The 144,179-nt window shown below is 36.9% G+C and overlaps 1 protein-coding gene across 3 annotated transcripts; it reads right to left on the bottom strand.

Annotated features, from left to right (window-relative positions):
- Positions 1 to 28,301: 28,301 nt before the first annotated feature.
- LOC111143327 (sorting nexin 7) lies at positions 28,302 to 125,000 on the bottom strand. Of its 3 annotated transcripts, none has more exons than XM_022496993.1 (9): positions 124,806 to 125,000; positions 99,918 to 100,100; positions 94,127 to 94,237; positions 93,637 to 93,801; positions 91,162 to 91,360; positions 86,558 to 86,757; positions 83,662 to 83,748; positions 53,779 to 53,931; positions 28,302 to 28,567 (listed from the first exon to the last, which is right to left on the bottom strand). In XM_022496993.1, exons 1-9 carry the CDS (start codon positions 124,983 to 124,985, stop codon positions 28,481 to 28,483), a joined length of 1,365 nt encoding a protein of 454 aa, XP_022352701.1. In that variant the 5' UTR covers positions 124,986 to 125,000; the 3' UTR covers positions 28,302 to 28,480. The 3 variants fall into 3 exon arrangements, with proteins under 3 accessions (XP_022352701.1, XP_022352703.1, XP_022352702.1); XM_022496994.1 differs by lacking the exon at positions 28,302 to 28,567 and adding an exon at positions 41,687 to 41,726 and having other exon boundaries at positions 124,806 to 124,988; XM_022496995.1 differs by lacking the exon at positions 93,637 to 93,801 and having other exon boundaries at positions 28,303 to 28,567; positions 124,806 to 124,988.
- Between the last annotated feature and the right edge of the window lie 19,179 nt (positions 125,001 to 144,179).

The raw sequence follows: 144,179 nt of genomic DNA, 5'->3' as shown, positions 1-144,179 counted from the left end.
GACTCATTATGTACATCAACTCTGTATTGTGCACTTCAAAGCTATAAAAACCAACCTTTCCAAATCACAAGTCGTTTTTACCATGAGTTCATTCCCGTGCCATTACTCACACAGAAAGAAGATGTAAGATGCTTTAAAAAAACAACAACAACAAGAAATCAAGTTTAGGGCTCAAGCATCTCAAGGATGAGAACAGTGTGGCCCAAAGGACTCTATGTCTCCTCTCAGAATGAAGTGAGAAACTCTTAAGACGAGAACATTAATATCTGGGGCAAATCTTGGAAACAATTTCTTTTTTCATTAAGACAACTTCTATGGAAACAAGCAGCAGGTGTTTTCAGAGGCTGGTATATTTATATTATGTAAACTGTATATTGTTAATATAGCTTTATGTGTCCTTTTCTCCCCAAATATAACCATTAAACAGTCCCAAAGAATTCCCCAATATAAAAATAGAGGATATAATATCAGACTGGCAAAATTTGCTAACAACCTACTATGTGCAAAGCACAGTTTTGCTCTCAGGTAGACAGTGATATAAAAAGTTGGTACTAACCACCTGCCCCCTCCCTTCCCTATCTGTCTACCTTTAGAAAATTCTCTCCTTTAAAATCTGATGCTTCTTCTCTCTCGTGGCTGACAGCCTTACATTATCCCTTACAGCTTTGAGATTTAGAGTCAATTTTTGAGACAACACAATGTTACCGAGGGAGAGGTAGATAAAAAAGATGGATCCTGTCTTAACACTCAGGAACATATTGTGTACTCACGCAAGGGTGTGAACACACACGCGTGCACACACACACACACACACATACACACACCAGATCTTATGAAATCACTCCAAAAATCCTTAGAATATTCAGATAAATTGGCTTTTCCATTTAGCTCCCTCCCTTGAAAAATATTTTAAGACTCAAGCCCCATGTAAATGCTCTTTGTTTTCTCCCAAATGCAGAACCTGTGAATGAGCATGATTTCAAGTCAACAGAGACATACATAATTTATAAGGGGATTTTTAAAAAATCGTGCATTTCCAAACACAGTCGTTAAGGTTACAGAAAGTAATAAAAATGCAGAGAGCATCTTGCAGTGGAGACAGGCACTGGGAACACCCTACTGGCTTAGCCAGAGGAAAACGACCCCACTGGTTCACTTAGCAACAGCTGTGGGATCCAGATTACAAATTCCTCCCAAGGCGGTATGAATATGAGCTTTGAAATATTCATCTTTCCTCCCAATACAAATTTGCTGATGCATTGCTGTCTCAATATTTCTAAACTAAAACACCCCACCCTCAGAGCAGAACAAGTTGAATCCTAAATTCTTAGGAAATAAAATGTACGATGCTCAAGAAGGCACATATGAAAAGATTTTCCTTTGGAATCTCAAAATCAGTTGGCAATGGGTAGCAAGACTGAACACAGACAGAAAAATCAAAGATTCTATCACTATTTTAGGTTTTGAATCTAAAACATAAACATGTTTGTGGTTGGATTAATAGTTTCCTTTTGGGAGTCATCTCCAGTGAAATGCAGGCACATTATTACATAATTTAGAAGAATATCTTGTGGGTTGGTTTATAAACATCACTACAGAACTGGACCAAAAAACCCATCCAGACTAAACTGTATGAAATTCAAATTCCCTGTGACTGGAAAATGCCTGATGTAGCTGGAAGGTAAAATTCTGAACTCCTAGCCTTAATTGAAATTGTGATAAAAATTGAAGAAATAGTGAGCCATCCATATTTTTATTCTAATTTCAGTTCAACAAGTATTGGATATATTCTGTGTTCCTGGCAGAACATCAATGCCAGAAATACAAGGATGAAAGACACATGTCCTCTCCTCAGGACGCACACAGTCTAAAGGGACACATACATACAATTGAGTCTATTGTGACTCTAACAACAAAAACAAAAAGAAAAACAAAACCTGCATATAATAAGGACTCCTAGGCTATAGGGAAAGGAATTTCACCTGTTATTGCATTAGCCACAGTTTTAGAACTAGAGGCTAATTATGAACTTAGCTCTCATTTTTGCATTTAATAATCCCACCATTTTATTGACAATGACCTTAACATGAACTATTTTATTTACTCTTCACAACAGTTCTTCTATCAAATTAGCAGGTAATGAAAAAACAGAAACATCTATGTACCTCAGTTTTGGAAGTCATATTTAAGAGCTTTAAAGTCCATCTGTTGGTCCTGAACATACATGGTGTTAACATAAGAAGGATTGCGAGCTCATGTTGAAGCCTAATGGGAAAGAAAGCCACAACTAATTGAAAATGTCTGTCAGGGCACTCAGGATAGGAAGTGGTGGCACAAGTCTTCTGTTTGCTAACCCTTTCTGTCCTTTTCTCAGCTGCTTTAAAAAGCTATAATGAGATATCATCTCATACCAGTCAGAATGGCTACAATCAAGAAGACAATAAATAACAAGTGTAAGTGAGGATGTGGAGAAAACCAGACCCGTGTGCACTATTAGCGAGAATGCAAACTGGTGGAACCACTGTGGAAAGCAGTGTGGAGTTTCCTCAAAAAATTAAAACTAGAAATATCATATGATCCATTAATTCTACTACTGGGTATTTACCCAAAGAAAATGAAAACACTAATTTGAAAAGATACATGCACCTCTATGTTAATTGCAGCATTATTTACAATAGCCAAGATGGAAGCAACCCAAGTGTCCATTGACAGGTGATATACACACAACGGGATATTACTCAGCCATAAAAAATAATGAGATCTTGCCATGTGGGACAATGTAGATAGACCTAGAGGATATTATGTTAAGTTAAATAAGTCTGAGAAAAAACAAATACCATGTGATTTCACTTATATGTGAAATCTGAAAAACAAAACAAATGAATATACAAAAAACAAAATCAGACCCATAAATACAGAGAACAAACTGCTGGTTACCAGAGGGAAGAGGGGTAGGGAAGGCACAAAATGGGTGAAGGGGATTGGGAGATAGAGGCTTTCAGTTGTGAATGAACAAGTCACAAGGATGAAAGGTACAGCACAGGGAATACAGTCAATGATATGGTGTTTCATGGTGACAGATGGTAGCTACACTTGTGATAAGCATCGGATAACACAGAGACTTGTTGAATCACTGTGTTGTACCTGAAACTAATGTAACATTATGTGCCAATATACTCAAGTTAAAAAGAAAGAAGACTAATAGTATTAATGGCCTCTTACTATGTACCTTTCAGCTGCATTCTGAACACTGAATATTAAGTGGCTTTATGTTTCTCACACCCAGATTATTCCAAGCCTTTACTCCAGTCCAGTATAAGTTCCAGGATTTTTTCCTTAGCTCCATCCTGTCCACAGTGTTAGCCATTCAAAGTGAATGATCCATCTTTTAAACATTTTAAAACATTTCACAGTAGTGAACCAAAGAACACTCAATTAAAGTTTTATTTGTCTTTTCATTGATATCAATATAACTTTATTACCCATAATGTGTTTGTTCAGTCAGGGTTTTAATTTGCCTCCAGCTACTCTTTTGCTCTCACTTTGATCTTCTGCTAAGTGGTTCCTACTTCTTTACCCATCAACACTAATGATTTCTCAAATATTTCCAACAGCACATTTTCCTGTTAATTTTTCTTTTAAAAAATCTGAACTTCGTAGAAGAAAATTCCAAACACATTTTAAAAATAAAAAATCCTGACACTATTTTTGTTTTATGACATTCTCCTATATATACAGAGAGTAAGACGGAGAGGGAAGGAGAGAGGGAGAGACGGAGAGGGAGGCTTTCTTTGCGCACTAAACAAACTCAAATGTTCAATTTGGTTTCATCTCAGAAACCATCATTAAAATCAGAGAGGTAGACATCTAGACATTTCAACCCAAGCCATCCCAAAAGGTGGTTATTATTTAGCTCATGAACGTCTGGTTTGAGTTTAACTGACTGTTTGACCACTACTGAGAAAACATGCAAACCCAGACCATTTAAGAAGTCCTGCGGAAGAACACATACAACACAAGTTAGTTTCCAGGGAGTAGAAAGCTATACATGGATTTTTGACCCTGCAGGGCTGGCACCGCTAACTCCGGCGTTGTTCAAGGCTCAAGCATAATTCCATTCCAGAAACAATTCTCCAAGAAAATGGCTTTATGTAAAAGGTGAATGCTGCAATATTATTTATAATAGTAAGCCATTTAAAAACCATGTAAATGTCTAACAACAGATGGATGATAAACAATGGTAAGTCTAAATGACTGAATTTATGATAGTCATTAAAATGAATGTTTAGTACAAAAATGTCTTTTTTAATATCAAGTAGAAAAAACCGGGATACATGATTTTATATAGTATTATTATAACATGGTAAATAGGATTTTTCATTAAACAATGCAGGTGGATTATGCCAAATATTAATAGTAGTTGTAACTATATGCATACATAAATGTTCATTTTTTGATATTTTCTAAAATTTTCTCTAGGAAGGATGGATTACTTTTTTAATGAGAAAAATCCTTTTCCATAAAAAGTTTCCTTTTTCTTGGTTTAAAGATTTTCTTTATTTATTTATTTTTAAAAATTTTTATTTATTTATTTGAGAGACAGCCTGGGCACGCACGGTGCTGGGAGGGGCAGATAGAAAGAGAGAAACAGAATCCCCGCTGAGCAGGGAGCCAAATTCCAGGACTCTAGGATCATGACCTGAGCCAAAGGCAGCCACTTAACTGACCAAGCCACCCAGGTGCCCCTAAAGATATTTATTTATTTAATTTAGAGAGATCACGCGCACACGAGTGGGTGGAGGAACAGAGGGAGAGGTAGAGACTCTCAAGCGGACTGCCCACTGAGTGCAGAGATGGAGGAGGGGCTCCCTCTCATAACCCTGAGATCGCAACCTGAGCTGAAACCGAAGGTAGGGTGCTTAACTGGCTCCACCACCCAGGCTCCCCTCCACAAAAACTTTTAAACTTCCACAATTTAAGAATAATTTTTTTGGTAAGAGCATGGATTAAATGATTTCAGTGCTGGAGAGTTAGTTGCACAATGAAATGTCAATTGGTGAGTCATCACAGGGTGGGTTTTTCTTATGCTGGTTTCTAGGACTGAGACGAGGAGGGACAACATATCTAGTTACTGGCAAAACAGCCCCAAAGAAATAGCCCATTAAAGAGGGTTTCCAATGTTGGCTAATGGAATTTAGATAAAGGTAAAAAATAAATAAAGAGGGCATCCAAAATGATTAAAATATTTATATGCAAAGGTATTTAGTCAATCATTTGTATCAAAGAATAAGATAACAGTAATGTCAATGGAAGATACATGTATTTTTTACATTTTGCCACTGTGAGATGCACTTCACCTTTCAAGGCCGCCTCCTCCAAGTTAGAGTGTCAACAGGTGTGGCAAGGGACAGAATAAGGTATGCTTTCCTAAGTATACTTATTTTTTTAGGCTGTTTTATTGATGTAAAATTAACACACAATAAACGCCACATATTTAACATGTATAATTTGATGAGTTTTGACATTTGTATACACCCATGCAAAATTAATACAATCAAGGTAATGAACATTTTCATCACTCACAAAGGTTTCCTTGTACCTTTTTATAAATCCTCTCTCTGGCCTCTCCTGATTGCTCCCATACACTGTCTACCTAGTTTGTCACTACAGAGTACACATTAATCTGTCACTAGGGATTGGTTTATAGATCTTAGAATTTGACAAAATTATATCGAGTACTCTATTTTTACATGCTTCATTCATTCAGCAAAATTACTAGGAGATCAATTCATACTGTGGAATATATAGTTCATTTTTATTGCTAAACAGTATTCCATTATATAAATTTTGCATAGACTAATTATACTATATACAGGTATAAAATATAACTGTTCGCTTATCTGTTCACCTGTTTATGGGCATTTGATGTGTTCAGATTTTGGCAGTTAATCTTAAATCTACTTTGAACAGCCCTATACAAGTATTTTTATGGACACAGACTTTTAGTTCTCTTGAGTAAATATCTAGCTGCAGAATGACTGGATCACAGAGGTATGTGCAACTTTTTAAGAAACTGCCAAACTTTTTTCCAAAGTGGCTGTGTTATATTCTTTTCATATTCTTTTTTTTTTTTTTTTAATTTTCATTGGCAAGAAATGAGAGAGGTAGTTCCTTCACATCCCTGTCAATACTTGGGATGTTCACAGCTTTAAATCTTAGCCATTCCAGTAGCAGAGTGGTGGTATTTCATTGTAGTTTTAATCTACATTTCTTTAATGGTAGATGGTGTGGTGTATGGCTTCTTTTGCTTATTGGCCATAGTAGTATATCTTTTTTGGTCTATTCAAATTTTTTGCTCATTTAAAAAAAATGAGTTGTTTTTATTGAGTTTGGGGTTTTTTTTTTTAATTTTAAGATTTTCTTTATTTATTAGAGAGAGAGAGAGAGAGCACAAGCAGGGGGAGTGGCAGAGAGAGAAGCAGGCTCCCCACTGAGCAAGGAGCCCAATGTGGGACTCGATCCCAGGACCCTGGGACCATGACCTGAGCCAGAGGCAGACACTTAACTGACTGAGCCACCCAGGCACCTCGGGGAGTTTTTTTATGTTCTGGATATTAGTTCATCATATACATGATTTTAAGAATTTTCTCCTTTTAACCAGTCGTTCACAACTGGATCAAGATGAGACTTGTAGTTGACTTCTTATTTCTGGGGCTTGGGATTCATTGAGATCCTTGGATCTGTGGATTCATAGATTATATCAAATTTAAAAACCTTTTAGCCTTTCTTTCATTGAATATTTTTTTTCTGTCTCTGTCCCCTTCCTTTGTCCACTTGGACTACAAGTATATTCGCCACTTTTCAAGTTCCAGATTTTGTTGTTCCATATCTCATAGATTCTCTGTTCATTAAAAAAAAAAAAAAAAGTCCTTTATCTCTGTGTCTCATCTTCATAGTTTCTATTCCCAAATCTTCATGCTTACTAATTTTGTATCCACCATGTTGCATTTGTCATTAATCTCATCCAGTGTATTATTCATTTCAAACATTTTAGTTTGGATTTATAGAAATGTAATTTTTATCTTTTTATACTTTCCATGTCTGTACTTAATGTTTGAATACAGAGTTATGACAACTATTTTAATATTTTTATTTGCTAATTCTGTCATCTGTTCCAACTCTGGCTTTCAATTGATTGATTTTATTTCCCCTTCATCATGAGTCATATTTTTCTTCTATTTTGCCTAGTTGGCAGAATTACTGATTTTTTTTAAATTGAATACCAGGCATTATGAATTTTACTTTGTTAGATGCTGGATACTTTTGTATCATCATATATATTCTTGAGCTTTGTTATGAGTCAGTTAATTTACTTGGATACTGTGTGAACTTGCCTTTCAGACTTGTTAGGCAAGACTAGAAAAGTGTTTAAAACTAATTATTTCCTATTATTGATAAAGACACTTGAGCGAACTCCACTTGATGCCCTGTGAATCATGGGGAAGGGGCTATTTTTAGCTCTGTGTCACTGCCAGGCCCTGTCACCTTTACTTCATTCAGGTGGTTCTTTCCCTGGCCTTGGGTAGTTTCCTCACACCACGCGCTCATCGACACTATGCTAAAGACATAATGAGTCCTGCTCCCATCTCTGGTGTTCCCATTCTGTGCAACTGTCTCCTCTTCAGTACCTTGCAGAAGCAAATTCTAGCATCTTTTGTCCTCAAACCCAGCACTGTCTCTTCAACTCGAGGAGTTGTTCAGACTCTGGCTGGATTCTGCTTCCGTATTCTAGGACCATATTCTACCTCAGTTGGAAGTGGATATACCTAAGTGTGTTCATTCGGATCTTTTTTTTTTTTAATTTTTAATTTTTATTTATTTATTTTTATTATGTTATGTTAGTCACCATAGAGGACATCATTAATTTTTGATGTAGTGTTCCATGATTCATTGTTTGCCTATAACACCCAGTGTTCCATGCAATCCGTGCCCCCCTTAATACCCATATCCCTGCTAACCCATCCCCACTCCCCCCTCCCCTCTGAGACCCTCAGTTTGTTTCCCGGAGTCCATAGTCTTTCAAGGTTTGTTTCCCCCTCTGATTTCCCCCCCTTCAAAATACCAGTGTTATTTTTCAAAGTGCTGGAACAAACAATCATTTGGATCTTAAATGACAACCTGCAAGGCTCAGCATTCTGACAAGTGAATAAGCAATTATAATGTCCATACAATCATGGAAACTCAAATATTTCTGTGAAATAATTCATACAAAAAGGAAAAAAAAAAGATGGCTTTCACCAGAATTGTTATTGTCATTGAATGGGCATAGTTTTTTTTTTTTTTAATTTGTGTAGCTGTTTTAATAGTTGAGTTACAGTTTATTCAGAGGGTAAACAAATATATTTATTCAGATTTTGAATATTACGTCTCTCATGTATAACTTCTTTCTTTATTTTGGCTATTAATTCCTTATGGAATATATCATTTGCAAATATCTTCTCCCAATCAGAGGTTATGTTGATTGTTCCCTTGACTGTGCAAAAGCTTTTTATCTTGAGAAACAATAGGTCATTTTTGCTTTTGTTTCCCTTGCCTTTAGAGACCTGTGTTGCAGGAATTTACTGTGGCTGAGGTTGAAGAGGTTGCTACCTGGGGTTCTCCTCTAGGATTTTGAAGGATTCCTCTCTCCCATTGAGGTATTTCATCCATGTTGGATTTTTTGTCACATGTGGTATAAGAGAATGGACCAGTGTCATCCTTCTGCATGTGACTGTCCAATTTTCCCAGCATCATTTATCAAAGACATTGCCTTTTTTTCCATTGGATATTCTTTCCTGCTTTATTTTTTTTTGGCGCATAGTTTTCAGTAAATGTTTTGTGCTCCATATTTTTCATACTGTTCTTGATTAGCTACAGTTTTTGTTAAAATGCCATGTGTTAATTTTATTTTTCACTGCCAACTTAAAGCTCTTCTCAATAGATTATAGAGATAAATCTAGAAATTATTCACTTTATACTTCTTTTTTAAAAATTCAGGATGTTTCCACGTAAACTTAATTTTAGAAGAATATACAGGTAAAAACATAGTAAAGCAATGGGAATATTTTATAATAAGAGAACATAATTTTTGTGTGGATAAAACATACCAATTTATGGAACTTCATATCAATCACTTAGACTATACCTACAGGTAAAATCACTTTAATTGCTTTGCTCAAGTTGATTGCTTGGTTGTTTCAAACTCCCTGGCAATTCAGTTAAATTGGTTGGACTGTTACATAAGATGAAACTGACAGGTTGTTTCACTGCTGACTCACCATGTCAATCAAGAATGGTTGAGTTGGTTGTATTTGGAGCCATAAGACAATCTGGGAATAAGCTGTCTTATGTTGGGTACTGTGGGTTCTGGAGGGCACCAAGAAAACACATTTGAATTATTTCTTTTTTTGCAATATTTTTATCAAAGGACTTTCAAGTTACAACAGTATTAAAGCTCCTTACATGTCAGGTGTCTTTGTTTGAAGGAAAGGGAAATTTGAGGGAAAACAGTAGTGATTACAAATCATCTGGGACATGCACTGTTTGCACAGAAGTATAACGTGAGAAATCACAAGTAGAACTAGAGTGACCCCCTGTTTGCCTGATAGAACACTCATATTAACTAGGTTAAATATACAGTACTAAGAAACTGGTCTAGTATTTACCCAATGACCACTGCAAAGCTGACATAGAAAGCTCAAATGATACTTAAGAAATAGATTAGTGCATTTATGCTGGATTTACAAAGTGTATCACAGTACTTCTTATCATTAAAATGTTAGTAAGCATTACAGTAACAATAGGCCTTGCTTAAAACTTCTTCCTAATAGCAAGGTTTTTGAGGTTTCTGCTTAGAATGTTATTTTGTGGATTAAGAGACCTCAACAAAGATTAAGTTGGAAGAACATCACAGTTTCTTTGAAGTATATGAAGTATTTGAAAGTGGCATTGACACTTGCATATTTGCTCTTCTAGTTGGGTCTAGAGTCTGAGTCTGCATGTTTTCATGAAGAAAGAAACAATACAGGCTGAATTGAGCATTAGAAGGGAAATAACATGGTCTAAGATGGAAATTCGGGTAAAGGTAAGGTGATCTACAGTCTGAATGCAATGTCTCATAGACACATCTTTTTAGAGATAGAAAAGACTTTAACAGTCAGCTAATACATTATTTAATTTTGCGGATGTTCTAGGAAGTGAAGTGAATTCACACAGACAGGATAAACGCCCATCCACACAGGTCAACTGTGAGTTCTCAAAGTCTTAACTGGTAGATCACCAAATCTGTCCACACTGCTGTTTCTTCCTCTCTGCCACACAGCAGGTTTTTAAAGTGAGACACATTTGCTGTGGCTGACATCTAACGTAGTGGGGTTGACATTCTCTCCCTTTTGCAAGGCACTTTACTAGGAGAGCTCCACTGCTCCCACCCCATAGATCTAATGAGTCAGGGAAATGCAAAGTGGTTTGTGCTTATTAAAAATAAGCGGGGCACCTGGGTGGTTCAGTGGGTTGAGTGTCAGACTCTTGATGTCAGCTCAAGTCATGGTCTCAAGATCGTGGGATTGAGCCCCGTATTGGGCTCCACACTTAGCATGGAGTTTGCTTCTGCCTCTCCCTCTGCCCATCCTCCTCTCTTTCACTCTCTCTCTCTCTCAAATAAATAAGTAAATAAAATCTTAAAAAAAAATAAGCAAAAGTCTGGAGTTTTTAAACAGGGAAGACAGTTTAGGGTAGTAGTTAAGAGCACAGAGCTTTGGTGTGAATCCCACGAATTATCATGTGAGCTTGTATAAGCTATTTGACTTCTCCAAGCCTTACTTTCTTTTTTTTTTTTTTAATTTTTATTTTTTTTATTAAATTTTATTCAAGCCTTACTTTCTTATCTGTACAAATGTAGTGATTATTTTGGACTCATAATATCAAGTAAAGACTAATCACATGTAAAGTGTTAGACACAGAATCTATCAAAAAATATTCATTGTTATTATATAGTCAAATAGGATTTTTCATCCCAAACTCGATGCCTCTTTTCCTGGAAGAGCCCCATGATCTGGCAGAGCTTTCTTTTACTCAAGATTCACAATGGGGGGGGAAATGGTATTTTTATAGCTTGCAAATTTATTGAGGTGACCATGTTTTCATGTATCAAATATAAAGTATTATAAATAGATCATCTCAGAATCAATACCAAATCCTGAACCCAAGTTCTCTTTCAGATTCACCTGGGGGCACGGGTTTCTCAAAGGCTTAGAAACACAGCAGCAATGGAGCTGCAAAGCCAGTGTGCGGATGAGTATTTGGAATTGGTGAGATAGCTTTTCGTACCTCCTCAATCCCCTTTCCACCCCTTTTGTTCCTTTCAGGCAAAGCTGAATTTGAAGGACTGGGATCCGTGTGCCCAGCTTGATAACAGCTTCTGAAAGCTCAAAGTAGCAGTTAAGTCAGGGAAAATGAGGTAGTAAGAAGAAAGTGAGAATCACGGAATCAATTTAATGTCAAGTGTCTCTTTGCTCTTTGTACTAGAATCAGAGAAAGGTATGTTGAAATAATAGATAAATAAATTATTTCCCTCTTATTTATTTTAAAAAGATCTTTTGGTGAATGAATTATTAAGTTAATGAATGAAGGTAAGGAAAGTGGAACGGATTTATTCTTTTCTATAAGTTTTGTTTGGACATGTTGCAAAATGAATGGCTCTCAGCCTTCAGAAAGAGTGTTCTTCCCACACAGTGTGCCTCTTTTACTGCTCTGCCACATGTGACACAAAACACAATTAGCCTTTCAGTTGGGCTTTGCATTTTTCTGATCTTCTAACAACTGGGTGTCAGATATCTCAATGTATAACCACCCACTCACAACAAGATTATACATTAGATTCTTTGTTATCTACTTTTATGAAAGATTTCTGAAAGCTAAAAGGAATAAATTAACTTTACCAAATCTGTGATAAAGTTTCTTTTTCTGATTGTTAATAGTATTTCCATGACTGTACAGTTAACCCCCATCAAAGGCAAGATAGTTACACTATCCTAAAAGGAGGACGCTGAAAGTTACATGGCATATATTTGATGGGGGCTACATAGTCATATTTGCTCTAGACTAAATATTAACAATAAATAGCAAGCTGTTAAATAGCAATTAGAGCAAATATTTCTTAATGTAATGTAAACATCAATCAAGAATGCAAAACCAAATATAACACTTCTATTTAAATTTCTCAGATTTTAATGATCTTATACCTAAGTGTTTCCCCAGGTGGAGAGTATAGCATTATTCCTATGTTCATAGTTTGTAAAAATGCGTGGTCTGGTGAATGCTTGTAAACAGAGATGATGTTTGTCTTTTTCACCATTAACTTCACAAATAGATACTCAAAAGATACTTGTTTATTACTGAGTGAAACAGTACATAAACAAACATGAAACACTGACACTCAGAAAAAGTTAGTAGATATGTCCAAGGTCACACAGATAAAAAAAATGATTGCTTCAAATCCATGTCTTAACTTCAGAGATCTCACTCTTAACCATTAATTAAGAGAGATTTAGTTCTGTTATCTGCATACCTAGAGGGTGAGGACTCCTGAGGTTTTGATCATATTCAGCCCACCAGGTGATCAATACCTAATAATTGGTGATAAATGTGTTGGTAAATCAACTTTACATCTAGGTAGTACCAGGCCTTAGAGAGAAATATTACTGTAAGTTCAAGGAGAAAAATGAGTTTTGGCATTTGTTTCTTGAGTTACGTAAATATGTAAGAACATTTTTGAGAATTTTTTTTTTTTTAAGATTTTATTTATTTGACAGACAGAGATCACAAGTAGGCAAAGAGGCAGGCAGAGAGAGAGGAAGAAGCAGGCACCCCGCTGAGCAGAGAGCCCAACACGTGGCTCAATCCGAAGACCCCGGGACCACGACCCGAGCCGAAGGCACAGGCTTTAACCCACTGAGCCACCCAGGCGCCCTGTGAATTTCTTTATTATAAGGAAAACCTTAAAAATTTCCAGGGACTTAGTAGTTCAAGCTGACCCATGTGTTGAGACTAAATTTCCCTGCAAGACAACAATGTAAAAAGTGAACACAAACAGACGGATGGATGGATGGATGGGTGGGTGGGTAGATAGATAAATAGACAGACATGCAATGGAATATTATTCAGCCTTACAAAAGAAGGATATCCTGCCATTTGTGACAACATGGATGAACCTGACAGAGAAAGAAAACTACTACATGTATTCCACACTTACATGTGGAATCTTGGGAGGGGGGAAAAAAAAAGGCCAAACCTACATAAATAGTAGAAAAGTTGCCAGTGGGAGGTGGGGGAAATAGGGAGAGGTTCGTAAAAAGATACAAACTTTCAGTTCTAAGATGAATAAAGTCTGAGAATATAATGTATACATGCTGGCTAGTTGATAACCTTGTGTTGTGTACTTGAAATTTGCTAAGACAGAACTTACACTTTCTTCACCAACAGGAAAAGGAAGTAATAACTCTGTGAAAGGGGATGGATGTGCTGTTAATTAACTCAGTGAAGGGAATCTTTCACGATGGATACATACATCAAGTCAACACATTGTGCACTTCAAATATCTAACAGTTTTGTCAATTATACCTCAATAAGGATTTAAAAAAAATAATAATAAATAAATAAACCTAGCTATAAACTGCCATGGAAGGATAAAGGGGAAAGTGACTTGGAGATAATAGAATAATCAAAGATTGGGTAATATTAAGGTCAGTCTTAAAGGATGATTAGAAGTTTGAGAGGCAGGAGGAAGGAACAAAAAAACATGAGCAAAACTGTGGAGGCATGAATACATATTAAGTGGTTGGAGAGCACCAGTGTGATTGGAACTTAGAGTTCCGGGGAGAACAGCTTGATAGATTATAGAGACCAGCAGTCTTCATAGCCTGGGGCTACAGAAGACAAATTTGCAAGAGCTAATCTGGCATGGGTAATCTTTTTAGTAACCAATTTCTAGATATTTAACTCCTAAATATAGTCCTTTCTAAAATTACATGAGAATGTCTCTGTTTTCTAGAAGTCATGCCTTATTTTTTTTTCTCATCTTCCCTTTTACAGCAGACTTTTTTTTTTTTCCATTTTCTGAAAGAGGTCTTTCTCTTATGCAACTTGAATTTTACTGCACCTAATTGCCCAGGGGTAAAAGATACTGGTCACTAAACAAAGAGACAGTGTGTGTGTGTGTGTGTGTGTGTGTGTGTGTGTGTGTGTATAATTGAAAATTCTGCTAGGAATTTGGGCTAGGGTAAGATTATTTAATTTTTATTTAATGACTTCATATTATCCATCTCAGAAGATCAGAAAAGAATGCATTGCTCCAGTGAGCAATGAATGTCTTTCACGAGCAAAGCTAAGAGACCATATAAGAAAGGCTGGAGGTTGTGAGGGTTTTTTATCCAAATGAAAAAGTAGCAGCAGGCCTGATCCATTTATTTATGTACGTACCCATCTTCCCATGTATCTCTTATCTCTCCATGGGACTATTTCAAGATTCTGAAGGGAAATGATTGTTATGAATTGAAAAATACAGACAGACTTTGGGCTATATGCCAGGCATTTTCCACAAACTGAATAATCTAAGTCTATAAATCCAAAGTTTTGACAAAAAATATTTAAAATACATACTGATAAGAAATATACTTAAAATACCTAAGATTAGGGGCACCTGGGTGGCTCAGTCTGTTAAGCATCTGACTCTTGATTTTGGCTCAGGTCATGTTTTCAGGGTTGTGAGACTGAGCATCGCCACCCTAAGCCTGTAGGGCTCCACACTCAGTGGGGAGTCTCCTGAAGATTCTCTCTCTCCTCTCACTTACCCTCTTCCCTGCCCCACTCCTTCTAACATAAATAAATATTAAAACATACCCAATAGTAAGGCACTTTATCAAAACTTATTGTAATGGCAACGGTTTACTAAAATTAGCAATATTAGAATTTTCTCAAATGCTTGTTCTGTAGAACAAGTTGCCTCTATGTAAAAGAATACAAGAAGTAGCAATTGTAATTAAATAAGTTTTGGTAAAATCTTTCTATACTTCCCAGAAGCCGAAAAGCAAAGACTGTATGAGAAACACACAGACAGCAGCTAACTATGTCACCTAGAAAGAGAAAACCTGCCACGAGAAGTGTGGTCAGCAGGCAGCCTCCAGCCCCCACAGACTGGGATCCACTGTGATGTTCAAGGGGAGGTCATGCCTTCCCAGGCTGCTCACAGCCAGTGACTGGGCCTGGTAGAGATGACAGCCGGGCCATTTCTACCAATGCAGGACTCTTTTAATACTCATCTTTGCTCTTGGGCTCCCTCCTGGCCTCAGGTCTTTCTCAGGGCTGTGCTACATCTTGAAGCCTTTCCAGCTGAGATCCAGTTTCCTTTCTTTGCACCTCTCCTTTCCCAGGTTCAGATCTGCAGTGCAGGAGGAAGCCTTTCCTTTCTCTGCTCCTCTCTCCTTATCGCTTACAGATATATCCTACCTGAATCTTTGACATTTCTAATTTTGTCTCCGACTCTGCCTTCTTATCAGACACTCTCTAATACTAGGGTATGACATCCTATCTGATTCTTTGCTTTCAAAAAAATTGAGAAGGATCTTATCAAATGGTCCGGTGCTAACTAATAAAGAAAAACAAATTTTTTTTTTTTTTTTTAGATTTTATTTATTTGTCAGAGAGGGAGAGAGAGCGAGCGAGCACAGGCAGACAGAATGGCAGGCAGAGGGAGAGGGAGAAGCAGGCTCCCCGCCGAGCAAGGAGCCCTATGTGGGACTCGATCCCAGGACGCTAGGATCATGACCTGAGCCGAAGGCAGCTGCTTAACCAACTGAGCCACCCAGGCGTCCCAAGAAAAACAAATTTTGATAATAAACCAAGGAGTGGGCTAAATGGAGTAAGATAATCTCATTCCCTTGGGGACACCTGGGTGGCTCAGCTGGTTAAGGCTTTGTTTGCCTTTGGCTCAGGTCATGATCCCAGGATCCTGGGATTGAGCCCTGTGTTGGGGTCTCTGCTCACTGAGGAGTCTGCTTCTCCCTCTCCCTCTGTGCTCTCTCTCTTTCTCTCTCTCTCTCTAACAAAATAAGTAAAAATTTTTAAAAAAGGTGTAATCTCATTCCCTTTGTTTAAGATTGGTTCAGGAATTCAGGCCTAGACAAAATGTACAATAAAATTATACAGGGATTGGTTCAAGATGGGTATAAACTGCAGTTTGGAGAAATGAGACACAAGGAAAAGTTTACTGGTTATTCTGGAAAAGAGTTTTTCTATTTTTTTTTAAGATTTATTAATTTATTTGAGAGAGAGGGAATGAAAGGGAGAGATAGCAAGTGGGGGAAGGGGCAAAGGGAGAGAGAGAATCTCAAGCAGGCTTCCTGCTGAGCATGGAGCCAGACCTGGGGCTGGACCCCAGGACCCTGAGATCACGACCTGAGCCAAAATCAGGAGTCGGACACTCAACTGACTGAGCCACCCAGGCTCCCCAAGAGTTTTCATATTCTTAGAAACAGAACCATTGGAAGACAGTTTCTAGCTTCCTGTGAATATTGTGTATGTGAATGCGAATCAAAAGCTGTCATTTTCGTGCTGTGAGGATAGCAGGCAGAGGACAGGCCAACAAGACAAGGTTACAAGAGTCTACAGAGAGGCAGACGTGGAGAAGCCTGGTTAAGCTGATCTGCAACCACTTTTTCCCTGACCTCCTAGTTAAGTGAGGATGTATTTCCTCCTTGCTTAAACCTAGTAGAGTCAGCTTCCTACTTTTTATAGCCAAATGGATCCTACTTCTTGGCCAGTGTTAGCTTTCCATTCTTCTGCTTACATCGGCACCTGTCCGGCATCCAACATGGGCCAGTCCTCTCCCACATAGAATGGATCCTGTCCTTCTTACCTCTGCTGTTCTGCTGGAATTGGCACGCGGTTGTTCCTCAGCATGAAGCCTCTAGCTTCTAATACTTCCTCTGTGGAATGGGACCAATTTGGATGTGAATACCAGCCTGAATCAAGTCCAGATTGCTGGATTTTCTGCTACCGAGTTCATTTTCAGAGCGACATCTCTGTCTGCAGCCTCTGTAACTTCCCCATCAGCCAATACTGAGACTGATGCATGCATTAATTGAGATTTAGTCATTAGTTATGTATGATGCCTGTCTCCTCATTAGACTTTTAGCTTACTGAGGGTAGGTCCGGTGTATTTTATTTACCATTATTGCTTACTACAGCACAGATGACGGTGTCTGGTACCTATTAGCAGTGGAATATTTATGGAATTAGCGAATTACTGCATGAAAGGATGCATATATGATGATATTTGAATGCGAAGTGTTTCAAAAGATTTTAGAATCTCAGGTTGTTCAAATAAACCACTTAAAAGCAATAATAATTCCATTTTAACATCAGTAATCATAATACTTCAAGTAGGAAGAGAAAATCTTTTATGCATAATTATCAAATGCCTCATTTAACCAGCTCTGATTAGCTATTTAAATTGCATGTTCTGGGATGATTTCTCTTAAAATGAGAAAGCATTGTTCTTCTGATCTCACCAAAAGATCACCCTAACTATCATGTTTTAGAAAAAAATACAACCTCTTCAATCTCCACGATTTTACAGTAAGAGAAATATAAACAGGAACTGTGGAAGTTCCCATTTTCCCTCTCCGACATATGCAATTATAGCCTTAAAGAATTACACATGCTAACATGGTAGCAAGCACACACAAACAGTTGTCCCATTTTAAAGGATCTCATTGTTCAATAACCTTATGAACATCAACATAAACACACAATTTCAAACCTGGGGGAATAGTAATACATGAAGAAAGGGAGGAAGATAAGCATAGTATGCAGGCAATTGGCTTCCAGGTCCAATGATTTTTAATTCATATGTCTCCACTAATTACTCTATATATTCACACAGCACACAAAATGCACACACACACACACACACACACACACACACTCACGTACATAAATATGAACTTAAATATGTATCTATATCTATAGTCACACATATGCATCACATTCTGAATCTTTTCTACGGTAATATACCTTAGCAACTATGACCATTAGCTTGTCTTATCTCAGGATATTCTAAATTCATGGATGGACTATAAGTTTTAAGCATTTGGGAGTAACCAGGGGGAAGCTGATATAAAATTTAATACTTTCTTTTTTTAAGAAAGTAGTCAAAGTCAGCTGTGTATAATTTATTCTTGTACTTCCCAGCAATGTAGATCTTGGCAGATTAATTCCCCCTTTCCACAGATGGGGAATTGGGGCCTAGAATACTTAACTAGCAAGCTCAGAATTTTAAATGCTAAAATGCCTTTTTTTCTTTTTTACAGTATGCTCAGAATTTAATTCTACCTCTAACGATCTAAGAGTTTATCTAAAGCCATTATTAAACACACAAGAACATTATTTCTACATTTATAAGCTAGATGTCAGAATTGGGTTGCCAGAAAGAATGTTTCCAGATAACCTTTATTTCTCTCTGAATTTAGGTTGCTCATGGATCACATTGCTATAACCCTACATCTGGTTAAAAAACAAAAAGCTAGAAGTTGGGAACCTTTTCTTGATTAGTATAATAACTGTGGGTTTGTCAGCACCTAATAGTTGCATGTTTCTATTTTAGATTATGTAGCAGTGAAATTGATTTTCCCATTTAGGAAGAAGCCTATGCTGTAAGATCGACCGTTCTGGGAAAACAGTTATATCCTCGTAAGACCCTTTTATTTTTTATGCTCAACCTGTGGCCTGAATATATACCGACCTTTCTTTACATACATTATTTTATGCAATGTGATATTAATTAGGTATTATTATTAGTCTTTCTATAGAACAGGTAAAGGAAATTAAGTAATTTTCCTAAGGTCACAGAACTATAAGTGATAGAGCCAGACCAAAGTGTGACTTTAAGGCTCAAGTAAACAGAGGCTCTTATCTACATCATGTAATACATTCTCATGGTGTGTACCTTTCCAGTAATGATATAACCTTGACAATTAAAAATGTGGTCTTTGGGCTGGTAGCATCAACATCCCCTCTGAGCTTGTTAGAAATACAGACCCCCAAACTCCATTCAGACCCACTGACTCAGAAACTGCATGTTGACAAGATCACCAGGTGATTCTAATACACATTAAAGTTTGAGAAGCAGTGGTATAGGACACAAAGATGTTGAGAGGAGACTGGGTTATCTTTGTTCCATTATATCCTAACTTGATCATAATGCATAAATTAATTTTTCTAAGATCCAGTCTGCTCCTGAACAATAGAGATCATAGTACCTCTGGATCTGAGTTGGTAGGAATGAGAAAATGCAAGGAAATCATAACCAAGCTTGCCTGACACATAAAAGGGACTTAATAGCTGGTAACTATTATTAAGTATCTCTTAAAATTGCACTTAATTTATGCTACTGATAGGTTTGGAATACCTGAAAAGATCATAGCTCTTCTTTTAAAATAATTAATTAGTGGGACAATATATTGGAATACCAATCAAAATATTTCCTTCTATTGTACTATTTAGAATCTTCTCATCTTCACTTAGACTGTAGAGGCACTGGTGGCCACAAGAATGAGATCATATAGTTGGCTAGCAGAGAAAACTCTGAGTGCACAAGGTTGGGCCCTGAGGGGCTTAAGGCAGAAACAACAGACTTAAAGGAAGAGAATCAGATTGACCAAGTAAGGTGGAACACAGCATAGATTCCGGGCTTTTGTACTTCACCAACTACTGAAAAAAAATTTTTTTAAGATTTTATTTATTTATTTGACAGACAGAGATCACAAGTAGGCAGAGAGGCAGGCAGAGAGAGAGGAAGAAGCAGGTTCTCCACGGAGTAGAGAGCCCGAAGCGGGGCTCGATCCCAGGACCCTGGGATCATGACCTGAGCCAAAGGCAGAGGCTTTAACCCACTGAGCCACCCAGGCTCCCCAACTAATGAAATTTTTTAATAAAAAATAAGAGAAGACAAAATGATGGTGCATTAGTCAGGGTTTTCCAGAGAAACAGAACCAATAGCATGTGTGTCTGTGTGTGTGTGTATGTGTGTGTGTGTGTAGAGAAAGAGAAAGAGAAAGAGAGACAGATAGAAAGAGTGCATGTTATTATGAGGAACTGTCTCATACATTATGGAAGCTGACAAGTCTCAATCTGCAGTTGGCAAGCTGGAGACCCAGGAAGACCCAATGTTTCAGTTTGAATACAAAGGCATGAAAAAAGCCAATGTCCCCATTTGGAGACAGTCAGCAGCAGGAGTTCTTCCCTTAGTTTTGTTGTTCTATCTAGGCAGTCAACTGATTGGATGAGGACCAAGTTTCTTTAAAGAGGACAATCTGCTTAACTCAGACTATGGATTTAAATGTTAATCTCATCAAAAACGCTTTCATGGAAACATCTAGAATAATGTTGGATCAACTATCTGGGCACCCTATAGTCCAGTCCAGCTGACAAAGAAATAAATGATTACAGACAGTTAAACTTTATTTTACCAAGTTAAGGATATTGTATTACCAATACCGCATAAAAGAAGAGGCACATTTATGACTTTAACGAAGACACTGTTTCTAAACAATTCATAAACTGAATTCAGTTTGGCTGTATGTAGACTACAGTGCAATGTCCTTAATTTTCTGATTTTAATGTGACCCAAAGAAAACTGCCAGGATGAAATGAGTCAGAAAATTATGGTTTGGAGACTATGGGGAAAGAGCCTGCAAGGGAGTAAAATATTAAGGGGGGAAGCTGCTAAAATCCAGGAATGATGTGACAAAGACCTGATTTTCTGTTAATGAGAGTATGGAAGGAGTGAGGAAAATGTTAACCTTAAAAATAAAACTGCCAGTATTTTATCAGAATAATAAAAAAAAAGATTTATTCAGGAATAACACAAAATTACACACTGGGACAAGCAAGTTACAACAAAACCATAGGACAGTCGGAGAACAAAGGAAAAGAAAACTCCGTTAGAGGAAAAGGGGGAAGTTGGCAAGGCTGTTATAAAGAAAAAGCCATTGAAGTAGACTGGGAGTGCCAAGGATAGTGGCTTTTCATTGGATGAGTTATAGCAGTCTCATTGCCTGGGCTGTTGCCTGCTTGAGAAGGGAAATCTTTTCTTCCTCTTGCTGGAACAGTAACATTGTCGTAGCTAAAGCACTTTCTACTTGCGAGGTAAGTTGCTTCCTATTGCATCTGCAATAGGAAGTTCTGGCCTCCAGACTTCATCTTAAATGAGGTTCCCTTTTATTAATTTTTACAAAATACAGAGGGCAAGCAACGAGGAGTCATTATGCTCCTTGGAGCTGTTCTTTTCTCATATGAGAAAGTTTGATTGAGATATTATTAAGATCTGGTTGTCAAATGTCATGATTCTAGATGTCCAAATGAACTACATCTGCCAGATGACAGAAATAAAACAGTATGTCAAAAGCTTAAGCTTCGGGGACCTGATGAATGATGGTGTTATGGGCAGAAAATTGTAAAGTCATACTGTACCTTACAGGTGACTCTAGTCATTCTGCAGTTGTAAGAAATCCACAATTTGTCCCTCTATTTTCAGAAGAGAAACAAAATAGGGCTCAGTCTTGTCTTTAAAAAAGGCAAAATAAAATAAAACAGCAAATAAGCCCTTTGCAAAATATCTGTAGAGAGGAAATAAATGGGCGCAATACTACTGCTTTAGCTGTGAAAATTTTTTTTCAGATACTGTGTATTTGTGCAAGTTCCATTTGAGATATAATGAAGAAATTAGTTGCTTTTCAAATGGACAATCATCCATTCTCTGCCACAGGTTGCCAGAATAAAGCAGTACACTGCTAAAGGGGGTGAAAATATAATATGGTGGTGGAGTCCAGGAACAGACTAATTGCAAGAACAGTTATAGACATCGTCCCTTACAGTTAAATTAAAGGTGCCTAGCTGCCATTTTTTAGGGGCTAACTTTTGGTTTAAAAGACCTCATTGTCTCCATATGGTAGATTAATTTCATTATTCTTAAATTTCAAATCTTTATGAAATAGTGAGAATACTGGTCTTTAGTGAAGTTGGGTGTAGCAGTCCCTCAGTACTCGACTCATGTAAGATGATCGTGTATTTGAACATATTTGTAAAAGAATCACAGCTCAATATATTCTTCACATCAGTGTACTTTGATCAAATCTCAATGCCTATTTCAGCCTAGGAATATACTTTATACACTGGGCTCAATAAAACCTAATCTAAAGGTTGTATTTTCAATGTAGAAAAGTACACTAATGACTCCAATTTCACAGTCTTGTGCTATTTCTTAGCCAATAAAATTATGATTGACTTCGAATGTAATTATATGTTCTGGGCTAATGGTTTATTTACACTTGTAATCTCTAATTCATGTTCTTTAAAGAGGTATTTTTACTTTAGTCTTTTCCCATTGAAGAATTTTAGGCATAAGAACAGAATATTGTTAATTATATAAAAGTATAGAATTTGAAAAATTCTAAATTAATAAAATCATTTCTTCATTTTAAAATGAGAGTGTGGATGTAAGGTATTATTTTATCTTCCCTGATACTCTGCTTGTGGTCTGAGTGAAAGCTGCCATCTTCCTTTGGTCATAACCTCCCTGCCTGCTGTAGTTTGTATAAAAGTGAGAAACTGACCTAGGCTGTATTGATTGTAGTATTTCCATTACTAGCCACAAAAATTGGCCTGGGACAGAGCTAAAGGGGTGGGGGGGGGGGCATTGGCTGTATCCCAACCCAAGTTCTCCCTAGGAATTTTCAACTTAATTAAAACTGGAAGGGAAGAGCTCTTCCCTTCCTCATAGATAGTTAGGAACTTATGATCCAGGAGCTACTAACAGACATTTAATCTAGTCCAGGATTTCTCAACATCAGGAGTCTTGACATTTTGGGTCAGAAAACTTGTGGAAGGGGTCTTGTTCATTGTAGGATGTTTAGTAGCATCCCTGACTTCTGCCAACTAGATGCCAATAGTCCCCTTCTCCCATACTATGGCATCCAAAAATATCTCTAGATATTACATTATATTATATATTATATTATACCATACTATATTATTAGATTCTGCTAAATATCCCCCAGTTGAGAACTACAGAATGAGCCTCATGTAAATGTAACAACAGGAGTAAACGAAGTCAACCCTTTCAAGAGAAACAAGAAATAAAGACAGAAAGAGAAATACACCTGTTCAGGACCAGTTATACCCAAATATACCATTTTTCTTTTTGGCTATATAAGTGCATCAATTCCCTGTGATCTAAAGTAGTTTGATTTTTTTCTCTTGTCAAGTGGGATGATAAAAATTCTGAAACAATAGCAGGAAAAGACAAATTGAGGAACAGAGCTAAAGCACAATAAAAAGTCAGTCCATAATAGGGCTTGATCAAGGCATAGATTCAACTGTGAGTTTTGAAAAAAAGAGAATAACTTATAAACCTGTTTAAAGAAAAGAGAAGATAAGAAATTGATTATGAACAGATGGTCAATAGTATATGTAGACTTATCTTCACTTCAGCCTCTTATCTTCAAGGTAGTCTTGGCATGAGAAAAAGAAAAAAGAAAAAAAGAAGAAGGGAAGGGAAGGGAAGGGACCCAGATTTTCACTTGTATCTTCTTGGGATTATACACATGTCCAGTGATGATTTCCTACTTAAAGTATGTGTCTGTGTGTGTTTGTAGTTCTCTAAAAATGGGAGCATATATGTTTCCTATCCAATCAACTGCCAGTAATACAAAAAGAAAAGGAAAAATACAAACTGTGAACCCAACAAGTGGTATCTCCAAATCGGATCTTACACATGAGCCCACTGACTCCAAAACTCACATGAGTCATCCTCTATGATGATGACTTTCACCCAAATACAACCTCATTTCCTGTAAATACAGGAAATAAGTTTCTTTCTCCCTACAATTTCAGGTCAAAATGATAGATGCAGCATTGATGCTTCTGCTCTGAAGAGCCAGTTGAGGTAAGAAGACTTTTAATTTCCCCCTAGGTAACTGGAATAAAACGGGTAGAGGGAGTGGAATCCTTAGAGGGGGAAGAAAAAAAAAAACAGTAATACCTGGTCACAAGCAATATTACAAGATGGACTTAAACTATTTTCAAGACATACTAAGTCTATTACCAATGCTATATAACAGCTATGGCACATCCACTTAAAATCCTTCTTTGTCTTTTTTGGAAAGATTATATGACTCAGAGAAAATTAACTGAAAGCAGGAAATCTGTGTTTTGGGAAGCAGTTATTGAAAGAAGGCATGTGTTGAATGAAAAATGTATGTAAACTTCAGGGGAAACCCTTCTTTTAAGTAAAAATGAAATGAGTTATTTTGTTGTTGTTAAGAAGCTTTTTATGATGAGGTATCCAATAGTCATATTTCCATATTAATAACAACCATCATAGCACACATCACAACAACCAACTCAAAAGCTATACCAGATGTCCCACCTCTAGGATGACAACATAAAGAGTTCCAGGGACTTGTTCTCCAGTCGGAAAATTATAAGACAGCCTCTTTAGCAAGTAGTGTTGAGACAACTGGATAGCCTCATGTAAAAGGATGAAATTGGGCCTTTCCTTCACATTATATGCAAAAAATAACTCAAAATGAATCAAAGACCTAAATCTAAAATTAAAACTCTTAGATGAAAACATAGGGGTGAATCTGCATAACCTCAGATTTGAAAATGGATTCTTAAAAATGACACCGAAAGCATAAGCAACAGAAGAAAAAAACAGAAATAATGAAGTTCATCAAAATTGAAAACTTCTTTGCTTCAAAGTTCATTATCAAGAAGTGAAAAGAAGTATCTGAAAATCATAATCTGATAAAGGACTTTTATCTAGTATATATAAATAACTATTTAACTCTATAATAAAAAGACAACCTCACTTTAAAAATTGGCAAAAAACCCGAATGGTCTTATCTACAAAGAATACATGCAGATAGCCAAAAAGCACATTAAAAGATGCAAAAGGAAATACAAATCAAAGGTGCAATGAGATATCACTTCTCCCAATAGGGTGGCTACAATACAACAAAAACAAGCAAACAAATAAAACCAGAAACCAATAAGCATTCATGAGGATATGGAGATATCAGAACCCTCATCCACTGCTGGATGAAATGTAAAATGGTGTAGCCAGTTTGGAAAATAATCTGGGAACTCCTTATATGGTTAAGTACAGTTGTGATATGACCCAGAAATCTTACTCCTATGTAAAGGCCCAAGAGAAATGAAAATGTATGTTCTCACAAAAAATGTATACACCAATTTTATAGCATCATTATTCATAATAGTCAAAATTAAAAATAACCTAAATGTCTATCAATGAAGAATAAACAAATATAATGGATAAACAAAATGTGGTATAGCCATACAATGGAATATCTTTGGCTGTTTTAAAAAAAGAATAAAATACTGACAAATGCTACAATATTTGTTGAAGACATGTTAAGTGAAATAAGCCAATCATTAAAGATCACATATTATAGGATTCCGCTTTTTTTTTTTTTAAGATTTATTAATTTATTTATTTGACAGAGAGAGAGAGAGATCACAAGTAGGCAGAGAGGCAGGCAGAGAGGCGGGGGAAGCAGGCTCCCCGCTGAGCAGAAAGCCTGATGTGGGGCTGGATCCCAGGATCCTGAGATCATGATCTGAGCCAAAGGCAGAGGCTCGACCCACTGAGCCACCCAGGCACCCCTAGGATTCCACTCTTATGAAATAATGAGAATAGGCAAATTTCTAGAGACAGAAAATAGATTAGTGGTTCCTTAGGCCTGGAGATACAGGAGGGGGTGGTGGTTAGAGTGATAGCCAAAATGTATAGGGTTATTTATTATCTAGATGATAATCTAGAAGCAAAAGTAAATAACTATAAACAAGAAATGTCTGCATAAATTACTACATATTCACATCATGGTATATTGTAGACCCATTTAAGAAATGTATTAGAGCTATTCTTGACTTTGAACATTTCCACAAGGTATTGTTGAGTGACGAAATGAGAGGCAAAATAGCATGTATAATAGGACTTCATTTTTATAAAACAAATTTTAAAACCGTGGGAGTGTGTGTGTGTGTGTGTGTGTGTGTGTGTAAGTCTGTATCAAATACTGTAAGAAGATATAAGGAAAGATACATACTACTTAACAAAAGTTAACTATGTGGGTATGCATAGTATATGTGTGGGATGGCAGTCATATGGACAGAAAGGAGGAGAGGGGGGAGGCAAGACATGTAAAACAAAAGAGGAAAAAGAGAGGTACTGTACCTAAATATAAAGCATTTTTATGTGATTCCCACTTAAATAATTAATGGTCTTAGTGGTTACCATTTATCTGGCAGGTATTCTTTCTTTCCCGTTTTATTGAGATATAATTGAAATTTAACATTTCTAAGTTTAAGTTCTAAAATAATGATTTGATACATGTATTTACTACAGAATGATTATAACAGGAAGATTAGTTAACATTCATCACATAAACAACTTTTTTCCTTTGTGATGAGAACTTTTAAGATCTATTCCCTTAGTAACTGACAAGTATATAATACAGTATTGTTAACACACAGTCATCATGTGGCACACTACATCCCTAGGACTTAAGTTATAACTAGAAGTTTGTAGCTTTTGACCACTGCACCTAATTCCCTCACCCTCTACTTCTGTGGGTAGGTGTTCTATGTTTACTGTATCATTTTAACAACCTGTGAGTTAGAGATTATTATCTCCATTGTCTCCAGATAGGGAAAACACAGCTTGGAGTAGTAAAATAGGTTGCATAACAATATGGTTGGGGCCATCCTAATAGAAAGGAAGGATTCTCACCCCAAATTTGTGTTAGATGCCAAGTGTAGTGATGCCAAAAACACCCTGAGAGGGTATGAAAAGGTTTATTACTACATAATGAGGCTTTCTGGGGAGAGCTGGGCCGACCTCTCAGGCTGTTCTGAAAACAGATTGAGAGAACTGAAGAAGAATGGCTTGGGGTTTTTATGGTGGGTCAGGGGGTGGGTTCCTGCAGGCAGAGAGGGAGTCAGATGGTTTGAACCTCGTGTCAATGCCAAAGGAGGGAGCATTTGGGCTTTCTTACAGCTTGACCAGATGTGGTAGGAGAGGAAGAGAGAAAGTGTGCTTAAAAGCTACCAGCAGCCTAACATCAAAAAATGGAGGGGCGCCTGGGTGGCTCAGTGGTTAAAGCCTCTGCCTTCGGCTCGGGTCATGATCTCAGGGTCCTGGGATCGAGTCCCGAGTTCGGGCTCTCTGCTCAGCAGGGAGCCTGCCTCCTTCTCCTCTCTCTCTGCCTGCCTCTCTGCCTACTTGTGATCTGTCTGTCAAATAAAAAAAAAAAACAATCTTTAAAAAAAAAAATGGAGTCAGATTATCACAAATGGTTTAAAAACTATACATGCCAATATTTATGAAAAACATTTAGCTTTACATCTGCATTTGTGTATCTGTTTGTTTTGATTAAAACAAATGTCTAGGTTGTTTTTGTGACACTTATTTAAGGCTAATACCCAAATGATACTTAATGTCCTGCATGTAATATAATGTGCATGGCCAAATACCTCAAACTTTAAAGTCTTAAGAAAGATCTATTTCAAAAAATTAGCAAATATTAAATAACCAACATATGTAGTTTCTAAATATAGCCATAAGATAAATATGAAATCACTTTGTATGGCCACTATTTCTTGATTACTAGGCTGCATAGGATTACTAATAACTCAAAGAATAATGTCAATATATCTTGGTAATTTTTTTTCAATTGTGAAAAACAATTACTTTACTCTTACCAAACCAACTTGTGAACAGTTATCATTAATGTTTAATAATAGTAAATTACTTTTTATATATTTACTTCAAGATCCTAATGTCAAAGTGAGTAGTATTTTAGAGAAAATTGTGATGAAATAAAGGTGAATTCATAGTATGCTTGGTAACATGCTGAATTCTTATCAGAATCTGCTTCAGAGGCTGGAGCTACTGGTACAAAAAGAACACACCACAGCCAGTCATTTCATATTAAACTTTTTATTAAAAGTTTATGAGTCTTCATAATATATTTAAAATGACATGTTCCACAAACAAACATTTGGGCAAAAAATTTCTATATGTACTTAATGGCACACAAATTTAAAATAAAAACTAAGCTAAATATATAGATAGATAGATACAGATGTCTATCTATTTATCTATCTATCTATCTATCTATCTATATATATATATATATATATCTCCAAATTCATATCAATTATCTGGAATACCTGAGTTTCAAGCTGTTGGTTTTCCAGATAGTGTGAAACATTTTTCATCCACTTCATAAAGGACAAAGCCCATCCAGAAAGAGTAACTTTGGTTAATAGATGCTGTCTCCCAAAGATCACACGGAAGTCCTCAGTGGGATTCAGGTTTATCTTCAGAGGTTTCTTCCATGTGGAGGTCAGTCTGTGATGCAAGGAAGGATTCCCATGTGGCAAGGCACTGAATAATGGAAATACACCATGAGGAGATCAACAGTAGTTAACTTTCAGTGGTGAAAGGATTAATAAATCCTTATGTATTTGTTCCTAGAGCAGTCCGCCCTGCTCCTCTCTCCCACCAACAAGCCAGAATCCTTGTTGTTTTCTACATATTTTAATTTATAATGAGGGATACTATTGATAATAAGAGGAAAACAAAAGGTTAAAAAAATGAGTATGAATTAGTTTGCTAAAATAATCCCATATTACCCCACTGTCAGGAAAGGAAACTGCTAAATTATGGAGGAAAAGATGAACCATTTGGATCTGAGGAGGCAGGCGTTAAGCATCTAGACAGGGAGTAGGGATATAAGCATGCATCTATCAGATTTGAATCCTACTACAAGTTTGAGTTTGGGCAAGCTGATGAATCTTTATTATAGTTTCTCCAGCTATAAAATTACATTAATGACAATACTTAACCACTAGGGCATCTGTAAAAAATCAAAGTTCCATAATCTGTATAAATCTCTATGCAGAATGCTTAGCACAAAGTAAGTGCTCAAAAAATTAGCAGTTACTGTATTACGATGGTCTCTTGGGACTAGGTGGTGAAACTTGGTCATTCATGTGCCACAGAAGATGAAAAAGGATCAGACGAGACTGAAGATGGTGGGGACACGCCAACAGGAATGTGGCCACCTTTGTGATATTGCCTAGTACTGACCTGCCTAGGCCTAGTCTCAATTATCTGTATGAAGTTTATCCACAGCATAATTTTAATAGTTTGCACATATTTAGGGTTCTTCTAAAACCTACTCTAATATATATTCAGCATGAGCTAATATTGATTAGGAAAGAAATCATGGTTTTTTTTTGCAAATGTGGATAGATTGCTATATACAAATACATACATATCTTTTTTATATATAATACACTCAAGTTGGACTGATTAACACTGGTTTACTTGTCTAAACTACTTTCATATCACTTCTTTATCCTCTAATCCTTTTATAGCTTTAATATGTCCATATCTGACAAGTACTAAGTGACAACCAGCAATTTCCCAAACACAGCACAAACTCAAAATTTTAAACCTCCCAGGGGCACCTGGGTGGCTCAGTGGGTTAAGCCGCTGCCTTCGGCTCAGGTCATGATCTCAGGGTCCTGGGATCGAGTCCCGCATCGGGCTCTCTGCTCAGCAGGAAGCCTGCTTCCCTCTGTCTCTTTGCCTGCCTCTCTGCCTACTTGTGATCTCATCTGTCAAATAAATAAATAAAATCTTAAAAAAAATTTTTTTGAAACCTCCCAAATTAAAAATGCGCTGTGTTCCAGAAAGTATGTACATATGGACTTATGTGTGTGTGCGTGCATGTATGTGTATGCACACATATATACATACATGTACACACATATGCATATAATTGTGCATATACAACAGTTTTTCAAACTGAAGATTTAGAATATGGGAAACATTTTGCCAAACAAGGTTTTTATAAAGGGTATACGCAGTGATTTGATTCTGAAATAGTTTGAAGAGGAAATGAATAATAAGGCTAGAAAATTATATATTTGCATGAGAACAGTAGAAAATACTGTGGAAGACTTAATTGCCAAATTTAAAAAAACGGAGTAAATTACTGGGTAAAATGTTGAGTATTTATTTTGTGATATATGTATTTTGAAAGTCAGGCTTGGGATAATATAGGTCTCATAAGAATAATTAAGTCTATCAAGACTTTAAGGGATATTTTTGATTTAAAAATTTTAGTGTACTGGAAGCCAAGTATAAGCCATGAAGCATAATATCAGCTACTGTGATGAATCAGTTCTGGGATTTACCTTTATTCTTTAGTAGGTTACTAACTCTCTGATTTTCTACTTTGCGTGTACAATAATAATATCTACCTCATTGGGATGAAGAAATAACAACATAAAATAGGGGTAAGGAAGGAGAGGTCAGGGAATAGAGAGAAAGCCAGGTAGTATGACAGGGACCACCTGGCAGGCAGAGGGGCCTCCTCTGGCATGGTATCGGAGAAGAAGGAGATGTCTTTACATCTAAATGCTTATACCCATGAGAAGGCATTAAAGATAAATACCTCACATTTGATCTCTCTTTCAACTTTTAGATCTATGTCTTTTATAAACGCCCAAACTATACATAATTTGAGAGATAGGGGTTGACATAAAATATCTATTCACTCAACAAATATTTTTGAGTTCTTACTAATATCAGGCACTACAGTAGGTTCTGGGGCACAATCCTTGATCTCATGGAAATTGTGATTTAGCAAAGGGACATAAGTAAGCAAATATAATCAACTTCAGGGTCTATGAAGTTGCAGGATATGATGAAAATAAATATCAGTGGGATCTAAATTAGACTAGAATGAGTTAATGCATGTTTCCTAGTAGGAGTAAGCCCATAAACCTCTGTTCATGTCTGTAGAAGGGCAATGTAAGAAGTCCACTGGTTAAGTGCTTGGGCTTAGGACTTCTGTTGCTAGCCAAAATGGTGTAATAAGGCCTAGATTTACTCTTCTGCTAAAAAAATATAGATGATAGATAGATAAAGAAAAAATATATGAAATGACAGTTTTTAAGACCCTGAACATCAGGCAACAAAGGACAGCGATCCCTGAGAGACATGATAAAAACAATCTGAGCTCTATGATTACCCTACTGTTATGGGCAGAACTGTGTCCCCAAAACTTATTTGTTGAAGCACATTTCCAAGATACTTCAAAATTCATCTGTCAAAAACAGAGGATCATAGGGGAAGAGAGAAAAAATAAAACAAGATGAAACAAGAGAGGGAGACAAAGCACAAGAGACCTTTAATCACAGGAAACAAACTGCAGGTTGCTGGAGAGGAGGGGAGTGGAGGGATGGAGTAACTGGGTGATGGACCTTAAGGAGGGCATGGGATTTAATGAACACTGGGTGTTACATAAGACTGATGAATCACTGACCTCTACCTCTGAAACCAGTAATACATTATATGTTAAAAACTGAAGTTAAATTTTAAAAAAATAAAATTAATACAATAAAAATTCATTTGTTGAAGTACTTATAGAATGTGAAAGTATTTGGATATAAAGCCTTTGAAGAGGTGATCCAGTTGAAATGAGGCTGTTAAGACAGGCCCTAATCCAATCTGAGTAGTATTCTTATAAGAGGAAACTGGTTATACAAGAAGACTACAGCAACGACAGCAGAGAGAAAAGACAATGTGGGGACACTGGGAGAAGACTGCCATCTGCAAAGTCAAGACGAAAAGCCTCAGAAGAAACCAAGTCTGCCAACATCTTGATCTTGCACATTTAAATTCCAGAACTGCAAGAAAATAATTTTTTGTTGTTTAAGCCACTTAGTATTTTAAGCCACTGAGTATTGGTATTTTGTTATGGCAGTCTTCGCACACCAATACACCTATTTATTGCCTTAAGAGAATTTCCAGATCATGGTGGAAGAAGCTGAACTTAGATGTAACCAGGCAGACTGCCTGAGTTGAAGAGATGGAGCTAAGAGTCTACGGAAAAGTAATGCTGGAGAGTTCGGAAAGCAGAGTACCAGAGAAGGAGAGGAGAGAGAGCATTCTGGAGATGTGTAGTGGGTCTCCCGTGGGTATTCAGTGGAGTCCTGATCAGTACAAACTACTTGAGGCCTGGAAAAAAAGCCACCAGTGAGGAGTAGAGTGAACAGTGTCCATGTTCTCCCAAGGCCTGGAATAGTACAGGATCCCACTAAAACAGACTGGAAAATCCCATAATTCATGAGATATTGGGTAGAATATAAAGAAGGGTCTTGCCTCAATATTGGGAAATAATTTGCCCTATACTAAAAGATGCTCAAGTACCACCTAACAAATCTTAAAAGTAAGACCCTAAAGGATCAAATTCTGTCCAAGCAACTTAAAATTAAGTGCTATAGGAATAGAAAAATATTCAACATGCAACAAAATTCATATCTGGCATCTAACTAAAATTACTAGGATAAAAAGAAGGAAGGAAACATAACCCATAATGAGGAGAAAAATCAATTAAAATTTATATACAATGGAATATTACTCAGCCATAAAAAGAGTGAAACCCTGCCATTTGCAACAATGTTCATATAGCTGGACTGTATAATGTTAAGTGAAATAAGTCAATCAGAGAAAGACAAATATCATGTGATTTCACTCATATGTTGAATTTAAGGAACAAAACAAATGAACATTGAGGGGAGAGGGAAAAGACACAAACTAGAAAACAGACTCTTAACTATAGAGAACAAACTGAAGGTTACTAGCGTGGGAAGGTGGAGAGGGGATGGGAGAGATGGGTGATGGGGTTTCAGGAGGGCACTTGTCATGAGTACTGGGTGTTGTCTGTTAGTGATGAATTACTAAATTCTACACCAGAAACCAATATTACACTGCATGTCAACTAACTGAAATTTAAATAAAAATTTGGGAAAAAAAAAAAAAAACTGACCCAGAATTGACAAAGATGTTAGATTTAGCAGACAAGGACATTAAATGAGTTATTATAAAAGTATCCTAGCTGTTCAAAGAGTTAAGTAGAGGTATGGAATAAATGAAGAATAGACACAAACTAGCCTTCCAGAGATGAAAATTACTATGTGTGAGATGAGAAAATATAATAGATGGAATTAATAACGCGTAAGACCAATGCAGAAGACAAAACTTAAGTGTAGGTGAAGGCAGACGAATGGAAAGCATCTGAAAGCAGACACACAAAGAAAAAAGATCAATGAGAAGAAAGGAAAAGAGCATCAGTGAGCCAGAGGACAGCTTGCAGTAGGATAATATATATGTAATTAGCATTACTGAGAAGGTGGGGTGCACAAACACTTTTGAAAATATAAATGGCAATTTTTTCCAAATTTGATAAATTACACACCCACAAATCCAAGTAACACAATAAACTCTTAACATGAGAAACATGAGGAAGAATGCATCAAGCCACTTTCTAACCAAATTGCTCAAAACCAGTGATAAAGACAATCTTTAAAGACAGAGAAAAATGATGTTACATACAAAAGAAGGAAAAATAGGGACAAGTATTTCTCATCTGAGATAATGTAAGTAAGAAGAGAGCAGAGTAATATTTTGAAGGTACTGGAAGAAAATATATTAAAAAAGATATAGGATTCTATGCCTAGCAAAAATATCCTTCAAAAACAAAGATGGAATAAAGATATTTTCTGACATATAAAAGCTAAGAATTTGTCACCAAGAGACCATACTACAAGAAATGTTTAAAAAAAAATTTTATCAGGCAAAAAGAAAATGAGACCAGATAGAAATATGAATCCATTCAAAGGAATGAAGAATACAGAAAATGACAATTATAGGGAATAAGAAAAATATATTTCTTAAATTTATTTAAAATATAATTGACTACTTGATTATAAATAATAATAGTAACAAGACCTTGTGAGGCTTATAATACATGTACAAATAAAATATACGACAAAAAGAGCATAAAGGCCAGGAGAAAGAAAATGAGATATATGATTATAGGTTCTTAAATGATAGGTGAAGTGGTATAATATTACTTGAATATACTTGATGATAAGATTAAGCTATAAACAATAAACCTGAAAATAAGCACTAAAAAATAAAAAGCATATCTAAAACACCAACAAAAGAGCTAAAATGAAATCATACAAAATTGTCTACTATCCAAAAGGAGGCATAGAGAAGACTATGGGAGCAAAGAGATGGAGCAAATAAAAACAAAGAGCACAATAATGGACTCAGATCTGGCCATATCAATAATCAATTTCAGTGTTAATAAGCTAAAATATTCCAGTAAGACACAGATTGTCCTACTAAATAAAAAACAAGACCCACCAATATTCCACTTAGAAGAAAAACATACAAATACATTTAAATTAAAAGGGCAAAAAATATATATATATACTATGAAACACATGTCAAAAGAAAGCTAGAGTGGCTATATCAGATAAAATAGATTTTAGAACAAAGACTATTATCAGAAATAAAGGTTATTTCACAAATGATAAACATCAATTTATCTAGGCATAGTTTAAAATATTTATATATATATATAATGGCAGAGTTTTAAAATACATGAAACAAAAACTGATAGAAATGTAAGGAGAAAGACAAATCCACAATTATAATTGATTTTGATACACCTCTCTCACAAGAACTGATAGAACATGTGGACTGAAAATCAACAGTGATACAGAAAACTGGAACACTATTATCAATCAAGCTGACCTAACCGATACGTATAGAAAGGAAAATATGTGTTTATTCTTGTGCACATACGACATTTACCAAAACAGACCATATTCTAGGCTACAAAAGAAGTCTCAGTAAATTTAAAGAATCAAGTCACATGAAGTTTGTTCCCTGGACATAATGGAATTAAATTATAAACCAGCAATAGAGAGGGATATGAAACATATCCAAGTATCTGAAATCTAAACAGGAAACTTACATATATAATAACTCTCTGTCAAAGAAGAATTCAGAAGGAAATATAGACAGAAAGTATTTTGAACTGAATGAAAATAAAAACACAGCATATAAAAAATTCTGTATGTCACTAAAGCAGTACATAGAAATTTATAGCACTAAATATCTATTAGAAAAGAAGAAAGGTTCACAATGAGCACTAGGTGATGCAGAGAAGGGTTGAATCACTATATTGTACACCAGAAACTAGTATTACACTGTATTTTAACCAACTGGAATTAAAATAGAAGCTAAAAAAAAAAAAAAAAGAAAAGAAAAAAGGTCTTAAATAAATGATTTGCTTCCACACTAAAAACTAATCAATAAACAAACGAACAAGTAAAACAAATTAAACCCAAACTAGGGAGAACTAGGGAGAAAGAAGAATGAAAGAAAAAGAAAGAGAGAAAGAGAGAAGATCAGAGTGTGATTTAATGAAAAAGTAAAAATATAGAAATATCAATGAAACCAAATGTTGGCTCTTAGAGAAGATTAATAAAAGTGATAATAATTAACCAAACCTAAAAGAAGAGAGATGACATAAATTTCCAGCTGTTAGGAATGAGAAAGGTGACGTCACTCCAGATTCTATTTTAGAAAATAAAAGAATATTATGAAAAACTTTATACCTATACACTAACAACTTAAATGGAATGGACCAATTCCCTGAAAGACACAAACTACACAAACTCACACCAGAAAAATAGATAACCCAATGAATTTGAATTTGTTGTTAAATATCTTCCCACAAAGAAAACTCTAGGCCCAATGGTCATCATTGGTGAATTTTATCAAACATTTAAGGAAGGAATCATTAATTCTACACAAACTCTACCAGAAAATTGAATACATAAAATGCTTTCCAATTTATTAAAACCAAAGATAGTGTAAGAGAAGAAAATTACAATATCTCTCATAAACATAGAAAAATTCTAAACAAAATTTTGGCAAATACAGCAATCTATAGAAAAGAAAATCTATGGAAAATAGATTACTTTCTATAGAAAATCTAAAGAAAGAACTATACATCAGACTGTATGGTGACTAACATAATGAAAGAAAGAAAGAACGAAAGGAAGAAAGAGAAAAAGAGAGAGAAAGAAAGAAAGGAAGAAAGAAAGAAAGAAAGAAAGAAAGAAAGAAAAGGAAGAATTATACATCAGGACCAAAAGGAGTTTATCCCAGGATTGTAGGACTGGATTAACATTCAAATATTGATCAATATAATTAACTGTATTAAATGTAATATCATCTCAATAGACACAGAAAAGGCACTTGTCAAATTATAATGTCCATTTCTGATTTTAAAAAATCTGTCAGCAAATTAGGAATCGAGAAGAATGTCCACAACCTGAGGAAGAACACCTACAAAAACCTTAAAGTTAACATCATAGGCAGACATGCATTAATATTAGTTGTCATTAGTATTTCATTTCTTTTTAATCACAAGGGAAAAAGGAAAGTAAAACTCAGCTTTACATTTACTCAAAAATCTCCTTCACCAAATTCTATGTCCCAAAGCAGGAAATAGAAAAATACCAAAATACAAATCACTTTAAGTCTCTAGCTACAATATATATGTAAAACAAAGGAAGTTATTAATGGGGACTGGTGGCACAATAGAGGGCAGACCATATGCTGCCTCTGGGAAAATCCCTGTTTCCCTTGTGAACGTCATTTCTACTAGAGCCCTCTGGCCTCCTCTGCAAATCCATACACAATTCTGCTATCTGGTAACCCTGCGGGGCAGCCCAAAGCAATTACTGCTTTCAGGAGATATCACATCTTTCTGATAACTCCTGCCAAACTATCATTTGAATAAACTTCTCAAGTCATCAAGGTAAAATTCAAAATGTAATTCTGAGCAGTCTGCTCTATTTAGAATTTCTGTCAAATAAGTGATCCAAATTACACCAAAGACGGCATTAATTCTCCCGTGAAGAAACTTCTATTGTCCTATTCTGCTTCAACTATCCCAGTTTAATAAATGTCTAAAGAAGATATTCAGTAGATATCCACACTGATTAGTGTTGTGAATTAACATTTTCATTTCTCAACTAAGTCCAAAATGGGACAGGGAAACTTAGTAAAAAAGACAAGTTAGCTATGGAACTCTCTCTTTACCATCTACCATACCATAGGAAGAAAAACAATTTATGTATTTTGAAATATGAGTTCTAGAATGTTACCACATGTAGAAATAACATGACACAGTAATATGTATCAATATGAATCCTTGCTCAGGCATTGCAATGGCTTCTTTATTGCACATTACTTTCATATTACCACCTTACAATGATTGCTACATATCTTGTTTCACAGATGAGAAAGCTGAGGCACAAAAGGTTAAGTACATCTGTGATATTACAAATCTGGTAAGTAGTACAGCCAATATTTATTCATCAACAAATGGAAAGTAACTAATCTCCTGAATGACCACCAGGATACATTCAACACATCACTGGGCCATCAAGATGAGATACCTTTCTTTTACCTAGTGGAAAAAGGGCAATTCTGGAAGGAGAGATGATTAAGAAAATACATGAATGCAGGGGGCATTAAGCCAAAAAAATTTTAGGAAAGTGTGTATATGCAGGTGGATTGTGTAGAAATTGATTCCCTACATACCTCTTGGAAATTCTTTACGTATTTCTAGGAGCACACAAACGCTTTGAAGAGGACCTAGTTAATACATGATAGGGATACATTAAGTGCTCAGTAAATGCAGATGATTAGAGAGAACGAATGTATTGAACTACATATACAAATACACTGGTTGTCACAAAAATTGAAGTTTTCAACCTGAATATTAATTAATTGACATCCTGGCTTCTACTGCTCTCTAAACCTGAACTAGGTAGGTTCTGATGCTACCAGACCTCTTTTGGAATTTTGATAGATTTTTTTCCCCTAAGTAAATATGTCAACTGTCCCCTCTGCCAATATTTAATATTACCCTGTTACCTGATATTTGTACATTTATCCAATTAATGTATGTTAATCTATTTTAAAATAATAAAAGATAATCCCTAAAACTCTAAAAAATCTCTTTTCTCTTTCTTGTTTTAAGTGTGAAAAACCAAGCAAAGTCTCAAGAAATGGATTGTTTGTATCATGTAGTTAACCACTTTAGTTCAGTATCTACTGTGTCCAGGACTGTGATCATTGGAGAAGATTAAGAGTCATCAAAACAACAGTAACATAGTATTCCATTTTACACACACACACACACACACACACACACACACACACCCTGATATGAGGAATTTGAGAGTCACAGTAGGGGGTTTGGGGGATAGAGAAGGAAAAAATGAAACAAGATGGGATCGGGAGGGAGACAAACCATAAGAGACCCTTAATTTCACAAAACAAACCGAGGGTTGCTGCGAGGAGGGGGGTAGGGAGAGGGTGGTTGGGTTATAGACATTGGGGGGGATATGTGATAAAAGTGAGTAAGCCTGATGATGATTCACAGACCTGTACCTCTTGGGCAAATAATACATTATATGTTAATGAAAATAACTTAAAAAAATACTAAAGTTCTACTGCAACAAAACAAAACAAAACAACAGCAACATAATCTCAAAACCTAGCGTGAGACTTGCTTATAATTGTAAATAGTGTTTTCTTAAAAGATATTTCTGCTATTTGGCTTCTTATTGCTTTCTAGCAAGGAATTGATTTTTTCCACTTTTAAATCATTACAGTTAGTGAAGCAAGGTAATATCTATCAAAATTGGAGTAACAATCGAAAATACCCAGCATCACTGTTGGCCTGACCTTTTAGCAGGACCCAGCAGCTCATTGTAGTTTTAGATTCTCATATTATCGTCAGAGAATCAACAATAGGAATTCCACTGTGAGTTGAGTAGTGTGTCCTAATCTTCCACACATTATCATTTTATTTGATACAACAATACTTTGACAAAATAAAGGAATTGCTTCTTACAGTTAAGAAAACTGTGCCTATGGATTTCAGTACTTTTCTTCCCATTGCCTCTTATGCCTCGCTGCAGAAAAAGTGAGCCAATAAATATGCTGTACAGGCTACTGGGCAGGATGGTGGGTGACCAAAAAGTAAATGTATCACAAATCCTCATTAACTGAGCATGTCTTCCCGAGGTGGCCCCAGTTTGTAGCCAAAGGCCAAAAACTGTAGCTTCTCTTTGAAGGGCAGGACTGGAAAATGAAGCTGTACAGGGAGGAAGGTAAGCCAGAGCTGGGGGAACAGACCCAATAGGTAAACAAAAGCCTTTTTGTTCCTATACACATGCTTAAAAACTTCTCAAACACATGGACAGAAATAAGGAAATAGGAAATAAGTTTTAATTTCTAACACTGGGGTGAAAGTAAATCTGTATGCTACTTCAGCAAAGGTGTTGATGAGAATCCGCCATTAGAAAAGAGAAATGTGGGGCACCTGGGTGGCTCAGTGGGTTAAAACCTCTGCCTTTGGCTCAGGTCATGATCCCAGGGTCCTGGGATTGAGCCCCGCATCGGGCTCTCTGCTCAGTGGGAAGCCTGCTTCCTCCTCTTTCTCTCTGCCTGCCTCTCTGCCTAATTGTGATCTCTGCCTGTCAAATAAATTAATAAAATCTTTAAAAAAAGAAAAAGAAAAAGAAAAGAGAAATGTCTCTTCAGTTCTTGTAAATGTGTAATCATCCTACAAGTAGATGTGACCAAGTTTTCCAGAGAATGAATGATGACAAGAATGGTGTTTCTATAGATACAAGGTAGCTTCCAACGAAAGCTGGCACGTTTAAGAATCCGTATTTTCTCAGGCTCGTGGGGTATGAAGGGGTTCTGTCCTGCAGTGTGACTTCAAACAAGTATCTTCATTGCTCTAGGCCTGTTTACTCCTTCATAAAATAAGGGGCCTGGACTGTATAAGTCCATTAGTTGTGAGCCCAGAACTGAAAGTGAATGTTTCCAGGGGCTAACCGGAAGAAGTTGGGAAACGATATCACACACAATTTATAAAACTGTCTTGCTCTCCTTGGCTTGACACAGTGTGGAAATGCATTGAACATAAAATTTTACCTCTTTCCTCAGTATCTGATATTTACAAGATGATTTTCATTATGTTATATATATTATTTGTATATTAGTTTTATATATTTATATTATTTATATATTATTTCATAATATTCATTATGAATAATTTCCAAAGAGATGATTCATAAACTAATGAGAAATATTTTCAATGACTACTCTTGCTGCTCTATTGGTAATCTACATTTATTGAAATCTTTTTTCAATATGGCCAAGCCAAGGATATTACGTATGTTTTTATCTATCTATCTATCTATCTATCTATCATAATCTATCAGCTTTGAAACATTTCCTATATGACAACTTCAGGCTCAAGTAGAGTAAGTTGTGGCTTAAGGAATAAGCTGCAGGAGACTCCTAGAAGGATGTTTATGACTATAAAAGCTTTAAAATAATTTATTTTTAGTGACTTACAGGGAATACTAAATTTTGCTTCTAGGAATTTTCTTCCTTTTTTCCTATTCCATTCCATACATGCCTGCACACATACATACAGATATATTTTAATACCCAAACAAATCTGTGATGGATGTACTATTATTTTTAGCATTTTATAGAGAAGGACACCGATGCTCACTAAGATAAAGTCTTTGAGCTCTCTCAGCTCAAAGTTACAAGTTGTGCCTGTCCAGAGCCATGCTCTTGGCCAACATGCAATGTCAATATAAAGTTTGATGTCTCCACCAGTAATGCTACCACCTTGTTTGTGGAACAGCTAATAAAAAATTTAGTTTCATCCAAATTATCACATAAGTCAAAATAATAAAATACTACTTATATATCTCTATGATAATAAAGTAACTGTAAATCTGCCTAAAATAGTAACAATGAAACCTCTCATTATGAAATGTGATAAAAGCCAAACTTTAACCACTGAAGTTTCCACATTAAGCCAAAAGTTGTGCTTCTAGTTTTTTCCCACTAATCTAAAAATATCTTTTAGGCAGTACCCTGATAATTGCATGTCTTTTAATAAATTAACAATGAAAAATATGACTGAAAGTCCTCTAAGTATTTTAATGCTATCTCAAATAATCTGGGGCACAAATAACGTCACCTACATTTGAGGAAACATTAAAGCTCAAATCGGTAAACATCTCTGTACCAGGCCAATTTCACTACAAAATAAATTACATTATAAAAATTGTAGATCATGCCTAAAATGAGGGTAATGGGATGTGTAACATTTCAGTAATTGGTTTTTACCAGCTAAACCTAAGATTCAGAACAGTATTGAAAACTTACAGGAACTGCATATTTTAAATTGTGAATGTAATCAATCCAGAAAGAAATTAGAGATGATGTTGCTAGAGGAAAGCAACTTCTATTATTTTGTAATAGCTTAAAGTTGCTCATTATATTTCATTTTTGGAAAAGTCTAAATTCAGCTTCTAAGAATCATCTGCCAATTTATAATTTTAGAACTATCAACAAGTTTGAAATAACAGAATTAGTAATTTTTAGAAAAAATATGCATTTATATATCTCTCAAGAATATAAGTAATAAGCTTGATTTATAAATCTGCAAATACTTACAGTTAATGCAAAAGGATCATTAGCTACAAACGCCATCTTGTGGTCCAAGTTTTTATTATTTTGTCCTATTAGTCTGGCTTCTCTAACTCAAGATCTGGTAAAGAAAGAAAGAGCCTAACATAACATTAAAAAAAAAAAATTATGCTGAAAAAAATAAAAGAAAGAAGCTTGGATATAATTTATTCCCTTTCTCTCATTTTTAAACATGGGAAAACTGGAGCTGCAAAAGGTCTAATACATCAGAAATCTTTAGCAAAAGAATTAATACAAGAGCCAAAATTTTAAATTTAAATATTTTCAATTCATACTTTCCTATTCCTTATCATCAGTTTTTGACCAATAATATGCATGATGTCCAGTTTAGTTCCAGACGTTTCAAACACCAAGCTTATCTGCATTTGTTTAACCATACCTTGAAAGTACAGCAAACTAAAAAAGAGCACATTTACCTTTGAATTACTGAAAAATCATCAAGGCATAGCTATGATGTTTCAGTGCATTGTTTTAAAGCATTTCACACATGTGTTCTAATTTTATTCTCCTAAAGATTTATGAGTTCAGTGTGTGGATAGTGGTGGGGAAGGGGAGGATTATCAACACCTCTACTGACAGATTAGGAAACTCAGTTTAGATAAGACACAATTAAGATTTTACAATCAGCTAGTGGCAACCATCCTGATACCCAACTTTAATTTTTTTCAATCACCTTTTTTCTTCAAGATGTTATATCATGCAGTGTTTACCTGTACATGTGTGTCTTAAATCCCCTCCTTTTCTTTACAGGAATTACGTATTATTGGTCTGTAGACTAGAGTCTATCATTTACAAAGCACAATAAGATGAAAGTCCTTGATTCAGAAACTAGATGTTTTTAGAAATTATAAATATGTAATCTTCTATTCAAATCCTTGATTAACTTAACAAGAGAAAAACTCGTCTAATCCAAAGGATGGGAAAGAGGCACAGACGGTCTATGCTCCAGCATAAATGTCCATTTCACACCTAAACTTAACTTCATTTGTATATATAATTGAGAAATAATATCACAGAATATAAGAGATTAATGAGAATATTTTTAAAATAAGTTTTTAAGAAAGCAGAAGCTTGAAATACACAAAAATCTTCAAAACTTACAGAAAACTAACAAAAGATGTCTATGGTTAGGTGAAAACCTGAGCTGTAGCTATGGCTTTTGAATGTACAGTTCAGAACAGAAATTCTCACTTAATAAAACAACAGAATACAGCTGATTCTTGAACAGTACAGGTTTTAACTACATGAGTCTACTTATCTGCAGATTTTTTACAGGACAGTACTATAAATGTATTTTCTCTTCCTCATGATTTTAATAGCATTTTTTTCTTTAGCTTACTTTAGCGTAAGAATACAGAATATAATATATATGACTTACGTAACATGTGTTAATTAACTATTTTACTGGTAAGGCTTCTGGCCAACAGTGGGCTATTAGCAATTAAGTTTTTGGGGAGACAAAAGTTGTACACAGATTTTTTAGCTGCATGAAGGATTGGCACCCCTCACCTCCTGTGTTGTTCAAGGATCAACAATAGTTACATAATTACTTTAGAATTCTAAAAATGACAATTGATTTTAAGGTTTCTTTAGAAGTAAATAAAAATTACACCCTGATGCATTTAAATTTAATTCTATAATTGACTGAGTTTTTTTTAATTGACTGTGTTTTATATACTTTATATAATACTTGAATATTAAATAGAGTATAAACTTTTATTTATTTTTTTTTAAGATTTTATTTATTTATTTGACATACAGAGATCACAAGTAGGCAAAGAGGCAGGCAGAGAGAGAGGAGGAAGCAGGCTCCCCGCCGAGCAGGGAGCCCGATGCGGGGCTCGATCCCAGGACCCTGGGATCATGACCTGAGCCGAAGGCAGAGGCTTTAACCCACTGAGCCACCCAGGCGCCCCTAGAGTATAAACTTTTAAATGAGAAAGGGCACTATGCTAAGCCTAAAAGATGAGCGGACTCTAAGAAAATAGATGGAACTTCAGAGCAGTGCTTCTCAGACTATCAATGGTGAAGAACACAACTCTTTCTTTCAATCCCCAAGCTCCATTGAGCGATCCTACTAAGCATGACTAGTCTGCAGTGCACGCCACATGAGTCACCATATAAGCCAAATGATACTGGCCAATACTTAATTGGCCAGTACTTAATCAACATAACAAGTCTACTAATCAACTACCTGGATGTCAGGGTGATGTCTAAATGCTGTAGAAGCTTTTAATTGATTAGTTTCAACTTCTGATTGATTTTGTTATGAGTCTTTTAAATAAACAACTTATGGACTGTGCATCAGTCCACACATTAAGTAGCATTACTTTAGAGATCAACATAATTATCCCAGGTTTCCCAGACTGTGTTCCATGACATGCTAATCCCTCAAAAAGAAATGCTGTTCTAGTCAAGGAAATTGTATCTTCAGATTCACAAACCATGTAAGCATATAAGGTATGCTAAGAACTTCTTTAGGAAATAAACCTGTTTAACTTCATTTAATCCAAATTTCTTTGATTACAGAACTTTTTCTTTCAAAAGTATCACTCATTGGGGCACCTGGGTGGCTCAGTGGGTTAAAGCCTCTGCCTTTGGCTCAGGTCATGGTCCCAGGGTCATGGGATGGAGCCCCACACCGGGCTCTCTGCTCGGCGGGGACCCTGCTTCCCCCTCTCTCTCTCTCTGCCTGCCTCTCTGCCTACTTGTGATCTCTGTCTGTCAAATAAATAAATTAAATCTTTAAAAAAAAAGTATCACTCATTAACATTACAAAACACTAATTTTTTATAAAATGCATTGAGAGACTTGAGTATACACAGAATTACTGATTTACATTACTCAACAATTGCTTAAAAACTCCCAGTGGCAAGGAATTTATTTCTTTACAATGCAATTTAATATAATTTAGGAAATTGTAACACATAGGAAATAGTTTTGTGTGTGAGTTCAAATTATACAATTTCTAAGAGTTGGTTTTAGATATATTATCTGAAGCAACAATAAAACATGTAATCCTTCTTCCATGACTGCCATCCAAATACCTTTTTTCTTTTCTATTTTTTTTGAATGAAGATGCACTTCTAAGACGATTATCACCATAACCTTATTCTGGTTACATCTTAGTTTGTCAATGTTACTTTCAAAATGCATCATTAGGACTGAATTCAGTATTTTGAATAGCTAGTGAAAGATGTAGATAATTAGTTTGCTCTATTTTTTTAAGTCAGAAGTGTCTTCTAGCATAATAAGACCTTAATATGGTTCTCATAAAACTTAAATTTGGAAGAGAGCAAATTTCAGTGTGAACACCAAGATAAAGACTTAGTGAATTAAATGAGTTGTCCTCCACAAAATATACTATTATTTCACATGCTGAAGATGATTTTACTGCAAAATAATTTTGGCTTGAGTATAAAGACTTCTTTGGAAAAAAACTAGTTAGAGGTAGATTTACAACTTGGAATATGAAAACAGGACCCTGTCATCAATGTAGGGGATAATATTTTGCAATAGTGGGGGAACATTCACCTGTATCACCAAAAACCTTTATCAAATTATTGAGGTATAAGTTCAAAAGGTAGTTGGCTACAATAGAGCAGTCTTTTAAGCCAAATAGAATTGACATTTACTCTAAGAGCTTATGGTTCAGACGGTTTTACCAGTAAAAGTTCTAATGAGCATTAAAAGTTTCACATTTCTGTTAGTTCCCTAAGTATTTTCTAAAGAATATTTGTTTATTCCATAAATGCTTCTGTGAGCAAATAATCCGAGACATTCAACAAAGGTGAACAGGTTTTTTTCCCAAAGAGTTTCTTGGAAATGTAAATGTGCTAGGGGTGCACTGCCAACCGCTCCAATAAAGTGACACTGTATAACCTAGATGGAAGGCACTCTGCTATTGAACTGTCATACTCAAAGATAGCCAAAGTAAAATCAATGGAAATAAATGACTGTTGATCAATTATCCCCCAAATATACAACAGTTAGAGACCCAAAGAACTATACACAGGGACTTCCTCTATTGGCAACAGTTGATTTTAAAAAGTTATTTATACACCGTCTTTAATGTAGTTTTCCCTCCGTTCAGATTCTCACCTCTTCACTTACCCAAGAATCCCAGTATAAACTGAGAAGGCAGCTTCCTGGTATCTGTGGAAGCTCATCTCCAGATACCCTTCCCCACAGACAACTAACAGACAACTGTAATAGCCTTCCATGAATATTCTAAGGTTTTCACGGACGATTTTAGTTCTGTAATCAGTGGTGAAGCCTCTCATCAAACAGTGAGAATACAAAGTTTTAAAATCTTAGGATAACATAGTTAATCATTTCTGTTCTCCTTGCTCTGATCCTTTTTACTGTACACCTTTAGATTCCATTTAAAATAGGAACCGAGTGCTCATGAAAAAAATTTTTTTCCATGGCCTAGAGAGTAAAGATGAGGACAAGATGACTCATTAAATAATCAGTAGTGTTGGTCTCTACACTAAAAACACAAAGGGAGAGCTCCTAGGTATTCAATGGGTTGCCATTTAATGGCAGTAAGACGAAAACTTGGTGTTTTCTTTTTGATGAAGATGACCACCCCTAAATGAATTGGATGGCCCATAGAAAAGTGGTGGGATGTAGCCTGAATTAGCTAATCCAGACATTCAGGCCCCCAGTGAGTGACTTCCGGTAAGTAAGAAAGTAGTTAATGTGGACACAAGAATGTAATGTATTGAAAATTTTAACTGGTATAAAAATGGTTAGGCTAATTAAAAATCTAAGCATCTTAGCCTCTCAAGCTGGTGTATTTGCTTCCCAGGACAGCTAGTCTACACACAGTGGGAATCTACTTAATCCTGGGGTCTATATAATGTAATTCTGAAACATTCTTCAAAGAGTTTCAAAGATGTAGACTCCTCTGAAGGGCTGTTTTAGCACCATCAAGAAATCTGTCTTCTTGGGTCCTAGGGATCAGGTCAGGTACCAACTTTAGTAAATGGTATGAGGCATGAATATATTTTTTTTAAAAAATCCCCTGACATGGATTAAAAAAATCCCTGTCTGAGATAACTGAATTATTCCCAGCTGTAGCCACCTTCTTTGTTCTTATGATTAGGGAGCTGAGATGAGACACATTAACTTTATTATTATTATTTTTTAAAGATTTTATGTTTATTTGTCAGAGAGAGAGAGAGTGAGCATGCACAGGCAGGCAGAGTGACAGGCAGAGGCAGAGGGAGAAGGAGGCTCCCTGACAAGCAAGGAGCCCAATGCGGGACTCGATCCCAGGACACTGGGATCATGACCTGAGCCGAAGGCAGCCGCTTAACTGACTGTGCCACTCAGGCATCCCGAGACACGTTAATTTTAAAGAAAGTATCTGTTGACTTGGTTTCATCCTAAGAGACTGCCAATATAAAAAATAATTTTTAAATGGTTCAATATAGACCATTTATTATGCCTCTGTCCCAACATGTCAAAGGAAAGCTCAAAAACTACCTGTCATTCCTTGGGGTCAAAATGATATTAAATAACTCTCTGGGAAGAGTCTCTGGCACTCCTACACTTCTCTCGACAAGAAAGGCGGTTCACAAAGACTTGAGCAGTTATTATGTGATTCTATATGGTATGTATCAGAAATTACAGAGGTTAACTACCTTGGAAAGAGGTGTCATTGTTCCAGTATTCCCCAAAACTTTCTCTGAAACTAATTTTAGTATTTACTTAGGAAAGAAAAGCAGTCTGCATTTCTCCTGGGTGAGCAGAAGTCTGTTGATCTTCCTGACTTTTCAGTTTAGAATTATAGGGGGTACAACTAAGGCTTGGTAAGCACTGCTTTTGGGGCTGGTAAAGGAAGGGTTTTTGCATCTCTCACTGGAAAAGAGAATATACCCAGACTTCTCTTTTTGTGGAAATGCAGAGTTGTTGTTTTATTATCTCTTCAAATATACTGGATTTTTGTTAGCTTTTATTTATATTTGCTTTATAAATCTTTCAACTTATACTTTCACCCTCCTTGATGGAGAAAACAGGAATGAAATAGAAGTAGTTCTGTTTTTTCAGCTTCCATAACATGGTTTCCATTAAAGATTCACTTTACTAATTTTATTACAGCTCACTAATTCCTAGCTTTCTTGCATCCTCAACACCCACTTCCACGTGACTTTGATACTCTTTGGAAGTCATTCACTTTTTTTCCCCAAAGCTCACTTCTTCCTGAAATGTGCCTCCCGACACTGTTTCCTCTGTCTTCATCTGTCACTGCATCCTTTTGCGTCTTTGTCTTTCATAGTCCATGGTCCACGGTATAATCATATCTGATCCTTTAACTGCTTCACTTTTACTTTTTAGAATTGTTCATTCCTCTTATATTCTCTTTTCCAGTCTGTGACTTCATAAGTACAACTAAACTTTCTGTAACTTTTTAAAACCACCTTACTAAATCCTAGGGAATAGCCTGGGTTTTCTTTCCTCTGCTCTTGCCTCCCAGAATTTGAAAAGGGTAATTTTCCCCCAGGTTTCTGTCCTGTTATAGAACAATTCCTCTTTGCTGGATGAAATTAAGTCTAGGGAAGCTATACCCCTTAAGGCTTCTTTTAATTCATATAAATGAGCACAGAGGCCATCACTTATCTGATTCCCAGTTTTTAAAAGAAGAATGAGATTTTGGACAAAAATCTAAATGCCACACAGAATCCTGCTTATCTGGCAGTTTTATAAATATTATCAAGACTAACCTCCTTGAGTCACAATGCTTGGGAGCTCTCTTTACCTAGGCCAAGGTGTTTTAAATGTATAAAACTTACAACACATTCCAAGCTATGTAGTACACCCCTGAATTTAAAACAAACAACTCTTTAACTAGAATTTATTTTACCATTCCCCAACATAACAAGGAATACATTTTTAAATAAATACAACTATACTTGAACTTCTAGGACGTTCCATGCTCATTCATTACTTACTTTGTAGGACTACTATAACGTAAGTGTGTGCGTGTGTGTGTATGTGTGTGTGTGCACGCGCACATGCGCCTTTTAAAAATTTCTCTAATTTTTAAGTGGCCCATAAATAACTGGACTTGGATTTTAGGAAAACATTAGTTGTATTATTCATCGGGCTAGATGGTATACTCTTGCAATGATGTTTTTCTTTCTTCACTTATTTTCCAGAAAATGTCTTATGCTATAATCATTTTTATTTCTAACACTTCCATGTTGACACATACATTTACATTATTCCATAGTGATAGAACCCTTTGATTAAATCTGTTCATTACAATTCAAGTAAATAAAACTAATTTAAATACTCTTCCATTAAAACAAAGTCATAGTAATCAAGTGAAAAATACATATACTTATTATTCTTCCCCAGTAAACTCTAAGGTCCTTATGGCAAGATTTAAAGTTTGAATCTGGATGCTCTGGAGTGCTTAGTACAGGATTTTGATGTTAACAGAATGTTAAATGAATGATTTCACATGAGACACCTGACACTCTTAAATAAAACTGATAGAATTTGAAATGAAATGTCCTTTGACCTGGTTATTTCTTGAAATTCTCATCCAGAGAGTTTTTAAAGTCTAATGTTCATAATTATTTGTAATAGTATTATCTGTGAGAGCAAAAAAATAACCTAAAGTTTCAACTATTAGTTGTTACCTTTGCTAACGGAAGTATATAAATGTGATTGTATTATGTTAAGATTATATGTTATATAGAAAAGTAAATAAGTAAGAAATATGAATCTTAAAATAACACATATCCACTGTAATCATCGTGACATAAAATAAGTAAGTCATCATGTTTTTAATGCTGACACATTCAGAAAGAGTCATGTTGAAATCTTAAAATATTTTGACCTGAACACAGCAAATTATTTTTCTATGTATTTAGACATGCCACTCTCTCCAGGAGAAAAGGTTACAGGTAGTCTTTATTTTTAATTTATATATCAGTGTACCTAGTTTCGTTGTTTTTTTGTTTGTTTTTAGTGTGCATATATATTAATTTTATAACCACAAAAATAAGACTATGAAACAAGGACTTCCATACATTAATATTATAAAGTAAACTGTGCAAAGGAGTAAGTTGTATTACATTCACTTAAGTTTTATATTCACTTAACCATAAACTGTTTTATCTGGCAAATGTATGATCTTTTCATTATGATATTAAACTTGAACTTTCAAAGAGTGTAATCTTTCAGTATGCAATACCTACCAAGGACCACCTCCTTTCAAATCTCTCCACCATCATCATCATCATCATCATCATTACCATCAGCATAAACAACCACAGAAACAGACACTTCGGTGCCTACCAAAGAACAATTAGAAAATGTCCATGCACTTAATCCAGCAGGTCATGTTTTATGGTTTTAGCATCCCTCCGTATTTTATCAGGAAGTAACTTTCCTTGTTTTTTTTTGGTAACAATATACTTTGAAATTACCCATCTTCGACTGGATTTTTTTTTCTTCATTTTTTGTAATTATGTTCAGTTGGCCAACACAGAGTACATCATTAGTTTTTGATGTAGTGTTCAACTGGAATTTTGTTATAAGGCTTTGTTAATTCTTGTTTTTAGAAATAAGAAATTTATTCTTAATTATTGTCCATATAGGACAAAATGGAATGTCATTTTACTTAGTTAGAGTTCACTTGGAGATACCTGTTTTATATTTGCTGTCAACCATCTCCAAGTAAATTCACACATCTAAGTACTACATTTCAATATGACAATAGCTGGCTTCTGATACAGACCCATGCCTCACATCTACAAGCTGATTTTCCTCTGTCACTTTGATATTTAAATTTTAAGTTAGAAACAAGCTGTGACCATTTCACTTCATGAAAGAAGTCCAAAGGCAGATGTTTATACCCCAATTCATCTATCATACGAGAAACAAACCCCTTTGGGGAGTTATATTTGCAAACGTTGATGGAAAAAAAAAAGTGTTTCCATGAGAATGTGATTAAATTAAAAGAGGAAATGGAAAGATTCTGTAACAGTTCACTTCTCTGTATATCCAAGATATTCTGAAGTTAACAGATAACAGCAGACGGTTACTGTTTCAGGCCACACAGTCTGTGTGCTAATTAGGAAGCCTTGATTATTTAAGGGCTCCAATTTCCTGATTATGCTTGGACTGATATGGCAAATCAGTTAAAAGTTATTCACTCAGAGGGAAAAAAAACAAATAATTGAAACTGTAGGGTTCTTTTAAATTTAAAGAAAAACAATGATTCCTTCAAAGTTACATGTGTAAGATGCAGTGCACTTAATACATTTTAGTAACAAGAAGAAATACAATTCATTTGGGGGAAAGAGTTAAAAACATACTGATATAAACTTCTGTGAAGAACAAGAATGGCAATATGGCACAATGATGCTAATTTAACTGTTTCTAAGAAAACAGTATTTTATATAAACTGAATTCAGTCTATGAGAATGACAAAAATATGAATTTATATGACAGGTATAGTCAAAACCCAAATATTTCAGTTGGAGTTCAGCGGAATTGCTATGAACATTTTCCCTTAAAAAAATAAAGTCCAAACTTAGAAAAAAACTTTTGCAGATTCTATCATTTAAAGGCAAATACAGTCTGTACATTTGTCATGTGAGTTTTATAACCTAATATGCTTATGTTTTATAATCATAATCACTTAGCGTATATTGCATTATTTTAATTTTCAAGGCATTTTCTTATAAATTATTTTGGTTGGTTGTCATAACAATTCTGTAACATCAGAATGGACAGTTCTAATGTAAAGAAGAGAGAAGGTTATTTTTGTGGATTTAAATAGTTAAGTGGTAAGAAAGTCTATGGTGGTCAATGTACTTTATTCAACAAAATATTTTAAACCATTTCAAAATCTAAGACTTATGTGAAATCCCTTTGAGATACTTGAATTTACTTAAAGTTGTTAAAGTTGAATAAAAAGAAATTAAGGAGAAAGAGAAAATGGTCTTTTCAATCACTTGAGGCTCTAGGCCTCTGCCATGAAATCCCCGTGTCAGGTCCCATCTCTGTCTGGTGCGGCAACAGTTCCCTAACAATTAGGTCTCATCACGTCCAGTTGTGTTGCACTCTGACACATAAAAGCCAGAGTGACCTTTCTAAAAGGCAAGTCTGATAGATACTGTCATTTCCCCGCTGAAAAGTCTTCAGTGGCCTTTCCTATTTTCCGCAGGATGAAAAATGAAAGACTTATATCATAAGGCCCTCTTCAGCCCAGTGGGGTTCAGGACACATGGTTCAGGACACATGACACAAAATATCGCACCTGGCCATACTGAGTCCTTTAAGCTGAAGGAGCTGGAGAACTATAGCAGAGGCAGGAAAGTCACTTGGACCTTTCACAACCCTCACCCCCCGATGCAGGTGATAAAACACTCACATGAAAGGTGCTTTCCTTATATCCAGAGGAAAGAAAGGTCCTTATCAAAGGGAAGGAACACAAAGAAGACACCTAACAAACAGGCCTTGTTAAGTTTTCCCCAGTTTATTATACATACCTCATACTCCTTAATCTACCATATTTCTACACGACTATCCACCTTTCAACAAACCTCGCATAAAATACTCAGGTCTGTTTCTTCCAAACTCTGTGTCCTTAGGAAGGCTTCTGTGTCTCAGAGAACTTACATTAAATCAATTTGTATTCTTTTCTCCTATAAATTTATCTTTCTTCTTATAATTTTCAGACCTAGTCAGGGACCCTATGAGGGTTCAGGAAAACTTTTTCCTTCCCTACAAAAACCTCTTTCTTCAACTGAACATGAAGCCTGCGCTTCACCAACCTCCAAAAAAAAGAACCTCAGTTATCTGAACATGTTCTAGGATTTTCTGCATGTATTTTCTCTGACTGGAACTCTTTCTCACATCTTTGTCTGCCTACCTTATTCATCATTCAGGTCTCAGCTTAAAAACGTCCTCTGCAGAACCTCCCCCATTCCTTCTAGATCAGGTTAGATGCCTTTGCAATGCCTTTCTATGCTAGAATGTCTTATACTTTATTATAATCTTTTGTTGTAATTGTCTGTTCCGTTGGTGATTGTGCCTCCATGAGAAAGGCACTGTGTTTGTCTTGCATACTGTGGTCCCTCGAGGGCCCAGCACACTGTCTGCTGGAAGTAGGGGCTTAAGAAACTTGTGTTAAATGAAAATATCATTATCAGTTAGTTCATCTTTCAAAATATACAATATTTTATGGTATTAAACTAACACACACTATAGACTCTAAAGCATAAAATATTCTTAATGTACCAATTTCATATAGTTACTAATCCAGCCAGAGATAAGGTTAAAGATGCATGTTCAAAATGAACCTTCTGGGAAGAGTATGTTTAGAATATGCTAGATTTTTTTTAAAAAAAGTGATAGTATAAAATTCATTTAAAATAAAACTACCTTAGAGAACTGTTAGTTGTAAAAAAATAATAAAAAAAATAATCATTTGAAAAGCAAAATGGTGCCTAGGTTCTATCTTGAACTAAAAAAAAGACGGAGGGAGGGAGAGAGAGAGAGAGAGAGAGAGAGAGAGAAAAGCTGAACTAAACTAAGCTGAACAACAACAACAAAAAATAGAAGCGCATGCTCTTTTGTAGAGGTGTTAAACAGCTACAGAAGGTGAGATGGTATCAGCAGGGACACAAGATTTGATTTTCTGCTCCTTCAAACCTCTGGTCCTTTTCTCATGCTGCAAACCCTTCCTACCATAAGAGAGGGAGAGGAAGAGGAAGAGGAAATAAGATAGAAGAATCAGAAGGAAGCATCACAAAGTGGTTTTGAAAAATTCAAATCCTTCCCAAACAAGCAACTATGGAGAAAATAAATAAAGCAAAAGGGTATCCTATTTCTTTCTCACATCAGGGCTCAAATTAGGCACTCGGGGCATGCCGTGTAAGAAGGAAGACTTTCATCCTTCCTCCACATACACACATTTGTTTCAGTGGGTGGGTTCAGCATTACTCTGTTGGCACCAAGCCACCAACGAGGCTTTTGAATGTGACCCTTGGTCCCTTAATAGACTCTTTCAACAAAGGATAGATAGAGAGTTAAAGAGAGGGTAACTTTCATAAAATGAAGCAATATCACATATCACTAATTACCTGTTCATAATAGTGGATATTCTCCTCAGCCATATCTGTAAACGCTGACTTGATATCATTTTGCATATTGTGTTTCCATCTTTCCCAGTCTGCTTTCAGGGCATTATTAGCGCATTCCACTTTATCTTCAAGTTTTCCAATCTCTTCTGTAAGCTGAATTAGATCACAACGAGAGATGCATCAATCTACGGATTCTTGTTACTGAAATGAATTCATCAGATCCAAGCCAATCATTCTATCAAGACAGCTTAAGAATAATTCTTTGTTTGGAAAGTCACCAGCATTCACCCTCCATACTAACCAGTTACAGAAGAAGAAGACTGGGTTCAGCCAGAGATGCTGGGTAGAGTTCTAAGGTCTGCCACCAATTAGCATTTGACCTTGGCTAAGTCCCTCAAGCCTTGGGCTTGGGTTTCACTATTTATAAAACAGGAAATTGAACTACAAGTTATCTCAAAATTCTTTTGCATTAAGTCTCATCACCACTACTGTGTATGGTGATAATATTTATGTTAAGAGGTATGGTGTCATTCGCCAGCTTCCCATTCCTGGTCCTCATTCTTCAGTTGTTTTTAGAAGGCTCAATTAACTGACATGGTATAACATCCACGAGGATTATGCAGTCCCACCTGGAGGCCCAGGGGATTAACCTGCCAAATATCATGGAGCTGGTAATAGAAGCAGGTTTGTATTTCAAGACGCCTGCTAGTCCATGTACCATCAGACAGGCTTAGTGTGATATTTACCTCCCACCCACCAACTTCTGAGCATGTAATCTATCAAGTTATTATTTTATATTTGGTGTATTTACATATTAATACATATACTTATACATACTTTATTTATGTACCGTATTTATTCATATATTCAGCACATGTTTATTAAGTGCCTTCTCTGTACCAGGCATTCTTCTAGGACTTAGAGGTTCAGCAGTGAGGACAACAGACAAAAATCCCTGCTTGTACCAGAGCTTATACTCAACCGCAGAGACAAACCAAAAGCAAGATAAATGAAACAGGAACTATCAATTGAGAATTAATGCTAAAGAGAAAAAAGGAAGCAGAAAGGTAGATACGGAATGGAGGATGATGCCAGCTCACATAAGATGACAGGGGTAAGCCTCAGTAGGGGTGTATCATTTGATTAAATATCTGGGCTCAGCGTGATGGTGAACCATGAGACTCTCAGGAGGAAAATCATTCCTGGTAGAGGAAACCCCAGGGCAATGGACTGGAAGTGGAAGCATGCCTGGATGGCTCAAGAACACAGAGACTAGCATGGCTGTGGCATGTAGTGGAGTGAACAACAAAGGGAAGGTTCTAGCAGATGAAGTCACAGAAGGAATGGGTGACCAGATCCTACTGAGCCATGCAGTTGGTGGTAAAGTCAATGGATTTTATGAGGCTTGATCCAAGGCCAGGAAACTTCAAGCAGAACTGATACCATCTCTCTCATATTTTCAAAGGGGCATCATACCTTACCACTGTGGCGTACTGAAAAGAATTTGAAAGGGGCCATTACTTAAGAAGATCCCCATTTCGGAGACGTTAAAATGTGAAAATGTCTTAGAATCAAAATATGTTATTTTGCTTCAAATGCTCATGTGAGTTATTATTCTTATTCTTTTCATTATCATCATTATTTTTGCTATGGAATTTCACTTTTCTGTCCTTGTTTCATTGCAGCTATATTTGCTTTTATTTCCTAAGAATAGACATTTGGTATTATATAAACTCTTCCATTAGCAATGGGAGATCTATGTTAATAGTAAGGTTAACGTACCTGTTTTTTACGGGGGCAGGAGAAGGAGTTATTTTTTTACTCGTTTTGCTTGTGAACTCTCTCGGTGAGGCCACTTATTACTTTAGAGTATGTGTTTTCTTTGGGGTGATTATTCTATTAAATCTTAGAGAATCTGTCTAAGAAGGTGTTAATGGGCTATATTAAAAGGATGTTTGATGGTGGGCTGTGGATGCTAGGGGATAAGATAAGAGTAAAATTGCTGAAAGTCCAAATATTTCAAACAGGATCTGGGTCTGCTGGAAAAAGCTCAGGGGCAGGTTAGAGAACTTCACTCCTCTGGGTTGTTGGGTGAAATTGTGCTATTTTTCATAACCAGATGGAAATTACCAGCAAACTATGCACTGGAGTGAGATCACTGGCAGACCCTCTCTTAAAATAGGCTTTAGGAAATAGAGTATCTAAGTCATATATATTTTATCTTTCTCCCCTTCCTGACAGTTTAACATGATGTCCCTGCCACAAGGGGTTTACAGGAGTTTTCCCTTCATCAATCCACAACTCCCCCTCACAGAAGCCCTTGGAACGGGTGGTCTGGCTGGTTGGCACTTCTGCTCCAGCTGAGAGTTACAGAAGTCCTGTCCTGTTCTCTGACCTCACCCTCTCCTACAGAAAGAAGGGGTATAGACTTATCACCATGGCACTGTGATTAAGGAGACTGGTGCCGGGTTAGACAGACTTCAGTTTAAGTCCCACTTCTGTCTTTATCAACTATGTGGCATTGGGTAAGACTAGCTGTTGAAGCCCTAGTTTCTTCAACTGTAAAATGGATATAAAAATAACAATACCTACACATATGGATTTTATTTTATATTTTTTAAAGATTTTATTTATTTGACAGAGAGAGAGAGATCACAAGTAGGCAGAGAGGCAGGCAGAGAGAGAGAGAGGGAAGCAGGCTCCCTGCTGAGCAGAGAGCCCAATGTGGGGCTTGATCCCAGGACCCTGAGATCATGACCTGAGCCAAAGGCAGAGGTTTAACCCACTGAGCCACCAGGTGACCCGGGATTTTAAATGCATAAAATAATAAACACTAATTCTTTCACAGTGCCTGGCAATTTGCCTATTAAATGTTATGTATTACCAGCACCACCTCCACCACTATGACCACTACCATCACCATCACCATCATCATCATAATCGTCATCAACATCATCAACAGTGGGTGAAACTGAAATCGATTCCCTCTCCTTTTCCAGAATTTTGCTCTCTGGGAGTATTGCATTCCTGTGCCAGGGTCTTGGTCTTAAGTCAATTTCTAGTGCTATTTCTTAATCTGTTCTCACCAGGGTGGAAGATGATGCCTATGCTTTAAATATATATGATCAACTCTTGTCATTTTTTTGTAGCTCTACATGAGTAATTTTTCTTTCTTTGATGATTTCATCATTATTTCAGTTGGAAAAGGAGGAAAGAGACATTAGGTATTTCCCCACACTACATCATCTTCCCATCATTTCAATTCTAGGAATCTCAAATTGATAATAAGCACAAAGCATCCAGTTCAAATGAAGAATGAGCTGGACTCTATCTTTCCTAATAATTAACAAAATCATAGTATGTCCTTTCCCTTAATTGACTTCAATTTTGGCAAGTTCTTTGGTATAAGGAACTGTGCATTTGGATGGTGCCATCGGGATTAGAACATATACACTCAATAAAAGATAACCAAAGTGGGAGAGTAAGATGTGCCAGAACCTGGCAGGCCAAGGAAACCCTTCCAGCCACACAGCAGGTTTCAATAATTCTAAAAGCAGGAAATTCAATTCATATTCACTACTATATAATAGCACAGAAAAGACTGAATTAAAAAGGATTAAAGCTTGAATAATTGTTTTCACAAATCCTGGAAGTGATCTGGCCCTCTGTTAGTGGAAAAACAGAAGAAGCAAGCAACCCTTTTTGCCAGGAAAATGTTATCATACCAGAATAAACAGTACAAGATTGTAAGTGGAAAAAAAATAAGATTTATATTTAACAGCAAGGCTAATGGGTAATTTCTAGCTTCAGTTATATTCAGCTAGAAATTAGCCACACAATTAAATGAAAACCATTAGTAGCAGAGCTCAGGCAAACAAAACAAAGTCTTTGTCCAATAGTGACTCCCTACTATAGTACCAGTAATAGCAACTAGAATAATAACCATTTATTGCATTTCTGCCATAGGCCATTGCATTAAGCTATATACTTTACATATATTATTTCATTTAATCTGCATAATAATGTTGCAAATTTGGTATTATTATCTTCTTTTTACATGTTAGGAAACTGGGAGAAAAAAATGAAAGAGATCGTACAGTTTTTTATAGCATTATAGATTCAAACCACAGTCTGCCTAAGTCAAAGCCCATGTTTTTTTCATATTAACAGCACCAAGCTAGCTTGCCTGTGGCTTTCAAGGTTGAAATGATTCAGCTTTAACTCACGGAGCTTGTAATCTATTAGAATATATGAAGGCAAAATTGCAATAAAAACCAAAGACTATATATAATACAAAGCAGAATGTGATATATATACCACAATTGAGGAAAAAATTAAGAGTGATATAGGACGACACAGAATGGAGGATTGATTCTGATTGGAGCAGGGGACGTTTTAACTGTCAATTCAGTAGGCAGAGACTGGGGAAGAAACACCTGGATGAAGGTAAGGTATCAACAAAACCACAAAGATGGCATGCTACCATGATAACAGAATGGATAAGAGGTAGGTTTGGAGTCTGGAGGTAGACAAGAAGAAACCAGAAACGCTGCTGGATAGGCTGATTAAAGTTTCACTGCTTGAGGGTATAAATTATATTGGGCATGAAATGGATTCTTCGGGAAATGGCAAATCACTAAAAGTTTTTGACCAGCACAGAGCTGTATTTCCTAAGTCAGTGATGTACAGGGATGGTTAAAGAAAAAGGGAGGAGAGGAAAAAGGAAAACAATTAACTGCATTGGCATCATGAAGAAACAATGGTAAGGAGGACTGGCTTCATCCCACACACTCACTCATCCAGCAGTACTCACTCAGCATCCATCTAGTCTGTATTAGGAACTAAGATAAAGGGCATCCCAGACTGCAGTGTAGGAAGACCCGGAGCTCACCTCCTCCATGGGCACACCAAATCTATACATATATACAGAGCAATTTTTCCTGGAGAACTGAGGGCTGACTGAACAGCCAGACAAAAATGCTACAAAAATAGAAAATTAGAGGCTAATATCCCTGATGAATATAGATGTAAAAAATCTCAACAAAGTGTAAAGCAAATTCAAAAGTGCATTAAAAGGATCATATACCATGATAAAGTGGGATTTATTCCAGGGATGCAAGAATGGTTCAATATCTACAAATCAATGTGGTACACCACATTAGAGACAAAAGATAAAAATCATATGATGATCTCAGTAGATGCAGAAAAATCATTTGATAAAAGTAGGCATCCATTTCTAATAAAAACTCTCAACAAAGTATATATAGAAGTAGTGTACCTCAACATAATAAAGGCCATATGTGACAAACCCACAGTTAATATAGTTAACACTATATTCAATGATTAAAAGCTGAAAGTTTTTACTTTAAGATCAGGAATAAGATAAAAAGCTTCCCACTATGCCATTTTTATTCAAAATAGTAGTGGAAGTCTTAGCCACAGTAATTAGGCAAGAAAAAGTAATAAAAACTATCCAAATTGGACATAAGTAAAACTGTCACTATTTGTAGATGACATGATACAATATATAGAAAATTCTAAAGAATCCACCAAAAAACTATTAGAACTAATAAATAAATTCAGGAAAGTGTTAGGATACAAAATTAATATACAGAAATCAACTGTGTTTCTATATGCTAATAAAAAACTGTCAGAAAGGGAAATTTAAAAAATAATCCCATTTATAATTGCATCAAAAGAATAAAATACCTAGGAATAAATTTAACTAAGGAGGTGAAAGACCTGGACACTGAAAACTGTAAGACACTTATGAAAGAAATAAACAAATAAATATAGGGATATTCCATGCTCATGGACTGGAAGAATTAATATTATTAAAATGTCCATATCACCCAAGTCCACAATATCCCCATCAAAATACCAATGGCATTTTTCAAAGAATTAGAACAAATAGTCCTAAAATCTGTATTGAACCAGAAAAGTCCCCAAATAGAGCAATCTCGAAAGAAAACAAACAAAAACAAAGCCAGAGGTGTCATGCTCCCTAATTTCAAACTATTCTACAAAGCTACAGCAATCAAAACAGTATGATACTGGCAAAAAAAGAGACATAGATCAATGGAATAGAATAGAGAGCCCAGAAATAAACCTACACCGTAGATGGCCAATTAATATACAACAAAGGAGGCAAGAATATACAATGTAATTATATATAATATACAAGAATATACAATACTTCAATAAATAGTATTGAGGAAACTGGACAGCCACATGCAAAAGAATGACACTGGATGAGTATCTTACACCACATACAAAAATAAATTCAAAATAGATTAAAGACTTGAATGTAAACTTGAAAGTATAAAAAACTCCTAGAATAAAATAATAGGCAGTAAACTCTTTAACACTGGTCTTAAAGATATTTTTTTGGACCCGTTTCTTCAGACAAGAGCAACAAATGCTAAAATGAACACATGGGACTGCATCAGACCAGAAGCTTCTGTACAGTGAAGGAAACGATCAATGAAACAAAAAGGCAACCTACTAATAGGAGAAGATATATACAAATCATATACCTATCAAGGGGTTAATATACCCAAAATATATAAAGAGCATACACAATTTATATTAAAAAAGAAACCTGATTAAAAAATGGACAGAGGACTTGGATAGGTATTTTCCAAAAGAAGACATATAGATGGCAACAGGCACATGAGAAGATGCTCAACATTAGTAGTCACCAGGGAAATTCAAATTAAAACAAGAGGTATGACCTCTCTCATCTGTCAGAATAGCTATCACCAAAAAGATAAGAAATAACAAGTGCTGGCCAGGATGTAGAGGAAAGGGAACCCTTGAACACTGTTGGTGGGAATGTAAATTAGTGTACCCACTATGGATCCCTCAAAAAATTTTTAATTCCTCAAAAAATTAAGAATAGAACTATTGTATAATTCAGCAACTCCACCTCTGGGTATTTATCTGAAGAAAATGAAAATAATTCAAAGAGATATATGCACCCCTATGTTCAGTGCAACAATTATTTACAGTAGCCAAGATATAGATGCAACCCAAGTGTCCATATATAGATGAATGGATAGAGAAGATGTGGTGTAGATATACAATGGACTATTATACAGCCACAAAAAAGAATGAAATCATGACATCTGTGACAAAATAGATGGACCTAGAAAGTGTTATGCTAAGTGAGATAAGTCAGAGAATGACAAATACTGAATATGTGGAATCTATAAAACAAGACAAACAAACAGAAACAGATTGACAGAAATAGGAAGCAAACGGTTGGTTGCCATGGGTGGAGGGGTGGAGGAAATGAGGGTTGGGTGAAATAGTGAAGATGAGTAGAATGTACAAACTTGCAGCTATAAAATAAATAAATCATAAGGAATATTGTCAATAATATTGTGATAACTCTGTGTGGTAACAGATGGTAAGTAACTAGATTTATCATGGGGCTTGCTTTGTGGTATATAAAAATACTGAATCACTATGATATACACCTGAAATAAAGAGGATATTGTATGAAGAGTGAAGAAACTGACCTTGCCCTGAGGGACTCATACCCAAAGGGAGGGATTAAACAATCAACCAGATGAAGAAATGCCAGATAAAGGCATTTCACATAAAGCAAATAGCTGTTTACAGCCCTGGAAGCGTGTTTACTTGGGAACATCTGAAAAATTATAGGTGGTTTGTGAAAGGGTACCTATAGCGTGAGGAGGGGAATTTAAAAAGATGAGGAAAAGAGAGGCTGGCAGTTTTCAGGTCCTGATGGGTTTCCTTAATAGAAGACAAGTAAAATCACTGAAGGAGGCTGAGGAACCGAAAGGACCCAGGGACAGTAGTAACGATCAGATTCCTGATGCAGGGTTACTGAGAGGAGAAAACTTAAATGCTGGGAGACAGAATCAGTAGGGTTTGTCAACTGACAATATGTGGGCATTGGGAGAAAAGTCCGTTTTGCTGTGAAGATTAACTGGAAGAACAGGTGGGATAGGTAGGGGGAAATAGGAAATGAAGGCCTGAACGTGACAGGTACAGTCTTATATAAAGAGAGGGATGTACACTTCTATGTAAACATTGAAAACCACTCAGTCGTATGTAGGGCGACAAACAAATTTTGGAGGTCAAGATCACACTTAAGCTCTGAAACTCCGAAAGTGACTTTGCTGTAGTAATTTGGGTGGTTTGGGCAACCAAGGAGGTGATAGGGAAATACTAATTATATGCAAACACAGATGAATATTTTAAATAACAAAAAATGAGAGCTGTATGTTTCTGGAAAAACACCCAGACAAGTGCTCTGCATCTCAGTGCAGCTGATGCACATTGCCTAGCTTTTGGACAAGACAAGACTTCTCTTTATTACCAAGGTTTTTAGTGTGATATGTTAATGATGTTCAATTTGCCTTAGAATTCTTCTAGAACAGAAAACAGTGATGTGGTTCATTTGAAAACTATTAAAACACTTGTTCCAATAAAATGAGTGCCTAATCCTCATCATTAAAATATATGAATATATAAGTCTGGTTCCATTCTTTGGCCGTATCTCTTGATTCAATCAATTATTTTGTAGCACTATGCTTTCAAGGTCCTCAGAAAACTGTAAAACATTTTACAAGTAATTCAAATGTCATTTACACTGAAGATCCTCATTTCCAGAACATTTCTGTATGTCCAGGGATCTGCTGCAAGTGGGAAGCAGGACATGTTCCTGGAGTGTGCCTGCCTCGGTGACAAGTTCCCCACATCCTAATGACAAGATGCTTTTGTGACCCAGATTCCACATGTCCCGTCCACTGAGGCAGCTCCACTCTGCAGAAGTAACATTTACTTTTCTTCGTTGCCTTAGGGCATTAATACGTTATTTTGGGTTCCTCCTCTTTTCCCGAGTTTTAAAAATTTCACAATCACACACATGTAGAATAGTCTCCTTAACAGTCACGTTTCCTCCTCTGTAATATGAGGAGAAAGTCCCTACTTAATAGGATTCTTTGAGTAATATGTTGGTAAAAACCCTGGGACTAAGCACTTAGTGCACATTAGGGTTAGAGCGGCACCCCAAAGTGACCATGGAAGGACTGGTGTGTCAGAAATGTCCTGAGTCTGCCAGCTCACTCATCTGTACTATCTTAGAGAATCCTTACTGAGAACCTGCATAAAAAAGGGAACAGCAGTCATAAGGGAAACAAAGAGACACTCTCTCAATAGCTCAGAAAGCTTCCCCACAAGCCCCAATATACCCGAGAGTGTTGGTATCTAGACTGCACAATGCAGTCACGCCCAGACGTCTATGTAAGGCCATTCCATCAGGACCCCCTCCAAATCAGAAAAAGTCCAGGCATCACCTCCATTTTAAAGAATTAGGTTGCCATGTCATCTTAATAAAGTATCCCACTTTAACCAAGGAACATTCATATCTTGTTAATCACGGAATGATAAAATCCTAAAACAAAAAATGCAAATGGACCTTTTGCTCCCCTGACTCTGAAGGCACTTTAGAGTCTCCTTCTAGTACCTAACAGCACCTGATCAGCAACTTAAGAAGATTGCCATATTTCCAAACATTTTCTTCGGCCTTTAGTTTTTCTTATTTATCAGAGATTAGTTACTAGTTCCTAGAAAATACATTAGTTCAGTCAACAGCTACTTGTTGAACTCTAACTGTGCCGAGTGACACGCTAGCACTGGTGCCCCCGTGTGAAATATTTTCCTTCTTTTCTCACTCACTTTTTGGCATATTGATTTCATAGAGATGGATCTTTACCTATGTCAGAAAACGTTCTCCGTTCGGATACAATTTCATGATGAGATCAATATGGAATGCCTTAATCTATGTCTCTGAAATTGGGATTCCTATATACACATTAATACTCAGGGATGGCCTGAGTATTAAATATTTATAATTAACCAGTATTAATTATTGCTAATGTCATGAATAAATGTGGCATAATCTTTAATGATTTTTATGTGGATAGATATTTTATGGAGATCATATACAAATAGTTTTAAATTAATACAAACATAAATCTATTATGGAGTAGTGATACTCAAATGAAACTTTAAAATGGCAGAGCTTAAAAAAATGTTGAGCTTACATTGGCAATTAATGGGTCCTTCTCAGATGACTGGGGTATACTTTCCAACTTTTCTATACCGAAGAAAGTAAACTCTTAGGGTAAAAATGTTTGAATTACACACTACATTAAAATATGTGTTAGAAGCAAATCTGCTTGACTGCTGAACTATATATTTAATAAATAATTAATATACTTTGGCATGGTAATTCTAGAGGAGTTAATTGCCATGATTACCAACAATTTTGTCAAAGTATCATTTATAAAAATTACAGACTGAGAAAGCAGTTTCCTCACAGTCTATTTCTCTAGGAATAGCTACCAGGCTGATGGGAGAAAATACCAGTCAAACTTTTTTCAATCACTGTGGTCTATCCCTGCTAAACAGCGGTCTAGGGGGGATTTCACTGACCTCTCTAAGAATTACCCTAGCTGACCATTCAATCATCCATCTTTCATTGCTTATCTCTTACATTATAATCTAGAACTAGTGGCAAGTAAACGCACCTTTCCCTCACCCTGTCTTGTCTCCATTTGCAAGTACAGTAGTAAGACCATACAGACAGCACAATTAAAATCTAAGAGTCTCTCCAGTATCATGACTAAGCCCCTAACCTAACACTGAAACAGCTTCTTGGGGTCTGCTCCAAAAGAATTATTGGAAGAATTTTTTCTTCATTAACAAGTAATGGCAATCTCACAAAACTCAGTCCAACGTGGAACAATTTTTGAGGTTAGAAAGACTTGATATAAAAACTGATACTCCTGGCATAAGCAATATAATGACAAGTCCTTCTTTTTCTTTCCCCAGTTTCACTGAGATGTAACTGACAAATGAAATTGTGTATGTTTGAAGTGTACAAGATAATGACGAATCATTCTTACTTAGAAATATAGATATAAAAGTCCTAAAACACTGATCAAGCCAAACCCACTAATGGTAAAGTTGAATTTACCTGGGATCCAGTGATGGTTAAAGTGAGAAAACCTCTCAGTGTAAATTACCACATTAAGTGCATAATGGAGAAAAATCATACACTTATACGAGTAGATGCAGACAACTATTTAATAAAATTCAGCACCCACTTATGAATCAACTTCCTATCACGGAGAATAGGAACTGTCTAAACCTGATTAAAAATGGGGGGATAGCAATCATCATTACTAACGAAAAAAATCTTGAAAGCATTTATGGTAGAATCAGGAATAATAAAAGAATGTCCCATCACTAATAACATTATAATGCATTTTTTAGCAGCTCAGTAAGAAATGAAACAAAAAAAGAAATAGAAAGTATAATGGTTGAATAAATATTAAATACCAAGTAAATAAACAAAACTATCAATATGCACCCATGATAGGAAGGATATTCTACATCGTAAATCTCAGAGAGTCTACAAAGTACTAAAATTAAAACTAATTTAGAAGATTGCTGGATATAAGATAAGTATGCTCAAGTGAATTACATTTCTTTACTCGAGCCAAATACAAAGTTGTAAAATAAAAATTTTTTAGATTTATGATTTAAGATATACAAACAAAAAAATAAGGTTCTTAGGAATAAATTTATCACAAAATGTAGAAGAACTTTTTGGAAAAGACATTTTTGAACTTTATTGAGAGATATACAAGAAGACTTAAAATGAATGGTGAGTATCTGACAAATCATTCTATTTTACATCTTCTAGCTAGTTCTCTTTTCTCTAATTTCAGCTTAAATATGTTTCTCAAATAATCTTTTCCAGAAGAATATTTATGTACAAAGCGCCTTCTTTTGCTGTTGTCTATTTCAGACCACTGTTCATTTCCTTAACATTGATTAACAATAGTTAATCTTTTTTTTAATTTCCTATGTTGAAATGTAAGTTTGTACCATGAGGACCGTGTGTCTATTTTTTTTACCATTTTACATCCCCCCATGTTTACACTAGGTGGGAACTTGATAATTATTTTTAGAATGGAGGGATGATTTTAGAAAAGTGAAATATTAGTAATGAATCTAGGCTTTTTTCCCTACTGCCTTTCCAATGATTATTTCTTTACACTTCTAAATACCACACAAAATTAAAATGAGCCTGTACCTAACCCTAAAGTTATAACATCACCAAAATTTTGAACAAAACAATTTGAGAATAATAGCTATTCTTTCTTAAAAATATCTTCATTGTTTTCTTTTTTAAAATGGCTTCTCTATTATTTCCTTTTATGGAAAAAAAATCAACCATTCAATCTATTTATTCAAATGCTAAAAATTTCTCTTCATCATCAGAAAAGCTGGGAAATTATCATTTCGAAAAGTTCTTGAAAATAATATACCTAAATAAAAAGATTTAGATTGCCACTCCATCAGAAGACAATAGAAAATTCAAAAATCCAATTCTAATCTGACAGCTATGTCTTCTTAACAAGTATTAATTAAATTGCAGGGGAGAGATAAGAGGGCTCTTAACAATAAAATTATATTATTTTCTGATTCGTGAGAGAGGTAAGATGTGTCTGGAGAAATCAGATGCCTGATTATACAATGTTGCTCAGGCATACATATGATTTCTAAGTAGTACCTTTTTTATATACAATACACATATTTCTTAAAAAGTAGAAACCTTTCTCCCTGAAACCCATTGGTAATTTTATTATCCAAATGTAATATGTTCAGGAAAACACAATGCATTTTTTTAAATGTCAATTTGAATCATAAACACCCACAAATGTAGTTGACACATCACCTTTCAATTCAGCATCTCCAGCACCACTAACATCTCTCAAATAAAGAATATGATTTCCTGTAACACTAGAGGCAACAAAGCCAATTATTTAAAGGGTCCTATTTTTTAAAAAGTAGTGATCTCCTTTGAATCTTCTGCACAACAGAGGCATAGTAAATACATATTGGACTAAAGAGGATTCATTGCTTTCTAGGTGTTTCCATGAGTCTTGTTCATAATAAACCTTTTAAAAAGGAATGATGTATCTCCTTAAATATTAAAAAGAAAGTCAAGGGGACACCTGAGTTGCTCAGTGGGTTAAGCCTCTGCCTTTAGCTCAGGTCATGATCTCAGTGTCCTGGGATCAAGCCCCGCTCAGCGGGGAGCCTGCTTCCCCCTCTCTCTTTGTCTATTTGTAATCTCTCTGTCAAGTAGATAAATAAAAATCTTAAAAAAAAAAAAAAAAAGTCAAGGTCTTTGACCGATGTAATAATTTCCTGTGTTTGTTTCTGAAAAGCATAATCTAAGCTTAGTAAAGCAATATGCTTTATTATCATTAGGTTGTACTGAGGTTAAAAGTTATTTCAAAGCAAAATCTAAACATGTCTTTTATAAGCTTTTATAGGCTCTACAATTTTCTGTTAAAAGAGACTTTTATTTTATTCATTGCTTAACCAAACAATATCTCACATATTATCTCATTTAATTCTCACTTATAAGGCAAACATTATTTTTCCCGTTTTACCAACAAGAAAAAAGTAAGGCTTTTGAGGTCTCAGTGACTTTTTTTGTAACTTCTTTCTCAAACCTGGGTTCTCTAACTTGTGATCCAACCCTCAAAACACTACTCAACTCCAAAATGGGCCAGTGAACTTCAGTGCACGAGAAAACAGCTCTCAGAGCTACACAAAGGAACTTCCATTTGTATGTAAATCTTTTTTTTTCACTGACATATAACATTATATTAGTTTCAGGTATACAACATAACAACTAGGTATCTGTACATATGTCAAAGTGATCACCACAGTAAGTCTGGTTAACATCCATCACCACTCATAGTTACACATTTTTTTTCTTGTGATGAGAACTTTTAAAATCTACTCTCTCAGCAACTTTCAAATATATAATATAGTATCGTTAACTATAGTTACCATACTGAACATTACATCTCCATGACTTTTTTATTTTATAACTGGGAGTTTGTATCTCTTGACAACCTTATATTTAACTCTTATCAATGTTTTTAACTTATTTGCACAGTTTATAATACAGGAAAATACATGAATCTAGTAGTATGACTTGATAATTTGTGGATTTAAAATGTACATATAATAGGTGCTGTGCTCAGAAATATTTAAGTGATGAAGCATGTAATCAAAAAGTCTAGTGACTACATATTATCTTTGCTAAGTATTGTTACATTACACATTTATTCAAGTGAATTCTCTTGATGTTTCCTTCAGACATTCATCTCTTTTCCATCTGAATTTCTACCAAACCTAAAACCTCCATTAGATATGACCTTCCCTCTTTGATCAAATCAACCAAATTACCATACACAAAAAACAGCTCTTGTAACATATTCTGAAACAGAGTTAGCCAATGGAACTTTCTGTGATGACAGAAATGTTCTATTCTGGAGTGCCCAGAATAGTAGCAATGGCCGTACATGATTCCTGAAATAAAGTTAGTTCAATCGAAGAACTGAGTTTTAAATTGTATTTAATTTTAACTAATCCAAATATAATTGTGAATAGCCCCATGTGACTAGTGGGTACTATCTTGTTCAGCACAGCTCTGGAAAGCTCTAATATAACTGGAATAACAAATATGCTCAAGTATATAAGTTAGTTGTTCTCTCCTACACAGGTATCCTTTAGTAATGCTCCTGTTTTCCTAAAAAGCCTCTCATATTATTGAATATTTCTGAATTAGTTCATTTTTCAAAAAAAAATGAAAAAAAATTGGAAGAAATATTAGCCTGAAACAAACTTAGTTAATGGTACTTTTGGAAATGTATCCAACCACTAATAGGCCACTAATGGGATTAGGGTTTTTCTGAATATGACAACACATTAATTATCTCAAGGAAATGACTCATAATTCAAGTGTTTGATTATCATTACAAATAGTATTTTTAAAGTCTACTTTTAAAAACACTGCAAATAGACAAAAAGAGCAACAAGTGGAGATAGACTAGTCCCATCACACATAAAATACGTTCTAAAACCTCCATTATTGAAACAGTATGGTTGTAGGGCTTAACCAACAGGTGGATCAAAGGAATTTATTTTACATAAATTAAAGGTAAATTTAATACAATTCAACATATAAAAATTCTTAATCCCACTCATCATAAGAGAAACACAAATTAAAACTACCACTCTTCACTTATCAGATGGGAGAATTCTAGTTTAATACTGATAAGCCTAAGGTGGAGGGTACAGGAGTAAACAGGCAATCAAAAACATCCCGGTGAGAATGTAAACAATTCTCCCCAGGGAAAGCAATTTGGTGGTAATAATAATAGCAACAACAACAATAACAGCAACAGCTAATTCTTTTGAACCTTCCTCTGGACCAGACACTATTCTAAGAACCTTGTATATACTAACACATTTGGCCCTGTGAGCTAGGTACTGTTATTTCTATCCTACAGACTAATAAACTCAATCAAGGACAAGAAGTTAGCTCCTTTGTCCTTTGTCCAAGATTCCACATTTAGTAAGGAAATTTCAAAACTGAATAGTCTCTGATTCAGCAATTTAACCTCTAGGTATTTATTCTATAGATCTACTGGTGCATTTATAAAACATTTGTATGAAGTTATTCACAGAAAGGCTGTTTATAGCAGCAAAAGATTAGAAGTAAACAGGTGTGAGCAGGAGTTAAATTAATTTTTTTTTATATTGTATTTATTTATTTGACAGAGAGACACAGCGAGAGAGGGAACACAAGCAGGGGGAGTGAGAGAGGGAGAAGCAGGCCTCCCACCAAGCCGGGAGCCTGATGCGGGGCTCGATCCCAGAACCCTGGGATCATGACCTGAGCCGAAGGCAGACGCTTAACGACTGAGCCACCCAGGTGCCCCAGGAGTTAAATTAATTTTGTTACGTTCATACAATGGAATACCATGTAGCTGTAAAAGTCCAGTGACTGTAATGCTAAGACAGTGTATTATATTAATAAAGCAAAGTGCCAAAACTTTATAGCATATTACCACATTCATTAAGAAAAGGGAAATTAGGATGTATATTTGTATTTGTTATACATCCATGAAGAAACAAGGGAGGCCAGAAAAATAACTAATGACAGCATGCATTTGTAATGTGGGTGGTGGGAGTTGACGGACCAAGGATACAGGGATGGGAAGAAGACTTATCATTAAATGTGAGTTTTAAAATTTATAAATTTTGAACCATTTGAAGGTATTACCTATTTAAATCATTTTAGTTTAGTTTTTTTTTTTTTTTTTTTAAACAACATGCTAAGTTCTTACGTTAGAGATCAATAGTATACATGTTTGGGGAGAAACGAAATGTTGAAGTTTCTTAAGTCATCTAAATGAGTACTGATGGTTGGAAATAATATCTGTAGGGATATATCACGTAAGGATTCAAAAGTAAGGCACAGAAATAAAGAATCTGGACTCCTTTTTCCTGATTATTGAACTGTATGAATATATAACTTTCTCCAATGAAAAGAGACTCATGACTCAAAAGAAATGTTGAAGATCCAAGTGAGTGGAAAAAGGTGATACTTCTATACTAATATATTATTTAATTCATTTAATTATTATTAATTCCAATATTATTTAATATTAGAAAACCCCATCTTCATATACACATGCGATCTTAAATGTGTATAACTAAGTTAATCTAAATGTTATAACTAAAAATTCGACAATGGACAAAAACCTTGTCTGTGAGTGATCGTCATTGGGAAACGTGTGTCGTGGGGGGGGCTCACATTTGCATCTCTCCATGTGATCATGATGACCATATCTGGTATGTGTCCATGCCCTTTCCACAGCCTCATTTATGGACTCTCCATAATGTGTCCAGCATTTTCCTGGTGAAAGGTCTTCACCAGTTCTTTTAATACATGAAAGATTTGTTTTGAATACATTTCTCTGTCTTCTTTCTTACTCATTTTAAATTAAAAGCTTCTAGATCAGGGGGTCTCCTGGTAGGGCAGAACCTCTGCATGTTTGTATATTTTGAAAAATGCCCTATTGGTCCTGAATTCATACCCCTTCTCAGGCCATACTGCTACTGAGAACCACTGACACACATCAGGGAAGAAATTGTGCCTCTTTAATTCATTTCACACCTTCTTTTTAGTGAGAGATAAGCAAAGCAGTTCAATTTACTCTAAAATTAATGCCGTGAAAACTGCCAGTTCACTGTGACGGAAGATTTCAAAATCACCACTAATGTTCTGCAGCAGAAATGGCAAATAGAATTTATCACACATGCAAACTCTAACTGATTGATATTAGTTACTTGAAGCAATGTGGATAAGCATCTTTTCACGTGTTGCCCTAGAATACAGTTTTATATCTAACCTAATCTAATTGGAATACAGTTTATAGCACACTTTCTGGAGTCCTGCTTTGATAACTCCAACACATACAACACTGTGCCAGTAACTTTATGCCTTGGTTTTCACATTTGTAAAATGAGGAAGTAATAGTACCTCCCTCACTGTACTGTGTGAGACATGAGATTATACATAGACAGCACTTAGAAGCACAGAAAGTACTCAAGAAATACTAAGTGTTACCACCATCATCATCATCAGTTAGTTTTAGCATAACACACTGACCTGGTAAAATAAAATTCTATATCATAATTCCTTAAAAGAAGACAAAAAGAATTTCAAGTTTCTGAGATCAACTCTATATGTTCCAAAGCATTTTCAAGTTGCAATTTCCAATGTATCATGATTTCTATATATGATTTTAAGGAGGGGATAAAAGGAGAAAGCACTAAATTCCTAAAATTCCTTTCTGTTTTGATTTTAGTAGAAAATAACTGTTATTTGTCTTCAGATTCTCTTGGCTTCTGGCCCACCCATCAGGAAAAAAAAATAGTATTTACAAGAGACCTGGGTGTGTAATGCCAGGTTATAGGTCTGGTCTGCTGGTGAACTAGCTGCATAACTGTGCACAAATCACTTAACCTTTCATATCAAAATCTCCATGACAACTGCGTTAGTTTATGCCATCATCATCTTCCTATTGTACTGGACTCCTCAGGTCTTTTTGTTTCCCAGGCAGGAAACAGAGTGGGTGTCTGAAATCAACTGCAAGTTCTTCCATTTCCCTCTCTCTTCCTGAACAATTCAGTCCTGAAACTTACTTCGTGGGGCAGAGCAAAGCGGCTGCCCATGCTGGTGGAGAAAGAGAGGCAAGGGTGTCCCAAAGAAGGATACCAAAGCATTTGCAAGATGATGAAGTAATCCCTGCAAAAAGTGGTCTGGAATGGGAAATTAAAACCCAGCCTTATTGTGGGGGACGGGGCGGGGGGGCTGGCATGCGGAAACAGAATTCTAGAGTGTAAAGATGCTCTTGGATGGATGTGGCCCAGCTAGGATACAAAATCCCATGTGGAGTGAGATACGTGGGAAAGAAGATGACAAGACCCACATAAGACTGGTTACAAACAAAGGATTGATCAAACAGGATTTATGAAGATTTTGATAATGGGCACTGGTTCTCATTGTCAGAAAGAGAACTACAAATAAGCAAAGAAAAAATGGAGCAAGCCCTTGTAACACTGAATCTGAACTAGAGACATTGGTATGAATTCTATTTTTAATATATATAATTGGACAAATAAATACAGATATAAATACATGTGTGTGCGTGGTTACACACAGATATATTCCCTATTTCTATCCACTCAGGCCTTGGATTTAGTGACACCTCACTAGCAACAAACATACCTAATGCCATGATACTGTATTCCTTTTTTTAAAAAAAATATTTATTTATTTGAGAGAGAGTGAGAGAGATCACAGAGGGAGAGGGAGAGGGAGAAGCAGACTCCCTGCTGAAAGAGAGCCTGAAGCAGGGCTTAATCCCAGGACCCCAAGATCATGAACTGAGCCCAAGGCAGATGCTTAACTGACTGAGCCACCCAAGGGCCCATATGCCAAGATACTGTATTCTAAATATATTTTTTTCTACTAAAAGTAACCAGGGCTTATTAGAAAAAGGACTGAGGGCAAGAAAAGTACAACAGCCTGGAACATTTTGTTGTATGAGAAAGAATGATGGGAGCATGTCAAAAGGGAAAAAAAAAAACCAGCTTGAAAACTGCCTTATTAGGTAAATTGGGGGCAATTTGCATATCAAAATACATAGGGATAGTAATGGACCTACTGACTAACAGAAAACCACAACCACATACATAACACACACATACATACATGAATCAATTGGAAGTTTAGAGTATGATTAGAAATGGTGTAATTATATAGTCTCAAAGTAGTTCTGCACAAAGTGTTTATTACCTACAAAGGGAAATGAGTGATTTTTACAGCAGAGAAGCTGGGCAGACAACACCTTTGTCAGCTGATCCAAGAGGACAATGTCATTAACTGGCCAAATAAAAATCCTGTGCTACCTGACAGAGATCAATGAGAAGATCACAGCATCACTTAAGCAATATTCCTGTCCAAGATTGATAATTTAAATCTAATCATAAGGAACAAATCAAACAAGCTGGTATTGGAGGTATTCTGAACAATAACTGGCCTCTCCAGTGAAAGGGTCATGAGAGTCAAGGAAAGATGAAAGACCTGTTGCAGACTGAAGAAGACATGTAACTCAATGCTGTCAATAACATTGCAGAACCCTGGCAAAATCCGAATGGGGTCTGAGCATTAGATGAAAGTCATGTTCCAATGATGACTTATTGATACTGCTGTTTGTATTATGGCTATGTAAGAGAGTGTCCTTGTGTGTAAGAAATGTGCACCATCAAGGAGTCTTAAGTATAAGGATTGCAATTGACTTCCCAATGGTTCAAGGGGGTAAAAAAAGGATCTTTGAACTGTACTTACAATTTTCTATAAGTCAATTAAGATTTTAAAAATACCAAACTTAAAAGCACCCAACATACCACATTGTAAGTCTTCCCTGCTTGGAACTTGTCAGTAGCTCCCCACAGCAACTAGAATAAAACCCAAGACCTACGTGTTCTTATCCTGCTTGCTCGGTCCTCATCCCCAGCCTCTACCCCTTTGTCTTCTATATTCCAGCTACATTCGATGTAACTGAACTCCCAGAACATGCAGAGCCCATATCAATTTCAGAGCTTTGCATGGATTCTTCTTAGAACACTTGGGTCCAGATCTTTGGAATGAATTCCCCTTATCAGCCTTCAGCTGTCCTCAATGTTACCTTTTCAGAAAGGCCTTCTCTTCCCCTCCTGGCATTCTCTATCACATAACCCAGTTTTAGTCTCTTCATTATTTATTAAATTATTTAATTTAAGTTTACTATTATTGAATTTATTTAATCTGTTTATCAAATTATCATAGTCATTTATTGCTTTTTCCTTTATTTTCAGTATCCCCCAAGTAGACTATAATCACCTTTTAGGAGAGGGGCTTTTTCGGTTCCCATCCCTGCAACTTCCCCATAGATAAGTGCTTGGACAAGGAGGAAGGAGCTAATAATTTTGGCTGACTGACAAACTAGGCCTCGATTTTCTCATCTACAAGATGGGAATAAACTACTACTGACCTCACAGTATTATACATTCAATAATATATGCAAATGATCAGCACAGTGCTTGGCACACAACAGGTACTAAATAGATGCAAAATATGCATATACAATGGAAAGCACTAGTTTTGGTCTAGAACCTCTTTGAAAGTTGAATGGTGCTTTGACAGGGTATCTCCCCCTAAACTTACTGCCCTAGTGACTATGATTTAATAGAGGAAAAAATGTTTCCTTTCCAAAACCTAGAAATTTAACAAATCAAAACGCACTTAATTTAGTGATCCAGCACTGTTCTAGAAGAAAAACTACTGAATTTCTTTGTGGCAATACAGTGTTTTGTTTTTTTTTTTTTTTTTTTTTTTAGAAGTCCTATTTAAATGATTCATACTTTAAATAACATATTTCATGGTACCATTATATCTTCCCTAGCATATTATTCTTTTATACTTTCTTCCTCTAACTTAACCAAAATTTTTACTGACACAAGCTCTAGATTTATAAACATTAATTCATCTTCAAAAAAATTTTCTTCAAAGTATTATTTCTGCATGTTCATGGATAAAGAATAATTAATGTCTGATTAAGGTCACAAGTTAAGTAAAAGTGAATCAAAGCTCTCTCCAGGCTTCAGACTCTCAGTGTGTTATTGCTCTAAGCATAATCAAATATTTATTGAGTGCCCAGGCAGGGCCGGGAGTGAAAGAGATATGTAAGATAGACCCTTAGGACATATTTCTTATTAACAAAAAGTCCAAATTAAAAGGAAATTGAATCTATTTTGAGTTTCTATATGGGACAGCTATTCAAACTATTATATCTATGGTGCACAGAACTCCACAGACCAAACCACAAATCCACAAGGGCACCGTAAGTAGAATTTCTTAAATCCAGAGAAGAAATGGCTAGAATGTTAAACCACTTCTTTCACTTATCCATTTGTTACTTTTTCTGTTGCAGTTAAAACAGTGGGGGGGGGGGGGATGTTCCTAGAGAAAGACCGGGAGCTAACAATCTTCCTTTAGAAAATCATCTATCACAATGTTACACTGCCTCTGTTTTTTTACAGTCTTCCATTGTCTCCTCCTTCCTTCTACCCTCACCCACCACAAATATACACAAGCCTTATTCATCAAGACTGTAGGTTTATGTGTTCTTTTTTTCAAAACAGTAAACATTAAAATGTAATACATTCCCTAAGAAAATTCCATAGGTAAAAATTTCTGGAAGTAATTCAAGTTTTTCACTTCACCTTCAAATATCTCCTGACTAATTTTCTTGGCAAAAGTTAACATGAGCCAGCAAGCGTTCAACAGACGTGCTAGTGTTCGTGGGTTCCAAAAAAAATTGACTAAAACATGCTTCTTGTCACAAATATATTATTAAAAATGTGTTGATCTTTTAGTTGATTTGAAATACTTTAATTCTTTTTATTGCTGTTTCTCACTTATTCCATATTAGATTTGAGATGGCCTCAAAAGTTATACTCTACGACTAGCTTAAACCCCGTAAGTTGATAAAGGCATTAGTGCAAAGGGAAAATAAGAATAGGGAAAAAACATGATTAAAGCCAGGGGTGAGGGTGACACACAAAAGACACACTTATTTGCCACATAGAACTGGATCTGAATTGGGGTTCTTAATAGCCTAGTAAATGATGTAAAGGGTGTGATAGGATCAGGCATAAAACCTGATGTGTATATACTGAAAAAAAAAAAAAAAAAGCTAATGGCTCAGAAGAAATTAGATCCTATTGCTAATGCTGAGACATAAATGAAACTACTCTCAAGAGTCCTCATAAATGAAAAATAAAATGTAGTCAGTGATGTTGTTGCTTCTCATAAAGGGATTTATGGTTCTCCTTCTTAAAATGTCCTTCATTATAAATCAATGGCACAATACCAAGTACAGTTTAGTTAAAATAACCCTATGCAGTCCAAAACACAATTTTTTAATTGTACTAATTCAGATACATTTTAAAGTATCCAGTCAATTACCTAGAGTGACTAGGTGAGGTCACTGGGAACAGTCACTTTTCAGCCAAGCTAACTGCTGCCTCTTTTTAAAAAATACATATTTTTTGACATTGTGAAGGTTCAAGAGGTGAAACTATAGCCATACTTGAACTCTGCTCCAGAATAATGAAACATCCAATATATACTTCAAAGAAAGTTCTTCTAATATTGCTCATAAACATATTTACAGTCTAACACTAGTTAGGCACTGGACTAAGAGTTTTCGGATATTGATTTAACAACACTCTGGGGAAGATACTCCCCACAACTGTTACAGTTGAGGAAATTAAAGGAGGAGGATATAAGTAACTTGCCTAAAATTACAAAGGATCACAGTACTGTGCTTGAAATTACATGCAGCTGTGCAATTGGGTTGAGGCCTTGTGTGAAATACTTTGCAGGGACAGCTCTACTTAGAAGTGCCAGGAGCATAAAAATAAATGTTAGAGGGGGAAAGTAATATGGTATAATTTCAGATGGAGATCCCAGACTCAACAGACTCTTACTCATAGGGTAGACATGATGTTTACCATTGACTCAAATATCCACTAGCCTCCTTTATAGGATTATATAAATAGGAGTACATGTTCCACCCTCCCCCACTCAAATCAATGATGCCCTGAATGAGAGGCCTGCCAGTGAAGGTATAGAGGGAGAGGAATTCTGGGCACTGCCAGGGACTCTGTTCTGGGAGGAGAAGCTGCTGAGGGCTATTTTGATTGTAGCCTCCCCCATTCTGCCGTCCCTAACTCCCACCCAGCTGTGGTATACTACTCCAATACGTGCTACACTGTGTATTTGTGGCACATGTCTATTAGTTGTTCACCCAGAACCCATTCTCCACTCCTCTTCTTACTACCTGAAAGAGCCCTGGTTTTCTTCTGGCATATGTATCACAGAGCATATTGTTGGCTTATCTAAGTCTATTCTGATGGCCTCATTCCCACTCTAAGTAACCGTCTCAATCACGGACTTTTCACAACTCTGGCTTGTGAAAAACAAGGAAAAGTCTGCTGGATGCCTTCTAGAATAAATGGATAAAAGGAAACATGCAAGAAAAAAGTCCCTTTTCCTTCTACTGGATAGTGTCACGTCCTTCACCACTGGATGAGTGTGGTACATGTACATGTGTGTCCCTGTGTGTATGTGAGAGACACACACAAAGATGCAAATGGACAAAAAAGCAGAGAGAGGAAAACCGATACTAAGAAATGAGGCATACAGTAATACAGGAATGAGGCATACAGGAATAAATTTGTAAAAAGGTCAGGAGAGAGAGGGAAGACAATAAATACCCGAGAAAAGGTAGAAGGGACCTCTGCCCCCTCCCCACCACAAAAAAAAAAGAAGTTATGTCAATACTATCATTTCCTAGAAGCTTAGAAGAAAGCCAGTCTTGCTTTGTGCAGCATTTAGTACACTTTTAAGAACGCTTGAAGATTAATAGCCACTCTTTGAGGACAAGAATAAAATACTGGTTCAAAAATAGCAAGTCATACAGAGCAAAGACCAGCTTGAATAAATTTGGTATCTGTTTGCATCTACTGAATGTGGCTATATGCAAATCCGGATCATAATGATCTTATGAAAATGCATTTTTTTTTTTTTTTTTTTTTGCTCACATAAATACACGGCTCAACAGCTATGGCATTATATCTAGATCCAACTCTCAGACTCTATGCACATATTGCTAAATGTCAAATGTATTCATATTCATTTATATTTGAATGCTGCTTTGAGTGGAAAACTATAAATCATCCATTCAAAAATAAAAACAAAAATAAAATGGATATGCAGCATTATTTAGCACAACAGATGAACCTGACTTATCTTGCAGTTAAGCAGTGAAGTGAATAAGCATTCTCCAACAGAAGCTCTGACTCTGAAAACTTAATAACGAAACTGCAAAAACCACAATTCCCTCAGATATCTGAATTTTCCTCATAATCTCAGTTACTATTATACTTTTATCTCCATAGTCAGAAATTCTCTTACTTGGAGCAGTATCTATTTCACTAAGTATCTTCTTTATTGGGGCACATAATACAACCCTCGATTTTTCTCGAAGTACTTTATTATCTCTATTTAACAATTCTGTATCTAGCTGTTTTTATAAACGCCTCGTAATGGAGAAGTGGCTAAAAAGTTGAATGATCCTTAATAAATTTGTTGAGTTCATAGTGTTGGTCGCATCATTTACCAGCAGCCAAAGCGTATAAATTTCCTTTCTTTCTCCTCTGGCTAATCCTTCTCTGGTTTTTTTTTGTTGTTGTTTTCTTTTTTTTAAGGTTTTATTTATTTATTCGACAGACAAAGATCACAAGTAGGCAGAGAGGCAGGCAGGGAGAGGAGGAAGCAGGCTCCCTGCGGAGCAGAGAGCCTGATGCAGGGCTCAATCCCAGGACCCTGGGATTATGACCTGAGCCGAAAGCAGAGGCTTTAACCCACTGAGCCATCCAGGTGCCCCCTTCTCTGGTTTTTAATATGGGAATATGCCATGGCTCAGTCCCATTAAGTCCTGGGACCTCTCTTTTTCTCATCTATTAGTGACCTCAGCAAATCTCATGGCTTTATATACTCTCTGCTAATTCAATTCAGGCCAATTCCAGTTGCTCAGGCCCAAAACCTTGGGGTCATCCTTGCCTACTCACAATCCATAGATGTGCAAATAGCAAACAGCTCTACCTTCGCAAAAATCTGGAATCTGACCACTTCACACCACTTTCACCCTGGTCCGAGCTTTGATGTCTCCGTTTGTTAGAGCTAGTCTCCAGAGCTGGTGTTTTCCTATCCCACGCACCCAGCACATACGCACCATCTCTTGTCTTCCCCAGGCACAGTAATTGTTTCATAACTTACATCTGATGGGTGTTACTCCTCAGTTCAACTGTTCTCTTCCTATTTCACGGAGACCAGAGCTCATGATCTGACCCTCTGACCTTACTTCCTGTAACTCTTCCACTTGCTCATTCCACACCAGCAACACTGGTCTCCAGGCTTTTTCTGAACCGCATAGGCATATTTACCCTTTTGCACTTACTGACTCTACTTGAAATGCTCTGCTCCCAGATATTCATGTAGCTCAAGACCTCACCCCTTTCAGGTTTTACTTGATCACCTTCTTGGTAAGACCTTCCCCGACCCCCGATTTTAAACTTCACTGCTCCACACATATCATTATAGGACAATCGACTTAAATTTTAATTCATTAATGTTTATTCTTGTCTCCATCCACTAGAATGAGGGTCTGCTTTTCTTGACTGCCATCTCCCCACTGCTTGCAAGTGTTTCTCTTATGGTAGGTCCTCAACAACATTTGTCAGCAGGTTTCACTGAATATCTCGACCTTAAAGGTCATCTTATCATGACATAAAGTTGCACATCTCTCATTTTCTCCTCCATTTTATATGCTACAGTTCAGTCTCTAAAGACATTCATTATCTGCCCTCCCTGCAAACTAGAGATGCAAAGAGTCACTAAAAACTTGAAACACTGGCTTCCCTTCATTCTTTAACTGCTATGGATTCTGTCTTCCACTTAAAACTCTCTCAGATTTACCCCCGTCTCTCCCTTACTGCTTCTTCAGTTCAGGCTCCCACTCGATCCACGCTGCCCAAAGGATCAAGTCCATTGTCCTCACCCTGCCAGACAACAAGGCTCCCTTCCTATCTGACTGTGGCTTATCCTTACAGACGCATCTCCTCATCTCCCCTATACCTGCTCTCTATACAGCAACCTAGTTTTCTAAGTTTAGCATGCTTTTTGAGCTTTTACTACTTTTCATAATACTGACTGTACATGTAACATGCTCCCTTCTTCTTCAAGGAACGATTCTGAAGTCATTTTACATGAGCCACCTCAAATATTACTTCTATAAAGTCATCCAAAAAACAGCTAACAACTACTGAGTGCCTACTAGGAGTCAAATAACTTACTTCCATTGTATCATTTAACCCTTAAACAAATCTATTAGATTTTAATAATTTTCCCCAAAATTATACATGATAAAACAAGGCTAAAAGAAGTGAGGAAACATGCCCTCGGTCACAGACTTAATGAGATGAGCTAGGATTGGATCCTACGTCTCCGTAATTTCAAAGCCTAAATGTCAAAACTCTAAATAGACAAACAGCTGAACTGACCTTCAAATGGGCATTCTGAAAGTCTTTGCTGAGTTTAGGTCATTTTAAAACGATTGACTTTATTGTTATGAGATAAGAACTACAAACCACAAGCTCTAAGAAGCTGCCACTTTACAACCACCCAGATAATAAATCAAAGAATTCACTCCAAAGCACTGTTTTAGTTTGCAGGAAAACACATAATTTTTGTAGGCATATTTGTGTGATGAAAAAAATTAAAAATAATACCATTATTGTCCATTTAGAGTTTACAAAATTACAGGCAAGGTAGAAGTCCAGTCCTTTTCATTTGCCACAAAGCCCACATAACGATCACCTGATATGCCCAAAAGGACCTCTGGAATATTACAACTCTGCTAATTTCTACCCAATAATTATAACTCTCCTAGTTTTTGCCCTTCTTGGTAAAGCTTCATTTCACGGACCTTTTCATTAGGAGTTGCTTTGCTGGGTTTGCATATAGCATCCCACCCAAAGGTGACTTTGATGGGGCCTCTAAAGGCAGCCCCGGAAGGTCTCCATAGAAATGGCCCCAGGGTTGTCTCCAAAGTGGACCTGCTTGAGTTGCCATGGTAAACAACCAGGCTAGATTGCTATATTCAGTTCTCTGCCAGGGTCGCCATGGTGACTGCAAAGGATGGCTCCTTAGAAGGACCTCACAAGGGCGCGTTTCCATGGTGACCCTATCCTGCATATTTCTAAGCAACTTCCCTCCGGTTGTTCTGTGACCAATCGTGGTGGGTTCATTTTGAGAGTCACCCTGGAAGGTTTCTCCCAAAGATACCGTCATAACACATAGCGATTTGGAAGTGAGGTCTGTAAACAAATAAGCTGCTTGAAAATGTAAACGGTACCATTCATAAATCATTAAATTAGTCCCCATACATTTTAGGAAGGATCTGTTTTGATGGGTAACCAAAAAAAAAAAACCAAAAAAAAAAAAAACCACACCACATTTGCAATGTCTGTTAAATGTGTCTGTTTCAAATCTTAATTTAAAATATCTTACAGAGTATAATGCAGATAATTAAAGTTTCAAATTTCTCCAATCTTAACAACATAGCAGATAACTAGGTAAAAAATACTTTATAGTAGATATGACACACACACATAAAATGAAATCATAAATACAGATGGATCATTAGGTTATAATGAGATATCAAGGAAATTTTTATAGAGCAAAAGACAAAATATTTGCAAGTCAAATGAAAAAAAATGTGTTTTTTTAGTTGAGTTGGGAAAGCCTAGCCATATTTGGGCCCAAACTATTTTTTCCTATATTTTTGTGGTTGGAACAATCTCAATTACTCTTCCTTTCACTTTAAAATATGAATATAAACCATTCTGAACAGATGCTTGGTTTTTAAGCCATTTAACTATTCTCCTGAAACTTTAAAATACTGTACTTTATCTAGTATTTAGTAGTATTTAGTCAAGGGCAAATTTTATCTAATTGCTAATTTCAATATCTTTAAAAATTACTTAACAAATAAAAAGAATCCTCAGTTCAAAAGATACAATTATAATTTCTGTACATGTGCTCCCTCTTTTGTTCTTTCCAAGTGACTCTTTAAATCTACACACACACACACACACACACACACTCCTTGCTATGAAGAAAAGGTTAACCTTGGGTTTCCTCTTTTTTCTCATCTTGAGGTAATGGCAAAATGATTCCCCACTGAGCATTAGTTCCACTGGCTTTACATTTCCCATTATTTTCTCTCTCAGATGCCATTCTCCTATTCTGTCCACTGCAGTCCTCCACTGCCCATTCGCTCTCCATCCAGGAGAAAGAACTCGAGTTTGAAAAACAAAAATAGTTTAAGGGAGATGAGGGTAATTCATGGTCACTTCTTGGTGAAGTCTCAATGTTCTACACAAAGTCTGAATTTATAGAGACTTCTTGCTTTAAATCTTCAGTATGTTTTTGTGAATCAGAGCAATCACTGCAATTTTCATTCATTCATTTACTCACTAAATATTTATTGAGTGGCTACCACATTTCCAGCACTGTTTTAGGGGCTGAGAACACTTCAAATAAAAACACTTCAAATAAAACACTTCAAATAAAAAATTCCTGCCTTTCAGGTGCTTAGATTACAGGTGGGGAGGGAGAGAAGGATTATAAAGAAAACCAGTAAGTATGAAATCATATCTCTTGTTAGATGATTAAAGTCAGGGAGGACATTAAAGCTGAGAAGAGGGAGGCTGACCCCAAACCAGGATGGGATGGGGGCTATGATACTAGTATTAATGGGGGGTTTCAAGAACTCCCCACACCCCTGCCATAAGCATACTCAATATTGTACTCAATACTAAACAAAATCATTACATTAAAAAAGGATCATAGAGAATTCACTAGAAGTTAACCAAAGCAATTCTCAATTTTTCCCACTTTTATACTTGCTCTCTGGGAGGCAGCACAGTCTGAGGAAGACAAGTGATACCAACACCTCTGAGCCTACTTCTGCTTTGAGAACTACATGAACTTGGGAGAGTTACTCCACCTTCAAAGCCTCTTCTTCAATTTTAAAATGCGAATAATAATTCCAGGTTCAAAATGATACTCTGAAGATATGCAAAGACAATAAAATATAAATAGTAAAATATTGGGGGGGGTGAGACTATAATGTCAAATCAGCATGAGAACACTTCAGAAAAAAGGAGGCGAGGAAAGAGACAGATGAAGAAAGGCAGACAAAATGTTGGAAATTAATGAAGCCCAGTGATGGGTATACGAGTTTGTTATATCACTTTTTATGTTTGAAATTTTCCATAAAAATCTTCTGCAAGGAAAGGATGAAACTTGAAACTAAAGACACTTCCTCTCTAAAGGTTTTTACAAGAACTAGGGAAAAGTATATAGGAACACTGACTTCTTTTGTACAAACACCTTGTAAAATGTGCAAAAAATGGATTTGTCAACTAACCTTCTGGAACAATGCTAGGTACTTTCCATACCTTCCTCTAACACTCTAATTTAAAAAAAAATTAACTTCATACTTTACTCATCATAAGAGACAATATAAGATAGAAAAGCAGAAAAGCATCACTATTTAGCTTGCCAACTCAATGGGTACTCAACGTAGAATAGATTTTTAGAAGAAAGTTTAGTATCATTTGCTGAATCCTTAAAAACAAGCATGCAATGGAATTCCACACTGCTAATAAAAATTTCAGCCAATGAATTCTATATGACTACTAAGAAGAAACTTCGAAACTTACCAGATCAGTATCTGCCTTTTTATACGTCAAAGCTTCCACTTTGGAATCCAGTTCTGCTTGGATTTGGTCTCTCCTTTTCATAACACCCTTCATATTAAAACACAAGGATGGAACAGGTTGCACTTAGGTTTAATAATATTTGTATGATAAAAAAATATACACTTTAGAATATAAATAGCATCTCTTCCCCAAATCATCAGTCATTTGGGGATACAATAACTTAAAGTTTTTTTAATCTCTAAAAGCTAAACTGAAAGCAAGCATTTAAGAGTTTTCTTTTTTTTTCCATAAATCTTTTATTCATCTTTCCCAATACACATCTTACTGGGTTACGTATTTTAGGAATACTCTAGACATACACAGTTCTTCAAAAAGAGCAAAAACAAACAAACAAATAAACAAACAAAAAAACAAATAATCAAACTAAGAAATCTGTGAGAGCACTGAGAGTATATGCTATGGTGTGAAGTGGCTGGGACATTGGGTGGGCCAGTCACCTAAAATGTCTATAATAATTGGCAGCCCACTTAACCAATTCCAAAGGCATGGTTAAATCAAATAGGTAATTATAGTGGGGAATCAGAAAACTGAAGTGTACACTCACATTTTGAGACTTTGCTTTAGTATAAAATATATCAATGAGCCAAGCTTTTGATGAGAAATCATAGTCTCTTCTCTGACTGAGAAGAGTTCCATCTTGTTTTCTTGAATAACCATGATGTCATGTTTCGGTGTCCTTACACTTTAAAACACCTTTGTGAAGGAATCTGAGTGCAAAATTCACCTTTAATGTTTGCCAGTCTTTTACAATGTCTTTCCCTGAATGACTCACTTTTCTTCCAAGACATGCTACTTAGGCATTATGGACCCAAGGACACATTTTATTTGTGTTCATCTTTCACTTGTTTTCACAGTATTAGTTTAAATAATAAAATTGTCATAATAAACACAAGTGGCCTAAACAGATTAAGGAAAAAATAAAAACAAGCTCCAGGTAAGGAAATAATTCAAACAGAAAGAGTATAAACACATGACATACAAGAAAAGGGTTTTAATGAGGCACAGGTCTTTCAGGGGTTTTCAGAAGAGGGGAAGAACCTACCTACAATGCAGTTAAATGGAGGCCAGACAAGATGGCTATTGTATTTGGGAACTGAGAGGCATTAAGGATAAAAAGCATCCTGAAAATTACTCAGTCTAATTTTGTGCCTGGTGGAATCACACTACTTAAAACACTAAAAAGAGATTAACGTTTCTCCTATTTCAAAGAAATCAATAGAAAATTCAGCTAATTATCACATATCTTTTGTATTTATTTCAATGTTTCATTGCTATTACTATCAGGAACCCTTTCCTTTCTCTAACCCAAATGACATGTACTGCAATTTAGTCTTATTTAGGTAAGGTCTGTTTCCATAAATATGAAGTACTGGGCTTCACATAGGTAGAAATAGTTTAAGTAAGAGTTTGCTTCAGAAGATAAATAGTAAATTTACACAAATCTAATCATTTTGTCAAGGCATGCACTTCATTATTTTAGCTCACACTGAAGAAAAACTTCCAATATAAAACAGACCAGCACTGTAATATAAGTGCTACTGATTATACCCTAGGAGTCTGCAAAATAATATAATCAAATGAGAACCCATAAAATAATTCTTTCTGGTTACTATTATAATTTTTCCACACCTACAATGATACACGACTTAAATTACATAATTTTCATCTTGACATAATAAAGAGAAAACCACATCTAATTAAGGGAGAAGAATATACTATTTTTAATTATACAAATCAGATCTCTTTGAAGAGCCCCACAAGGGGGATATCAATAATGAAGGAAAACAATGAAATGGAGCCAAGGAGATTGATGGAGACAAGGAGGAGACTCCTTCACAGTGAAACATTAGAGGCTTCTGGGAAGTAAGAAGGGTTTGTTGATAGAAGACCCCTAATAAAGGCAAGTAACAGCAGCAACTTGTAATATCTACAGAATATTTAATACTCTGAAAGAAAGACCTAAATGTAGTAAATACGAACGGGGCAGACCTTATGATGAAAGGCTAAGAAACCTTTTCTTACTAAGACAGAGGTGAAATTAAAAACAACAACCACCACCACCACCACCAAACCAAGAGTACATGAAAACATGGCTCCATTCAGAAACGGCAGAAAAAATGGAATATATCTGAATGTAAGCAGACTCCCTTCCCCCATGGCCACTCTGAAACACCAGAACCCTGACGCCACCAGTTTGTGCAAGGTACTGTGAGCAGAGGATAATACAGGATGAAAAACATTAGCTCTGCAGATAGCATTGCTAAATCCCAGATATCTGGAGACCTTAACTGGAATTGAGGAGGTTAAATGCAAAACTCTGATATAAGAGGAAGAAAAGCCTTTGCAACTGGTGAAAGAAAATCATTTTAACTTGAACGATTTCTTTTTAGAAGCATCCAGAAAACAGAACAAACATCAAGATCCACTCAAGTACTTTGTACATAATGATAAATAAATTGCTACATCAAATGTACCTGTAAGGGGGTAAGCAACTCTTTCATGAAAAGATATTTCTAAAACACTAAAAATTTTAAGGTAAAAATTTAAAAGCTTGGAAAAGCTAATCATATTCTCTATGTAAATTTTGACTGAGGATGTTTCAAATCTATGTGTAATCTTACACATCATTGTTCCTTTTGAGTATTCTGCCTTTTATTAACATACTCTACTCATCAATTCACTCACATAGTGAACAAATATTTATGGGGTATCTGTATATGCAAAGCATTCTGCTAAGACAGAAGGATAGTGGTGAAAAAACAGAAATAGAAACTGCCTTTGTAACGCTTATAATCAGGTCAGGGACCAAGGTAAAATTACAACGAGGCCTTCTTACCATTAACATTTCACTATAAAGCACATACTCATGTACGACAGGAAGCAGGGCCTCTGAGAGTCCAGACATCCGTTTCTCAGTGGCCTTACAGCATTTGTCAATGCAGCTGGCAACCCCTTTTAGAGTATCAGCCAGATCTTCTTCTGATGCCGACCACAGAATATGAATCGGGCCATATTCTCTCATTTCATCAGAATATTCTAAAAACAAAAAGTAAGTTCTTCAATTGATAGAAGTTTTAAAAACCCCTATATTAAAGACAGCAAGCAAGTCCTTTTTCTCATTGCGCCTATGTTCTTCTAAATGAAGAGAAAAAGATGGATATCATCTTTCACTGAGTGGAGAGGTCATTCCCATCTACTCAGGCCAGTTTTTGAATGACTACTGTCCAAGAGTAATCAGTAACAGCATCCTTCTTCATTCCCAAAAGTATCCTGGCTTGGAATATAAATTACATGATCACCATTACCTATCATGAACCTCTGTCCACCAAAAACACTACACCTCAGTGTCTCATAGGCAACATTACCTAAACAAACTTGGCTTTTCTCCCCGTTTCCTGAATACATGTCCTACTTAAAGTAATTGTTTCCAGTGAGCTAAACAAAAAATCCAGGTATCATCCTATACATATTCCTGCACAGAGCTACTCAATCACCAATTCCAATATTTCTTAATATCTATCCATCCATCCATTCATCCAGCCACTCATCCATCCATCTACCTATCTATTCTTGCTTCCACTGTCAGCAGCTCACCAGCATCTGTAACCACACGACTGCAAGAGACTTCTAAATATTCTCCCTCTTTTAATTTTTGCCATAACATATAAACACTGAGGCTTCTTGACTGAATTGGAAAGTCCTTTATGATCAGTCTCTACGTGGCCTCCCCACATTCAGCTCTTGAGATTCTCTCCCAAAGATACTTTAATTCAGGCCAAAATAACTGCTCATTTCATGAATAGCTCATGATTTCTCCTCATTCAAACATTACGCATATCCCTTTGCCTTGCCCTTTGCCATTCCTACCTTCTGAAAAACTACTTCTAATCCTTTAAATCCTAGCACAAATAAATTCCTTCTGATTCTGTTCCAAAAGATTTGTAAACACTTTGTCCTCAATGAGCCGATCATAATTTTATACTTCTATTAACGCCTATCATAATTTTATGCTTGTATAATCCCATTCTATTATAATTGCTTGCATAAATCATATGGTCCTAGGCCATATGCTCCTTAGAACAGGGGCTGAGTCTCATTATTTTCTTTTATCTCAAAGCCTGAAACACAGTATATCCAATAAATATTTTGATATTAGTGAGAGAACAAGTGAACAACAAAAGATTATTTGGTACTTGACAAGCCATTAACTCAAAAATTTGGAGTTCATTTTAAAATCTGAATATTTTTACATTTTTGCTTTTATACTATCATCTTTCAATGATAGCTTTTTATGGTAGAGAATGTATAAGCAGTGAGCAATTTTTTGTCTAATATCTCTTACATACGATGAAATTCTCTATATTTTATCATCTTACTATTCATTAGGGTTAGTTGAAATATGTTATATTACTCTAAATTAAACTATTAAAATATCAAAAGTTTATATGATTGAGTAAACTGAAAAATTTTTTTTTTTTTTAAGATTTTTTTTTATTTATTTATTTGACAGAGATCACAAGTAGACAGAGAGGCAGGCAGAGGGAGAGAGAGAGAGGGAAGCAGGCTCCCCGCTGAGCAGAGAGCCCGACGCGGGACCCGATCCCAGGACCCTGAGATCATGACCCGAGCCGAAGGCAGCGGCTTAACCCACTGAGCCACCCAGGCGCCCTGAAAAATATTTTTTAAAAAATTTAAAAACAGTGGAAATATTAGTTGTCATTGAATAAAGGCATTAGTTTCATGACCACTAAGCCTTTCCAAATTGCACCCTCCTGATCTAGGCCTACCCTTTGGTTTTTTTTTTTTTTTTTAATTAAAATATTTTATTTATTTGACAGAGAGAGATCACAAGTAGGCAGAGAGGCAGGCAGAGAGACAGAGAGAGGGAAGCAGGCTCCCCGCTGAGCAGAGAGCCCAATGCAGGACTCGATCCCAGGACCCTGAGATCATGACCTGAGCCGAAGGCAGAGGCTTAACCCACTGAGCCACCCAGGCGCCCCTAGGCCTACCCTTTGTTTTAAGTAACAGTCATACTAAACTAATATTTCTAGCAAAGAAAAATGTTCTCCTTTATCTCTTTTTCTCAATTTTTGTATACATCAGTGTGTATCATTAAACCTTGCAATATTTATGTTTATATAGAGAGCTTTCCTAAAATTCTACACTGTGCTTACACAGCACTCAGATCACATTTGTAAGCAAACACTTAATGAGTTGCACTACAATATCTATTAATATATCTGCTTCCCCAACTAGACTCTAAGCTCAAGGACAGGTACCATCCTATTCCACCTTCAGCCTCCAGCACAGAGAAACAGCATGGCATGTGGTCAATACAAAATGGCAAATAAACTGGGGAACACAAAAGAAAATAAGATCAAAGAAAAAACTTGTGAATAAAAATATTTTTTTAAGATTTTATTTATTTCTTTGAGAGAGCGCATGAGCAGGGGTGGGGCAAAGGGCGAGGGAGAAGCAAACTCCCCACTGAGTAGGGAGACTGACCAGGCTCTATCCAGGACCCTTAGCCAAAGGTAGACACTTAACAGACTGAACCATCCAGGCGTCCCAAAACTTGAATAAAAAAAAATTTTTTTAAAAGAGAAACCACTAGTTATGATCACAAATTTTCATGATCTGAATATGAATGAAATGTCCTACATAGCTTAGGCTCCCAAGGCTACAAATGAAAACAATCCATCACTTTGAATAAAATCTGACAAGTGGGCTTCACATTGGAAAGACTAAGAAATCCCTCAAGTTTGGGCCAGTGGCAATTACTTCCTGAAAATGAGAACTGATATTTATGAAGTTCACCATAAATCCAGCTTTCCTTCTGAGCATCTCATAAATTTTAGGGTATACCAATGATCTTAAAACTATTCCCTTGCAGGAGCAAATGTGGAACAGCACATTGATAATCTACAAAATTCCTACATCATAAGTTTCCAGGGGCTTCTCTGAATTGCTATCCCACTTAACTATGCATCAAGAATGTACTTAACAGAACTGGAATCACAGAACCCAGTTGAAACAACTGGCCTCTTGACATTAAAAAAAAAGAAGAAGAAGAAAAGAAAAAGAAAAAGACAAATGGTAAATAACAAGGGCAGAGCAAAAAGTCTCAAATTATTAAACTACATTTAGTTACCATAATGACATCATCAAGTACCAATGCATAGAGAAAAAAAAATGATAAAGTGAAATGTACATTCAGCTATAACAACTTTTTCTATATTTCTTTTAATAACCAATTGATTCTTGATGAAGGAAATTCTGCTACCACCAAATGATACATTAATTCATTTATTTTTTCAATCATTGAACAGGTTTTAGTTGAGCATCTACTATGTGTTAAGTACTGTCTAGATATAGAAATAAAATAAATCTTTTCCCTTTTTGGTCCTAATGGAATTTACTGTTTAATGGGGGACCCAGAAAATAAAAAAAACATAAGCCATCAATCCAGAGATTCTCAAACCAACTGACTAGGTCCCCACAGCAGATACTGAGTAAAAACTATTCCTGCTCCTTGTAGAGGAAAATGAACCGTTTTTGAAATAGCCAGAGGACTCCATTCTTCTCAACAAAGGTCTGCCCTCAGAGGAAATGTGTTAACCAGAAAAAGGGAAATACTCAACTCCAGCCCACTCTGGCCGTTCTGTCCCAGCTAAGTAGGGAGGGAAAAACTGAAAAACTCTTGTGAAATTCACAGTTCAGAGGCATAGGCTCCGTAAAAGACTGAGACCTGATCACAAAACTATAGAACCATTCAAGTATAACATCTTTTTCTATAGTGAGAACTACAGAACTCTACTGTATTTAAAACTACAGGAGCTTTCTCCTTCCCCATGCCTTAGTGCATTACTAAAGGCCTATTTGTTGCAATTCCTTTTACCCAGTGTCATATCTGGCTATTAAGAAAAAAAAAAAATGGGGCGCCTGGGTGGCTCAGTGGGTTGGGCCTCTGCCTTCAGCTTGGGTCGTGGTCTTGGCATCCTGGGGTCAAGTCCCGCGTCGGGCTCTCTGCTGAGCAGAGAGCCTGCTTCCCTTTCTCTCTCTGCCTGCCTCTCTGCCTGCTTGTGACTTCTCTCTCTGTCAAATAAATAAAATTTAAAAGAAAAGAAAAAAAAATGGCAAGGCATGTAAAAGGTGAAAAAATAATTTAAAGAGAAAGAACAAGCATCAGAATCAGACATGGCAGGGACCTTGAAAAGATCAGACCAGGAATTTAATGAACAATGATTAGTATGTGAAGGACCCTAATGGAGAAAACAAAGGGCATGCAAGAACAGATGAGGGCTGTAAGCAGAGAGATTGAAATCTCAAGAGAGAACCAAAAAGAAATGCTAATATCACGTAGCTTTACCATACCAGCAAATGGGAAGATCCACTGGAAATTAAACAACTTTGTGATTACATCCCAGGGATGCTACATACCCCTTTCTTCCTTGTAAATTCTCTGAGATATTTTATCTATCAAATTTATTTTCTGGCTAAATATTTCAATAAAGTTATTCATTTCCATGAATTCCTCTGGACGGCTTTTCACTCCCCTCATCGACAGCGCAACAGCTCTGACCGTCTGCCCCATTCTGCTGAGTAATCCCGGCCCTTGCTTCTTATGAGAAGAGAGTTCCTAGAAACAGACAGACAGACAAACAAATGAAATATCTGTGGTGAGGCGAATAGGCGAATATTCCGATATTCCCAACCAAAGGAAATCTCACTGGAAGAATAGAGAATAAAAATGTTTCATATACTTTTTTTTTAAATGTAGTTTGAAGCAGCTGAGTTTTATTGGGGTACACTTCTTCCTCTAAGTCTATTCTTCTTGATAATATTCCTTTTCAAAGTATGCAAGTAAAACATGTGTACATGCTTCCTCTCAGCATGGATCTTTAAAAGAACAAGGTTTAACAGAGGGAATTGTGCTTAAAGAGATACTGAAGGAGATAAGGGGATGATAGGAGATGCAATCTATATTTTATAACAGGAATTTAATGGAAAAATGATTGAGAGAAGATTTCTTAGGGTCTAAACTACTCCCTGGGGGAAAAAAATGGAAATTTCATTAATTCTTTGGTTATAATCATAGCTAACATGTACTGAGAGCTTAGGATGTTCCAGGCACTATATTCACATTTTTAAATCTATAACTCACAATAACACGATGAGGTAGGTTCTATTATTATCCTCATTTTACAGAAGAATATACAAGCACAGGAAGGTTAAGGAGCTTGCTTTAAGTCCAAGTTAAGTGCTGGACAAGGCTCAGTCTGATTCCAGAGGCTTCACTGCTAAGCACTGACTAGCTTTGTCTTTGTAATGCTTCTACAGTAGTTTGTAAATAGATACTCTCTGACCATAGCTCTTCAATCAACTGAAGTTGGGTAAACTGTGACACTATCTCTACTATCTGGCAGGCTGTAGAGAAAGATTTTTAAGAATATATGTAGCTAGCTGTTTCTCAGTTAATCTGGAAGAGAGGGCTACAGACTTGCGAAAAGAAGAAATGCAATAAAAGGAGACACCACACAAAAGTAACCTTTTAGAAGTACAGCACATTAAAAAAGAACACCAGGAAGAAGACGAAGGGATTCTCGTGATGATTATACCACTTGTAAATGCAGATTGGGGATCAAATAAAAGGTTACCCACAAGAAAAAAAAAATCTATAAATAATAATGCTGACCAGCAAATCCACAGATAAAAATACTGCTATTTATCCAAATGTTGAATAATATATTATCTTTATCCAGATTTTCCTTCCTGAAGGTCTTATACAGAAGAATACATAAAAAGTAAAACTGTTTGCTTCCAAGTCAGTATGATTTTCCATGCATATGACGACAGATGCCACCCTTGACCAGGTAACACATCTCTCAGGAGTGCTACAGCGTTACTCGATAGAGGCAACATTGTCAGAGATGGTGCAAGTCACAACTGGCAAACTATTACTGTGAATGGTGACTACAGAGACTGTTTCTAGCAGCTTCTAAGGTTCTGGAGTCAGGCCACAAATTCATTTCACAGAAGTCTCAAAGGGCTTCCAAATAAGTACTATCTGTCAAGACTGAGACGAACCACCTTCTAGCCTCTATCACTTTGGCAACAACTGAGAGATATAAGACTCAATATTGGTCAGCAATCATTTAATACTGACCAATTTCTCTAGCCATTATTCTTATTTGTGAGTTATATTTCCATAGGTGAAAAGAAAAAAGAGGAGGAATATATAAATTTCTGCATTAGAAACAGATACAGTCCCCTTCATTAGGTAATTGAAAGAAAAATAGGAAAAAATAAGAAAATCATATATATATATTTTTTAAAGATTTTATTTATTTATTTGACAGACAGAGAACACAAGCAGGCAGAGAAGCAGGCAGAGAGAGGAAAGGAAGCAGGCTCTCCGCTGAGCAAAGAGCCCGATGCGGGGCTCGATCCCAGGGTCCCGGGATCATGACCTGAGCTGAAGGCAGAGGCTTTAACCCACTGAGCCACCCAGGCGCCCCAGAAAATCATATTTTCTATATGGCTATCCATCCAACCATCTATCCACTTAATAAAGACTTTTAGCCTAAGTTGAAAAGTCCTAACCAGTTACAAAAGAAACATATTTGTATGTGTTCAGTATTAGCTATATAGGCAAGGAGTACCCTGACATTAAAAAAATCAGCTACCAAAAGAAATATGAATATGTATATGTGAGGAAGATAGAAGATGTCTGTGATGTTTACATGTAAATTTGACACAGGGTTAAATCTGAAGGATATCTCTCTAATGTTTGATAATCCATCTCAATTCAAGGATGCTGCTGCCTGATTTATAAAAGTGAACAAGAGGAAGCGTACAACCTACTATACATAAAGACACGAAAGGATTATATGAGTATAAATCAAAATTCTTTACCCAAGCTTGTGCAGTAAGAAACACTTTGAAGTCTTCATTAAATGTTAAAGTTGGATGATCAGCAATTCGGTTCAGGAATTTCTGCAGTGCCTTCCTGCGTGTCTCAATGAAGTCATCATTAAAGCGTTCCACCATTCCTTTCACGATAAACTTCTCAGGCAATGGCTGAGGCAAAAAAATTTTAAGATGTATCTAAGCATTATGTGGCATGGGATTATAAGGAATTCTATACTCTTCCTTTCTGGAAGACTATTTGAGCATGTGATGATTCCAAGATTCACAATGCCAGAACCCAAACCTGCAAAATCTTAACATATTTAGAACAGTTTAGAAAAACAAATCTGTACATAGATTGAATGTTTAAGAGCAAACGTTTCTAAGATCAATGACTTTCAGTGAATTCAGAGGTCTGACATTAGCCTGTCGGCATTCTAATGATTCACAAGACAAAATGGTAGCCACCGTATGGGAAAAAAAAATGCAGACTTACAGGAATAATCAGAGTGGGGTGTGCTTCTTCAAGTTTTCCTTTCAACCAAAGGAAATCTTGATAACGTCTCCTAACTTCAAATTCACTGGAGTCAAATTCCCCTCGAGATGTCTGAACAAAGAAGGAGAAAATAACAGCACACGCAATATAAGACGGGAGACATTTGCCTAATGTTATTTTAGACATTCTGAAATAAATGGGTCTCTAAGAAAAATTAACAAATTCTAATTATTCAGTGTTTGTCAGCCTGTACTTTTTTTGTAATCATCAATTCATGTAGCAGATGAAACAAAGCAAACTTTCCAGTATTTCCAGAAAGAAAGCAAACATCATGCTCAAATTTAAAATCCAAACTGAAAAATCTGTCTTAGAGCAGCCATCTGCCTTCCACAAGATTTTAACTATGATTATATTTGGCATGACTTTCTTGCTAACAAGAAAGTGTGTTCTGAATTTAGGTTTCAAATATATTTTTCTCAAGATGATTAGAATTCAGAATTTGAGGAAAGTTCTATTTTTGTAATTTGGAAAATAATAACTGAGAAAAAAATGTTTTCCTGGAATTTTCTCAAATGAATTGCTTTGGTAAAATTTGCTTTTAGTATATGAAAATTCTAACATTTTACAGAGTGATTTTACCACTGTTTAAAAAATGTTATTAATGAAGATTTGATGTGAAAAGAAAATCTTCCTGTCATTTCTCAAGGGATTTTGAGTTATATGCCTAAAATCCTGAAAATTAAGCAAAATATCTGTTCTCAACAAACCAAAAAACTATGCCAACATATATGACAAGAAGAATGTGGGTACAATATCAACCTCATTTCCACTGCATGAATCCCAAGACAAATAAAAAATGATTATCTAATGCACACTCACTCACACAATATTGCATTAACTAAACTTTTTGCATATTAAAAATTATATATATTATTATTAAGGTTGAAATTTTTCTGGAGGAATGATGATGGAATAACACATTGAATGCATATTTCACACTCACCAGAAATATCAGTCACCCATATAGATGAATGCGATGGTAGGATTAAGTAGTTCAAGTCATTGATGCGATCTTAATTGTCATGAAATAAGGTTCACAAAAGTTAAACTTTCCAAAGTTTACTCCTTTAAAATGAATGTTTAGAATATCATACAATATATTTTATCAAAACATTTCCTTGGGAAAAAGTGGAGGTAAATGAGATGCAGAAGTCTAAGGAAATAAATGTTCACAAAGCACTATGAAATCTTAACTATGGGTACAAGTTATGGAAATGGTAAAAATAGGAAAACTAAATCTAGTAGAAACACAGTTTAACAACATATATACGAGTTGGTATGTGTACATATATATGCAAATACACACATATGCATACATATATACACACACAAAACATGGTTTATAGTCACTCATTAAAAAATACTTATTGAACACCTTCTTGTGCATGGCACATATGTATAGGTTCACTACCAATTTCCAAAAATATAAATTGGCATAACCAACACTAAAATACTCAAAAATTGGGCAGTTAAGAGCTTTATATGTCCTCAAGAATTTTCAACACTTTAAGTAAACATAGAACAATCTGACATAAATTCTGGCAAGAGGAAGATGCAAAATCAAGTCAAATAATTGGTTGATTCTGTCCCCATCACTCAGTCATTGACTTAGAAGAGTTTTCTAACATACTGCAAAAGCAGAAGAAGAAAACAGAAGATAAGTACAGTGTGTTCTTTCATGCTACTTTAAGAATTTATTCTATTCCCAAAGAGTTATAAGACTAAGATATGGAAGGGAAAACAAGTATTCTCAGCTGGGCTCAGATCATGGTTTATTTCCCAACAGCAGGGACAAAATCGTTGTTCTATCTAAAGTGGTCAATTTTGGCCACTAGAAGATAGAAAGAAGCTTCCCAACTGTAGGAATAATAGGGTTTGATGACAGATCTCCAATTCAGAAAGAGCATGTGTTCCAAAAAGTTAATCTGAAGCAAAAATAATGCTTCTAATATAAGATACAGTTTTCCATGAAAGCTATATCGTAAATGGTGTTTAATTTTTTTATATATGACCTTAAAAGCTTAGGTACTTGAAGATTAGGACTAATGGACTCATGTGATGTATACCCCAAAACACACTCATTCAACAAACACTGAACTTTGGTCAAGGGCAGTTACTCTAGGCTCTGAGGATACAGAAAATTGTTTTTGCGAGAAAATGAATCTTAGGATCAGGGATATACTTTAACATCTACTCCACACTGGTGGACATTTAGGAGTCTATCTTCATGATGAGGATGTGAGGGAGAAACCCTTGTTAAATATCTTCACTTTTGTTTCTATATGTATTAAAGGAAGGCACGTCTCTTGATCTCCAAAAGAAAAAGTACGTTATAGCAGTCACTTTAGATAGTCTAATCTGGAGAATAAAGGGTAATTTCCCACAAGGAGAACAGATGCCAGGAACGTGGGCTTCCTAAGACTCATCATTATTTATAGCCAGATCATTCTTAAGTACTCCTAAGTGGATATTGTCAGTGTACACAGGTGCCCATGTATATGTGTTTCACCCTTATAATCTTAATAAATATAATAATATATAAATATAATAAATATATAATATATAATAATAATATAATAAATATATAATAATAATTATAATAAATATAAATTTTCATGAAACCAAAACTTTCTCAAGGAAGCCACCTCTGAACCTCCAAACTAGACAGGGTCCCTGTGCTCATAAAATCCTGTATTTTTCTCTCACAGCATTTATGACTATATTAATTAAGCATGTAATTGTTAAATATCCATCACCCCCCTAGGTTGAAAGCTCCATGAAGCCATGGGGTATGTCTGCCTTGATTGCTGGTGTTGTCTCAATACACAAGCACAGTACCTGGGACATAACTGGCCCTCCATAAAACTTCACTGAATATATGAGAAAGTGAATAAATGATAATAAGTGAATAACAAAGAAAAGACTATATTTGATAACATTCATCTACTAAATGTTTAGGTATTTGTATCTATAAGGCATATTTTAGCATATATAGATTTAGTCTAAATACTAGGATATAGTAAAAACAATCAGAAGTAGAACAAAGGGATGTATTGTATAAAAGTCTATGTCATAAAAGTGAAATGAAAGATAGTTTGCCATAACAATGCAGAGATGCACAAAAACAGAACAGAAAACCCATATAGTGTGAAAGTAAATGGTCTAGAATTAAAATCCCAGCTCAGGTAATCATTATGGTGTGTAACCTTTGGCAAGTTACTGAGTTTCAGTGTCCTCATGCACAAAATGGGGGTAGCTCACAACATCTAGGTCCTAGGATCGTTGTTAAGCTTTAAATAAGTTAATATGTATAAAGTGGTTAAAACATTGCCCAGCACAAAGTAATCACACAATAAATGTTAGTTAAACGCACTGTGATATTATCAGTATTACTACTACTATAAGAGCAGTACATTTAAAGTACGATGTAATTTTGGATAACTCATCAGAATTATATGTCTCTGATTAGAGTAAAATTCACAGGGTGGCTTATAAAAAAAGTGTCTAAGAGAAACCCATAATGATGGGAAAATAATTCAGCTGCACAAATTCTTTGCTAGGATGGAGGATAACAATGGGTGCTTATAATTAAAATAGTAATACCACTAAAAATCTGGTTCTATTCTTAACAGTATGTCTGTATAAACACATTAAATATTCACAAAGACCCTACAAGGTTAGTACCATTATCTTATTTACAACTGAGGACACTAAGCATAGAGAGGTTAATTAAATAGCCCAAGACACATAGCAAGAAAGGGGAGTCATCAAGATTCAATTCCGTGCTGTCTTGCTCTGTAGCCTCTTGATACAAGTATGATACCATAAATTTCTTCACTCATCCATGCACCAAAAAGTTAAATTGCTTAGTTACTATATCCTAAGGATTGTGTTTGGAAATATGGAGAACGTAAGATACAATTACGTTCTTTAGAAGCTCACAGACTTGTCTGGAATAAATACAAGTAACACATAGTGATCTACCCACATACAGATAGGAGAATAATGAACATTTATTATGTGTCAGGCACTTGCTAAGTGTTTTACATTGATTACCAATCCTAAATCAATTCTTACAGCAACTCTACAGAACCAGGTTCGATTATCATTTCTGTTTTATAGACTTAACAAAAACCTGAGGCTTAGCAGGATTAAATATAGACCTTTAATTTCTTTGCTATAATGACTCCAATGTTTTACATTCTCTAAGAATTCAATTAGAACAACATGGGAAAACAGGATAAAGAAAGAGGACTTCTTGCCTGCACGTACAGGGGGTGGGGGAGTGGAGCAGGCACCTCTTTGAGTTGCTGAAAAATAAACAGTAGTTCATTCTTCCTCTAGAAGAGGAAGGACATAGCAAACAAGGAAAAGTATATACAAAGTCATGAGAGTAAGAAATACCCTAGAAGGGTGCCTGGGCGGCTCAGTCAGTTAAGCGTCTGCTTTAGGTTATAATCCCAGATCCTAGGTTTGAGTCCCCAGTAGGGCTTCCTATTTAGTGTGGAGTCAGCTTCGGCCTCTGCTCCTCCCCTCCACTCCTGCTCTCTCTCTCAAAGAAATAAACAAAATCTTAAAAAAGAAAATACTCTATAGTATTCAGATAACAAAAATAGCTCTAGATGAGTAGAGAGCAGGAGTATTAAACATGGGGAGTTAGGAGATGAGTCTTTGTATAGTAAGCTGGCATCGGACTAAAAAGCTCTTTATATGTCATTCAAAGGAATTTGCACTTTGTTGTACAGGAAATGAGGAACCAAGGAAGGATTTTAAGAATCTGAGTGAAGAGATCAAATATATACACTTTAATGAAATGCTAACTGGCAGCAAGGTGGAGTTTGCATTGGAAGAAGTGATTACAGGAAGATGACCCAAACCCTTTTCAGCTACAAAAGAGATTAGGGTGAGGTTTCATAAAGAAAATATTATAGAGGCACCTGGGTGGCTCAGTTGGTGAGGTGTCTGCTTTGGGCTCAGGCCATGATCCCAGGGTGCTGGGATCGAGCCCTGCATCAGGCTCCCTACTTGGCAGGAAGCCTGCTTCTGACTCTTTCTCTGTCCCCCACCCCTCCGGCTCTCTCTCTCTCTCGAAAATAAATAAAATCTTTAAAAAAAAAAAAAAAAGAAAATGTTACAACTTATGAATATAATTCTCAAAGGCTGCTATTACATAAAGGATTTTTTTTTTAATTAAACTGTTTGGTTGTTTAATTCTGTCAGAAGTAAACTGTCTTTTCCACAGCCTTCTCGTAGGATTAAGGAGATTTGGGTTCTAGATTTACTCTGCCTTTTAATTACTGGACAACTAACAGTATCTTATAAAGCAGCCACTTGCTCTTATTTGGAAAACAAATGAAACTGTATTTTGTAATCTTCAAAAGAAATGCTACAACAAAATATTGTATCATGTTTTCAAAATGTTGTTTATTAGCAAACTGAGGCTCTTCTTTTCCAAAAATATTTCTTTATTATTTTTGAAACTAAAAACTAAATGTTCTTATTTCAAGATGCTCAACTGCTAAAAAGATGAGTGACTGCTGTAATTTGAATTTCACCATTTTCATACAGAACAAGTAAAGGATAGATTAGATGCAATGTCTTACCTAAAATGGTTGAAAAAAATAAGTCAATTCAGCTAAGATTCTGTACTGTTGAGAGTCATAGTGAACAAAAAGCACTTCCAAAGTTCAGAGAGCAAGTGTATTCAAGAAAGTGTTCATTAAAAGTTTACCTTAGTAATAATCCTGTAAGTAATGAAAGTTTCAATCGTAGTAACATGGCTTTCAGGTTCATCAACTGTTATGAAGAGATCTTTCAAATCTGGCTCATCTTCAAACTTTACTTGGTTTATCATCGACAGAGGGGATGTTGGCATCATAGGGCTGAAGGAATTCATGTCCATCAGTGAGGCATCCTGAAGAATAAAACACATTCAAAAATTAACATCTACAGAAGAAATAGTTTAAAATCCTCTTTTTCTCAGAAACCATGAATACTAATGAAATATATCAAGAACAAAAAGGATGACTGGACTCCTGGTTAGATCTGCTATATTGAACATGTATTTTTATCTCGTTTCCTATTAAAATCCCACTTCAAGTTTACTTTCTGGGGTGTCTCTGAACTCAAGGTTGCCAAGCAGAATGGAGGAAGAGATAGCAAGGGAAAGTCCTGTAGACTAGATGGGAAGATGACCAGCCCTCTTCCCTCAGCTGGCCGCCAGGATGCTGGCAGCAATGTGTAAAATTCCACACAGCGATCGGAGGGTTCCTCTTCCTTCACCATTCCGAGAAAAGACTAACTGTTGCAGTCCCTGAAGCATTAGCCAGGTCTCTGCCTAATTACCCTGCAGTGAAGCCCCTACCGTACATGCTGAAAATCTCCTCCACTTTTTATTACCTGATGTAGAGACTACAAAATTATCTAAATACGCAGAAAGCCTCTGATGTGGAAGACTCACAAACAAACAGGGGACAGGAAGCAGTTAGAGAACAGAACGCTTACAAAAAATAGGTGAAATCATCAGAGATAAGAATGATATCTAATTCATGAATAAAAACAGGAGCTATATTCTTAAAAAATTCAGAGAACAGCAGCAAGACAATAAAAAAGGAGGCTCATGAAAATTGAAATATGATAATAAGATAACAACTCAACAGGAAGTTTGAAAGCTAGAAGTCAAGAACTAAGCTGAATTACAAGAACAAGAGATGGAAAAGAAGAAGGAAGTGTTTTTAAAAATTAAAGGATCCAGGCAGGCAGTGCCTTAATAAAACTAACTCCATAAAATGAAGAAGGAAAAAATGGGCTTCAAACTGAAGTGTTTCCAGGCTGACAGGGCCTCTCATACCTCCTCAAAATGAATGGGGCCTTGGTGGGGTGGGATGTGTCCTGCAACCATCCACTACTGTGACACTTCATAGTAGATCTTAGCTTCCAGAGGGAATATAAATAGGTAAAATACAACAGGACTCTCAGGAATAAGAATGGCTCCAGATTTCTCAATGGTATACAGGAAATTAAATGACAATAAAACATCTTCCTAATTTTGAGAGAATATTTTCTACCTAGAACTCTATATAGCCAGGCAAATTGTCATTCAAGTATACACATAGATTAAAACCATCTCAGATATAAAGGATACCCAAAACTGACTTCCCATGCACCCATTCTTTGGAAGCTTCTTTAACTTTCCAAAATAAGGGCACAGAGCAAGAAGAAATAGGATCTAGGGGGTGCCTGGGTGGCTCAGTCAGTTGAGCATCCAACTCTCGGTTTTGGCTCAGGTCATGATGTCAGGGTTGTGGGATCAAGCCCAGCATAAGGCTCTGTGCTCAGCAGAGAGTCTGCTTGATATTCTCTCTCTCCCTCTCCCTTTGCTCCTCCCCTATCCTTCAAATAAATAAATAAATCTTAAAAAAAAAAAAAAAGAAGAAGAAGAAGAAACAATCTAAAAGCAGCAGACTCAACAGAAAAGAACCAGAAGAAATTCCTCGAATGAGTGTGAAGGAATGTTCCAGATTGATAGCTTTGCAGCAGAACTAGAGAAATTGTATATAGACCTGGTCAGAAAGACACCTCCTTGTCACCAGGGAGGCAAGGAGATGAAGAATGGAAAAAGAATGAAGGAAGAGAGGGAAGAAGGAAGGAGGGACAGAAGGAAAGACCAGAGGAGTGAGCAAAGGAAGGAAGAAAAAAAAAAAAAAAGATGGAAGGAAGAAAAAGGAAGGGAGAGGAGAGGGAGGGAGGGGAAAAAAAGAAAAGAGAAAGAGAGGGAGGGAGGAAGAAGGAGAGAGGGAGGTGACAGAATATGTGATATGTTTAAACATAATGAGAGGAAGCATGTCATGTTAGATTCTGTAAATGAACTGAGATGGGTGCAGAGAAGCCAAGATGGGCAAAAAGCAAGAGTGAGGGATAAAGAAGGAGAGGAAGTGAATGAATGAAGGAATAAATGAATGATGAACTCTCAAGAAAGCAAAAGATGTACAAGAATGAAAATGTAATCCTAGTTCACTATATGGCTTGACTGTGAACACCCACAAATTATTCTTAATCCTGAATTTAACTTAAAATGGTGATATAATTATACTGATCAGAAGAAAAATACAGGTACTGTGTATGTTTGAGAGGAAGAGACATTGCTTATAAAATAGCTTCAAAAATTCAACTCCTCTGATGGAAAAAAGGAAGATGAGCAACTGTTCCAGACTGAAGAAGACAGAAGAAACATAATAGCTAAATACAACATGTGATTTTGAATTGGATTCCATACTAAAGAAGGAGAACCTTTGCTTTTTTCTCTCTGAACTATGTTAATGGGACAAATGGAGAAATATGAAAGGGTCTGTGGATTAGAATGTAGTATTGTGTCAATATCAGTTTCCTGATTTGGCTATGTATACTGTACTTTGGTAGGAGAGTGTCCCTGTTTTCAAAAAATATATGCAGGCCAATTCAGGAGTAATAAAATATCAGGTCTTCAATGTATTCAACTAACTCAGAGAGAGAGAGAAAGGAAAATTGTGCAAAGGCAGTCATTGGGAAATCTAGGTTCTTTGTGGTATTCTTGCAACTTTTCTCCCAGTTTGAAATTATTTCAAAATAAAAAGTATATTTATAGTTTTAAAAAGTCAAATAATTCTACAAAGCTTAAAATAAGACAAAGCAAATTAAAATTTAAAAGCAGCTTCCCATGCTCCAGAATTGCTATTCCCAGTTCACACTCTTCAGAAGTAAATGCAGAACTCTATTAGCTGTTTTTGTTCCTTGTTACATTCTTTATTTCAAAATAGCACATATATTCCTCTTTTTTTTTTTTTTAATTTTGACATTATCACTAGGTTTCCTCCTAAGGAGAATAAAGAGTATTTATTTACTCGATTAACTATATAAGTATAGACTCACAGATTCCTATGTTATTCAATAGGCTATAATCCATTAATGTCATAATTTATTTTGATGGTAAGTGTCCATGACCTGCCTAGTGGGACCCCCTAGTGGCATCTGTGTGTTTTTGATTTGTCTTCATTATTCCTTGAGCACTGTACATAACATAACTTCACAGAACAATATGTTTCAGGTTTATCTTATATTTTCCTTGACCCAGCTATGGAATCAGACATTTCTCCAAGAAACTCTAGTTCCTTCTAGAGGAAACTAGAATTTGGAAACCAAGATGTGAATGATAGGAAATATATGTATAATACACATACACATAGACACACATGCAATACACATCTGGATCTAGAGATATACAGATAGAAAGTAAATACTATGAGTTCACACCAATACCTCCAGTTACAATTTGACACCATTTGACTGTTCCGGCCTTACCTCTTTCCATGTTTGTAACTCTTTTCTCCAGCAGAGACAAGCCTGGCTCCCAGTATCCTGAAGATATTTATTAATGCTCAATCCCCCTACATGTAACCAATCTTCCAACCAGGCCAACTGTCTCCTCAGCCCTGACCCCATGAACCAAGGCAGTCTTGTTCTCATTCACAACCACACTGGTTCCCTCCTCAGCCCCAAAGCCACTGGCTACTTCCTTGGACATACTGTCTCCTCAGGCACTATCAATAGTTTGTTTTTAAAGAAAGGGCTGCATGTTATTTTTTAATAAAATGAAACAAAAGGATAACATGCAGTAAATTCTACAAGTAATGTTTTACTCATATGCAAACATAAAACTAAACAGTATCAATATGACATTTGAGTTATTTCTTCAGTAGTAAAAATGACATGTTTCCAACTCTCTGCTTTCTCTTTTAGATACTACTTTTTTCCTCCAAAATTAAAAATATGTATAGATGTTAGAATAAAAAATTTTGTCTGTTGTTATGAACAGATTAAATTTAACCAACACACTTAAAGATGAATTCAGCAACAAAGTCTACCATAACTTAGCAACAGAGTTAGCCAGTCCTAAATGGAAAAAAAAAAATAATAAATAATTACAAAGGAGGCTCAAACGTGACTTCTAGTCCTTTCTCTACCACTGACTGAGCAAATAACTTTGAACAATTAATTCAGCCTTTCAAGGTTAAATTAAGGACCTGGAGTTGAAAATTTGCAAAATCTCTCTCACCTCAAAGGCTAAAACAGTACAACTTCTAAATTTATTAATATATAAAAATGTAGCAAAACCCCAATATTTTAAGACAAGGAATGCTTTTGTAGTACTAGGAATGAAAAAAAGACTGAAATCATAATACTGACTTATTTTCCCCCTGAAAACAAATCAACTTAAATCCTTTTGAAGCATCAGTAATATCCACAGCACTATTCTTAAGGCTTTTCCCACACAAAAAGTTAGTTCTGTGAACTATAATACAGCATTTGGGTAACCCCTCAATGCAATAATACAATAGATATTATGGTAAGACACACCAGTTGAAGAGGTAAGAACAATAAGGTTTGTTTAAATTAAGAAGGTTCAGGTTGCTGTGATTACAAAATGATTTGTGAAAGGAAAACCACTTGGACATGATTTAGACCAAGGAATAGACATGTAACAGTTGTATTAATGAGACACAAAATAAGAGACAATAAATAACTTGCCATAAAGTTTAGCAAAATAAATTATGGTATATCCCTATTAATAGACTAGAATAAAGTCTATCCATGTGATAGAACACAATAAAGTGATTAAAAGTAATATTCTAGAAGTAATTTAGAATACAGTATATTGGAAAAAGGGTCACAGTATATTATTAAAAGAAAATAACAGGATATAAAATTTGTGTACAATTAGATTCTTGGGTGTGTATGTGTGTTTATGTGTGTTTAAGACAGAGAGGGTAGGAGAGAAAAAGCGTGAGAGACAGAGGATACAAACTTATAAGCTATACCAAAAAAGTTAACAGAATTTATTTCAGGTATTGGGATGGTTGTTGAGTTTAATATTTTTCTATGAGTTTCTGCATTTCCAGATTCTAAAATAAACATTTACTGAGAAAAATATTAAAATTGTTAATGTCAACACTGTGTATATGTTCAGAGGCAGTAAGAACTACTGTAATAAGTTAAAACAATTGTCTAGAGCCATTTGGGCAAATGACCCTGGATGACATTTGATTTTTTTTCTTAATTGATCAAAGTTGCTTAATTAAATAGGAAATTTTAAAATGCCTGGGATCACATGGAAATTGGATTGTCAAGATAAATTATGGAATGCTAACACAATGGAACACTAAGGAGTCATTAAAAATGTAATTTAGAGGTTCCAAATAAATATGCAGTCAGCAGGTACAAAAATATCTCTGTATAGTATATATTGTATATAATTCAGCCACTTCACTACATTAAGTATCTGTTTTTGCAATCCAAAGATTTTCATTCTTCTGGAAAATGGTGAAAAGCAAAAATAGTGCTTAGCGAAGGCTCTGCAGCCAGCCCTGAGAAAGGCAGGGTGCACCCCATGCAGTAAGAGTGGCGTCACCAAGCTCCTTCCCCAGGAACTACACTCAGCATCGCGGCATCAAACTCCACAGCTTGAACTGTGTCTGTGAACATCTGTGCTTTATCCCCATTTATTTTGTGCATCCATTAGCAAAATGCGTCCTAAGGTGCCAGAAAAGCCTAAGAGAGGTTGTGTTTTGGGTCTGGGAAGGCTTAAAAAATTTTTCCATATAGATTAATGATAACTGCTTCTTCGCTTTAATCCATTTCAGCTTACAAAAGATTTCGTAGGAATGCTCTACTTTCAGATGGGGGAGGGGTCCTGTAGTAGCTTTTTAAGCTGACAAATTTTAATTTGACAGGCACACGTACTTTAAATTTCCCTGACACTGCACACAACCATGTGCTTTGGTATTCTTTGTAGTCACCCTCTTAACTCACCACAACCCACTTCTTATACCTACTACATAATTTAGCATTCTATTTCTTCTGCTTAAAATGCATCCTTTTGTAGAGCGGGAAAGATCTGCATGAATTTACAAAGGCTCACAATTCCAATGAGCATAGTGTGGTGTCAAAAATATGCTTCGATATCGAGCAAAGGAAGAAAATTACAGGCTGAAATTTAGCAACATCCAAGATTCAGTAGAAGGATTTAAATTACTATGAGTCACTCAAAAACATTCTTAAAACCTCAATAAAACTGACTATCCAAAGAGTTTTATATTCACTTCAGAAAAGGGGAAAGAAAATATAATGACAATGTTTAAAAGATTTACATTTGGACATGAATAAGAGAAGAAAATAAGTGTTTGAGAAGATCCAAAGAAGCAATTAACCAAAAAAGCCCTCCATTTAACCTTTTGTGGTGGATGCTTTTTAGGAGAAATGGATCATTAAAATTTGTTCTTTCCAAACAAAGGTCTCACCTCCACAATAATGTCTGCTTCTTTCTCTCATTAGTTATCTCTCTTTCTCTTTTTTCTCTCCCTGTCCCCCTCCTTGAACTTTATTTATATGTCCATTCATTCTTAGCATTTGGATAGATATCCATTATCTACTGGTCTTCTAGACAATGAAAGGACACCATTTAATTTTCTTTCTTCAAGAGATTAAAGCAGAAGGGAAATGATCTGTGTGGTAGATCTCGACTTCTTAAATAACACTGAATACCCTTCTGATAGCTAGCATAGTGAAGACACACAGGCACACAAACACCAAAATCCTGGGATGGTTTCAAGCCCAGATGTGAACATGATATATAATGTGTAACAGTGAAGCCGGATTATTGTAAGAAGTCATTGTCCTCTACCTTTATTCCAAACCAACACATCCATCATGAGAGAAACCACTTAAATGACTTTACTTAGTTAAATGGACATTAGAATTGTGTTAGCATGACACTGAAATTTATTGACACAACCAATTACAAATTAAGTGTAAGTCTTCCTTGTTGCTACATTTGGTTTAGAATAAGCATTTGTTATGGGTTAAATTCTGTCCTTCCAAAATTCATATGTTGAAGAGACCTAACACCTCATATCTCAGAGTGTGATCTTATTTGGAGATAGGGTCTTTACAGAGGTTTATTAAGCCAAAATGTGGCCACTGGGGCAGGCTCTTATGCAACATGACCTACCCGTGTCTTTATAAAATGAACGAAGTTAGACACAGAGACATGTATAGAGGAAAGACAATGTTGAGAAACATGAGGAGAAGACAGCCATCTACAAGCCAGGTGGAGAGGGCTGGAACAGATTCCTTCCTCACTGCTCTCGGAAAGAACCAACCCCACTGACACATGCACTTCAGACTTCTAGCTTCCAGAACTGAAAAAGATAAATTAATGTCTCTTGTTTCAGACCGTTTGTCTACGGTCCTTTGTTACAGTAGCCCTGGCAAACTGATAGCATTTCTTTCATTTTTCTTTTTTTAAATTTATTTGACAGATAGAAATCACAAGTAAGCCGAGAGACAGGAGAGAGGAGGAAGCAGGCCCCCTGCTGAGCAGAGCCCAATGCAGGGGCTCCATCCCAGGACGCTGGGATCGGGAACTGAGCTGAAGGCAGAGGCTTTAACCCACTGAGCCACCCAGGCGCCCCACCCAGGCATCCACTGACCCACCCAGGCGCCCACTGACAGCATTTCTATACACAGAGTTGCACACAATAAAAATTTAAGGAAGCAAGGGTGGAATGGTAGGAAGTGGGGAATGGTATGATTACTGCATTTCATCCTTGCTCCATTCCTTCATTTTCTTACAGGTTAACAATCAGCTCCAGGAGTTTCTGAGAAATGCTTTTGCCTCCCTCCTTCAATGATCTTGGATGGTTCCAAGGTTCTACTATGGATATAAATAAAAAACAACCCTGAATTTTAAAACAAACAATGGCCTGCCAATATTTGAGTACTCAGGAGATAAACACCAAAAGAAACAGGTTAAAAGGTGAGAGATGACTTTTCTAAAAGGTGTCCTTCCTGAATATTTCCCACTAAAAGGCTACTTGGAAACATCTCATAAATATAACATGAATTACTCTTATAATACTAAATCATATCCACCATCTGTGCACAAACAGCTATTTTCTTTTTACAAGTAGAGGGGGAAAAAATCAATGTGAGAAGTGTGATAAATCAGAAGAGTGGCATGAAAAGGCCACGCAAATAAAATTTGCTGATGCACAAGAAACACACACACCAAGAGACATCTGGTAAAAAAAAGCAACTTAAAGTGGAAGGAGTTTGAGAAACTGTGTTACGAGGGACACTCATCCTGATGGGCCTAAATTTAGACTTACCAGCTGTGTTTTGGTTTACAGCTCCTTCCAATATGCCTGCTTATAATAATAATAAAAAATCAGAAAGGCCTTCTGCGGAACACTGTTGAAAATGTGATTGGGGGAAAAGCCAGCCCATGTCATGTTCTATAAAGGGGCATACAACACTCTAATCTTATTTGACATAATTTCCAGGGCTATGTAGGATATATCCCCTTGTATGCATATACGATAATTGATTTATCCACTTTTCTGTTTCTAGCATTTCTATTTTCTAACATTGTTGCCTTGAATGTACTTGGACTTCCTCAGGTTTTGTGAACTATAAAGCTATATACTAATCATGTAACTTTTCACATCATTCTATCTGACATAACATTTCCCTCTGTCCACCCCTCCCCAAAACATGGTATATTAAAAGTATCTGTAGTCAGGCAGAGAGGTCATATCTCACCTTAGATCACAGAGGATTAAGGAGAGGATAAAAAAAAAAAGGAATAATTGTGATATATACATCATCTGCTTGAAGACTTTGTATGAATATCTTAGGTAAACCTTACTACAACCCTGTTGAGTATGTTCTAATCCCCCCTCCACTTTCTTTTTTTAAACCAGATAGCAATACTCATGATTTTTGACTTCACAATAGTGAGAAAGTGACACACTATCAGTAGAAACCATACTTTGATTTTGAATTTTTATTTTTTCTTGGGCCAGCGATACACACACAGTACAATACTCTTTCATACTGCTGGACAGTAGTGTTCCAGTTAGCCACAAGATCGTGAGGGTAAACAGCCAAGACACTTAACACCATGCTATACACATAAAATCAATCTATTTTTCACTTTCAGGACAGTATTCAGCAAATTCAGTATCTCAGGTGAATGAGATATTCACCACTTTATTATAAAATAGGCTTTGTGTTAGATGATTTTGTCCAACTCTAGGCTAATGTAAATATTCTGATCATGTTTAAGGTAGGCTAGGCTAGTTATGATGTTTGGTAGGTTAGTTGTATTCAATGTATTTCAACTCACAATATTTTCAATTTACCCCATCATATGATATAACCCCATCATAAGTGAAGGAAGATCTGTATATTTTTTTGTACATATGAAAATACTCTATAGTAAAAAATCACTTAAAAACTTATGGAGGGGGAGCACCTGGGTGGCTCAGTCTGTTAAGTGTTTGTCTTCAGCTCTGGTCATGATCCCAGGGTCCTGGAATGGAGCCTTGTGTCAGGCTCCCTGCTCAGCAAGAAGTATGCTTCTCGCCCATGCCTCGTCCCCTTCACTTGTGCTAGCTTCCTTGCTCACTCTTTCAAATAAATAAATAAAATCTTAACAAAAAAAGTTATAAAAGGTGTACTAATATAGGATAAGGTTATATTTTTGGATTACTGAAAACTAGTAATTTTCTTTTAAAGTCTTCTCATAAAACTTAGAAATAAAAATAAAGTTCCGTTGACAGTTTGTAGGTAGGCAAAAGTAAGTAAGTTCCAGATTTTTAGCATATGTATTATTTTAAGGGCTTTTTAATACTCAGGCACATACACACACACACACACACACACACACACACATACACACAAATTGATGTTTTTATTCACCTCAGTAAATATCACTGCATACGTAAGCTACGACAGGTAAATAAAAAGTAAAATGTTAAGGTTAAAAGACAGGCAAGGCTCCCACATGGTGTGTTCTCCAAACCACTGGTACAGTTCTACGTATGCTTCACGAATATGTCATGTTACTGCATGCCAAAGATATTTAAAGCCCTTAATGTTAAATCCACAAATGACAAGTCTACTAAACTTGCCTTAAAATGAGTTTGGGGTACTGGATACACATGTTAAGCACAGTATCAGCCAATTAGAATCAGACCAGAATAGGTAGAATATCAACCAGAATAGGTAGAATAACTACCTATTCTAGATTCAGTGACGACTAAGTAGGAGAGGGGCAAACCAGGAAAAAGAATTACTCTGACCAGAACTGAAGAAATTGAAAATAAGTTCTATGGGCAGACGACACTGCAGACCCAACTTAGGAATGTAATAAAATTAAAAAGAAATAAATGAATAAATAAATAAATAAATAAAAATGGTCCCTCAGGAGCACAGCCAACTGACTGTACACTTTAACGGGCATGACTAAAATGGATTCTGACATACAGTAAATTTTAACTACCCTCCTTAACCAAAGTTTCATCTTTGTAGATGGTTTCTAGGGAAAAGGTTGAGTTGTCCTGGTATCAGCCACACCAACAACATTAAAAGCATTCCTAAGAGCCTTAATATATACTTATAATATATCAAGAAAACTAGTAGATAGTTAAAACAGCTGTACCAGGAATATTCTTTTCCTCTAACACTTTCAAATAACATGACAAATACTACATACCATGAGTCATTCAACTGGGGAGCTATATCCACACACAAGGCACACTTTAGAGACATTGAGGGTTTGGTTCCAGACAGCCCAAATAAAGGGAATATTGCAATAAAGTGATTCAAATGAATTTTTTAGTTTCCCAATACATAGAAAAGTCATGTTTACACTAAACAGTAGTCTACTGAGTGTGCAATAGCATTATGTCTAGAAAATGTACAGTCCATATAGCTTAATTACCAAACACTTCTTTGCTAAAAAATGCTGACCATCATCAGAGCTTTTAGTGAGTTGTAATGTTTTCGCGGGCAGAGGGTTTTGCCTCAATGTTGATGGCTGCTGACTGACCAGGGTGGTGGCTGCTGGAGGCTGGAGTGGCTGTGACAATTTCTTAAAATAAGACAATACTGAAATTTACTGCAAATATTGACTCTTCCTTTAACAAATGATTTCTCTGCAGAGTGTGATGCTGTTTGAAGCATTTTACCTAGAGCAGAACTTCTTTCACAATTGGAGTCAGTCCTCTCAAGCCCGCTGCTGCTTTTATCAACGAAGTGTGTGTCATATTCTAAATCCTCTGTTGTCATTTCAACCATCTTCACAGCATCTTCACCAGGAGTAGAGTCCAGCTCAGGAAACCACTGTCTTTGCTCATCCGTAAGAAGCAGCCCCTGAGCTATGAACATTCGATCAGGAGATCACAGCCATGCAGTCACATGTTCAGGCTCCCCTGCTGCTTTTAGTCCTCTCGCTGTTTCCACCACATCTGCTGTTCTGCCTCCACTGGAGTCCTGAGACCGCCAAGTCACCCATGAGGGCTGGGATCAACTTCTTGCAGACTCCTGTTCATGATGACATTGTGACCTCACCATGGCAGCTACAGTCTTATGAAATGTATTTCCTAAATAATAAGGCTTAAGGAGTAGAAATCACTCGTTGATCCACAGGCTGCAAGATGGATGTTGTGTTAGCAGGCGTGAGAACAACAGTAATCCCATTATCCATCTCCATCAGAGCTCCCAGGTGACCAGGTGCATTGTCAGTGAGCAGTCAGATTTTGAAAAGAATCTTTCTTCTGAGAAGGAGGCCTCAATAGTGGGCTTAAAATATTGGGTAAACCATGTTGTAAACAGATGTCTCATCATCCGGGCTCCTTTGTTCCATTTATGGGGCACAGGCAGAGTAGATTTTTAATTCTTAAGGGCTCTCGGATTTTCAGAATGGTAAATGAGCACTGGCTTCGACTTATAAAGTCACCAGCTGCACAAGCCCCTAACAGCAGAGTCAGCCCATCTTTTGGATCTTTGAAGCCAGGCGTTGACTTCGGTCTAGCTATGAAAGTCGTAGCGGGATCTTCTTCCAATAGAAAACTGTTGCTTCTGGGGTGCCTGGGTGGCTCAGTTGGTTAAGCGACTGCCTTCAGCTCAGGTCATGATCCTGGAGTCCCGGGATCAAGTCCTGTATCAGGCTCCCAGCTCCACGGGGAGTCTGCTTCTCCCTCTGATCTTCTCCTCTCTCATGCTCTCTCTCACTCTCTCTCTCTCAAATAAATAAATAAAATCTTAAAAAAAAAAAACAAAACCTGTTTCTTCTACATTGAAAATACGTTGTTTAGTGTAGCCACCTTCATTAATGAGCTAAGCTAGACCCTGCAGATACTTTGTTGCGGTGTCTCCATCAGCACCTGTGGCTTCACCTTGCACGTTTATATGATGGAGATGGTTTCTTTCCTTAAACCTCACTAACCAACCTCTGCTAGGTTCTAGCTTTTCTTCTGCAGCTTCCTCTTCCTCACGTCTCTCAGCCTTCACAGAACTGAAGAGTTAGGGCCTGGCTCTGGCTTAGGCTTGGGGTTAAGGGAATATTGTGGCTGGTTTCTAGACCACTAAAATTCTCTCCATATCAGTAATAAGACTGTTTCATTTTTTATCATTCACATGTTTACTGGAGTAGGACTTTAAATTTCCTTTAAGAACTTCTCCTTTGCATTCAGAGCTTGGCTGTTTGATGCAAGAGGCATAGGTTTTGGAATATCTTGACTTTCGACATGCTTCTTTGTTAAGCTTAATCATTTCTAGCTTTTCATTTAAAGTGAGAGACATGTGCCTCTTCCTTTCACTTTAACACTTAGAGGCTACTGTAGGGTTATTCATTGGCCTAATTTCGATATTGATGTGTCTCAGGAAATAGGGGGGCTCAAGGAAAAGGAAAGTGATAGGGGAATGACCAGTCAGTGGAGCAGCCAGAACATGCACAACATTTATGTATTCATTTCCCCATCTCCTATGGGTGTTGTTCCTGGAACCCCAAAACAAATTACAACAATAACATAAAAAATCACTGCTAACAGGTTAGTAACAAATATAATAATGCTTAAAAAGTTTGAAATATTGCAAGAATTTTCAAAATGTGACACAGAGGCACAAAGTAAGCAAATACTGTTAGGAAAATGGTGCCAAGAGAGTTGCTTGACACAGGGCTACTACAAATTTTCAATTGGTAAAAAATACAGTATTTGCAAATCCTGCAGTAGAGGAAAGAACAATAAAATGAGCAAGCCTATAATATAGCATTTAAGAGACAATGCCCCAATTCTGGTAGCACTCTCAATAATAACTAAAAACCATATAGTAACAAATATATTTGTGAGTCTCTGAACATCTCATTACAAATTGCAAAACGGATGAACCTACAACTTAAAAACATTAATCTTAAATGTAGCAAATACTGAAATTTTCTAAGGGACAGGGACCGTGCCTTAGCACCATACACTTACATTACTTCATTTAATCCTGCCAACAACATGATGGGAAATAAGTGCAATTATCATCATCTGTATCTTATAGATAAACTTGTAGCATAGGGATCATAATAATTCTCCCCAAATCACTTATCTCAACTGGTAGAGCCAAGACTCAATCACCACTACCATCACCACCAGCCAAATGCACACACAAAAAGCACCCAGTGTAGAAGATTTACTTCATTTTGCAAATGTTCACTGAATGTCAACCATGTGTCAGGCACTGGTTGGGGCTACAAAAGCAGCCAAGATGGCATGCTTCCTGGCTCTTATGAAGCTTATACTTTAGTTAAGTGGGAGGGTTGGAGATAATAAACAAGTAAACATAGAGAATGAAACAGGAAAATCCCAGATTTGAGTAAGTATTAATAAACAAGTTTACAAATTCCAAAATAAAAGTGTGTGTGTTGGGGGGGGGGTTCCTGGGATTAAAGGTTAAGGAAGGGAGAAAGAGGAATGTTTCTGATAAAGCTGTCAGGGAATGTGTATTTCAGGATGTAATATTGAAAAGGAGCCAGGAGCACCTGGGTGGCTCAGTGGTTAAGCCTCTGCCTTCAGCTCAGGTGATGATGTTAGGGTCCTAGGATTGAGCCCCACATTGGGCTCGCTGCTTAACAGGAAGCCTGCTTCTCCATCTCCCACTCCCCCTGCTTGGGTTCCCTTTCTCGCTGTGCCTCTCTCTGTTAAATAAATTTTTAAAAATCTTACAAAAAAAAAAAAAAAGAGGAGCCAGTCACGAAAAGACACTCAGGGAAAAGGATTCCAATCTGGAGAATCAATGAGGCCTATGACAGGAAAGGACTCGGAATGTTGGAGTGACCAGAAAGGTGGTAAATGGTGGGAACACAGGCTTTGGTGAAGGTATAAACAACAAAAAACTCACTTTAACATTTACTGTGTCAGAATTGTAACTATTCACATTTTTTATTTATAGGTTTTGAAAAAAGGGAGGGGAGCACTCCATGATAAAGACCTGTTCCACCAAAAAATCCCAAAGTGACACATCTGTTGTACAACTAGAGGTTTTTAAGGATCTGTATGGTCTTACTCAGACTATCATGAGCAGTAGCCAATTGGAGATTATTAATCATGACTAATGCTTTTCTATTTGTCTCAGTTATGCTCCTTACCTAGTGAAAACGTTTCTTTTTTGTATTCAATACCCTATGGGGAAGAAAAAACGTTTTTCCTTATTCAGAGAGGTCCACCCTGCCATTTGCCTCTAGCTTTGCCGCAAGACCACTGTAGGAGATAGTATGATTATTCCCAGTGGCCCTCTGTCTCCCTAGGAGAGGATTATATCTCTTGGTTAACTGCCAGGTAACTCTCAGTGCCTCCTTATGGAAGGAAAATAGCTTCCCACCGCAATGGATTTGCTCAGTGACTTAGTTTGGATAATGGCATGTGTCTGGGCAGATTTGGGAGCCATTACCTGTTTTTACCAGTGCTCCTATTTTTTTCCCTCTGCCAGAGGAATCACACGTCCCAGTTAGGGGTCTTTCCTTCTGTCTTGATCCCAGAATGAAGAAGACATGTGAAAGAGACTCAAAACGTGGAATACACTTATAGCTCAGTTACAGTTGACAGATTCATGAAAAAGAAATAAGACTTTATTGTAGGTAAGTCACTGAGATCTTGTTGCTTATATTACAGCATAATTAGTGAAAGCTGATGAAAATATTATTCAATGTTCAATTAGATTAAATATATATTTATATATGTGTGTAGTAACACACACACACACACACACACACACACACACACACAACTTTCTCAAAGTTAGTGCAGAAAACAAATTAGGGATTTTTTTTCCCCAATTTTGAAGATTCTTATCCAAAGAGTTTATCATTTGTTTTTGATAACACGTAATAATGTTTTCATTTCAATATTAAACAGGATTTCTAATCCTAACATTTCATTTCAAATGATTAAGCTCTGTTTTTCATTTTAAAATAAAAACTTTATTTCTTATACCAAAAAATTAGAGCCATGACTAAAAAATAATAAAATTACAGGAAAAATGAACCTAAAAATATTATGTTAATTAAATGAAAGAAACCAGACACAAAGACCACATATTGTCTGATTCCATTTATATGAAATTTCCTGAAAAGGCAAATTTGTAGAGACAGAAATAATAGATTAGAGGTTGTCCATGGCTGAGAGTGAAAACAGAGATTAATTATAAATGACGTGATGGATTTTGGGGGGGATATAAAAATGTTCCCAAACTTGTTTACAGGGATGGTTATGCCACTCAGTAAATTTAATTAAAAAAAAAATCACTTCTGGGTGAAGTTTATAGTATATAAATTATACCTCAGTAAAGTTATTTTAAAAAGTAAAAAAGAGTATTCCATACCATAGCATTTTCAAAATAAAAACATATATATAAGCATACATATAATTATTTCAGTTTTAATTTTAAAAACTATTGGTTTAACCCTCTGTTCTGTGCATTTTACTGATTTTTATGTCAGTATTTGTTAATAAATTTGATTTCCTGACTATCCTTTTTTATTAGTACTATAGGTAACAACACTGTGTTATCCAGCATGATTGGTATATGCAGTATCAGTTAATAAAACACTCCATTTAAAACAGAAAATCCTTCAAGTATATAACTTTTTACTTGTTTATTGAGAAAACTTTAATATACATTCCTAAAATGAGTAACTATGAAAGTTTACTTTAGCTTCTAGTCTTATATCCTGTTTGGAAAGTGTGGGATACAAATAAATATTAAAATAAAATAAATTTTGAACACTACAACCACATAGCTATTGAATCTGTGTTTCTTTTTGATCACACTAGCCATTTGTAAAAATGTAGGAGGTTAGCAGTTAAGAGTTAATACTAGAGCATCCTATCAGAACCTCAAGGATGCAGAAATAAAATTGCACCTTTAAAACTCAATAAAACATTTTTTAGAGTATATTATGTTCAAATCTGATGCCCTTTAACATCATTTTCCCAAAACATTTTAATAATATTCCCCATTGTCACAGATCAATAAATAAATACTGTTGCCTGCATAAAAAACTTTCGTAAAGGTTCTCATGGATTTTATTTTTCTTTTCACTATACAACATCCAATCCCCTTTCCAAATATAACATTGGCTATAGTTTCTGCTAGTGTTTATCCCTTTCTGGCCCTGCCATGTCCAGCCTGCACATCTACTCTGCGAGTACCTAATATGCACTATTTCATTCCTTTCCTGCCGTAATTAGTTTCCATTGCTTGCAACCAAGCTTTTTGATTGAGATAGGTGCTATTAGCTCTAAAAGTTATTTTTTCCTAGTAAAAAAAGGTTCTTAAGTGATTCCCTTGGGGTTTTGAGGGGGTTTTGTTGTTGTTTTGTTTTGTTTTGTTCTTGCTTTATTTTGGTTTGCTTTGCATTTATTTCTTCTAATAAAATTCAAAAAGGAGATTTTGTCCAGGGTTGACATTCAACATAGCTCTGTGTCATCTAGCAATAACATTTACTCACCATTTATTAAGACCAATTTGTTTTAATTCTATTTGGTTTAGTATCCTGATAGGAAGGACCAACACAATACAAATTGAATTTACTGAAAACAGATCATTAGCAAATTACCGTAATGATTGGGTCTATACACAAGAAAAAAGTCATAGGCCATATCATTCGATAACACATTTATCCTATAAATAAAGTTCCTACTCCCCTACCATGAAGAAGTTTAATCTATTGGAAATAGACAAGCAATCAAGATTTTACAGATGAGAAATAAATACCTATTCATAAGGTAATGTAGTAAGTATTACAAGATTCAGAACAGCATTATGGGAAGCACAGAGTGGAGAAATTAATTCTAGCTGAAGAATGAAGAAGCTCTTAGGTAAGAGGTAGTTTTACATTAGGCCATAAGGAATAAAAAGGAATTTGCTTTGTCAACCCAACAATAACAACACAGAGGTAGAAAAATTCGAAGCAAGCTCATGTAGTGGCAAGTGAACCAACCTAGATCAGTACTTCTAGAACAGTACTTCCAAACTGTAAGGTGCATACAAATCAATGCAGACTCCTGGTAACGTACAATACAGATTGATTCATTTGGTCTGGGAAGTGGGTTCTGAGACTGCAATGCTAATGAGCTCCCAGGTGATACAACAGACTCACAGACTCGGACTCAGATGACCAAGGTTGCAGAGGACAGAGTGGTGAGGTAGGAGAGCTGCAGGCAGCCTGATCACGCGTCTTGAATGCAAAATGCGACCGTATGATTAGAACTCTGTGCTCTGGAAACGTCAGTGTGGTTGTGAGCATACGGGATAGACTAGAGACAGAAGATAAGAAGACTGAGACTTTATGAGACTATTATGAGACTATTTTAATGGTTCTCAGAAGTAACTGTGTAACAACTTTCTGTTCTGGGAACAGAAAGAAGGCATGGATACTGAAGATACCAAGAAGATAAACTGATGGGGACTTCTTAGGTATGTCGGACACATGGAGAGTGAGTGGAAGGGATAGACAGAAAGTAACACTAAGCATTTTATCCTGGCTTTCTAAGGAGTTGTCGCATCATTAGCAGAGATTTAAATGGAAACCATAACCAATGTGGGAAGAGAAGTATAAAAACTAGGGAATGGAAGAAGATAATGTGATTTGGGAATTAAGTTGAAGAGACAAGTAGGACCATCTAATTAAGACTTCCCACTACTATTGTAGTTAAATTTAGCATAAGTTAAAATTCTGCATGTAACAGCCTCTTAATAGTGCAAAGGGACAGTCCGATCACCACACCCTCTTCTCTGGGACAGTCAGTCATCCAGCTTGTGCTCAAACATTTTTAGTGACAGAATTCATGACCATGCTGAGTAATCCTTTTCCTTTTGGAACCTTCACTTAGAAAATTCTTCCATAAACGGACCCAAAACTTGTCTCCTCATATTTTTGACCTAGCAATTCTAGTTCCATCCTTCAAAACTACAACCATCTAATCAACCTAGATCATAACAGCTCTTCATAAAGAATTAACCCAAGTCTTTTCTGAGCCAAACTACTTTTTGCGTTTCCCCAGCCTTTCTTCATAGGCCATGGTTGCCAAAACATATCATCAGTGAAACCCCTTTGTTTATTCTCCCTCACAAGGGCAAAAGTGTGGCAAGACTGTTTCCAGGGCAGCCCTCCCCACTGCTCACACAAGTGGAAAACAGTGTAGATGGATCCAAGCCCTCTTTTTGCTGAGCCCAGACAAGATCTCAGGCTCAATCTCAACACAGCATTCCAAAGAATCAATAACAAGGGACTGGCATCTGCAGATGAGACAACATCCCTTTGACATTTTCATATAATTGATTCCCCTTTAAAATACAGAGGACGCAGGGCACCTGGGTGGCACAGTGGGTTGGGTTCTGACTCTTGGTTTTGGCTCAGGTCATGGTCTAGGGGGTCATGGGACTGAGGCCCACATCTGGCTCTTTGTTCCCCTCTCCCTCTGCCCCTCCTGCTTGTGCGTATATGCTTGCTCTTTCTCTCTCTCTAAAATAAATAAACACATTTTAAAAATAAAATACAGAGAGTTTCATACAGGGATGAAACTTTGGGAGTGGCATGGACAATTCAGAGTACAGTACAATTAATATTTCACACTTGAAAATATGGTACTTATTTAGATTCAGTATCACGTCATTTTTGTACATTGATCTTTCAGTCCCTGAAAACCATTAGGAATGTTTATGCATAGAATGGTCCCATACAAGGTCTCCCTTATTTCAACTTATTTTGAAATTTCATTATTTATTTAAATTCTATTGTCGACCATCTATGCTCTCTCATAAGGAGAACCTGAGGATTTTTTATCTTCTTTCTACTTCACTCCACCTCCTCCTCTGGAAGGAATGTAAGAGTACTTAACATATAAGAGGGCTATGATGGTCGATGGTGGAACCTCTAGTGGAAAGAATATAAACTTCCTAGATCAGGCCTACTTTCCTTTGCTTTATGGGTTCGTCTTTTTTTAACCATCAAAATAAGACCCACGGATGCAGAATCAGTATATGGATGGGGAAAGGAGAACACATGACCTGACTACTGGAATCCCACATTCTAGATTTTAAGTGAGCTGGACAGTTGGGCATATACACACAAATATTCACACACATTCATAGATGCTGGCATACTGTATACTCACACACAACATATACATACATGCATGTTCATGCATGCACACATTAGACACATATGTATACACGTGTGTGTGCCTATGTTGTGTACAATGCAAGTGTGTATTTTATATACTTCAATGTAGATCACCAAGGGAACTATTCATTCATTCAAGAATACTTCTTAAGTAACCATAAGTCAAGCTTGTAATGAAATAGCGATTTGTTTAGACTTCTACTGCTCAAACTGATAGCCACTAGCCACAGACAGCTACTTATATTTCAATGTAAATTAATTCAACACAATGAAAAGATCAGTTCCTCAGATGTACTAGCCACATTTCACACACTCAAAAGCCACATGTGGCTAGTGGCTGCTGCAGTAGGCACCTGTGTACAGCTATCAACAGTCAACAGTGTTTACTAAAGGCCACCAACTATTCGCAAGCTCTTTACATACAGTAACTCATTTAATTTTCATATTTATTATCTGCCCTCATTTTACAGATGAAGAATCTGAGGCATTGAGAGGTTAAGTAATTTGCCCAAGGAAACAAAGCCACGAAGCGGCGGAGCCAGGATTTCAAACAGACATTTCTTACGTATCAGCTCCGAACAGTACAGTGTCCCACTGGGCAAAGCACAGCCTGCACGGCGGCCTTTGATCATCCGGCCCTGGAAGCTGCACTTCCACCAGACTTACTGGTTAGGCAGTCATAACCTCAGCCAGATTCAAGGAGGGGGCAGAGATCCCACCTCTTGTTAGGAAGGCGGCAGGTCACTGTATAGAAGAGCATATGCGACAGGGGATAGAGATGTGGCTATCTTTATCCAAAGCTACTTGCCACACTTTGGTACTATGTATTGTGCTAGTTAGTCTTTTTACCCCCAATCTCCCAGCTCCCACCATCTCCTCTCACTGTGGATGACATCACCTGAGCTGCTTTGGGAGGGTGGGTGGGAGGGGGTAACAAGCAGGAGATCCAAGAGCAGCAGAAGAGGAGCTCAGGGAATATATGATTTCTTTCTTGCTCTGGCGCCACGTTTCTGGCAGGGGTACTCCTCTACAGACACCTCTCTGTACTTACAGCTCCCGTGGAGTGCTGGCCCCTTCTCTACAGGTCCAGTTCTCCCTGGATTCCAGCAACACTGTAATATAGTAACACTCTCTTCCCACTAAACTCTGGGTGCCAATGGCTTTTTTGCCTCTGCAAGTTTCTCAGTAGTTCAGTATACCTTGTTTGTTCCTGAACCCTGTCCCAAATCCTGTTAAGAAGTTCTTCATTAAACACTCTTCATTTAAGTCATTAGAGAGAATTATGATTCTTAACAGGGCCATGACTGATACAGACACACAATAGGAACTCAACAGAGACTGTGAAGGGAACAAATATGAAAAATTAATAACTAAACTTCCAATATCTTCCACTAAGTATCTGACATAATTGTTGAATAGTACAATTATGTCCCTCTATCATAATGTCAAGATTGACAGAGATCAATATATATAGGAGCTGGCTGTCTCAACAACTAAATTCTATTATTCTTTTGAAAATAACCTTTTTCACAAAAATGATTCAAAAGCATTGTTCAAATAAACATACTTGTTATATTTCTGACTGATCACCATACTATTTTCTATCATTGTTACAAAACCAGATCACCTCTTTCTTTTCATAGTGTTTATAAACAAAATACTAAATAGTTTATAGGTTTGATAGTTTTGCTGAAGATTGAAATTAAGCTTGCCTATACCTTCCAGAACTTCTTTTTTGTCCATTATATTAAAAAAGAATTTTTTTTTCTTAGTTTTGTTGCACCATGCCTACAATCCCTATCCCTTCAAACATGACTAGTGGTGATGAGGTTAATTATATCTGTAAATCACTTGTTTATACTAGATGATACAGATCTCATTTTATGGTCTCGAATACCTTTTAAAAAGACCAATAACAGGATCTATCATTTACCCAGTACCAGATAGGTACTGTACTGCTTCACTGTGACCTAGTTACCTTTGCTACGTTTCAGTTGCTCCTCCTTCTACACATTACAGTATTTTATAAAAAGAAAGACTAGGGGCGCCTGGGTGGCTCAGTGGGTTAAGCCTCTGCCTCCGGCTCAGGTCATGATCTCAGGGTCCTGGGATCGACCCCCACATCGCGCTCTCTGCTCAGAGGGGAGCCTGCTTCCCCCTCTCTCTCTGCCTGCCTCTCTGCCTACTTGTGATCTCTGTCTGTCAAATAAATAAATAAAATCTTTAAAAAATAAATAAAGACTATTTTATTTTAACATATTATTTTCAAAAAAGAACTTTTTTCCTTTTTTTTTTTTTAATAGAAACCAGACTCTCTTCTCTAAATTTTTTACAAGCCACACGTCATTTTGGCCCAGTCTTAACACTATTCTTACACTACTGTTATAATTTTTTTTCCTTTTTCTTTTTTCTGTTTTTGAATCATTGGTCATGTTTCCCTACCTTCTACCATCTATATTTACTCTTTTAAGTCAATATCCTCTGCATTCCCTACAGTCTCCTGAGATTTGGTATCATTTTCCTCCTACTGGATTACCTGAAAACTCCAAACAATACTTTGTTTTGTTTTGCATCTCTCCTGATTTATATTGCCATTTAGAGTTTCTGTCACATCTTCCACCTGGACTCCAAGACTGACAGCAAGAACTGAATCATGTCTTTCTTTTTTCCAGACACTCAGCACAATATCTTACATAAAAGTATTTCACATGTATTTGCCATGCACTTATAAGGTACTGTAAGAAGAAAAGAATTAATAATAAGCCAAAGATTCTACTCTTTAAAAAGCTTCTGGAGGGGATTATGATGATAGACATTCAGAAATAATCTAAGGGAATAAGACAAATGTAGCCTGAATATTAAAGTTGTTGGTCTGAAAGTACTAGAGGGTAGCAATAGTATCCTTTATAAGTAATTGTTTCAGGTACCCCTGGGTAAACTGTGGATCAGTGGGAGAGTTCTACAGAGCAGCAGGCTAGAAAGGGCGTGGTAGAGAGAGCAGGCCAAAAGGAGAGGACTTTCTTAAATCTGCTTGTCTAACTAACTGTGGTTGATAGTTGTAAAATCCAACTTATAAGCAGGCAGCTAACTTAAAATTTTTCCAAGTACTCTTTTCAGACTTAATCAACATTACATATATACCTTAATCTACATGGCCAGTCTCTATAAACGTGGTTCTTAACTTTCTTCCAAGTGTCCAACACAGGTAGTTTTAAAGCACGAACAGGTGGGGTAGATCCAGGTGTATGGAGTTGAAGCTGACATACTTTTAAAAAGAATCCAAACTTACAAAACAAAATTAAATAGAAAAACAAATGCCAATTTAAAATGAGAAAAGAAATCTCAACAACTCTTCTGAGCCTTGGAGATCTAGAGGCCTTTCTTCTGAGATAGCTTTAGACAATTTACCAGAAATGCTAACTTAGAAATGCTTCTGGTAGCGATCTGCCATTCCCTTCCCACCTAGAACATCCACAATTCCCAGTAACTCTCAACATTTCCAGAGGCCTAAGCCCATAAACATCTGAAGCTCCCATTCCACAAGCTTCATCTTAGATCTGCCTCTGGGCAAGGAGCTCATTAAGACAATGATTCTTAAGAGGGGACTGGGACACTTAGAATCTGGGGAAAGACAGAGTCAGACTGGGTTGAAACAATCCTAGATGATTCTGATACACAACTGCCACTCCCAACCAACCATCTCCCTCCCCCATGCTGGAAGTTTCACAATGCAGAACCCTACACTAATATGCAAAGACTAATGGTATCTTAGAAGGCAACGGGAAGGATAGGCCAATTGTCCCGGATCTGAACATAAAGTATATGTGGAATATAAAACGGCAGTATTAATTTTTTTACAAGTGAACATAAAATAATTCCATTGTTTAACAATGTAAACACATTGAAAGGTCAAATAACTTTCTCAAGAGCACAAAACTGTTACTCTGTCTGAACATCGAGAATCTGATAGCGCCCACCATTTCATTTAACCCTAAAGGGAGAAAGGAGTTTTACACACTCCTCTCCGGGGTCACAGTATGCTTGTTCACTTTGTAACTTCAGTTTGCTCTCCCAGAAAATAACACTAGTTAGGAAGGTCGCTTTCCCTAACACCTCAAGGTAACATTTAACTACTGCACAGGCTTCTTAGTAATTAATACATTGTTCTCATCTGGAGTGTTCTACCAGCAGCAATATTAAAAAACTGGGTTGACATTTTAACAGCCCTCTAAGAAAGGTGTTTTTCTTTTCCAAAAAGAAATCACAACCACCAGTCTACAGGCACCACAAGTCTACCACTAAACCCGAGTGAATTTCTCTCCAACTCTACTGCAAGTTAGGAGGGCCCTTTGGTCCTGGATTTTCCCGGGGAAAGGAAAACGAAAGCGGCTGGCGGTGCGTTGGGGGGCAATAGATCACTGAAAAATCCTCAACTCCGCGGCCGAGGAGCTTCCTGCCGGACACAGGACCGGTTTGCTCTTGAAGAGGGGACTCCCTTGCCACCTGGTCTCACTGGGCGCAAGGCTCACCCCCGGTGTCAATCAGTTCAGTCTTAAACCCACAATCAGTACCACTAAATCAGGAATAATTTCTCTAGACTAATCTCTCTCCCCGAATTCTGGGCTGGCTGCGTTCGAAAAGAAGCGGCTAGGGAGGGGCACTCTCGGGCCACCGCCTCCCGCGCTTGGAAACTGTCCGGATGAGGTGTCCGCGTCAGACAAGGAAGGAGAAAGAGAAAAAATTGGACAAAATCACAACTTTGCCGACTCCACAAAGCCACGGCCGTGCAGAATGGAAGGTCAAAGTGCAGAGGAGGGCGCGCCTGCGGTTCGGGGCCCGGCCGGGACGCAGCCCCGAGTGCGGCGAGCTGCCTGCCGGGGTTGGGTGGCCGGGGAGACCCCACCCACCTCCAGCTCGGAGCCTCCGCCGAGGCTGGGCGAGCGCGCTGGGAGCGGCTGCCGCACCACGGTGCCAACTCCCGGAGTTGACTTGGAACTTTCCCGGGACGGCCGCCGCCGCCGCCGCCGCCGCCGCCGCCGCCGCCGCCGCCGCCGCCGCCGCCGCCCTCACCTTACTGAACACCTCCAGGTCGTCCTCGTCCTCGTCCAGATCCAGCACTTCGGCCTGCAGCAGGGCAGAAGAGCCGCTGCCGCCCAGGAGGGGGGCGTCGACCCCCGGGTTCTCCCCCGTAGCGCCCCCAGCCGGGAGGCCGGAGGAGCGCGCCTGAGATGCCAGGCGGTCGCCCTCCATCCCGACAGTGCGCGCCCGGCCCGCCGCGGCTGCCAGCCCGGCTCCCCCGAGCGTGCCCATTGGCTCCCGCGCATCCTGCACCTCCCCGGCCGGCCCCGCTCCAGCCCCTCGCCCGCTGCGCAGACGCGGAACTGGCGGGGCCAGCGCGGGGCCGCCTCGTCCCCACCTGGCTCGCGGCCTGCTGGAGACGCGGGAGTGCGGCTCGTGGGCCCTGGCGAGGGTGGGGAAAGGGCCGCTGTCCGCCGGAGGAAAGCCGAGCGCGCGAAGGTAGGAGGAGGGCGTCCTCTCCTGCCCTGGCTCGGGGACGGCCGAGCGTGGGTTTCCGCGGGGGCGGGGGGTCTGGGCAGAAGCGACAGAGCGAACCGTCAACTTCGGGGGATCCACAAGGAGGCTGGAAGGCAGCCGACCCATCCCTCCGAGAGAAAAAGCCAGTACTGTATTTCCCGTATTTTAAATGGTTGTCTTTCTTCTTGGTTGTGGTTTTGGAGTCCGTCTTTTACCAAGGCTAATGCAAAAATAAAAGACTTGAAAAGCTCCCTTCTGTTTTTGTAATTGATTTTTGACCCAGTGACCGGACTGTGTGGTCATCTCACTGTCAAGCCAGGGAAGTTGTATTTAAAAACTATTTTCAGCCACTTTCAAATGTGCCCTACTTCTGGACGTCTTCCTCAAGTTAATGAGCAGAAACGTGTCTAAGAGCCGAGGACAGCGAGCAGGACGGGACTTGGCCACCAAGAAATACTCTTCAAACTTTGCGCTGTCAATGCCAAGCTATAATTAGTTTTTCACTGCTTATTATTTTTTTTTCAAAAAAATAAGTTTAAAAAAAAAAGGAAAATCGAACACAAATTGATATATTTTGGGACTATCTTCATGTTTTATTATTTACCTCCTCTCAGTCCCAGCCAGCTCATTTCTCCATTGGTCCTGGAAAGAATGTCTAATAAGTTTGCCCGTAGGCAGGGAGGAGGCTAAGTCAGACTTGACTCCTGGCCAAATATTTAACCCAATGTTTAGAGTTCTTAATAAAATTGAAAGATAGATTTAATATTTGGAGAAATAGAGCTTTTCTCTACTACTGATTAGAGGACATGGCCTTAATTTTATGTTACTTCTTAACCATTCAGATGTACCTCCCATTGCTTTCAGTTCACATATGCACTTCATAAGTCAGGCTGGTCAGCTGCCCTGTGAATATATAGTCTTCCTACACTTTTTGGTTCCCAGAATACCATCTCCTATTCATCCTTCAGGAATTAACAAATAAAGAGTTCCATCTCTTTCTGGAAGACTTTCCAAGTTAACACTGCCTGTTCCCAATTTAGCATTTAATTTTATGCCATTTTATAGGTTGTATTTATTTCATGTAAATGCCTTATATTTCTTAGCAAACTCCCACATTTTAAGGTTGGGGATCACATTATTTATTAATAAGCCACAGTATCAGATATACTTGCTTAAAAAGGCTCTGTGCTGATGTCTAAAAGGAATACAAGTTATTAAAAGACCTTTTATTTCCTCTCTAAGCTCATTCTGGCCAGTGAGAGATTCAAGGTTTTCTAACTGCAGTCTGAACCAGGAAATGCTTAAGGATACCATGACTCACACAACTGCCAGAAAGCATAGAGACAGGCTCAGAAAATGGGCAGAACAAACTGGGACTACACAGGTTGAATCACAGCCAAAATTATGCCGCAGAACTCATGGCAGACCCTGCTGCCACCTTTGCTGATCCCTGGATGCCACAGAGAAGTACCCCTGCTATTACTTCCACAAAAATGCCCCACAGTCCTCTCTCCAGTGTTAATAGTTCTAGTATCAAAAGCCTGGAGGAAAGATCTGCTTGGCCCACCTGGCCAAATCCCCAAAGATTTCTTTTTCTTTTTTTTTTAAAGATTTTATTTATTTGTCAGAGAGAGTGAGCACAGGCAGACTAAGAGTGGAGGCAGAGACAGAGGGAGAAGCAGACTCCCTGCTGAGCAAGGAGCCTGATGGACTCGATCCCAGGATGCCGGGATCATGACCTGAGCCGAAAGCAGCCGCTTAACCAACTGAGCCACCCAGGCGTCCCTCCCCAGAGATTTCTAAGGCAAAGAATTTTCTAAACATAGAAAGGCTATATTGATGCTGGTCAGGAGGAAAAAAAGAACAAAAAATCCCTACCACCAGAATTCATTCCTTTGACTGCCAAACATTAATATCATATTTCTTCACGTACTTTCTCCCCCCCCACCCATATCTATTCCTGCAGAATATAGTTCAGCTATGCCTCAAGCACTTGGGAGAATAGTCCTTAAGTCCCCAAAGGAAGAAAACCCAAACCTATCCATGACTGGTACAGCTCCAAGTCTAATATGTCTATTCCTCCTCCAGTTCTACAATCCTGTTGATATTTTGCAACTTACAGACTAAAATTTTGAATTTAATTACCAGCGTGCCATGCCTGCTTATTCAATGGCATGGAAAAATCCTAAACTGCCACACAACAGTCTATACTTCCCATTAAATAGGATCATCACTGGGTTCTTTAATGGAAGAATTCTTATTTGGGTACCAAAGCCTATAAACCAGCATGCTTCAAAATTTTAAGTACAGGTGTAATATTAAGAGGAAGTCTACCCAGTCCTTCCCTTGGTTCCTAGACTCTTTTTCTGATTATAGGATAAACAGTATCATATATTAAATTTTGTTTCTTAGAACATACACCTTGTCAAAAACCTTCCTCTCTCTCATCCTTTCCAGTTGGGATCTCCTGAGGCCATAATCAAGTCTTTAATATTACATTCAGCCATCCATAAAGTTAGCTGTTTCTGGTAAGGGGATTCATGATACGACAGGTCACCCCTTGGATATTACCCAATGGCTTTGCTTTTTTTGCTGGAAGATAATTTAATTGATTAGAAAAAAATGTTACGTGTAAAATCTGAGGGGAAAGCAACCAGTTAGTGAGTTCATGGATGATCTTGTTGGGAAAAACTGAGCAGGAAAAGCAAACCCAATGTATCTTTGTCACTAATGACAAATCATGGCATCCTCCAGATGGGTGGCAGGGGGCGGACCAGAAGTATTTGCAGCTGTGGTGAGATGAACACTTAGCCATGGAAGTAGCCAGTTGTCCTTTAGTGTGTGGGAAAACCATGTTGTTAAGCTGGTGCATAGCATACATCATCCCCACCGTACTGGCCGTGGAAGAAGCATAGGAGTGCCTGGGAACACAATAGTATTAGCTTTCACAGAACAAGAATTCTTATCAAACATACGATCTGATCAGATAAATACATCAAATGGAGTTTTGGGAAAACACTGCCAGGGCTACAAATATGCTTTTATTCTGGGACCATTCCAAGAAGCCACATACATTTTCTCCAATTTCCTTGACTTCTAGAGTCTACCTGTTCCCTCTAAGTCCCAACCAACAACCTTTAGCCTCTGTCCTTGGAGCAATGGAGAATCTTAATTCCAGCCTCCCTCCTTTGTAGCATAGCGGGCATTGTTATATACCATGGGGCAGGATGTCTCCATTCCATTGCCCTTTTTCACAGAAGTACACTGATTCCAGAATATGATAAAGGCCCATCTGTAACCCAGATTTGAAATTTTTACCCCTAGTTAACTGCTCAAATGGAACTCCCTGTGAGATCCCAACAGTAAGCCTGTTGTTGGTAGCAAGAGCCAAATGCTCATGCAATGTATGTTTTGGGACTAATTTTTATATGTACCATTTCCACATGAGTATGGTTTGCTGAAGGCTTATCTAATTTTATGATTTTTTGTTAATATTTTATAGTGCCTATTTCATGATGAGCTGCTCAGGTCACATACTCACATGATGTCCCATGCTTAGGTATTTAGTATTTGTCAAACCCCCATAGCAAGCCAAGGGCTCGTTTCCTAAATGAAAAAAGGACAACATGTTTTGCCTTAAAACTTGATGGTTTTGATTCTCTTTCAGAGCTCGTCACAGGTTCCAGAGCATCCCGTTTCCACAAGTTCATTGATAATAGTATCAATATTAGCTAATTTGTACCTCCTTTGAGTCAGACAATGTTACCTCTGTAACATTACCTCTCTGTAAACAGCTTCAGCGACTTATCCAAGGTAAGTAGTAAGTGGTAAATAATTTGTAGCTCACTGAAAGACAGTGTTGTGTATGCTGCCTTAAAAAAATAGAAAAGAAGGGGCACCTGGGTGGCTCAGTCAGTTGAGCATCTGCCTTTGGCTCAGGTCATGATCCCAGAGTCCTGGGATTGAGCCCCACATCCGGCTCTCTGTTCTGGCAGGAAGCCAGCTTCTCCCTCTCCCACTACCCCTGCTTGTGTTCCCTCTCTCACTGTGTCTCTCTCTGTCAAATAAATTTTAAAAATCTTAAAAAAATAAAACAAAACAGAAAAGAGGAATTATAAGGACATTTGGGGATTCTTGGTTCTTGAGAGAATGAGACTGAAATCAGCTGATGCTCTGTCTGTCCCAGGGAGGACTGGCCTCTATAATCTGAAAGTTTGCATTATCATGAAAGAATAAAGGAAGTGAAACTTTGTAAAATATGCACTCAATAACAAAACGTGGGCCTCCTGTGGGAAAGCTATCTCCCCCTCCCCCAAAATTCTAACCAAGGTCCAGGAAGTCACACTTCAGAAAATTCCTAGTGTCTCTGAGTTAATGATATATCTCTGAAAATTCTGGCACAACTGAACACAAACTCTCTCTTCAAAATACTTCTGACAGAGTTTCTACAGATAAAACTCTACTGCAGAGGAGATCACAATGCAAGTTAAAAACGTTCAAGGAAACCACCTATCATGTGCCAGAATCACTATATAAAACTATGAAGAGGATTACAGCCTAAAGAACTTTAAGCAGTACACAAAAATATGAATTATTTAATAAATAAAGGGTGAAAATAACTACAAGATGCTATAAAAATAACTAAAAATTGAGAAATGAAAAATAAAGTTATTGTGCTGATGGTTAATATTTTGCCTCTTCGCTCCAGATCAACTCTTGTGGCCTGCTCTAGAAAGATGGTGGTAGGCATGGTCAATATTTCCGTTTTGCCACCTAGCATGATGTCAAGCCTCATCAGTAGAGGGCCTGGAGGGGCACTGGAGGAGGAAGGCTTCTCCTCTTCCTACTTCTGGTATGCTGTCTTACCAGTGTCCTGTGGAGAGCTGATTTTCCTCCTTTACTCAGACCCTACACAGTTTCTCTAGTGTAAGGTTCCTGCAGGGCATAGCTTTGATGGTGTTTTGCCCACTATCAAACTCATACAGCTGTGGTAGCATGGTCTAGAGACCCAGACATTGTGAGCCTGCCCCCAGCCTAGGTTGCCACACCCCATACCCTCTCCTCAGTCCCAGGCATGGGCATACACCAGGGGCACTAGAGGTCTGCCATCCCCTAATCTTTGTCCTGTACCCAGCCCAGAGCTGACCCAGTCTGAACTAAATATGGAAATGCTCTAGCCTCCTAAAGAGGGGAATCTTTCAAGTTCCTGACTCCAACAGTATCCAGCAGTCTTTCTTGGTGCCTAACAAGTTCTGAGGCTTAGTACTTCCCAGAGAGTGGATTTCCAGCAGGTTCCATTAATAAAGCACTTTGCTGACTTCACTATTCAGGAAGCCATTGTGGTATTCTTTCCATTGATATCTGAATCTTAGCCCTAACAGTGGAGGACATTTTCTTGGGTACTTACCTCAACCCTAAAGGTAGCGGTCACATCTTTATCTGCTATTCTTACTTTAGAATTCTTTGAAACACTCCTTACACCAATCTCTTTCTAATAAAGCTTTATATTAAACTTTCCCTTTTTAAATAATCATGGGGTCCTGTCACCTGACTGGACCTTGAACAATACAGAATTTGTACTCAAAATGGTTCTAGGAGATAGACCTACAAAAATGGCGTTCTGGGAATCTCCTTACAACCAGTTGACTGAGGAAAAAACAATCCTGAGTCTGGTCTACAGATGAATCTTTGTGATATGCTAGTATCTAGTAGTACCTCAAAGTAGCAGCTACAACACTATAGTCCCACTCAAGGGTGACCCAAAGAGCACTGGTAAAGGAAAATCCTCCTAGGGGTCAGAACTTCAGGTATGAAATGTGGTCATCTGTCATCTACTACATCTGGAATGAGAAATGTCCAGAAATACAAGTCTGTATAATTCATGGGTAGTTGTAAATGGTTTGGTCAGATGGTTAAGGACTTGGAAAGAATATTGGAAAACTGATGTAAAGGGAGCTTAGGGAAGAAATACGTCCATGGACTTTCCAAAGGGGCACAGACTATGACAATATTGGTGAATGTGAAATGTGTACCAAAGGACCTCTATTGCAGAGGAGGTCCTTAATGATCAGGTGGAAAAACTATAGACTCTAGGAATGTCAGTAATCCTTTCTTCCTAGCCATCTTACTTAATGGGCCTCTGAACTTAAGTGGCAATGGTGGCAGGAAGGGAATCTATGCACAGTTTGATAACATGGATATACCTTTACCAAAGCTGACTTGACTAGTGTTGCTGATCTGACTAGTGTCTAATCTGCCAAAAGCACAAACCAACATTGAATCCTTTACATGGTACCATTTTGGGGATATGCAACGGCAAGCCAATCATCTGGTGGTAAGCTGATTACACTGGCTATATGCCTTCACGGAGTAGGTGGAGATTCATTCTCATTGAAACAGAAATTCTGGATGAGTTTTCCTTTCCTGCCATTGTTTTTGGCCAATACCACCATTGAGGAGTTCACAGAGTATCTTATTCATCATCATGGCATTCCATATAGCATTTCATCTGATCAAAACGAAAAAACTTATTTTCACAACAAAGGAAATTATAAGCTCATGCACATGGAATCAACTATTCTTACCACGTACCCCGTAACCTGTATGCTTTCCATCCCATCTCTTCTGGTACAAAAGTGACTCATATTTCTTTCATTCACAACAAATTGGCCAGAACTGGTCACATGGTTTCATCTAACCCCAGGGAGGTCATGAAGTACAATCATGTGTTCAATAGGCAGAGGGTCGAAAACACTTGATGAATAGCACAAATGACAGTTACACCTATATGTGGTTAATTCTAGGTAATTAACGTGAGGCAAGGACAAGATGATGGAAAGCAATAACCTAAGTCTGTGATTAATATGCATTTATTCTGCAAGTGTACAGTTCTTTAAAGAGAATTCCTTACTGGCTTAAAAAATTCAAGCAAGTATTTTAAATTATTAGCTTCAGTTTTCTCATCTACAAAGTGGGGATAATTAGTATATACTTCAAAGGCTATGAGGATCAAAGAAACTAATATATGTGAAATAATTTGTGAAATAAAGACATATACAAATCTTAATTGTTTCATTACTATTAATATTATTAATGTAAGCAGTAGCATCTGATTGCCATATTTTCTTCATAATTTCATTTAGGCATCCAAGTAGTAATGTGTGGATTAGTTCCCATAATGTAACATAATGCTTTGCAGTTTGATTAGAATATATGGGTTTGGTTTTTGATTTTAAGGTTTCCCTTACTTTTAAGGAACATTGGCAATTTCAAGTCCCCTGTCATTTATTGTGGCAAAGAAACAAATAAATATGTTAGAATAGTAAGGCACCATGATATTAAACATATTTAACTCGTCAAAACCTAAAGGACATGGAATATACATATAATTCCATGACCGATAATGGCCTGCTTTTCTGTTGAATGTAAAGCAATGATCTTCCTATGAGGAAACGTAGGAATTATTTACATTGAAAACAAGAAGCAAATTTACTAACTAACATAACTAGAATACAGAGGTAAGAGGCATAAGAAGTCAGGCATTGTGAGATAATTGTTCAATAATTATTACCTAATTAATTGGATGAATGAACTGATTTAGAAAGTAAACTATTGCCAAACTTTTTTTTTTTTAAAGTTGGTGTTTTGAGGAGCCTGGGGGTCTCAGTTGGTTAAGTGTCTGACTTTGGCTCAGGTCATAATCTCAAAGTCTAGGATTGAGCCCTATGTGGGGCTCCCTGCTCCATCTCTCTCACCATCTCCATCTGCACCCCACCCCGTCACCACTCCTGCTCACCTCTCTCTCAAATAATTATATAAAATCTTTAAAATAAATAAATAAAATGTAGATGTTTTAACAAATGTTCAGTTCTCAGATCTACCATACTCCTTTTCTATGGACAGACCCATTAGACAGATCATTACTATCTTGGAATTTCATTTAAGGGGTACCTAGTATAATGGGAATTTATCTTCAGTTCATTTCAATTCTAGAAGAAAAGTTCATTTGAAGATTTTCTTTAAGAAAACTTTAGAAAAAAAATTTCCAATAGGTCATATGTCCTTGGTAATATGTTTTTTTAATTAAAAAAAATTTTTTTTCTTTATTAACACATAATGTATTATTTGCCCCAGGGGTACAGGTCTGGGAATCATCAGGCAGTAATACTTTTTTTTAAAGATTTATTTATTTATTCTAGAAAGAGAGAAAGAGATCTTCCTGATAGGAAGATAGGAAGAGAGAGAACGAGAGAGGAAGATTAAGTTGGGGGAGAGACAGAGGGAGAATCTTAAGCAGACTCCCCACTGTGTGCACAGCCCGAGGCAGGGCTTAATCTCAGAGCCCTGAGATCATAACCTCAGTCAAAATCAAGAGTCAGATGCTTAACTGACTGAGCCACCCAGGTACTCCCTGTGCTTGGTAACTCTTTTAAATGAAGGAGTTATGGAACATAGAGATGCCATATCGTAAAAGTGAGACTCAGATATTTTTTCTTTTTAAAAAATTAATAGCTTTATTGAGATATAATTCATATACTATATAACGTACCCATCTAAATTATAACAATCATTTGCTTTTATATATTCACGTTTTGACCATTTCCATCACCCCCAAAAAGACACCCGTACACCCATTAGCAAGCACTTCCATTTATCTCCAGCCCCCAGTCCATGACAACTAATGTACTTTTTGTCTCTATAAATTTGCCTAGTTCTGCGCATTGCATATAAGTGGAATCATATAATAGTATTAAGTAGTATTAAATCTATTCATGAACATGGAATATCCTCCCATTTATTTATTTATTTATTTATTTATTTATTTATTTTTAATTTATTTATTTGATAGAGATCACAAGTAGGCTGAGAGGCAGACAGAGAGAGAGGGGGAAGCAGGCTCCCCGCTGAGCAGACAGCCCAATGTGGGGGTCGATCCCAGGACCATGGGATCATGACCTGAGCTGAAGGCAGAGGCTTTAACCCATTGAGCCACCCAGGCGCCCCTCTTTCCATTTATTTAAGCCTTCTTTAATTTCTTAGAAAATATTTAATAGTTTTTAGCAATAAGTTTTGCATTTCTCTTATTAAATTTACTTGTAGATATTTTATTCTTTATTATACTACTATAAATGGAATTATGTTCCTAATTTTATTTACATATATTTCATTGCTATTGTATAGAATTATGATTGAGTTTTTAAATTTATTTATTTTAATTTTCATTTATTTACTTACTTATTTTGGGAGGAAGAGAAAAAATCTTAAGCAGGCTCCATGCTCAGAACAGAATCTAAAGCAGGGCTTGATCTCACAACCTTGAGATCATGACCTGAGCCGAAATCAAGAGTCAGATGCTTAACTAACTACCCAGGCATCCTGAGTTTTGTTTTTTTTTTAATCTTGTGCCTTATAACCTTGATTGACTTGATTATTCAGTTTAATATTTTTTAGTGAATCCTTCAAGATCTCCAATATGCACAATCAAGTAACCTTCAAATTGAGAGAGTTTTACCTTTGTTTCCAATATAGTTCCTTTTATTTCATTTGCTTACTATATTAGTCAGGGTTCTCCAGAGAAACAGAACCAATGATATAATGAGTAATTGCCTCACACAGTTATGGAAGCTGACAAGTCTTGAGATCTGTTATCAGCATGGTGGAGTTTCAGAAGAGCCCATGGTATAATTCCAGTCTGAGGATCTGCAGGCTCAAGACACAGAAAGAACCAGTGTTCCAGTTCAAGTTCAAAAGCAGGAAAAAGCCAGTGTCCCAGCTTGAAGGTGGTCAGGCAGGAGTTCCAGCTTACTCAACCTTTTTTTCTTTAAGTCCTTCAACTGATTGGGTAAGACCCACTCACATTAGGGAGAGCAATCTGCTTTACTCAGTATATCAATTCAAATGTAATCTCATCCAGAAACACCCTCACAGAAACATCCAGAATAATGTTAAAGTTAATATCTGAATACCTCATAGCCCAGTCAATAGGACACATAAAATTAACCATCACACATTCATTCCTTGCCAATTTAACACCCACCCATTCACATCTCTCTCTTTTTTTTTAAGATTTTATTTATTTGTTTATTTGAGAGACAGGGAGAGAGCATGCACAAGTTGGGGGAGAAGGGGAAAAGGAGAGGGAGAAGCAGGCTGACTCAGCAGGGAGCTCGATATGGGCTCAATCCCAGAACCTTGGGATCATGACCAAGCCGAAGGCAGATGCTTCACTGACTGAGCCACCCAGACACGCCCCCATTCACATCTCTTTAAGGCATACTTCATATCCAAATCAAGAAATAACAAGGTCGTGGGGCGCCTGGGTGGCTCAGTGGGTTAAGCCTCTGCTTTTGGCTCAGGTCATGATCTCAGGGTCCTGGGATTGAGCCCCGCATCAGGCTCTCTGCTCAGCAGGGAGCCTGCTTCCTCCTCCCTCTCTCTGCCTGCCTCTCTGACTACTTGTGATCTCTGTCTGTCAAATAAATAAATAAAAATCTTAAAAAAAAAAAATAACAAGGTCGTAATTCCACCCACCATGATACAACTATCTTGCATACAACCAAAAATGTCCCTCTCCCAGAAGAAGAGGTGAAGCCTTTGGGTGATTTTTACTCTTTTTTGTGATATTCCATGATGTAAATACTATGATGTAAAATTAATAATGCTTAACTACTATGATATAAAGTCAATACATCTTATGTTATATGATAAGGAAATAAGAGAGGAAAGAAATGGCAAACATCTTTATTCTTTTATATATGTATATACATGCACACACATACACACACATACACATATATATCCAAAACAGAACAAGGAATAAGGATGAAATACTCATGTCAATTAGAATCTTCATTTTTGTAACAGATTGTGTGAGCATAGCTGATACTTATAACTACTGTCTTCTGTAACTCATTCTGTATTCCTTTTGCCTTCAGCAAGCACCCCAGCTGATCATAGTTCTTTACATGATGGAGTGACCCAAATCTTCATTCCTGAAGAGTTTGGGCCATTACTATTCCTGCCTCATTTAGGTTGCTGTAGTTGGCCATTAGTCTTAACCACAGAGCACGGCAATGCTGAGAAGTCCTAAGGGATCTTCTGTATTCCACTTACATTCTTCCTTACCTCCATTGTCAGTCCAATTTCTCCTTGGTGACAAGGGTGACTAAAGAAAGAGGCTGCCTGGTAACTACAGAATGGTCATTCTTGTCCATTTGATTGTTAGAACTTCCTCTGCTAAGTCACCATTTGGTTAGCATTTAGATGGGACACAAATATCTCTACCTAGTTTGCCCTTTCAGAGAGGTCTGGCTACGTATCTTCTCTCCAAATTTCTTTGTCATCAATATTCTAATCAACTTCATTCTAAGTCTCTGACCATTTAAACCACTAGCCAGAGGAAACAAATTGGAATATAATCACATCCTTGGCCATTGCTCCTTCCAGGCAAAATGAATGACCAGCTTCACTGCTTGAAGTTCTGCCCACTGGGAGGATTTCCCTCTTACTTAATATTTTGTTCTATTCAAGCCTTCAACTGATCAGATGAGGCCCATCCACATTACAGAGGGCAATCTACTTTACTCAGTCTACCAATCTGAATGTGAATCTCATCCAGAAACAACCTCACAGACACACACAGAATAATTTTTGACCAAATACCTGGACACTTCATGGCCCAGCAAGCTGACACATAAAATCATCCATCACACCTAACTGACCTGGCTAGAAAGTGTAGTGTGTTGAATAGACGCAAGATGGCAGACATCCTTGTTGTGTTTCTGATTTTAGAGAGAAGGAATTCAAAATTTACCAGTAAGTATAATGTTAGCTGTGTGGTCTTAATACATGTCCTTTATCAGGCTAAGGTAATACCCTTCTGTTTCTAGTTGGTTGAATTTTTTTTTTTTTTAATCATGAATGTGTTTTGGATTTTCTCAAATGCTGTTTCTTATGGATTGAGAGAATAATGGGGCTTTTGTCTTCCGGGGGTGAAACTTCTGTCCTATGACTGAGCCACAGGAGGATTATCACAGTCCAATATTATTGACCAGCAGAGCTTCTACCCTATGTGTGGGAGCTGGATGGAAGGAAGGATCCCCATACATTGACTGTACTCACCTCAGATTTAACCTCTGGAACATGAGCAAGGGGAGGGGAGGAATGGAAATGCTGGTTGCCTGTCCCTCACAGGGAGATACTCAAGATATTAACTGTAGCTGGGGGAAGAGGGATCCTTGTCTTCTGAGGTACACACTCATGTAGAATAGAGCTTCCATCACCATGAGGTGGGAGGGAGAAAAGAGAGAGAGGAGGTTGTGTCCCAAGTGCAACAGACTCTCACTGTTCTGACAGATTTTAGATTTTCTTGAATAAATGTTTCTGCATTTCCTACATGCCCTTAGGTGAGTTACCATTTAAAGTTGTCTCTCAGGAATGGGGCAGCAGGTCTGCAGAGCTCATGTAGCTATTCTGGAAGTTGTCTCAAATGCTCACTTTCTGTGAATAACAAAAAGTAAAAAAAAAAACTGCTCAGAGCAAGAGTAGCTTTCACCCCTTTTCTTTATGATGCAGACTTTGGAAGATATGAGTTTTGTAATGTGGCATGATCCGAGGGTAAGCTTCTATTTCTTTGATTTTTCTTAATTAAGATTGTGTTTTTATTTCAAAAAGGAACTTGTCAAGCAATTTCCTGAGTATCAGAACTTAGGATCAACACTTTGGCCCGGAGAAATATTTTAAAAGATCTACATTAGATACTTTAAAAATTTTAAAGTGTTCTTATTTAAAAAATCAACTCTTTAAAATTCCTACTGGGTTGTAATTAATGATGATGAAAAATAAGTATATAAAAGAAAAGAAGTACATTTAAACTCCCATATTTAATATCTTCAGGAAAAAGAAAATGTGCAGTGAGTATTTAATATACTTTGAGAACAGAGGCAACAGTTTTCAAGGTTCTTAAGTATGAAACACCAGTTTTAACCTCAGCCATCTCCTCTTGAAAACACTGCAGTTGTCATTACAAGACAGAATATTGCTTCCAACATGTTTTATAGAAGTTCGATCTTACAGAGTAAAACTCTCTTGTTTTGTTTTGTTTTAAAAAGATAATGAGAGGGACGCCTGGGTGGCTCAGTTGGTTAAGCAGCTGCCTTCGGCTCAGGTCATGATCCCAGCGTCTTGGGATCGAGTCCTGCATCGGGCTCCTTGCTCATCAGGGAGCCTGCTTCTCCCTCTGCCTCTGCCTGCCATTCTGTCTGCCTGTGCTTGCTCTCTCTCCCTCTCTCTCTCTGACAAAAAAAAAAAAAAAAAAGATAATGAGAATTTTATATGTAGAAATCTAAAGTGAAAATGTTTCTCTCTCTTTCAAATGGCTACATCCAAAGAATCATAATACGGGTGAACCACCTGACCATACAGCCTTTGAAGGTAGAAACCCTGGCATACCATCTTTTCTAAAAATCTAAAGAGTATTTGTTCACTATGTGATCTTGCATATCAAACTCCATTGAGGTGTTTGCCATTTGGATACAGCATACTCTCCCCCATTCTTGGTAACACCATCTACTTACTTCTCTATTGCTCCTTTTAATATATAATATTTTTGGCATCAGGTCCCCTGCCTTTCTTTATACTCAGAATCCTACACTCATCCTGAGTAAATCTATACCACATGATGACATATAAGTTCTTTTTCTTCTTCAACTTTAAAGGTTTTCTTGGCCATTTTGACTTAGTCGTTTCTAGTGTCACACACACATACACACACACAAATATACATATGTGTATATATATTTACACACACACATATACACACATATATATAACTTAATTTATATATATATATATAATATATATCAAACTTGATTTTAAGCCTATAAAAAGATACTCAAATTCAAAGATAAAAGATATAGATAAAATTTACAGTAAGTTCCAGTTTTTTATTTATATGATTGTGCAGGATCTCAAAGTTTACTTTTTCAAATTTTATTGCTTGGAGAATTTGATAAATTTGGTAAAACTTCTTTGGAGAGAAATTTGGTGATATTTCTCAAATAAAAATTGTACATAGATGTTATGGCTAAAGTGTGTCCCCTCTACCATCCCCTCACCACATGACTATATTTGAAGATAGGGTCTATCAAGATGTAATAAAGGTTAAATGAGGTGACAAGTATGGGGCCCTAATCTGATAAGACTGTTGTTCTTATAACAGGAGGAAAACATCCCAGAGCATTCTCTGTCTCCACATGGGTACAGAGGAAAAACCACTTAGGAAATGAGAAAGATGCACTCTACAAGCCAGGACGAGAAGTCTCACAAGAAACCAAAACCCTGACAGTACCTTAATCTTGGACTCTTGGCCTCAGGAACTGTGAGAAAATACACTTCTGTTAGGTCACTCAGTCTGCGGCATCATTTTGGCAGCCTGAGCTAACTAACATGATACATTTGACTTTTTGACTCAGAAATTCCAGTTATAAGTCTTCTCTAGATAGAGACATGGGGACACAATCAGGAATGCTCATTATAGCATTTTTGCAATTGCAAAGAATTGGAAATAATCCCAGTGCCCTTCTTCTGTGTTAGAAACTGTGAATTTGCTCATTCTGGTTTCACTTTACCTCCTCTTCTTCAAGTTTGGAGCACTAAGAACTTTATTTTCCAGACTCTCTTGCAGCTAGGGCTCTGGGTACAAATTGAGTCAGCCACTTAGATTCACGTGTGTGGCATTTGCAAGTGAGGTGGACGCCATCTTCTCGCTTTTACTTGGTAATTTCCAAAGGTCGGCAAGGTGGCAGAAATGCAGTCTTGTTGCTCTTGCTCTGATTGGTTGGTTGACCTTTCACAGAGCAGCAGCATTCCAGGATCCATTCCCCAGCTTCCTGGGCATCAACAGGAGGTTGTGGCAGAAGAAGCAGAAGCAGGGTTGGCATCCTGATTTTGGTACAACTTCAGAGGAGGTCTCAGAGGTAATAGCTACATTAGTTGGTCAATTTTTTCTTTTAAGATTTTATTTGTTTATGTGAGAGAGAGAGAACAAGGAAGCACGAGCAGAAGGGGATGCAGAGGGAGAGGGAGAAGCAGGCTCCACCCTGAGCAGGGAGCCTGATGCAGAACTCGTTCCTCAGACCCTGGGATCATGACCTGAGCTGAAGGCAGATGCTTAAACGACTAAGCCACCCAGGCATCCCTAGTCGGTCAATTCTGTACTGTTTTGGAAGGTGTTCCTGAAGCATCCACTGAGAAACCTCTCTTTTTAGTCTTTCTAATGCTTTGTGTAAGCCCCAATTCCCTATAATGTCATCTCTACCTGCTTAATTTATATACAGCTATTTTTTTTCCCAAACTGAACCCTGACCCATGTACCTCCAATAAGGAAATGACAAAATTAAGTCTAATATATGCATACATATTATATGCATATAATGAAATGATATATGCATACAATGAAATGATCTGTGTTAGTTAGAGGAATGAACAGCAGCTCCATGTATCAATAAGCCAGATGTGGTTGTTAAATAAAACATCATTACCTGAAAAAAAAGGAAGCAGCAGAATGATGTGTATATACAACAAATACATAGCCACACAGCTCTATACATACACGCAAACGAAAAACATACATTCTTTGTGGCTAGGTACGTTTGTACATAAAGTAGACATCAAAATGTTATTGCAGTTTACCTTTGCAGAAAGGGAGAGAGGATGTGGGTAGCCAAAATGCTTTAGGTTTTACTCAAATGCATCAAAGAACTTTGGTTTTTCTCTAACATTTAAAGGGGAATGCATTCATGTTTTCATGCTTTATAAAGAATTAATTTTTAAAAAGCCCCTCTGCCACCAAAACACTAATTCAAGCACTGTGTTTCCCAAGCACAATCTTTTATTATTCTAGCTTATTCTTTCCACCGCTCCCTCTGTGATCATTCTTGTGTCTCAGTGGGCCCTCAGGTCATTGCTCTCGCTACTTCTATCTAAGACATCACCGTTCAGCTCAGATTTCTTGCTCCTTCATTTCACTCATTCTAGTACTCAGTCCCCTCACCCTTTTTCCTCCTTTGCACTTGCCTCTAATACCCTCAATCTGGATACTTACAACTATTCATTTTCTCAATATTCACACATGAATAGTTGAGTGAGAATTACTGAAGGTGACAGCTTGTTCTCACTGTAACTTCATAATCACCTACCTTAACTAGGTCCTCACCGATATCCAGTTATTTTACTGTTTCTTTGTTCAACTCCTATACTTACTCCTCGTGATGACTGTTTCAAAATTTGGATAGAATTCAAAAGTTCAGAGAAGACTCTGAACCTTGCTTGCATAACTTTCCTCCTTACTCTCAGCAGGTGATGTTATCTCCTGCTTTAGAAAGAAAACAGAAGTGTGAAACATACAGACTCACTCACTTCTGCCTACATGCAATCCTCCTTCCCTCTCCGTTGGAACACTTGCTCCACTTCTGAAGACCTGGAAGTTGTTGATTCTGGATTTGACATCTGGAAATGCTGAGCCCATTTGGGGACTACAGGAGGATTTATCCTGAAAACAAAACCAACACTAAACAGTTAACAGGCAGAAAGGAGAAAATATTTGGATCTGTAAAGACAGTATTAATTGTTTATCAAGCAAATCCTGCAGTGTCCTTAGCAAAGATTCCATGGTTATGCATGCAGATTGAAATGATAGATGTCTTAATTGTTGAAGTTATTAGAGTCATTCTTTTTCTCTACGTTCTGAAAAAATACCAACTTCGAGTTGACTTGAAAATGGCTATGTAGGGATTCCACTTCCTGTCTACTCTTACCCACACAATTATTACAGAATGTGAGAGGAGTGAGATGGGGGCTCTTGTTAAACCTGCCATATTATATAAGATGTGACATTTCTTATCTACTCCTATGAGACTAGAAAGACTAAAATTCTATACTTCTGGATTGCCAAATGTCTTCAAGACAAAAGCACATTTCACGTTTTGAATATTTACTTCAGTATTTTTTTCTGGTAGAGAACCTGAAATACCTAATCTAGTATTACTGGATATACATGCTACCACAGCTTTTAAAATTTGGATCAGTTTTACTGAGGTATAATTTATAGTCAACAAATTTCACCAAATTTAAATGTACAACTTGATAAAATTTGACAATTATATATAATAACAGTGTAACTACAACCATAATCATGATACGGAATATTTCCATCTATTAAAAGAGTTTGTTGGTTGGGGTGCCTGGGTGGCTCAGTGGGTTAAGCCTCTGCCTTCGGCTCAGGTCATGATCCCAGGGTCCTGGGATCAAGCTTTGCATCGGGCTCTCTGCTCAGCGGGGAGCCTGTTTCTCCCTCTCTCTCTCTGCCTGTCTCTCTGCCTACTTGTGATCTCTGTCAAATAAATAAATAAAATCTTAAATATATATATATATATATATATATTTAAAAAAAGAGGCTATTTGTCATATATAAAACCTAGATCTACCAAGTTTGACTTAAAACCATAATACATTCTTCATATGTACCTATTCTTTAAATTTATCATATTTGTGAATAATTTTAAACAAATAATAGATAACAGAAGATTAGACAGGAACCCTGGTGACACTGAAAGGGAGATGGGTGTGCAGTACCTGACTTAACATACCAAAGAAAGCAAGTTTTCAGGACTTGGGGAAAAGTAACCTAATTTCCACTTCATAAACATTTGGGAATTAAAGGACCCAAGGATCTGTGACAGAAAATGTGTGGGCTGAGGAACGGTCAGATATGCAGATCCCTTTCCTCTGCCCTGGAGCCAGGTGACCACAAAAGAAGACTGGAAATTAATCAGACCTAGTGCTGCTGCAGGCACAGGTAGAAACTACTCTTTTAAATACCAATGGATAGGTAAATTATTGCACCATTTTGTGAAAGCAATCTCATGATATATTCTAAAAATATAAAACATATCTATTGAAATGTGTTTTAAAATTTAAAGACTGACTTTGGGTCCTCAAAAGCAAGGGAACCAGTCTGCAATAATTTTTAATTTTAGCAGTTTATATAGTGGCTGAAACTAGAAAGGATTTGAATACCTATCTATAAATGATTAGATAAATAAGTTGTGAAATGTATTTTGGAATATTATGCAGCCAGTATAAGAAATGAATTCCAGCCACACATGTTAACTTGGCAGTGTTTTCCAAAGTACTGTTGTGCCTATATTTAAAAATATGACTACAGACAAAATTATACTTTATTTTATAAAATGATGATTTTTTAAATCTATATTTGTATACCATATGTATTTATATTTAATATTAATGTTTGGATATGATCATGTGATCTTAAAATGTTTGAAACTGAATTTAGGGAACTAAAGGAACAAAGTGGTCTGCAGAGAAGTGTTTGGGAGTCAGTGGAAACAGCTTTGCAGATATGAATAGAGATTTTAAGTGTGTTAGTTACAGGGCTTAGAGTGTCATTCCAAATATTCTGTCAAGATAGAATATGAAGGAAAGAAAAAGCAAAACTTAGTACGCAGGAAATGAAGTAGATAGCTGGAGGCTGAGGGAGCTCCTACAGTCCTGGGAGAGTTGGCAAAATGAGACATCTCAGGGACCCCAGCAAAAAAAATCCAGCGAGACAGCCCAGCTGTGCTGCAGGAGTTTTGGTAGGAAACTGCCTGACTTAGGTCTTAAGCTTTAGACTTTAGATCAGAAAGAGTGATGACAATTTCCAAACTTTGCTATTATTAAGCTGAACAGCTACATTGTCACTGTCCTTAGAAGAAGAAAAGGTAGCTGAAAGTCGCGTGATATGGTTTGATTTAAAGGTCAACATCCTGGACAGATAAAGTGAGCTAATTTTATTCTCATGCCCTTTAAAACCAATTTTAAAGTTTTTCATATCAACACATTCTAAATATG

This window comes from Enhydra lutris, unplaced genomic scaffold (genome assembly GCF_002288905.1).
Source record: "Enhydra lutris kenyoni isolate GAN:26980312 unplaced genomic scaffold, ASM228890v2 scaffoldscaffold9, whole genome shotgun sequence".
Taxonomy (NCBI): domain Eukaryota; kingdom Metazoa; phylum Chordata; class Mammalia; order Carnivora; family Mustelidae; genus Enhydra; species Enhydra lutris.
This window is presented reverse-complemented; position numbering and strand designations above follow the sequence as displayed.

Excerpts from the sequence above, each read along its gene's own strand:
- LOC111143327 (XM_022496993.1), bottom strand. The coding sequence starts at position 124,985 with ATGGAGGGCGACCGCCTGGCATCTCAGGCGCGCTCCTCCGGCCTCCCG. Across the intron at positions 94,238-99,917 it reads CTTACAGGATTATTACTAAG|ACATCTCGAGGGGAATTTGA; the intron begins GTAAACTTTTAA and ends TTCTTTGTTCAG. Across the intron at positions 83,749-86,557 it reads TTTATAGTGAAATGTTAATG|GGTGTTATGAAAAGGAGAGA; the intron begins GTAAGAAGGCCT and ends TTTAATATGAAG.